The 144179-nt window shown below is 47.9% G+C and overlaps 1 protein-coding gene and 1 long non-coding RNA gene across 3 annotated transcripts; both read right to left on the reverse strand.

Annotated features, from left to right (window-relative positions):
* Window positions 1-12797: 12797 nt before the first annotated feature.
* Window positions 12798-24094, reverse strand: LOC308179185. Its single transcript, XR_013940209.1, has 3 exons — window positions 23805-24094; window positions 19634-19853; window positions 12798-13817 (listed from the first exon to the last, which is right to left on the reverse strand). It is a non-coding gene; the product is annotated as an uncharacterized lncRNA (long non-coding RNA).
* Window positions 24095-32163: 8069 nt separating this feature from the next.
* On the reverse strand, window positions 32164-113623 carry RTN4R (reticulon 4 receptor). Of its 2 annotated transcripts, none has more exons than XM_080558983.1 (2): window positions 113051-113623; window positions 32164-34214 (listed from the first exon to the last, which is right to left on the reverse strand). In XM_080558983.1, the coding sequence occupies exons 1-2, from the start codon at window positions 113070-113072 to the stop codon at window positions 32785-32787; spliced, it is 1452 nt and encodes a 483-aa protein (XP_080415109.1). In that variant the 5' UTR covers window positions 113073-113623; the 3' UTR covers window positions 32164-32784. The 2 variants fall into 2 exon arrangements, with proteins under 2 accessions (XP_080415109.1, XP_080415110.1); XM_080558984.1 differs by lacking the exon at window positions 113051-113623 and adding an exon at window positions 77207-77300.
* Window positions 113624-144179: the final 30556 nt, after the last annotated feature.

A 144179-nucleotide genomic window follows, 5' to 3' on the forward strand; every position in this document is an offset into this window, starting at 1 on the left:
TTGTGCCAATCCTGCCCCAAGAACTCCCCTACTCCACAAACTGCCATCATTGTGAAGCTGCAGAAACCTCCTCCCTCAGTGAGAGCTGATCTGTATCTCTGTTCATTCTAGCTGTGCTTTCCTAAACTTTTTTTTTTTTTAATTTTACTATAGTCTTCCTGAAATGAGACAACCAGAAAAGCACACAGCATTCAGCATCCAGAGTACAAATGCCCCTGGGTGTTTATCCTCTTCTGGTGCTTATTCCTTGTGCTCACCATGTGCTCTTCTCCTTGTGCTGATCAGTGTGCTAATGCCTTCAGAGTGATGTCAAGCTCTTTTCCTTGACCAGCAAGAGTTTATTTAGAGCCCACCATTGTACTAATGCAGAAAGGACTGATTTTCCCATGTTCTTTCTTTTGCCTTTTTCAACACTGGTATATGCTATGTAGCTCACAGCCCTTCTGTACGGCCAAATACTGCTTCGTTTCTTCACAGTCAGTTTCAGACTTGACTGTTCTGAGTAATAGTACATTTTATGCAAATACTGTCTCCTCTTGATTTACTTCCTTTTCAGGTAGTTTAGGAACATCATACAACCCAAATCTCAGGGCAGACCTTTGGGGAACTCTACCGGCAAACCAGTTTCATTTATTCCTGCTCTTTATTCCTCTCCTTTAACCTATCATACGCTCCCACTTATGCCAAGGCAACCAGTTCTTGAGGAACTTCTAATGAGAGAGCAGGTAAAATGCATTTGGGAAATACATGTGCAGTACATCAAGCTGGATCACCCTTCTCTACATGCTTGTCGGTTCCTTCAAAGAGCTCTGATGAATGTCTGAAGCATTTCTTCCCACTGTACATCTATGACTACTAATTTATTCTTCACTACAGCTTTTGCCAATTTTCCCAGTGCAGAAGTCAGACTTACTACTCTGTGCTTCCTCACATTCCCCTGGAGTTTGTTTTAAAATTTGGCATCTCATTTGCCATCTCCTATTCCTTTGGCACTGAGGCTAATTTAAGTGATAGCTTACAAGCCACGGTGAGCAATTCAGCAATTTCATATCTGAGCTCCTTTACAGTGCTTGTGTGAATACACTGGTGGTTTGTCATTATTCACTTAATCAATTCATTCTAAAATCCCCTTCACTGACACTTCAATGTGAGGTTGTTCTTCTGACTTGTCTCTCCCACTACCCAAATGCCCCAGTGGATGAATGTCTCCATATTCTAGTGCAAAAAACTAGGAGAGATTTTTACTACCTCTTTAGCTTCCGGAGCACTTCTTCACACTTTGGTCACCCGTTGGTTTCTCCACGTCTTCACCAGGTTTCCTCATGGCACCTCCTCATCAGGAATATTAACTACTGAAGGGTTGAACAGAACTGAGGAGAATCCGAGAAGGCTTTGCCTTTTTCTACTCCTTTTTTTTTTTTTTTCCACATGAGGCCAAACAATAGGATGTCCCAATGAGGAGCCATATGATAATAATTCCTTCAAGCTGGCCTTTGCAGTCAGATGGGACAGCCTCAATCAGCCATGCATGGAAGAAGCAGGCTATATCATCTGCCTAGACTTCCCAACAGTCCCTGGTGACCAGGCTTGGAAATGAAGCATATGGCAGACAGGAGCTTTTAAAAAAGTTTAAGGAGCCCTCTGTAGTTGTTTTTCAGTTTTATTGTTGGTTTGGTTTGGTTTAGTTTGGTTCATTGTTTTTTGTTTGTTTGTTTGTTTCGTAAATTCATAAAAACCTGGGAGGGAAAATGTAATTCTTCCTCTTGTGTGACCTGTTCCCTATGGCATCCCTCCTGTGACTAGTCCCTTCCAGCGGAGGGAAGGAAAATGTCTACCCAAAACAGACATTTTTCTGGCCTCAAAATAATATGTATGTCACGTTCAGATCCAGCTCAGCTGAGGGACAATGAGGGAGGGAGTGAAAAGAGAGTGCAGTTTCTAAGCACTGTTTATGCAACCTAATCTCCCTGATGCCACAACACACTTGGCCCTTTTCTCCTTCATCGTTATTTCCAAAAAGGACCAAAATCCTTCTTCAAGGGCTTGGAGAACTTCTCCCTCTATCAGACTACATTTAAAACACAACTCTGGGCTCCTTTTCTGTTTAGGGCCATGTCTTTCTAGTGTATGAAAGCCTGTAACCCATCAATAAACAGTATTAGAGGAGCTTTCTGCACCTGTTTATGAGCACTAAGGGGAAACGAGCACTGATCATTGCTTGCTGATGGCGATGTCATGCTCTATTCCACATGAGCCCCTAAGACCTGGGTGCTGAGCACAATGCACAAACACATGGCTTGCACTGGCAGGGGCAGGGAACTGCAAGAGCCACACCGCACTGGCATCACACAGATAGCTGTTACTCAAGCTCCTCATTAACATTTGATGAAAAGAAGTGCTTACTGAATTGTAACTGAAAAGAAACCACTTGGACTGTTAAAGCTGCTGTCCTGAGCCTTCAGCCTTCTGGATTTCCAAGGATGCCAGGCTGAAAAGGTTGCAGCAGCAGAGATACGGGAGGGGAGAATGTCCCCCTTGCAATCACAAGGAAGTGCAAGCACACACACATACATACACACTAACACACTTCTGGATATGCCTGTTCTAAAAACCTAGGAGCTTGTGGAAATCCCTGCAGGACGATGGCAGCACCATGCAGAAACCTGTCTTCACACTGATGCACAGCTACCAGGATGCCGTTGGTGGAAATTGCAGTCTGAAGCCTGACCATAAAAGCTGTATCTAAACCTTCCCGCGGCAGAGCTGCAAAACAGGGACATGTTTTACAGTGCTCACTAAAGGATGCTGCTTTCACCCAAAATATCAATTGGTCATGCACACAGGTCATAGAGCTGAAACACAGAGTCCTAACACTGGGGGGTCAAGGTGTGATACAGCCCCAGCTGGAGGTATTAGAGCATTTGCTACTCTGTGGGTAAGCACAGCTTTTTGGCTTTGCTGGTTTTGGCTCGGAAGGGTAAGAAGTGCCTTTTTGCAGGGGACAAGGGACACCACAGAACAGTGCATAGGAACACGTGCACTGGTGGTCAGTGTCCTCCACTCCTGGGCTTTCAAAGTGGTGACTTTTGCTATCATGTCAAGTTATTTATGGGGATAAGCCCCCCTTTCTGAGTTAAACCCCCACCCAGCCTTTGTCCAAATTTGACATCCTCAGCTTAATAAAAGAAATAGTCAGAGCTTTAAATGATGCCCCAGCAGAGTGAGAACCTCCACACAAATTCCAAAATGTCACTTTGGAAGTTAGCACTTCATCTTTTTTAGCTGTGAAGGGTAAAGAGCCTCCTCAATGCAAATTAGCACTGCAGCAAAGATGCCAAACCTTCCTTTCCTCCCCCAGTCATGGTAAGATTCAAGATTGCTGCATGATTAAGCCCTGGCAGGTTTCCCTTCCCTCCTTTTTCTAAAACAAACATTAAATTATGAAAATAAATGTAAAAAAATCCCTTATGCTACTGAAATCTGGATGTTATGGATCAAATGGACTGAAATCAGAATACAGAAAATCAAAAGGTTACAGAGAAATATCAGCTCTTCATCCTTCATTTCACAGACTATAAATCAGTAGTAAATGGTTGCATTAAGAAGGCAGAATATTAGAGAGGAAATTGGCTGAAATTTTATAGGAATACTTTTATTCAGTGAAAATGTAAATGCATCAACAACAAAATGCTTTTCAAATCCACATTTGTTTTACAGCTTGTGCATTTATTAAAGACACTTGGGCAATGTTATATTCTTTGGTTTCCAATAAATGTGGTTTTTATAGTTTTGGGTTAATTAAAAAAAAAAAAAGAAAAAGGATGTTTCATTTTAAAATCAAAATGTTTGGATGTTTTGGGGTTGTCAAACGAATTTTGACTTTACCCAAAACAAATTTATATCTGAGTTTCTGTTTTTCCAAAATTTCCAGTTTCAGTTCTCTGTAGCCTTGAAGAAAATTCTCTGATTCTGTGAAAAAAATGGGTTTATACATAAGCTAGGAGAGAGTTAAAGTTTCTAATAGAACCACTCTCATTGCATTTTCTAGCTCTTAAATTTATATCCTAAATCTGGGGAGCTTTTAACTTTTATTGCTACATTCTATTTTGGTAAATATTTAGTCAGCAAATTAATCAGAATTCCTTTTTCTTCCTTCCCTTCTTCCTTTCAAGTGTAAAGTCCTTTCATGATGAAGTCTGGAGAAGTTGGTGCTGGTAACTGAAGGACACAAGTAGGGACATTCTCCATACCTACTTAGTCCTGCTAAAAGCCGTTGCCACACTGGGGAATTGTCCATCATTTAATATTTTGGGCCATGTGGTGGTTGTATCTCTACATTGCTCTAGCTACATTCCTGGTATGTTAGTTTTGCTTGTTTGTTTGTTTTGTTTTTTTCCCAAATATACTTAATATCTTCATGTGCTTGGGATGACTGTGATGGACCAGCCCTCTGCTGGGATGTCTTTGAGGAAGCCCTTCTCCTGAGATCCTCAAGTGTGAAGGAAATTTCCAGTAGAAAATGGGAGAAATCACGTGTCTATAAGAATGAAGCCAAATTCCTTTAGTGCTGAAGGACATGGAAGGGGATGGACACACTGCTAGCCAAAAGTACGTGTAAACACCATGCTGTGCATGGTGATGAAGAACTCTGCAGCCGTTGAGTCCTGCAGGGAGATGTGAGTCCATTGTGAGGAGCAATGGGCATCATCACTGGCACTACTCGCAGCAACTCCTGCCTCTCTCCTGTGTCACTCTCTTCTTGGGTAGGTAGAAAAGGTCCCTGCCTAGGGAAGACAGTCCCCAGTATGTCTCTTTGAAGTACAATATGAATCCCATCTCTTCTTGCGAGTCTTCTCTCAAATATTCATGTCAAGGATTCAGCTCATCAGCCACCCAGTGGCAGAGGATGAAGAGGAGCTTCCAGACCATGCATAAAAGTGGGCTCTATTTTAGGGCTATGGCTGTCCAGTGACATTGCAAACCAGGGCACACAGATCTAAGTTCCTGTGTTACAGGTGGTACGTGCTGGTGTGACCTGGAGCATCCCGCTGCTTCATGGGCCTCAGCTTCCCCTGTGCACAATAGGGATTGAAGTACAGCCCATGGAAAGGTGAGTTTGTGACCTGTGTAGTTGGCACTATGAACATCTGCCTTCCTGAATCAGTTTTCCTCCCTCAGAGTCTCCAGCTGCTCTGATTCCTTCCTTCTTGTCTATTTTTCCAAGCTCAGTACTTAAAGGGGACTCTGGGAAAGCAGCATTACCCAGCGGACTGGGAGACAGCTCTCCTGTACAGCAGTTTCCAAAATGCCAGAGCATTTGGTGAGGTGGGCATAATCCCAGTGCATTGACTGACCTTAATGGACATGTCTCAAGGCTGGGGAAGCATCGTAAAGCAAGGCTGAAATAGGTGAATATTACTACCTGAGAAAAAAATCTGCAGCCTTTTCCAAACAAGGATGCTGGAGTCGTGAGGAGATGCAGGTATAAAGCTATTGTGAGTGTAACATTGACACTGGAGCTGCAGAAGATGCTGTCTGTGGTCAGGAGTGAAGCACCCAGGCACATGTGTGTGTAAATCATATCCCCTCGCACCTGCACCCAGGGGCAGGGCACCCACCAGTGCTGTTCCAGTCCTCTGCCCAGAGTCTCAGTGGTGTTTCAGGAGTAAAGCTGGAAACTAGGGAAGGAGCAAGGGAAGGAGGGATTTATCAGCCCAAATTTATACTTCTGCAGTCTAGACTCATGCAGTCAAGCTAGAGAAAAAATACAGGTTTCAGCATGCAACTCACTGCTTTTGCCTACATAGATATCTCCCTGAAAGCAAGACTGATGGCTTTCTGGCAGACATGATTTCTTACTGTTGACCGTAATGGGGCTCTAGGTGATTACTCAGATAGAGACATCTCTGCTCTGTGTCACTGCTCAGGCAGATGAAGCTTGCTAGGATCCCCATCACATTGACACCTGCTGTACACCAGAAGGGAGCTCTGCCTCACATGACTGATGGCTCAGCATACTAGTTGAGTTCAGCAGGATGAGGTCCTGTCCATTCTGCCCCATAGCACGGTATAGGTTGTGTCTGTCCAGCCCATAGCTCTCTCTTAAGCCACAGGTATACTGGGTTTACATCCCAGCTCCAATACAAGGAAGGTGAGCAGCTAAGGAGTAAAATTCTCCCCACATCCCACCCTCAAGATAGATTAAAAACTACTCCCCTGAGATAAAACAATTCACCTCTTGTCAGAGGAAATGTTTCATTTGGTACTTTAACCCAATATGTTCTGTTTCACTTTACCAAAAGTTCTGTAATGTTGTGGTTTTGGGTCAACCTCAAACAATTATTTTTTTTCTTGATCACTGGCCAAATCAAGACAACAATTACTTGCATATCTCTGCTCATGACAATCAGACAAGGCAATCTTGCCCTCCATTTACAAAAACAGCAGAAGGAGGCAAAAGATCTGAGCCATCACTAACACATATGCAACATTGCCAGCTCCTGCCTTCCAGGGCCCAGAAAAACAAGTGATTTTACAGGAAGTGGTAAAGTTAATTATTTCTTGAGCTCCTTTCCCTGGAGCAGTGCGGGAGGGATGGAGCTGTGATTCAGAGAACGTACGTGGCTTGGAGATTCACAGAAGCATGTGCTCTGGTGCAGAAGTTAACAAAGAAAAACAAAATGCATCCGTAGCACAAGGCACTGTCGTCACTGATGTTTCCAGGAAAATGAGTGCAAGTGTAACCCTTGGAGTAGGCATGAGCTGAATGAGTGTCCTGCACCTCTCTCAAGGGCTGTTCCCAATTAGTTTTGTTACAGCGGTGATCTAATCAGGTCTGATTCTGGCCAGAAGCTGTTGATGATTGAATAGTTATCACTTCTTAGAGATGTCCTGCTGTTTTTTTTCTTAGTGCATGCACTGGAGGACAGCTGTGCTCTTGTTGCTGACATTTCTTTTAGTAAAAGAGTGCATGTAAATCAGAGAAATTCAGAAAACAGGAAGGAAATACGTTGCAGGTTCAGCATGGTAAATAATAAAATATTTCCAAAGCTGTTAGCTGCAGGTTCAAATCTTCTTTCCTTCCAGCCCTTTGTTTAAAGGGAAACACAGCTGCAGACTGCACAGATGATGCACTGCATCTGTTCGACCCACCTATCACCTGCAAAGCAATGACCAAGGACATATAGGCCAGGCAAGATGCTAGGGAACTGTATTTTCTTGTTGTCTGGTCGTTCTTGGGGTGATTTCTATTGTGGTTTCCATTATGTCCTTTTGGTGCAATTTCATTCTCCAGGGACAGAGACAACCTGTGGAAGCAAATTACCTCTCAGAGGAGGGGAATTGCACAGCTGTCTGCAGTAGAGCTGCAAGGCTGAGACGGCATTTCTGCCTTCCTTTTGTCCTTGACTTTTATATCTGGGATCGGGAGCTAATCCCTCATGACCTGTGGAGTGATGGTACTTCACAGCAGGCTGCACCCTGGGAGCAGGGAATATTGGGATTTGGAGCAAGAGAAGAATATCCATACAGGCCAGCCTGACCTCCCACACCACAAGGTCTCCCAATCTTCCTATTTCTGCTTGAAATGTGAACTTTGGGCTTAGCATTTCCTCCTTCTTAAAACCAACCAAAGAATTAGGGTCCCCTGAGGTAACAACCAAGGAAACATGGGACATGCCTCTGGGTGTAATGCAGGTGCACACATACTAAATTTCAGTCCTAGAATGCCATCCCAGGATGCTAGCTAACAATGCTGCTGTTTTGGACACTGCGGAACAACCCAAGCCTTGGTCCACAGGGCTCTGGATTTCTATGCAATATCCAGTGCTTCTGATGTTTAAACCACAAGGCCCAGCTGCAATGTACCTGATTCTTTTGTGGTTCTAACTACAAGTCCAGCACTTCTAAAATCTCTAATGTAATCATCAATTACAGTTCGTACAGCATTTTCAGGGTCAGTCTTCCATGCTTCAAGGCAGTGGGCAGAGGGTGGTAGGGAGCTCACTCTGATGGGTGGGTAGCCTTGGTGGAGCTTTGATACCTGTTATGGACAAAACCTCATCATCCATGAGCCATCTGGGATGTCACCACACCATGGGGGAAGCAAGTGACTGCTTTACCAGCTTCCTCATCAAGATGAGAGGAAGACTTTGATTCCTGTGTGCTTTGAGAAAGGAGCTTCTGGTTACTATATAATAGTGTTTTCCTCTGCTGCCCTTACGTTTTCTGTTCTCAGTGAAGTGTGGGTTTTGTCTGAGCTCTTGAGTCTTCCCTTGTCAAGTCACAAAGAACCTGGCCAGTTTACTTGCTGCTTCCCAGGCTTCTGGAAGATGACAGCGCCACACTACTATTGACAGCTAAGAATTTACACCCAGCCCTCGGTGCTGCAATCTGGTGCCTGAGATGCTCATAGGACACTCCTTTCTTTCTGTAATAAAGCCATCAGAGCCTCCATGTAGGCTTCCTCTGTTCTTCACCCAAACCAGGGTGGACAGGTCTGTTGTGTTTACCACCCTGCTGTGCAGGTGTGAGATTTGGATACTGTACAGAAAACATCCACCAGCTGGAGAAAAATGCACCAAAGGAATTTCTAGTTTTGCTCTGAATGCAATAGCAAGACTGGCTGCCCAGCAACAACATTTTGTAGTTTGCTGAGTGCATCGCCATTGAGGAATGATTAATGAAGGCTCAGCCACAATGGGACAGACACATGGCTTAGGTGGACAGAAAAATACCCCAGCAATTCCAAGAACTCTCTAAAAAAGTGCATGTCAGCCAGGTCTTTTGAATTACCACCTGCAAAAAGGGAACAATACAGGCACTACCTGGCTTGTGCAGAAACACCAGTCCTGGGAAAAATACAAGCACCTACCTCAAAAGGTGCAGCAGCAGGGCAGCACTGCTCTTTTCAGCTGCACGGGATCCACCTCAGCAACATCACTGCTAAATCAATCTCTTGGCATTAGTACTGCACTTGAATAGTATTTTAAACAAAACTCAATCCCATCAAGAAAGAAATAGGCTTTTTAGAAAAATACTTCCTGCAGAGGGAAGCAGAGGCTAATTGGTTTGCAGAAAGCCCCATAGCCAAGGCCAAGCACGACTTGCCCCTGATAGGTGAACCATGGATCAAGCAGCAGCTATATGAAAAATCACAGAGGTTTATTACCCACCTTACGGGCTCCTCCTGCCTGGGGTTTGCCAGTGGAGACCATTGAATGAAGCAGTTGTACTTCCCAGTTACAAACTCATAACCAGGGGGGACTGTTATGTTGATCTGCTCCCATTCCCTGCTGATCGCAGAGCATTAGCCTTCCGGCCCTTGTTTTATGGCTACAGAAGAACAGATACTCCAGCAAGATGTTAAATCTTCACCTAAATACTGTATTTGCACAACATTCTCCAAGTTCAAAGGCCGTGAGATGAACTTTGTACTTTGTCAGGGGAGAGGGGAAACATCCTCTTTACCCTGGGAAGCAGGCCTTACTGCCCAGAAAAGAGACAGCACGCTCTGCACGCGAAACATTTACACTCTGGCCAGACCTCAGTTTCTAAATCTTCCCATTAAATGTGAACATAAAAGAAAGGCAGAAGGAAGGAAGAAAAATTAGAAGGTTCAGGGCATGAAACAAGACATTTTTGCTGGGAAAAAAAAAAAAAGAGCAACTAAGTATTAATTCCCACAGAAGTTAAGAGAGGACTAAGGAAAGATTCTGCTGCTCATCAAGGTGAGAAGCTCTCACAGTGCTGAGGATTTTGTTAGGTGTGAGTTTCCACTGGAAAGGACTGCCACGGTGGGGAGGTTGGTTCCCCTAGGAAATGCTTGGATTCCTGGTCGGATCATGGAAATAATAGGTTGGCAAATAATCAGATAAGCTGGCTAATGTTCAGTTCCATTGATAGTGATACATTTTAGCCTTCAAGATCCAGGTGAAACCATCTCACAATCAGCAATAGTTTTCTGAGATTCTGACAGAGAGGGCAATATTGAAGATAGTGTTTTAAATATGAAATAAATATTAGATCCAGGCTACCAGAGCCGTTCATCTTAATTTCAATCCCTGGGGAAAAAAGAAAAAAAAAAGGAGGGGGGGAGGGAATAAGCCAAGAAAACACCTGTAATCACATAGAAGATAATAAGATGAAGAGTAGTTAATAGTTCTTTTGAGAATGAATCAGGTGAAACCAAGGTATATACCACCCATTGTAAGTTAAAAGCAGTTCTGGCTGGGGAAGTGGCATGCGTTGTATTTTTGACATGGACAAGACATTTGCCATTGCCATACATGACAATACCATGACTCAGTCAGGTAAACTACTCTGAGAGAGTGAAAAAAATACTGGAAAGCCATTCTTCCCTACATGGTTGTGGATGTGACACTTTGAGGGCCCTTGCTGTGCCACCACAGAGAACCATGGAGGTCCATCAGGTCCAAGCCCATGGAGGCTCTACACCCCCGTTGTTTAAATGGCCAGGAGCATTTTGTGGTGTGCAGGGTGCACAGGGTGATGATATTCGTGCTGGGATTTTCTCATGCCTCATGATTTCCAGTCACTTTCTCAGAAAAAAAAAAAAAAAGGTATTTTGGTGGCTTCCTTCTACCCATCTCTCCAAACACAAATAATGTGAGTATCACAAGCACGTTTAATTCACATGAATAATTTATGCAAAATAATAAGTTCCTGATACCAATAAACAGAATAAATACAACTCCCAGAGACCACATTACAAACATGAATTCATTTTTACACAGATATAAAACTGTTATGATCAAGTAAAAGGAGAAATAATCTCTATCAATAACATTTCCTTATTTCTTCATTGTTTTATTTGCACACTGCTAGATCTCTGTGTCGTGTACAATCCATCCAACTGTCCTGGGGATGCCTACAAAGCTATTCCAGCAGGTATTACATTAATCATTTCTCATCACCAGACAGACATTGTTGGAGGCTTTTCTTGTTTCACTTACAACATTAGATCACTTTTAGCAACAAGCAGAACCATCTAAACATATTTTTCCCTAAAGATGCTGAGACACAGTCATATTTGTAAAATAAGTATTCTCACCCTTAATTTCATACTGGCATTCACTGCACAAAGCATAAAATGCCATTATAGGACACCAGTGGCGTTTATGAATTCAGGAGTTAAAAATCGGGGAAAATACATTGTGTCATTGGGAGTTTGTTTCGATTTTTGCAGATATTTTTTTCCATCCAGGTCCAGATAATCTTTTCCCATTATTTCCCAGCTTCTACCATTTCATCATTCACTAAAAGATTTGGGAGTTCAACAGAAGCATTTTAATGTACTATCTACTTGGTACTGTTACATCTATGGCTGTATTCTGTGGACAACCCTAATATCCTTACCTTTCAGCTAACAATCCTTACCTTAAAAAATCCTTTACTAGGTAACTACTGTCCTTCCTCATTGTTTACTTGATTTTCTGAACCACTTAGGAGCTCTGAAAAGTAGAGACTGTGCTCCAATCACCTAAAATTCACATCCCTTCATATCTGACAGGAATCTGGGATGTCAGTAAATAGGTAAACATGCTGACTTTTTAATGCTGTGCAACTTTTTAGACTTCTACCCAAATATAGCTGGCTAGATTACAACAAGGACAATATTCAGCTACATTGATTTAGCAGCACAAATTAGCTCCCTCAGTGGGAATCTCTCTCATGTTCAGCATGGAAAACATCAGCTCCCTTTGGAGGGGAAACACCTACCTCTGCAACTCTTAATTGCAGCCGTTAATTGTCAGGCTGGAAGTGCTGGCTGGCTACAAATGAGAACTGTAAATGATGAAGAGAAGATGAAAGGAGAACAAAGCCAGTAGCCAAATGCGAAGCCAAGCGCTTTGAGGGACAAGACCTTGGGGATGGGCAGCCTGGGGACATAGCAGGTCCTGGCAGAAAGGCCAGTTGGAGGAGAATTGAGAAATGCATCAGATTGCATGTGGAAGAGCTGAGTATGGAGAGAAGAGAGAGTGTCAGCCTGGAGTGAGTGCAGAGCATCCCTGAAGCTGTGCTCCTTGGGCTTCCTGCACTTACACGCTTCCTTCTCTTCTCACACCTTCAAACTACAATATGCATCCAGTATTGGATTTGGTACAGATTGGGCATTCTGGGAAGATGAGGAAGCAGAAGTTGGTGGTTCAGCCCAGCTGGCTCAGATGCTGGAGGACCCAAGTGGTGAATGTATGGAGCTGCACATGGCTGGCTCTGCTTCACAGGGGGAGTGAAATGTATTTTCATGATGAAAGCTACTGTGCTACAGCAGGCTTGTACTAAAAAGAAAGACTGCCATAGCAATTAGGGAACGTACAGATCTTTGCCATGTTGTACAGGTACTGGGAATAAATTTAAAGCAATTAGGGAACGTACAGATCTTTGCCATGTTGTACAGGTACTGGGAATAAATTTAACTTGGTTCGTCTCCATTACCCGTCTGAGAAAATCTTCCAAAATGGCTCAGCAAAATAATTACATTAAAACTGCTAAGAAAACTAAGTGTCTGATTGTTTTCTCAATTACTGTATCTTCAGGAAAAAGAAAAAAGAAAAAGAAATCTCTTTAGAATTACTATCATGGGAAGATTCTGGTTCTCCACACAGTTTGTGATTTTTCCTCTCATTACATCTTTGTCCAGCTCAGAAAGAGCAAGAAAACCTTGGGCAGGTAGAAGAGATCTTATTTTAAAAAGGCAAAGATTTTGGTTTTGATTTTGTATTTGTTTCTTGTTCTTCTTGTTCTTCTAGTTCTTCTTGTTCTCCTTCTTCTTCTTCTTTTCTTCTTCTAATTCTTCTTTGGGGTTTTGGAGAGAAAGCCACTCTTGGAAAAAACACTATTTTTTCAACTACCATGAACTGGAAGCCAATATCCACTGGGCAGAAGCTGAGTTTTCTCCATTCTCACTGGCTTTTCAGTGACTGAAGAGAGGAAAAATCCACACTCTCAACACAGTGCACGTCCAAAATCTTGTAAAGAATTTCTGCTTCTCAAATATTTTGCTTTATAAAAGTGGAAAATGAATAAATAATTGAAAATTAGTGCCAGTCCTTGAAGAGCAATTTCCTTCATAGCAAAACTCTTTCCTGAAACATATATATATATAAATCAAAAGAAAAATAACAACAAAAATTTACATATTTTTGGAATTTTTCATGCTATTCCAATTATTACCATCTAAACAAACACTCTTGCTTCTGAGTATATGCCAAACCTAGTCAAATCCCCACATATTGTTTTTACCACATTGCTATGGCTCTGGATATAGATCTTTCCTGTCCTCTAACAAATCGAATATAATTATTTAAATATTACAATGGCAATTTTCTTGGGAGAAGCATATTTAATGACCCACTTCAATGCAGAAAATACTTTCATCTTAGACATTTGCTGATCTCACTGCTTTTCTTGACATGGTCAGTAGATATAGGTTTAACAGCTCCTGCCATGGATCTGTCCCATGCCAAAATGAGGACTTTATCTGGACAATGGTTTTGCTGTAAAGCCCTAGAAGCAAAACTGGAGGAAGCGTTGGTTCTTACAACACCTGACGGTATTTGCAGTTTGACCTTGAGTTCCTCTATGCTCACTTTGACACACTGCCTGAAAGCAGTACTTTTTATCTTAAAATAGGTACTAAGGAGGTCCATACACCTTGTCCTCTGGAAGTTCCTGATTCTCTGGGTTCCTCTGCAGAGGCCAGTTCAGGTTTGGGTAGCTGCCTTTAACTCCTCAGATTGTCAGCAGGATAACTGTGAGGCCAGCAGTGCTCCATTGTTCATGCACAGATATTTCAGCTGTGGAATGTGAGAGGGTATAGTTACCGTCTCTGGACAGGTAAATAATCTCCATTTTCTGAACAGGGGCCTCTACACCAGTGTGAACACTGCACATAAAGTCCCCCCTGGGACTTGGTTTCTGCCAGAATTCAAAGCTGCTTTTCTTGCTCCACAAAAGCAGGATCAAAGCTTCCTTTCCTCCCTCCTTGAGCTGACTCCAGCAATATTCCTCATCAAAAAGCAAGAGAAAAAAAAAAAAAAAAAGCATATTTGCCTGTGGTCGTCTTCTAAATAAATCCCCCTATCTCAGGAGGCTTGGGGCTGCTGTCTCACCTCCAATCAGCTTCAATTCTGTTGTTAAGATTTGTTTCTCTTCATCACCTTCAGAAAAAAAATCCTGCTATTGTAGGCATTTGAGATGTTTACATCTGTTTATCTTTCTTCAGATCTCAGGAGCAATAAAACGTTTCCTCTCCCTCTTTAGCTGTATCATTAGTTCTGCACAGATCACTGAGAAAAGCCTTCTTGCAAAGCTTTGCCTCTGAAACCATCCCAGTGCCAATACCTCAGTGAGAACGTTTCCACCTTCTCCTCTGCCCTCAGAATCGTATTTGTTTTTTTTTTTTTTAATCTCAGTAGCTTGCAAAAGATGTCATGCACTCATTTTACTAAGCTACCTCCATTGCAGTGGTTGCAGCCAAGACCCCTTTCCTCCTGCACCTCCATACACGAGGGAGGTTATGTCCTCTGAGCCCTGCATGCACAGATCCTGTAAAACACAAGATTTCTACTGAAGGTTCTCTTTCAGAGGAACCTGCACTATTTCCTTTCCATTTAGTCATCTGCCCCTGCCTGTGCTGAAGACCTAGGTCTGCGGCACTAAATACAGGTTCTTTCCATTCATGTGCTAATCAGAGAGTGTGAAAATCCAGCTCTAGCCTCAAAGCTAAGCAAGTTGTGCCTGGTGGCACAATAAGTCCCTCATGGGACATTTATAACTCCCATGGAGTAGAAGCAGGTTTAAAACACCCCCACAATATTGCAGGGAGGCCAGGTGCCCTGTTGCACACCTTTGGCCAGGAAGTTCTTGCTCAGGTGCAAAAATCAAAAGACCTAAATGCAAGAGAGCTGAGGCAAAACAGACTGCACAAAAGCCTCCAAGGCTAATAATGTATCAGCCATGATAGGTGTCAGTGAGATGATGCTGAAGCATGTTGCAGTCCTTGAGCCCATCCCAAACAAAGTAACAGCAAGCTTGGGTGTGTTGGGTATTGACCTGCTCCCATGGAGTTGGGTCATTGTCCTGTTATTCCCTGCCATGGGAAAACAAACAAACAAATAAACAAGAAAAAAAAAACCCTTTATGTTAGGGGTCTGGATACAAAGCCATACTTTTATTGGCAAAGCTACCCATGACATAGTTGTTGCCTTATGTACTTAAAAGACCACAATGCCTGACCTGATTTTTATGTTCACTCAGCTTAGTTGTGTTGAGCAGGTGAAGTGGGAGAGCATTTCAGGGTCAAAAACTGGTATTTCAATTCACCATGAAGGTTCACAAAAAACCAAAGGACATTTCTAGAGTCAGATACACCTACGCTGTCACACTGGAGTGTTCCCAGCTTCTGGTTGTCCACTCTGCCTCCATACTGGTGTCCACTTTGGTCCTGCCCAGACAAATACATGTCTGGGAAGAAATAATAATAATAATAAATTAATTAATTAAAAAAAAACCAACAACACCTCTATCTGAAAAATTTCCACCTCTTTGACCCATGAGGACCTGCCAAAACACAACCAGCTCCTACAGCAGGGACTGTGCATCAAAGCCAGAACCAGAGCCAGTGGCAGTATAAGGTTGAGTGCAATGTCTGCAAGAGCCCATCCTGATGCATCCAAGACTGGTAGAAGCCCTCTCCAGTGGTCCCCTGTGGGAGTATCGCCCTGGGGGTTGACAAGCTCCATGGTTGGTGATAACATCGGACTTCTGACAATGAAGCCATGAGGAAAGTAAACAAGTTAGAAGGAACAAAGAAGGGTGATTCACGAGGCACCTTACTGTCTCAAACTACTCCGTTCTCCGTTAAAACATGGAAGTGGATAAATGCTCTTGCCAGGCAAAGTTGTTAACCAATGAATAACTAGTGGGAAAGTACCGCTTGTAGAGCTAATGGTATAAGAAGGGAGCCTGTCCTCAATGAAGTTGTTGAAGTTATTGATCCTTAAACTTACCCTGGGTCCGTGTGGTCATTACACCACAGTTCCCCACCAGGTATGTGGCAGGGGATACCCTGCACACTGTCCTCTGGCTTGTCCCAGAGCATGCACAGGTGTGCAGCCCATCACCAAGCACCCTCTCCATGGACATCTTGCAGGGTCTGGGATATTTAAGTCACCCTATAATACCTACATAAGGAGGTCTGCATAACCCAAACTGCAAGGGGAATACAGGGCTGTCCAAAGCAGAGGTATGGCCAAGAGGCTGCAATGCCTGATCTAGAAGAGATACTTACATACTCACAGCACATGGCCATTGCTTGCCCACCAGTAACACCAGTAATGCCTTCCCCTATCCGCTCTCTTCCACCTCCTCCCCCTGAGTGGTGAGTGGCACAGGGGAATGGGGGAAAGGGGCTTGTGGTCAGTCTATAGTACTTTGTCTCCGCCACATCTTCATGGTCACTCTCTTCCCCTGTTCCACATGGGGTCCCTCCCATGGGATGCCGTCCTTCCCAAACTGATCTGCGTGGGCTGCCCACAGGCAGCAGCTCTTCAAGAACTGCTCCAACATGGGTCCATACCATGGGGTCCGTCCATCAGGAGCAAACTGCTCCAGCACGGGTCCCCCACAGGCAGCAGCTCCCCCCAGACCTCCTGCTCCTGCGTGGGCTCCTCTCCATGGGCTGCAGCTCCAGCCTGGGGCCTGCTCTGGCAGGGGTCCTCCATGGGCCGCAGACTCCATCAGTGCAGGTCCACCTTCTCCACTGTGGTCCTCCACGGGCTGCAGCGTGGAACCCTGCTCCACTGTGGGACTCCATGGGCTGCAGGGGGACAGCCTGCTTCACCATGGTCCTCACCCCAGGCCACAGGGGAACTTCTGCTCTGGTGCATGGAGCACCTCTCCCCCTCCTTCACTGACCTTGGTGCCTGCAAGGCTGTTTCTCACTCCTCTCTCTCCCAGCTGTTGTTTCCCAGCAGGTTTTTTTTCCCTGTCTTAAATCTGCTCTCACAGAGGCACAAACAATACCGCTCATTGGCCTGGCTCTGGCTGGTGGCGAGGCCCTTATCTGACATGGAGCAGCTTCTGGATTCTCCTCATAGAAACCACCCCTATGGCCCCCTGCTACCAAAGCCACTACAAGCTTACCCAAATTTGCCGCCCTGGGAATGACAGCCAGCCCTCTTGTTTCCAACATGTCCCTGTCAGAGCTGGTGCCTTTGACAGCTCATGTCTGCCCTGCACCAAACCAGCAAACACTCATCTGCCTGTGTGAAAACACATTTTAATTGAGTGGTCCTGCTCACCCAGGAATTTAGCTAAGTCTGTAAAGCTGCTTGCTCTTATCTCTATATGCAACTCTGCCAGTTGATGCCATCTGCAAATTTTAGATTTATTTTTAGATAATTGATAGAAATGTTGAAAAGCACCAAGGCTTCACTGCTTCCTTGAGATCCCAACAGAATGTTCCCATTCAGTGACAGTTTTGTGTTGATTTGTGTTTTGTAGCTTGTGGTCATTTCCCAACCCCTTTAACATGGATTAGGTAATGCCTAATACTAACATTTAAAACCAGAATATGATGTCAGATCACTTGCAAAACCCTTTTATGGGCTATATCTGTCAGCTGCATGCTGAGAGGGACTTCACTGCCATAAAGCCTGGGTATTTCGTCAGTGTGTCCTGTTTTAATCAGGCTATATACAATGATCCTTGAACCTGGTGCCATTTCAGCACAGAATGAAAATTCAGACTTCAAGGTTCCAGGAACATCAGTCCAAAGAGGAATTAGCTCTGCCCTGAGGACTGGCCCTGCAAAAGCAAAGTTCCCATATTCCCTGTCACTGCTCCTCTGAAGGAAGTCTCAGCAAACTCCAGCAATAACCCAACCTGTCTGCAAGATGCAGACCTAATTCGGCTGCTTTCCTCAGCACACCCCAGTGATGCTATGGGCATCCACCAGGAGATAGGAAAAGAGCTTTTCAGATAAGCAGGCTCACTGTTGTTCTGCATCTGTGTCATCCTGGCTCTGACCTGAGAGCAATGCAACATCAAGTGAGGCCTGAGGTGATGCCTCCAGCCCTATAGTGATGCCTCCAGCCCTATAGTGCCCTGCCTGGTCCCCTCCCGCTGCACAGCTCCACTTGAGAGGGAGTCCACCAGTTCTTGCCATCCTTGCCCACCCACCAGGATGGAGGGGAGCAGCAGCTCTGCAGGTTGGTCTCATAATTAATTCTCCCTCCTGTCCACTGACTCTTTAAAGGTGTAAACACTGGGCTGTGTGAGTGCCTGGCAGCAGCCCAGGAACAGCTCTGTTTGTCAGAATGCAATAGGCACTTGCAGTGGGGATTTTTTGTTTACTTTTTTATTTTATCGTCAAGCTCAGCTACAAACAAACCTTTAATTAATTCCTCTACAAAGTTCTGCTGAGCTTGTGGCCTCTAATTCTTTTGGGAGGCTAATTAACCTGATCCTCTCACTCCATGCTCCTTTCTCAAGAATGTCAGTTTTCACTTGTTGAATCTTAATGTGTTCTACTGGTGTAACAATCTGCTCTTCTTTACCAGATGCCTCTCGCCCCCGGTGCACAGGCTACATTTCTATTTTGCCTATATGAGCTCATGCTACAGCTGCTTGCAAAATAGCACAGCTCACACTTCTTTGCTGGAAAAAATCAACTCTTCACAAAACTTCCCCTTAGCACTGGAAAAGGAAACCACCCAGTAATTTCACTTTTCCACTGAAATTTACAGTTTTTAAAAACTGTTGGCTTGTGTGTGTCTGTGTGTCTGTGTGTCTGTGTGTGTGAAAGCTAGCATGCTGTGGAACATGTTCCTGTTTCAATGTTTTCAGTGAACACTTAAGGAAAAGGAAAGCAAACTGATATCTGCACAGATACAGACATACACAGGCATTTTGGGCAAAAAGCCATTTTTCGGGGGAGACTATTTGACTCAGCTCCATCTTGATCAAAAAGCCATTGATTTCAAGCATGAGGCACCCAGGCTGTTTTTGATACACATCTCCAGCCTTGAAAAATCCATACTCTTAAGCTGAAAAAATAGAAGCTTGTAAAAGTCATTGAGATGTTTTGGTAATCATTGAGTTTAGCCTTCTTGTGACTCAAATCCTCAAGACTGATGTTGGAGTGCCAAGCTTTCCAATCTGCTCCGAGGAGTGACATTGCAGGGAAAAGAGTTTGCTCAGCTTCAAGGAACAGGCATGCATCAGAAAATGGTGGCTCTGAAAATGCTGAAGGTAGAGGTGTGGTGTCCAAGTGCAGAAGAATAAAACAGCACCTCAGAACCAGGGAGTCAATGTGGGATATGGCATCACTATGGGATAAGGGTGCCAGATCCATGCTTGCACCCTGTGGACAGACTGCAGCCACTCACTTATAAAAGGAATAGTGGGGCAAGGTCCTGCAGCACTTCCCAGTCTGAGTGATCTCCCAGAGACCATCACCTGCAGCAAAGTGTATCAGCACATTTTCATGGGGAAAAATGTTTTGGTGCTGTAGCCTAGGGACAGCAAGATCCATCTGGGAGGGCTTTCAGCACAACAAACACAACAAAACAACACAGAATGAGAAGGAAAATTGGGCACTTAATGGTACCTTTCTTCCTCTTCCCTGGTTGGCCACGGGTGAGATTGCTCTACTGAGGGGCAATTGCACAAACCTCCATCAAGGAGGGAGTCAAACCTGCATTCCTCATCCTTGGCAGAGCTCCCAGGGATGGCCTGATGGGAGGAGATAGCCACTGCCTGACTTGCTCAGGGACCAGTGCCTAAGTTCAGGTTGCTATTTTCCAAGCTTTTCCTTCCACTGTAGAAACCTGAAATAGAAAAATAGAATCAGTTTAACAGACTTTTTGTTGAACACACCACACAGTTTTCTTCTTTTCAGTCTGACTGAAGTTGTTTGTTTTTTTGTTTGTTTAAGGAAAAACACTGACATTTGTCTTGGGTCCAAACTTTTCCTTCTTTAGACCTCTTAATCCCTCAAGGATATATTTTATACCTCTCTCAGTAAAGGTGTATGGGCAATGCTGGGCAATGAAAGCTAAACAGAAAGGAAAAGTAACATTTAAAAATATATATTTTTAACCTGTGTGGCATCCTCAAAGCAACCAAAACAAATAAGTTCTGTTTGTTAAAGGGGAGCAACTTTCTGGCAGCTTTCTTTTTTGGTAAGCCAAATCCCATGTGTGTTTTGACCTGATGAGAAGGAAGCAGCACCACATTCTGCTCTCCAAATGCCCTGCTCTGCAAGCACCTGGAGAGCACTGCCTACAACAGTGTTAAAACAATTTCCCTATTTTACAAAGGTCCTGGAAATGTTTAGAACCAGCTGGGAAGCACTCAGGTACCATAGCAATAAGCACCAGGCCATTTATAGTGTTATATTCAGAGCAAGGTAAAACAGGCCACACATTAAACAATGCCTGTAGAAAGAAGACAGCAGTCATTGTACCCCAGGCTGAGCAAGGTGAAACCTTGTGAGAAAACCATGAGATCATTTAGTTCATCATCCAAAGGACTTCAGGGATCATGCTCACAAGGATTTCATGGCAAGACTGCATGGGGATGCAGCCCTGGTGTTCCCAACTCTATAGCATCGCTTTACTCCAAGGTCACTCTGCAAAGCCAGGCCAGTGAGCTACAGCTGCCCATAATGTGTATGGAGACAGGGGCAAGGCCAAAATTGACTCCGACCTGCCAAAGTCCACTGTTGCTGAAACATGAGACTAAATGCAAAAGAGCAAACAATATATAAGTGAAAAACAGCTTTCAGCCTTACTTAGGGATGATGCTGATTGTTGCTCAGGTAAGAATTTAAATTCTCTTCATATTTCTTCATTGGGCCCTGACAGTCCAAAACCCATTCCTACCATCACCTGTTAAGGCCACCTGGGACATTTTCCCCACTCAGAGCCTCCATTTCTCCCATCAGTAATAATATGCTGAGCCCTTCCTAGAGAAGGTGAGGCCTGTGGAAGATAAGTACTTCAGAGGAGCTCTACCATTCTCCATAATTCTTGTGACACAGGGGACTAGTGACTCTGTTGACCTCTATGCTTTGCTTATCTTTCCCATTGCAGGTGAGGGCAAAGGATGGGAAAGCTCCCTGAAGTCCTAAAGTAACAGCCTGCCTGCACAGCAGCATGGTCCTGGGTCTCAGGATGCAAGCGCTCTTCCTGGGACTGGCCCCTTCCCTGCTGAACCTTCTATAGCCTATAAAGCAGTAGGGCTCTGCTTCTGCAGGTACTTGGTCCCAGGGCAGGAGCAGCCCGGTCTGCATGTCCCTGCAGCCCCCCAGGCAGGAGCCATCACCTCCAAGTGCGGATCCCAAGTGGGCTAACACAAGGCAAAACAGACCTGGAGGAGGGAAGAGGGGGAGGACAAACTTAAAATAAGATTGTTGGGGAAAGCAAAAAAAGAAAGACACACACGCCCTCTCAAACTCACATGCTTTTGAAATGTGTGAGTTTCCCTGAGGCTGCAGAGATGACAAACAAGGAGTTCCAGGGAAAAAGGAGCTCTAGGAAGAGTGCTCAGTTGAAAGGAGAAAGCCCCACAGAGCAGCACTGCTTTGCAAAGGCCCTGCAGGGTGGGGAGGGATGCCAGTTATCCCATCACAGCATATTAGTGCATTTTGTTTCTATATTATTATTATTATTATCCTCCTGTTGCTACAGCCATTAAAAACTGTCTCTAAATAGCTCAGCATGGTGATTTACTGATTGAGTTAACTTGGCTGCAGTGGCTCTGGTGCTGAAGGATGTGGTTTGTGATTAGATAAGACCATTGCCCCTTTCAAAATGAACAACACATTAAGAGGTTTTTCTAGGTCATCTAGACTGCTCAGCACAGCACTCTGCCAAGCAGTGCAAAGCCCAGAGCCTGTGGCCCTGACTCAAAACAGACAGTCATTACAGCTGACGAAGGGCTATGCTCTCCGTCCTCTGGAGGAGGCACAGAGCTTGAGAAAACCCCAGGAGAATCTTCAGACTGGAATCAGTATCTTCTGCCTTAAAGTCCAGGGAAGACTTTAGAGACCAGCTCAAGACACTTAGAATTTCCAGTTCCTGGTGCACACGGGGTGAGTGGAGGGTCCCCATGCTCCCAAGTGACACTTGTGCTCAGAACTTCCCATGACCTGAGACCATACTTGTAGACCAGAGCACACAACACTGTGTCATGATGGTCTTTCAGGGCAAAAATATACCTGGTTCCTCCCATGCCTTCATGCTATGTCTCCCCTGAATCTGCCAGCATCATGCTGACCCTTGCCAAACCCCTAGCTCCAGAAGCAGCAAGTGCTGGGTCACACTCTGCCCATTCCTCATCAGGACACGTCTCAGATGGAGCTCCCAGGATACTGAGAGCTGGCACACACCAACTCCAAGGCGGACCCAGGAGCTCCAGTCTGTCTCACTTGTGCAGAAGTACACACGCAGCTCCCAGGCTGCCCAAAGAAGACTCAGGCAGTTGATGGATCCTATTGCTCTGCCATGCACATGCCTGTAGCACTGGGTGAGCTTGTTCTTCAGTTCACATGGGGGCCAGTCTCCCTGGTTGTCCACGCTAGCTACCACTGTTGAGCATTTAGTTCAGCTTTATTGAGTCTTCCCTTGGCAGGAAGACAAAGGGCTGCATGGGGCTCAGTCACAGCAATCAGCTGCACAGCCTGGAAGCCAGCAGTGTGATGCTGAGAACTTACCAAATCTCAAGAGCCTCGTGTCCTGGAACTGGGGCTCACAAAGAGGCAAACTCCACATTTCTGCTTTGCAGAACTCAATAAAAATATATTCTTATTCCCTCCATAGTACTGAGGCTTACACTTGTGCTTGTGACACTGCCCCAGGGGAGTGACCAGGAGATAGGCATGGAGAAAAGCTAAAGCTGGGAAAGGGCTGTGGACAGACCACGAGGACAGGCTACTGCAGTAGGGGTCCTGGAGCTACCCTGCCTGTTCTGCACATTTTCTTGCCACTAAAGTGTCCTCAGCAGAACAGATGCAGTCAAGAAAACCTCCCACTGGTGAGCAGCTCCTGTGTCACACCTGCCTACACCTGCATTGCTTCACAGTGGTGGCACAGCTGCTGAAGCTGCCCAACTCAAAGAACAAGGGGAACTGCATGGCATCAGAAGAGACAAAGCTGGCCTCCTCACAGCTCAAGCACTGGCCAGGCAGGGGGACTGGAACGCGAAATAAAACCCCATTTAACAAGAAGACAGAAACTTTTTTAAAAGTGAAATCATCTCGCATTGAGCCTAGTTCCCCTCTGTCAGCTGAGAGCTTCAATTGGCAGCCAGACGAGTACCTGTCAGGGCTGGGTTGAAGTCATTAGCAAGATCAGAGTCCTGGCAGAACAGCAGGGGGGTGGACTAGATGACCTAATTTGCGTCCCTTCTAGCTCAGAAAGTCTGTGATGTATTTTTAATGAAGCACACACAATAAACTGCTAACATAATATTAGAGGCTCACTTCAAAGCTCAAATAGGCAGGGAAATCAAGGTGAAAGTTTCTGAATTCATCATTATTATGTGTCACTCAGCTTTGCTATGACAACGCCTGCGTACAGCAGATGCTTTCTTTCCAGTTTTTGATACATGGTTTGGGACCCACCCTTCTTCTCATTTTTTTATCAAGCAAACCAGAAAGGGCCTGGAAAGTATAAAGCTTGAATGGACACCCCCTATACATATACGCATTGTTCCAGCCCCACAAAGGTTTTGCAAGCAGCAAAATGGAGTGACTCTGGAGGAGGCTGGGGTCATACCTTAAAAAAGCTTCAGGCCACCTGGGTTCCCTTTTGTCCTGCTGGTCCTTGTCATACAGCTGGTGTCTGTAAAGTTTACGATTTGTTGAGATGTGTCAGAGAGCAGCAAGAGCAGGGCTGCTCCCTCAGTGAAGGCAAGACAGGGGCTGAGGGAGATCCACTGGTTTTCAGGGAACCCACCAGCCACAGCCTGTACTAAGCGAGGAAGAAAAGACCATGTGATGGTGTCAGGTGTCCAGCCAAGAGTCCACATCATAAGGCAATACCATAGCAATGAGACAACACTAAGCGCAAGCCAGGAATTAAATCCACTGGTCAGGACCAGGACGAGTGATCACCAGGCAGGTCCATAACGATGAGGTAGGTCCAAGGTCAAGCCAGGAAATCTGCCTGCTGTTGAGCTCCAGAGGAGCAGGGCTACACAGCCAGGCTGAGACATGATTATGGCTGAGCTGGAGACCAGCCCTCCTCCAGCATATCTCAGGTAGGGTCTGAAAGCACCAGGCTGAGCTGAAACAGAGTTTCTGGGCCCATGGTTTGGGTGAAGACCCCGAGTAAGGTTGGTCAGGGCCATTCAGCCTATTAGCTGACTCAGGGCTCTAGCAAAACATATGAGCTGCACCTGTAATATAAAAGTACACAATGAAAAATGGGATTTCCATGTGTTACAGTATTCTCCTTTCCAGAACTGTTAGACCATTCTGGTAGGGGAAAGCAATTGCTTTTTCCCACAAACCTCCTTTCCTTCTGGGACGCCCTCTGGTTCATGTTGTGCTTTGGAAATGATCTATTCAGGTTTTCTAAAACCCACAGATGTCATAGGAATAAGTAATAGACTCCAAGGGCTGAAGCAAATCAGAAGTCAAATGCTCCTCTGACTGCATATAAATATTCCTGACCCCTCCAGTTTGCAAAAGTTGTTTACCAAAGAGCTTCCGAGGTCCAACCAAATTAATCCTGCCACAAGAACTTACCCACTGAGTCCAGAGGACCTTAGTACTTCAACCCCTACAGTGAGCTGCAGCTGTTGGAAACACTCCTAAAAACAACCTCAAAACATACAAAGTAAAATTAAACACCCCAGTCTACTTTCCATCCCTATCTCCTAGAAATTATGCAGTCATTCTCAGATCTCCTTGATGGGGTGATCTCAAGCAAACCAGAAAGGACCTGGAAAGTATAAAACTTGAATAGACACCCCTTATACATATATGCATTGTTCCAGCCTCTGGGGTGACTTCCCTTTGCTTTCCCTTCAACAGCCCTCATCCCCAGCAGACCCATCACAGTGAAGCCAACTGGACAGCAAGGGAGAGACAGTGAAGAGCAAAACAGCATTTAGCAAAATGCAGTATTTAATAGTCTCACTTGGAAACCTTGTTAAAATCTCAACTTCTTCTGCCCAGAGTGAATTGAAACATTTAGTCCCAGCATCCTGAAGTCAACTAGACTGACACAGCCAGGTGATGAGCATGCCTGTTATCCATTGCTGTTGCATCTTATTTGAGCTTGGTCTCTAATTGTCATGCAGAAAGGGATTGAGCCTTGCAGGTAACCTGGTGTTAATTGCACTGCGGGGTGGAGGGGAGGATAGTGACAACTAATGAACTAGCAAAAGTGATTGATTCCTGTCTCAGTGTCAGGACACTGCACGGCTGTTTGTCAAGAAACAAGAAAATGTCACTGGGATTTGTAAGCACTTGTAACTATTACATAAAGCACTTTGACTAAGAATCACATAAGATAACTTTCCAAGACTGCTGCTCTGAGAGTGTGTTAATACAACCACTGGCTCTTCTTGACATTTCTGCAAACAACTTATAAATATTCCATGGGAGCGGCTGCTCCTGCTGCCGCTGTTGTTGTGGTCTGAATGGAAATACCAGGGGAAGAAAAGAGCAGCTCTGCCCTTATTTAGGAAGCATGCAGCTAAATAAGAGTCCTCAGTCAGCCCACTCTAGGGTTTGCTCCAAGCAAAAACAAAACACGGTTGAGCATCCTGTCCTTCTCTTGCTGGTGGAGAAGCTTGGATGCAAGGGAACACCCAGCACAGTCCCCTACCACCAGCCCCTCTGCACCCAGACAGGCACTGGGCAGGGCGTTGAGTGGCTCGCCCGAGGCCACATACTCACCGAATGACACTCACCCACATGGCACATGTGCCAGTGACACTTCGAAGGAGCTGTCTCCACTGCTTTACCCCAAGGCTCAGATGCTAAACGCAGGGCTCCTCAAGCCGTGTAAGACAGTGGTGGGGATGCTGATGTCTGAGAAGCTGGGGGAAAGCTCCGTTGTATCTGGGGACTGTCCATGGTGGGTGCTTTAAAAGAAAGATGTCCTGTCACTCGTCCCAGACATGGACACACCGGTGACTAGGGCACCTTGCGGCAGGCAGCAGGGAGGATCCCTGGCCTATTGGGGTGTTGGGAAGGATCACACAGAAAACTTGGTGACAGATGTCATAGTGCTGCTGGCAGCTGACCCTGGGGACAGGCAGGTCCACATCAGTTGTGCATGCTGTGGAGCTCGTTATCTTTATCTAGAGGTATTACACCAGACAAGTTTGCGCAGAGAGCAGAGCAGATCTTACTGCTCGTGTTGCAAGAGACACACGCAGTGAGCTGCAGGAATGTCAGATTAAATCCCACTGGCCATAACCAGCCAATAGGTGCAGCTTCGCTGTTTTAAAATATTATGTGTCCTCTTACATGGCACGCCCTTCCCATAATAGACTTTGCAGTCTTTCCTTTTCTGTTTTAAACCCAAGCTATAATGCTCAAAACCAGCCACTGACCAACAAATGCGAGTGGGAGCCAGCCACAACCACACCACCACGAAGGAGCTGAGCCATGAACAAACCACCGCCAACAGACCTGGCCCACAAATAAACCACTGCAGATGGACCCTGACACAAGTAAACCACTGCAGATGGAGCCACCCACAACTGAAATACTGCAAAGAAACCCAGCCCTGTGACTCATCTGAGCTAGCACGCCTGTGTCGGTGCCATGTGGAGAGCAGCAGCCTATCAAATCTATGATTTCATCCCCAAAGATGCACTGTTTTTATCCTTGATGACAGCTGGGCCTTTTTGGTACCTGCTGACCTAGAACAAGTCTCCCAGGCTGTACTGAAGGTGGGTCATTTGCAGTGCCTCATTGTTTAGTGAGTGGGCAGTGCATACTTTATATTCTGTCATGCCTCTCCTTTGCCAAGTCCCAGTTTTCCCTATTTATAGATGCCCTGGGAAGCAAATCTGTTAAGTCTCACCTGCATCAGCATCTCACTGTGAGGTGCTCTAGTTATGGATCAAATCAGAGATTCTCTAATTAGTGTTTCTGTCCCTACCCAGACTCAAATTTTGGCCCTGACTTTATAAGGGCCTGACTTAATTATCTCTGCATAATTTCATATTCCTTGTCCTTCCCACGGCTATACCCGGAGTCTGTGCTGTCTCCCATCTGCAATCATGACACAGTGATCTGCTATCAGCCCTAAGAAACTTCCTCCTCTCTTACCTGTCCTCCCTCTTCTCATGCCCACCCCTATCTTGCAATGACTCAAAAGTTTGCATTTAGAAAAATTAATCAGTTCAGAGCAGAGAGATGAGGAAACCCCAGCTGCTAGAGAGGTTTAGCAGATCCTGTGTAACAGTGGTGCCATCAGCCCTTCAGTCACAGGCAATGGGGCATCTGGCCCCAAGATCTTCTATGATCTACTGGAGAAGAATGGGGCAGAAATGCTCAGCATTTGCTGTATCTGTCTGCAGCTCAGGGCCAGGGTTACAAGCAGGTGCTTGCAGACTCTCAGTCCTTGCAGCCTGTTAGTAACCAGGGACTACTGCCAGGAGCAGGCTCCAGTCCCTGGCCCAACATTGCCAGCCCTCACAGCACTGTCGTGAGTATTGTGAGATTTGGTGTTTCCCTGATGATCGCCAGAGACAGAGGAGTTGCATGGGGACTTCAGTATCAGCTGAGAAAAGCTTTGAAACATGATCTTTAAAACCAGTATGTGGTAAAGCAGAACCCAGAGGCACTTCATTAAGAAGACCTATGAATTTATGCTGACTTCAGTCTGGGGACCTATGCAGTGTGCTGCTGTCTGGAGGTCCAGCTTGAAACTGGGAGTCCTCTGGTTCAGTGGAAGGGCAGGAAAGGTAATTTTTATGTCCTTGCACATCCAGTGATGTCCTGGGCAAGAGAAGAGGAAAGCAGCTGCCATGAACCCACCAGCTGTAGACTCATTAAGTCTGAAGCCAGGAGTGACCACGAGCTCAGCCTGAGCCTGCCTACCTCAGGGCATTGCTCGTACAGATCCCTGCATGCAGCAGAATGCCCATTCCTGAAACGCTGCTGGGAAAAGCAATCTGCTGTTTGCAGCAGGCAGAGAACAAACTATCCAAGATCCAGTGCCTTGCCATGGTCCCAGCCTCTCCTGGTTATCTGATGATGTGTTTCCAGCAAGCTCACTGCAGCAGCTATAGCAATGAGGATCAGACCCAGACCTAGGAGGTACTTTCAATGCACAGACCCAGCAAGATCATCTTTTGAGGCCTTGGAGGTACACTGGACAGGGAAAGTGAGGAATCTTCAGGATACCCCAGCTTACAATAGAACTGCTTGAGTTGCATGGATCAGAGCATCTAAGTCCTTTCTAATCAACATCTAGGATTTCTTATGAACCAGACCATTGGTGGGTTTCTTTGACACCACATTACACCTCTCTTCTCTATAGCTTTGATCAAAAAAGTCTTGCTGATGGAAATGATGTCAAAGCCACAGAAGCCCTGTATAAATTTTTGATCTTGGTGAATCACAGTTATCCAGAAATAAAAATGAAAGCTTTCAAAAACAGTTTGATGAAATCACTTTCACATGAAATGTCTTCATGTCAGATGTTGCAACTTGGCAACATGGGAAAGAGAGATGGGGACCTCTGGAGCGTGGCTCACCACAGCTGCACTAGGACGGGACAAATTACCAACTAAGGATGTGTTTTTGGACTCCACTTCCCTTTCCATAGGCAAAGGTACACTCTCATCTTCCTGCCCTCCGCATAAGGATGGGAGGGCAGGGGCAGAAGATAAAAGCACTTCTCTTGTTACCGTGAGAAGGGGAAGAAGAATCACGTCTCTGTCTGGCTTGGAGCCCAGTGGCGCTTGCAGATGGACCTGAAAATCTTGAAAAGGGAGTTCTCTTTTACTACTGCTTGTTGCAAGGAGAAATGTGGAGCAGACAGCAAAGGATGAGTGTGGAGCTGTGTCGTCAAATGCTGTCAGAGAAGCAAGCATGAACACAATGTCTTTCCACCACTGTGTTTTTACAGTGGGCTCTGCGTTATCAAGGGTCTGTGCAATGGTAAGGCATAGAGGACACTACGTGCAGAGCTGTGCGACTCTGTGATGCGGAGCCCACTCTTCCCAGCACAGCCTAGACTTCATCCGTTAACTTTGTCGATTTGATTTCACCCCTGGCAATCAAGGACTTGAGCAGAAAATTGACTGTGACTCAACAGCAAGAAAGGAAGAAAGAGAAGGCATCATGATATGAGGAACAGTCAACAAGTTCCTGAGCCCTGATGGGTAAATCCCACTTAACTCAGTGACATCCAAGTATAAAATAGATCTAGGCACATCTGGAAGTCTTGTGCCAGCCCCAGCAAAGCACCAAAAAAAAAAAAAAGGAGACTGCCCTCTTCACATACACCCCATCCTCACCTATGTCAGAGCTCACCCTCTCACTCTTCAAACCTCCTACAGGTATTCCTGCTCTCCACTGCATCCCCTTCTTCAATAATATGTCTTTCAAATGGCCTTCTGATGTCTGTAAACAGAGAAATTGGCATCTGGACAGTGGGAAATCTAGGAAATGAGCACAAGGGATTCTTCTGGGCTTATGGCCAATGTATAGTCCTATGAGCCACTGAAAGCATGGCAGAGTCAAGCTCTAGAAAGCAGGAAGAGTGTCACTGGGTTGGCATAAAGCAACTCCCAGTCCATGCAGGGTAAGCAATAGTAATGTGCTTGTCTGCTTTGTGTTAACCACAGGGAGCATTAAAACTGAAGTACCCGTGATACTAATTTGGGCACAGACCAACCCAAATCTCAATTCTGTTCAGGGCCCATTTATTTGTCATGGGGAAATTCCACAACATGCAGCCATTGTCCTTTCTAGCTCAGGTTCATTCTGACTTTTGCCACTTCATCTGGTTTCCCCATGTCCATAGATCTGTAGGTATCCATCCAAGCATTTTGACCACAAGACTTAGCGACTATTTCAAAAAGAACTGTGGTGGAACCTGAGGCTGTGACCAAAATGGAAGTTTCTACAACAACCTGGCACAGCATCTGGCAGTTCTTCTCCTGGCTTTTCTATGGGCTTTGAAGTGCTGCTGATCCTGTGGCCAAGCCAGGCTGAGCTGTTCTCTGCTACTGTGCTTCCACTTCAGCTATAAATTTGAACCCCTCAATACTCTGAAAGATGTTTTGGATGTGTAGGAGAGGACAGAACCCGCTTTGGGCATGCAGGACCCCCAGAAAACATCCAGTACTGGCATGAAGGGGAGAAATCCAACCTAGTATGGCAGAGTGAAGTTGGTAATGTAATGATCACTCACCTGTGTGTATGAACACTGGACAAGCATGCAGGTGCAGGGATTGTCAAGGCCATATCTAGATTATCAAGGCACTTGGGGATCCCAGCACACGGCACTGACTTCTTGCTTCATCCTTTGGGCTGAACAATGCATTTGAACAGAAAACCACTTGGCTTATATGCAGAAATAAGACCATGGAGCTGGGATGGCAGCAGATCTGCTGTGATCCCAGGGCCATGCTCCACAGCATCTCTTGCCCAGTGACACACCTGGTACTGGCAGATCAGTCCCCGTCTCAGTGCCAAGAGTGAGCTGCTGACCAGCATGGGTCTATGCCACATCTTTTTGGCAGGCCCAGTGATGGATTTGGAAGAGACAGATCACAACTGCAACTGTTTGGGCATTGACCTTCCTGTCACTCACAGGGGTGGAAACTGGCTGTGGCAGACAACGAAGGTACCCAGCAACACCCTGTGAAGTTGTTGCAGGTGGGTCTCAGACGCTGCCACACCAGCTTAACAGCATGCACCATCACAGCCACCCAACCACCCTCCCTTGCACCTTCCCATGGCTGCCCTCCCCTCCTCATGACTATTCATGACTAGAGCAGGGCTTGGACTAAGTGCTGGCTGTACTGTTGTCCTTCTCTCTTGGCTTGTGGTGGTCCCTCCCTCTTCCATGTGCAGTTGTTCTAGGAAGCTGAGCACTGGTCCCCATGCTGCGAACCTCAGTGGTGCCCAGGCAGCTTGGAGACCCTCATCCTCATCCTCATAGAGGACACATAGTCCTCTAGCACATGTTTCTAGGACCTTGACACAGCTCTCGCTCTTATCTGGTCAACATGTGAGCATGAAGTCTTCCTGTTTAGCATAGCATGTGCATGACAGATTGGTCTTGTATGTATAGACCACAATACCACAACACTCTTCCTGGAGAGAGGAGCACAGAAGAAAATCTACAGTTTAATAAGGAAAGCAAACTCCTGGCAAACTCTCTGCACAACCCTGCCATAACCTTGCGTACCTACGGAGTGCACAGCGGGCTGTCTGCTGTGCAAGGAATACACAGCTAGACCTAAACAGGTACTTAATGGCCCAGGATGTGGTATGGGGACACCCAGACATCAGCTGATTTATTTTCATAACATCCTGAGGTCAAAGATGGGGGTCAGATAGAAGATGAAGTCACTTGCACAGCGATCATGTGAAGCACCACTGTGGGCACAGCCACGACTGGATGCCAGCTCTCCCGCACAGCCAGCATGGCCTGAGCTGCCAGGCCAGGAGCTGCATGTCTGGAGTCACACCTCATTTCATAAATCCACGCCCGAGCACTGCTGTGCTCTGCAACCACCTTCTCATTCATTACTCACAGAGCTTAGTCTAGTCATCTGTGCAGGCAGAAGAAAAATGTCCCTGTCTGACTTCTTGGGACAGTTTACCTCTACCTGCAACCTGGAGTCCTCAGCTTCAAGGGGCTCAGCTAACATTTCCTGCTATTCTGAGCATCTTGAAATATGAATGGTGTTGTGGGAGCATGTGGGACAGTTCAAAGGGAAGCAGGAGCATCAGCAGAACATGTTTTCTGCAAAGAAACCCTTTGTTGGCACCAATTAAAGCTTGCATAACTGTGCTGGGTATATCTTATTTATTACTGTCATGTTAAATGCTCAGCCTGCCTTCAGATCGGGGGTTACTCAACACCCTTTTAATTTTGCAGCTTTTTAGTCAGTTAGCATATTTCATCCCTTGCAGAAGACAACCACTTAGGAAAAAGAAATCTTTATTTTATATTTTTTGTATACTTGTACACAAGTAAAATAAAATGCATATCTATATATACTGCAATCTTGTGAAGGAAAAGGTAGCATTCTTTAACAAATGCTGCCCGTAAACATGGTGTGATGGAATGAATACGGAAAAACTGCAATATTCATAAACATAGGATTAAAACAGCATCAAATTCATTACCTCTGCAAATGGGAACCTGCAATATTGTTCAGTGTGATGTCAAGTTACAAACAAATTTTAGACATTCTTTTCAGAGCATTTCTTACACATTTTTTTTTCCTGTAAATAAACCATATTTCTTTATCATCTGCTGTAGCAAAAGCTGCTTTGTGGGCAAGTGCAGTTCCGAAGATCAAAGGTATAATTCACAGGTTTTAGGACAAATAAATTATGTACATCTCGGTGTCTGTCTTTTTTTTTATGTCTTGTTTTTTGTTTGTTTGTTTGTTTGTTTGTTTTTTATAAAGGCATCCAGTTAACTTTTGTGTAACAAAGCTTTCTCAGGGTGAATGGTAGTTTGCTTTCGTTTGTAACATTTATGGAGGTCAGCAAAAGTCTTGTATTAAAGTGTCATCAACCCAGGAAAAGAGTTAATTTTAGCAGAATAACAGTAAGCTCCACACCAAGGGAGGGATCAAAAGGCTTAGGCTGAGCTGTAATGTGGAGCTGTTTCCTTGCTGGGTGAGGCGGCACTGGGCCTTTGATTTGTTCTTTTTAGAGCAGCCCTGCCTCTTTTTGGTTGGGACTGTGGAAGGTTCAATAGGCTCTAGAAACTCTGGTTTCAACTTGGTCATTGGAGGGTCTACAATGCTGGGGAAGGTCCCAAAAGGGGAATCATTTATTTGCTTGTTGCTGCTATTTTTGGAACGGTCTGTCTCAATGTACTTGGTTTTGGACATATTCTCCTTATCCTTGAGAGGGTTGTTGGAGGATGGCCGGCTGCTGTGGGAAGAAGGACCTGCCTTGCCTTTAGCTTCATATATAAAAGATTTATCCATTTCTGGCTGGCAGCACTTCACAGAGCCATCATGGGAGCTGAGAGGGGGGTTCCCGGTGGGCAGTTTACCAGACCTGGTCTTAGTGCTAAAAACACTTGTTCGAATCTGGTTGAAAGAGTCGACGCATCCTTCCAAATCAGAGCTCTGCAGCCTTTTGAGGTCTCTCCCTGCCAGATGGGGGGGAAGGTGGCACTCTAGCTCCGAAGACGATCCTTTAAACTGCCTGAACCAATTCCAGAGGGATCGAGCCTGGCAGTCGCAGATCCACTGGTTGCCATTTAAGCGCAGGTACTGGAGGGACACCAGAGGAGCCATGGTTTCCCCTGTGAGCACGGTCAGGTTGTTGTTAAATAGATATAAGGTCATCACTTTCCCAAGGTCATGAAAAGACCGGCGGTGAACCAGGCTGACTCTGTTCTGGTGCAGAAGCAGACGGTCAAGGTTGATTAGCCCACGAAAGACATTCTCTGACAAGCTCTTGATTTTGTTACCATGCAAAAACAGGTAGGTGAGGTTTGCGAGATCTATGAAAGTGTCATCCAGCAGGTTCTGTAGATTATTATCCTGAAGGTAGAGATATTGCAAGGAAAACAATCCCCGAAAAAGCCCTGTGGAGAGTTCCAGGAGCCCACATCGATCCAGATGTAAGGTGTGGAGGTGAACAAGACCACGGAATGTGACAGGATTGATAGACTTCAGGTTTGTGTTGTCACTGAGATCTAACTCCTCCAGTTTGTTGAGTCCATAGAAGGCTCCAGGCTCAATGAGGCTGATGTTGTTGGAGTGGATCCAAAGAATTGTCATGTTGCGACAGGAGGTGAAGCTGGTGGACCTCACAAGGGTTATTTTGTTGTTGTGCAAGAAGATGCGCTGGCTCTGGATGGGTATCTCTGTGGGGATTGCTGTCAGTCCTTGCTGCTGACAGCTTATTGTAATCTTCGGTTCGCTGTAGCATACACACGCCCCAGGGCAAGACTCCACTTCTGACTGGATGTTCAAGCAAAGCACCAAAATCAGCAGTTTGCTTCCTAAAGGACAACAAAAATAGTATGCAAATTAGCCAGTGTCATGGGAGAGCATTTTTCTCTGCAACTAATAGATGAGCCTGAAAATCACCCTTCTAAGTGCATTGACATTAACCACAAACAACATATGCCAGGGAAGCCAAACAGTTAAAATGAAGAATTAAAAATGTTCTACCACTTAGCACAATAGTTAAAAGCAGTACACACTCATAGAGAGAAATCCTGAGCACTTCCTTGGCCTTTTGTACTTGGGAGACCTCTGACTTTGGTCGCAAAAGTAAGTTATAGTCATTATGTATTTGCATCATAGGTCTTGAATGCATGTCTAAAATAAGCCTGGTTCTAAGGAGCTTACCTCTGAGCAAAGGGGCTGCCTCCTCAGGGGCCATTTGTCTCTGTCACAGGCACCTTTAGCACAGTTCAGGCTGTGATAATGCACCTGCAGTGGCAGAGCTGTGCTGGGCAACTCTGTGTCCCATCCAGTGCTATCAGCTCCTTGCCTGCCTGTGCTCAAAATGTAAGATAAGGCTTCTGTGACTTTCCGTGAACAATTTCTGATTGATCCAGTCTTTCTGCAAGAAATAACTGCAAGGGATTCTTAGAATAACTTACAGGTCAGACCTGCCTGCAAAGGCCTTGGAGCCAAGAGCATCCTTCAATAGTCAGACCTTTACACCACACATTTGGGCTTCCCTTCCTCTCTCCTCTTCTGCCCTCTGAATCTGTGCCACTGAGGAAGAGGAGAAAAGAGAGTTTTCCAGAGGGCAGTGCTGTTCTTGGAGGAAATCATGTACAAGCCTTGATTAAGAGATTCCTCAAAGCTTACAAGGCAGAAGCAGGTTTTGTGCATCCCAAGAGTGCAGGCAATCCAGTGGGGTTAAAGAGCCCCCGAGAGGAACATTTTTTCATGGTGATAACCACCTGCTTTCCCAGGAGCTGGACTGCAAGGGACCATGGGGCCTCGAATCACAGGGAAGTATGTGGATTCATCACATCTGACGCATGTTTGGGAGGGGCCTGGAAGATGGGCAGAGATAGGGCAGAGGTGTGCAGCCAACACCAGCTTCTGAAAGGGGACCTGGGAAAGAGTCGGTGTGAATGAGGTCAGTTTCAACAATGCTTTACCAGCAATTAGCAGCAAGTAATTAAATCACTTCCTCTAAACCACATACTGAAGCTAAAGCAAATGGGCAGCAGCCATAGCAGCGGGATGCTCCGTTTGTGTAACACCATGTGTGACCAGGGACATGTGTGTCTCCTTCCCAGCTCATTACAGCACCTCTGGCAAAGGGATGCACTCCTCCCAGTCACTGGGGAGCCCCAGCCCAAGCACAAACAGCAGCTGTGGGAGGTTTTCTCTTCCTTAAAAGAACTGAAAATGTTGTTCAGGCATTTTGATGCCTCATTACACTTTAAGGTAGAATAGCAGAGTTCAGAAATCCAGGAAAAAAAAGAAGAGAAGCCAAGATAGTAGTCACTTTTCTGTCATAAGAGGCTGGGATCTTGGCCTGAGATTCCTTCTAGTAAAAATAATTCATCAAGCGCAGCTAATAAATCTGTGGAGGTCCAACAGCCCAATATAGACAGGAGACTCCTATACATCATCGTTCACATGGGAGAAAAAATAACAGCTCAGCATGCTGAGATAATTTGAGCCTGATATTATTAGCTGCTGAGCATCCCTGGAAGGCAGTGTGTTGAGAGCAGTATTATGACACATTCTGGCTGTCATGTTTTGACATATCACGTCCCATTGTATGGAGTAAAGTAACACGAGACAACTGAAATCCCCTGCTGGAGACATGTCACACCAAGAGGAGCTTCCTGGGAAATTAAAACAATGTCAGCATCCCTCTGACCAGCACAATTCTTCTCCAGCTGATAATAAAAAACTGCAGCCAGAGAAACACACCTTTCTGGAGCCTCTTCCATGATTCGGATGATGGGGACCCAGTGGTACTGCAGCTACGTGACTCACTCCAGCAGAACCACTTCTGGGCTGTGGGCATCACTGCAGACTCCATGGCTCTTTCCAGCTGCTCCTGGTAATACCGCAGGAGCTGCAGCCTACTCAGGGAATATCCAACCACGACCCAGATGCATCCACACACCTTAAACATGTGACATGTTCACAGCAGAATGGATGCAAAGCACCATTCCTACGGGAGAGGAATCACACTGACAGTACTCCTGGTCTAGCTCCAGACAAGGGAGGCAAGTGCATAATAAATATATGTATACATGGGGAGAGAAAGAGAGAACATGAAGCAGCCAGCAGAGAACAAGGGATGCATGTGAATACCACCCTGCCCTGTGCTAGCCCTTCCAGACAACCACGCTCCCCTCTTCCTCCACCCTCTGCATCACTTGATGATTGTATGCAGAGTGTGCCCCTTTCTTACAGGCAGAGCTGCCTGGGCTAAGTAGCCAAGTCCTGTCTCAGCTTTTGGGTGTGTGCAGAGCTCAAGACATGCCACAGCTTCTCCCCAGCACAAAGGAACAGAAGGAAAGGAGTAAATCCTTCTCCCTTTTTTTCTCCCATTGCTGCTGCTGCCTCTGCAGCTGCTGGGAGCTGTGAGTCAGTGGCACTGATAGCTGGCTGCCAGTGGAGCAGCACAGGGAAATTAATTACAGTCAGGGCTAGCCTGTGCGCTTTAATTAGGGACCTGGTGTTCATGAGCTGCTCAGATGAGCTCTTTCCACCAGAGACAGTTCCTGTCAATCACCCCCTAAAGCTTTTTTCCAGCTTCTCTCCTGCTGTGCAGCTCAGCCGTGTCCTGGCTGAGCCATGCTGAAGCTCAGCGCCCAGCAGGCACCAGAGTGTCCAGCCAGTGCAGGGCTTGAAGCAAGCACAGGTGTGGGTGCAGACCACAGGCAGCCTTGGGAAGTGAAGCTGATGCTGCAGCCCCCTTATTCCCAGTCCTGTAGCAGAGACTGGAGAGACTGTGCCTTGGCCTGCCACTGCTACTCCGAGGAGCTTCTCTATCACTGGCATTCAAGGTCCAAACGGGTAACTTCCTCATGCTCAGCCTGCCCCATCTGCAGAACCCACCAAGTGCTGTGAGGCACGCAGACTTTGCACCAGGATAGTTTCACCTGTCCAACTCCAAGCAAATATTACCTGGGTCTGACTGCCCAGTTGCTAAGTGAGTGACCACTTCAGGACTGGGATGAGCACAAGGCAGGGTCCTGGGACAGGAAGATTGCTAAGACTTGACATCAGGACATGTTAATTAAGCCACACAGATTTAGGATGGCTTGTAGCACAGCAGAGCTTTTTAGTGTCTGCCTGGACTACACCCCTGTATTTTCATGTAATCTCTTGCTTTAGATCAAGTCCTGCAAGACTGAATTATGCCAACTAGCGTTGCTGGGGCTGGAGCCTATCAGCCTGAAACATGCCCCTGTTTTGGGGCCCAATGTCAGAACTCAGATCACAGACCCAAGCCCCTTCCTGCTGAGAAAGACTCTCCAAAGACCCTCCGGATGGGACACATCCTGACAGTGCCCAGAGCCTGAACACTGTCCTGCATACCACACTACACCTTGTTTCCCTTGGCAAAAAATGGAGGGGAAGGAAGAGGCCCTTCAGAGGGTGGTCAAGCAAAAACCGCATAGACGCAGCTTAAAACTTGCCAGGAGTAGAGTGAGTGACATGGGCTCCTGCTCTTCCTGAGACAGACCAAGGATTTGTGATGCTGAGGGGTTCCAGTGGGTGCTACTCTGAGTATGAAGGTCACCAGACAGGCAGAGCCCTGGCTGAGGACATAAAAAACAGGAATCCAGGGGACTGCGGCAGGAAGAACCACGCTATGCCTCAGCCTGGCTGGCATGGGCAAACAGCATCATTCATTTTCCTGGAGTGTTGGGTTCAGCTCTGCTTGTCCCTGAGGAAAACAATCTTGGAGTAATATGCCTCTTAGATGAGAAGCCATTCCTACCCCTTCCAGATTATGATTAAAACTTAACTGGATAGTTCCAGTCAAAAGCAGAAGATGAAAGAAAATCCAGTACCTGGAACCTTCAGTCCCTCCAAGAGTTTGGCTTTGAGTTTAGCATTTGTTCCTCCAGAGCTTTCTTAAAAGCCAGAAACCTCCTTCAGTCAAACTGCTGTACTTCCCCTTTGCCATCTCAGAAGTGTTATGACTCATGGAACTGGGAAGCAATTAAAGTGGGTCCATTATCTGTCTTTCCGCTAGTCCCCTGTGCGATCGCATTGTCAAACATGGCAATTAGAAAGAAAAGGCTCCGGGGGCCTCTAATAGATGCTTTGCAAACTTTTTAAGAGGCCAAAGCAAAATGCAATTTTCTGCAGTTTGCAGAGCCGTGGCCTTTCTCTGCCGCTCTGCACTTGTCTCTATTGATTTGGAGATATTATAATGCGGCTTTCCTACAGTGGAGGGTCAATAATCATTTGAATTCTCTCCTGGTTGGGCATAAAGGGAGTGCTTTACAATACAAAGCCTTTTGCTGATGCACACAGCATTTTGCCTTTGTTTATAGTACAGAAACACCTTGGCTGCTTAATTCCCTGTTATGAACTGGTATTGTTTGAAATTCAGCGCGTGGCTTTGAAAGACACTCTCTAAAGCAGCTTCAGTGTCTTCCGCTTTGCCCTGTAGCCAAAGGTGGGTCTGCATGTGCGTGAGTGAGTGTGAGTGCATGTGCGCCAAAAGGAAGAGGGCAGCACTTTTATTCATTTCATTTCAAGTTGAAGTTGAGTTAAGAAGTGAAAGAGGCAGGAGAATTGATTTGGATGAGTCTCACCCCAGGCTGGATTTTCCCTCCCATTTGCTGCCTCCTCACTCTGCTGCAGAGAAGATCACAAACTTTGTGACGGTGCAGCTGGAGTGGCTGTAGGGTGAGGAGGAGGGGAGAGGAGAAGGGCTGTGCCACCACTCCCACCTGGGAGAAGTAAGCAGCGTTACAGCTCTGGGGAACCAAGGTCTTGAAGCAGGTACTGACAGAACAGGTCTCTGCTGGCAAGCACCTGCAGGCAGCCACCTGGCAGCTAGCTGCAGCAGGACATTGTGGGGTTGCTGCAGGTCCTGTAGCATATCTGCAGCTTTGTGGGGATGTTGGGGTGTCAGGCACCCCTGTGGAGGTGAACAGTCCATGGGTCACCGAAGCTCCACGTCTAATCCAGCATGCTCAATTGCTCTCCAGGCTGAGGTGACTGGGTCAGTTTGATCTCCTTGGGCTGTTGCTGGAGCTCAGTGTCCCAGCTCACACCACTACTGGCACAGGCTGCCCTGAAAAACTGCGGATGCCTCATCCCTGTAATCGCTCAAAGCCAGGTTAGATGGGGCTTTCAGCAACCCGATCTGCTGGAAGGTCTCCCTGCCCATGGCAGGGTGTTAGAACTAGGTGGTCTTTAAGGTCCCTTCCAACCCAAACCATTCTATGATTCTTTGAAAACGCATACATCTTGTTCCAGTACTGAATCACAGTTGTCTAAAAATAGGTGGCTAATTCCCTCTTAGGCACACCTGAGGGTATGATATGCCAACAGGAGTGCTGTAAGATTGGGCACAGCTCCTCTGGGAGACCCGTGCTCAGCAGCTGTAGCCAGCTGTGACATAAATGGCACCAGGCAGCAATGTTTAGGCACCAGAATCTTCTATAGGTACAGTCTCTGATCCCACACACTCTGGGACTGCATCTTGATCCATGAACCTTTGGGACTGTGGTGCTCTTTATTCTCTTTGTCAGTGCAACCTCAGTTCTGCTCATTGGTATATCCAGTCTCTACCCTGAATAAGACAGAATTTCAGTGGAAAAAATACAATATGCGGTCAGAAATGAAAGGTCATTTCCGTAATGCATCCAGGCAATAGATGTGCCATTTCCTAACTTCTAGGTGTTCATCTTTTCCACCTAAATCATACTGCCTTAATGTGATTTTCAGACTTAATATTGCAGGGACATTTTTAAGGGAAAACGGTAAAAGCGAGTTATATCATGTGCAATTCTTAGACTCCCTCCTCACCAATCTCCAGAGGGGTTTGAATACTGATTCTTCAGCACTGCTTAGGGCTGAACTACGAGACTTGTTACGTGAGCTGTGTGCAGCACAAATTCCATCCAGGGCAGCTCCATCCATTCACAGGCAGGTGCCAAAGCAGCTCCTGGCTGCTGGTGCTCCCCATCCCTGCCAGGGGCTCTCCAGTGCTCCCAGCATTTTGGCAGCAGCATTGGCTCAGGCTGACATTTGGGCAGGGTTATTCTTTTGGTGGTTTGCCAGTGTTTCTCTCAGCAACATCAGGGAAGGAAGGAAAAGGTGATACTTAACAGTTTATATTTCAGCCAATCTGAATATGAATTTCATGAGGAGGAAAAAAAAGAAAAAAAGAAAAAAACTTCTCCTATAGCCAGAGGGTTTTCCTCCTGCTGAATTTCAAAGACTTGCTGCAAGCGATGGAGGTGTGAAAGATTCACAAAGAAAAGGTCATGAGAATCCTTTATAGGGGAAAATATCAAGGGATTAAAATACAGGAGTCATTAGGTCCCCATATAACAATAACACTTGTACCAATTATTACAGGCTAGTAATTCCCTGTGAGGCCAGGAAACGAGAAGGAGAAAAGCCCTGTTCATTATAATACAGTAACAAGAGAAAAGCTGCACTGACTCAGACAAAGAGGCATTTGGGTTGGTCTGAGACAGTGGTCAGGAGTAGATGGAGATGGAAAGGCAATACAAGATGGTGTGAGCATTGCCTTGGCATCTTTTCATTGGAAAACAGTGGCCCAGGACCTGCTTGAGCCAGTTTCGTTTCTCTTTAGCAGACCTTGAAACCTTTCTACTCTTTCAGGTTCTCACTAAACCATAGGTCATTGCATCACTGCTGCTCCAGACATTTTTGCTTCACTTCTCTGCATCTTTTCCAGGTTTTCTTCACTGTTGGCGTAGGAGGACAGGACTCAGGATGCAGCTGCAACATGGACTTGTACAGAGGTTTAGATGTCCTTTTCCGTCCCTCGCAGTTCCTGCACTCTGTTGGCTATTTAACTATCATTCAGCGTCAGGCCGAAGTTTTCAGAGAGCCCTCCACAAAGTCCCCAAGATCACTTTGCTGAGTGGCAATAGCTCATTTAGAACCCATATTTGTGTTTGTTTAGGTAAGGATCTGGGCTGTTTGCCAGTGTACATTACTTTGTATTTATAAATGCTGAATTGCATTTGCCATCTAGTCTGTGGTTATGTATTTTACCATGTAACTCCTTGCTGCAACAAATGGTGTGCCCAAAATATCCACTGTCCTTTGAGCAGAAATATTATCATTGTTCACAGTTGTGCCCAAATCTTAAAATGGAAGTTGGTCGTAAGCAGTGACATCTTCCATCATCTTCCATGATCCCGAAGCCAATCTGCAGCACTGGTCCACAAAAATAAGGAGCCAGTAACCCCTACCTATCAACGCAGGCTAAAGATGCTTCTCAAAAATGGTTTACTTAAAAAGAATAAACTTTCCTCATACCTTTAATATGGGGTTTCTCTCTTAGGCATTAAAAAGCTGATCTAGTTACCACTTTTTTTTCTATGGATAGGCATAGGAACATCCCATAGATATTCTAGGCCATGATTCAGTGAGGACTCCTTACACCCCTATGCTCTGCCACCTCACCTGGTGGGACTAAATCTGCAGAAGCAGAATTTTCATCTGTTCTCACATGGGATGTAATAAACATGTGTTTTTTCCACCTGTCCTGTTTCCAGCTCTGCTTTCCCCTTCTATCCCATATCTAGAGGCCAAACCCTACAACCTTTAAAATACTATCCTTGGAAACGACCTAGAGGTGTAAAACAGAAGGATTTTTAAAAACCAAACAAAATACAAACCAAACTCCATACCAAAAAGATGCACCTGGCAATGGAGACACTAGGTAATTTGCTCTACAGACTAGATCTCAACAGGACCTGTGCTGGTGATCATACAGTGCTCCTTGCAACCCACTGCCGCTCCACCTGGGAGAGCAGAGAGGTGGGCAGCAGGATGTCAGCCAGCTACTTCTGTTCCCTTGTAGACCATCCCCGTGCTGACTGATGTAAAACTCATATCAGCTCAGTACAGAAAAGATGATTCGTCACAAGAATGGTTAGGGACCACAAGCTCACGAACCAGAACAGAGCCAGAGAGGACTCAGGTTCAAGGGCAGCACACCTCACTTCGGCAGTCTCCAAACCCTGTCAGTGCACGCAGGGATCAGTTTGGCCCAGAATTATATATTTAAAAAAAAAAAAAAAAAGATACATGGCCATATTCCACTCTCCTGAAGACTTATCACAAAGCCTTGGCCTTGCCTTGCTCTTGGCCCTCTCTAGTGCCTCCACCAGTGTGAGACCGTAAAGGTCCCTACATCACAGCTTGCCCTGTGGCTAATCACAACACCAGCATCAGTATTCAGCAGAACACATATGATCTGTAGAGATCTGGCTCTGAGCAGGTGACTTTGACTACCTGCTGGATACCATGCTGGTTATTAAATTCTATGTTAATAGCTGGAGGAAAGGCAAAAATCTCCAGATATCCAGCATAGGGGACAGTCTGTGACAAAGGAGTAGTCCAAGGCAAATACTTGGTGTTGAAGACAGATGAGAGGCAAGAGGTTGGGGCTAGAAAAGCCCAGCTACAAGTGTCCAAAGGCAAGGTGAAAGCACATGGACTGCAAAGGACATTTGGAGCAGACAGGATGCCTACAGCACCTCTGGGAAAAACAAGCATGCAGGAGGAAAGAGGAAGAGAATTAGAAGGAAGGCTCACTGAACAACTGTAGACAGATGCTAGCATCCATGAAGATCTGTGGGTACAACCTGAAATCTCCAAATCCACCTGATCATATGTCATGAATGCATCTTGGATGCTGAGTAACTGCTGTGGTCCTGAACCACCACACAAAACCACAATGGTGCATTTATTGCAAAGCTTGGCCAGACTGAGCACACCGAGTAGGAGAGGAAGTGGGCTCCTTCCTCACAGCCTGGGAGAAATGTCATGTATTTTCTCCAAGTCACAGCCCCCAGGGGCACATATTAGGGACATGTCCCTGCCACATTGTCTTTTACAGTTTTTTGCAAAGTATCTTATGACCAAATCCATACCCAGCCCAGTAAATCCTAGCAAATCCCAGGTTGGCTGAGGGCTTTAAAAGTGGTCAAGACCCTCATTTCAATCCTATATGGAAGGAATGCACTGAGCATACTTCATGACCAGGACCATCTATGACATCCCCACCATGCAATCCTCATACTGTGAGGAATGAAGTGAGAAAACAAGCACTGTGAATCACAACAGGGCCTACAGAGGTCGGTGTCTGTGGAAGTCTGTGTCATATTTGTCAGAAATGAGGGACAAACAGGTGTCCAAAAGATGTATACTCCTGTTCTTGAGATGACTTAGATCTCTCACGGAACTCAAAGTATATCAGAAATGCTTCAAAATATTGTTACTAAAGAAGCAGAATTTCCTGCACATCCAAACCCAGCACTAGTGGAAGCACTGTGTGTGAGTGACTCAGAACTGGAGAGGTAAAGCTGCAGATGGCATTTACACCTGCTCCCCCCAGCCATCTGGGACTGCTCCCCACCTGGCAGCTGCAACTCCCACCCCCACATCTTCAGCACTGGAAGTGCCCCATTGCACTAGGCAGTATTTTTCTCAGTTTTCTCCTAAAATAACAGTTATGTCAACTTTTGCTACAGACCCAGCATCTGCAGATAATGTGGAATGAAAGAAGGAAGTTTTGGAAAGACTGGAAGGAAATGTAGCTCCAGATAATCTGAAAATTGCCCATAACTTCAGTTTTGCTGTCTGCAGGGACACAGACAACCTTTGCAGCTGAAGACACTGCTCAGGAGCAAATGTGGGATGGAGTGAACACTTTAATTTCAACTTTCAACACAAACACTTTTTTGAACAACAGCTAGAAATGAAAACATGAGAGCGGTAGTTGTGGGTGGCTGAGGATCGTATTTCTATATCCTTTTCCTTTCTGAGCCTGGAAGACCAAACTTTTCCATCCCAACCCATGAGTCATCACCTCGAATGGTAGAGTATCAGAGCCATGCAATCAAATACAAGGTCTCTACTATAAAGATGTCTTAAAGAAGACTTCGTGATGCAAACACAGGACATTTCTCAGCATCCCCTGGTCACCTGGACCCTTCACTGGTGGACAGGGAAACCAGCCCAGGCTAGCCATGGACCGCCTCCTTTACCTTGTCTCTCTTGGCATCCCTTCCTGCTGCTCTCCCCAGCTCCCTGGCACACATTGCCACACAGTAATATAGCTCATTCTTTCATTCGCAAATAAAAGCCAGGACTGATTTTTAATAAGTGTGCAAATTCCACTGCCGCTGTCTTTATCAGGAGTTGGCTTTGTTTCCTTTGCAGTTTCGGTATTAGACATGCTTGCCTGCCCTTATGCAGCTCTCTCATTCACTCTCGCCAGATAAGAAACACGACACCCACAACTCTGTAAACATATTTCCCTGAGATGTGCAGACTCTGTGAAGCCAAGCTAAACAAGAGTACAATAGGATGCTAATGATACACCTTCCTGTATGCATGGAAATCAGGAAGCAAACAATGGGGAAACGATCCCAACCTGCAGCCTTCAGTCTCACACAAGGCAGCGGTTCCTGCCACCAGCCCTTGGAGCTTGGCTGAGTTGCCCACTTCTCCTACAACAGATATCCACACTGAGTTCAAAGACCTCATATATAACATTAGGAATTTGCACTAGATTTCCTTGCCAAAAGCCCTCAATTCAGCCATTAGGTTTCATTACAGCTACAGTAGATGACAACATCCCCCAGTTTTTTAATCAAGGTGGATAAAAACTCCCTGTTCTGTCTTCAGCTTCCCCTCTTCATCCAGAGATCATGTTCATCCATTTTGCCACTACAGGGCATTAAATGTTCATAATCACCTGTTATCCAATATAGCCCTTAAATCAATTTTAGAGTCACTGCTCTGGAGCAGGCAGTCTCCCAGCCTGACGGAGTGCCCTACATTCTGCTCTCAGAGATGGATGACCAAGCATTTAGCTGTATTAAAATTCATGTTGTTTCACTGTTGCCAGTCTACCAAGCAATTGCAATTGCTCTGCGTTAGATATTTCCCTTCATCATTATTTATCATGGCAAAATTTGAGTCAGCTACAAACTTTACGGGCAACTAATTTATATATATTTTCTAGATCATTCATAAAATTAGTGAAATACACTGGGGGGAAAGCAGAAGCCTGCAAAGATACCGTGCAAGCTGCTTGTTTGTCAATGATCCTCCTACAACAATTGCATTTTGAGAGCTTTTAGCTGCCTGTTTCTTAATCCATTTAATAACTGTCCATTGATTCAATAGAGAGTGTATTTTTGACCAAGTAAATCAAGTGCCTGACGTAAGTCTAAATATATAATGAAAATACAGATACATGAGCAGAGAATGTTTTTCTTGTCCACTTCTAAAACACCAGGACACTAGTCCATGCAATAGCAATATCTCTAGAAACAATCCCAGGAAATGAGAAAAAAAAACAAAACAAAAAAAAACAAAACAAAAAAAAACCACTCAGGTTTAAGAATATTTTCTGGGAAATCTGCTGGTTAAAACTGATGGCATTTCTATGTCTTTGATCTCTACTATGTTAGCATTTCTTTTTCTCGCACAGCACTGAGACTGACCTGCCCAGCCTTTCCTTACCTCCTGGGTTTTCCATCTTGCTGGCTTTTACCAGCGGTGTGGGACTGGCCTTTCCTGCCTTTGGGGCTTCCCTGGTTTTCTGATATTCATAAGAAATTAGAAATGGGGCCTTGTCAGCTAATTTTGACAGTGCTCTTACACTGTCCTTAGGAGGAGGCTTGCACATCAATCCATGGCTGGATTACTGTCACTCTCCACAAACCACTCCTAATGGATGATGGATGTCTCACCTCAGCTGGGCATCCCTCTCCAGAGGTGCTACTTCACAGCAAGTTGCTTAATCATTTAGCATAATTTCAGAGAAAATAGAAGATTTCCTTAGTGCTGACACTGTAAGAGTCATTTTTTCTCCAGGAACGGGTATTCCTGCCACTCTACCACCACTCTACCAACCCTCTGTCAAAGCAATAATCTTTGCCTTCCACAGTGGGCAGGGAAGGCATTTCTTTGCCATGCCAGGCTAGGAAGGCATTGCTTTCCCACTGCCAGGCTTGTCTGAGAAAGGGAGGTTGTAGAAACACATTTTGCTTCAGGCCCTGAAGCATATTACTTAATTAAAAGAACCAAACCATGAAGCTTATTGAAGACAACCTTCATCCTATAGCGGGGACCTGGAAACCTCCATGGGGACACAAACTTTACACCCTGCAGTTCAGTCACTCCATGCAGAGCAGTTTTAGTGCAGCAGGACTAATTTCCCCTAATATTAAGTGGCTATTAATATTTCATGATACTAAGTGAACTTTTTTTCTATTTCATTTGCCATCTTTATTTGTTTAATTCATTTCCTCAGCACTAGGATGGAGACCAAGGACCAGCTGCTATTTTAGGGGAAAAAGGAATCATGACATCAAAGGAATTAACTGAAGTGGAAACAAACAAACAAAAAAAGAGATGAAGTTGGACAAATTAGGAATAGGCATAATAGACATTACATCAGAATGAAAAAAAAAATGCACCTGGAAAAATAAAACCTACAGGATACATCTGATGTTAAGAGCAATAACATCAGGCACCAAAATGGCACCTGATAAGAAATATATACATTTACAAGCAAAATATCTCAAATCTTACAACCTGGAGGGAAAAAAAAATAAGAGAGAGTGAGAGAAAGAGGAAAAAAAAGACTCAGAAAAGGCTCTGACACTGTTGCCTTCTTTGGGATTTCTCAAACCTGATGCAATTCAAGGCAGAAGAGTAAATCAGACAAGTGCCTGCTCTCTGGTACACCAGCAACAGCCATGATCCCGTCTTGGAAGCTGATGTAACTACATTTACATCCCCAGATCAAGTTCATTTGGAGCTGTCTTGGCTATTGTTTGAAGGGATTCACTGATCAAAGAGACATCTAGTAGGAGTTCTGACACTTTCAGAACCTTTCTTGGACTTGTAATTAAACAAAACAGACTAATGAGGTTTCAACCACCACTTCCCTGCACTAAAACGCATATGCGTATGAACAGTCAGAGTAGCAGAGGTTGAGATTCGTATTTGGGGGATTTGAAGACAGAAAAACATATCTTCTAATCTTTCCCTGCTCTCTTGTCCCTGCCAAACTGGAAGCAAGCTCTTCTTTCTTTGGAGAAATAGCTTGTGCAGCTTCTGACAGCAGTAAGGACAAGGAGAGCAAACCCTGATGGTTCCAGAGGGCACTATCCAGCCAACGTGCTTCAAAAAGTGCTCTTTGCACCAGCCTCAGCATATAAACCTTTCAAAGTACCACCATCTCCCAGTAGCAGTACTCCAAAAAAGCTGCTCAGCTCAGCAAATCCCTTGCAGCCTTTTGTGGGGAATCTGGGCACGGATCCCACACAAGGAAAACATGAATTCTTCTGAGAAAATGTAGGAATTATAGAATTTCTGGCACCTCTGTCTTTGCCTTCCTTCCCCGAGGGGCTTTGTCAGAAAGGTAGAGTTAAACTGATTCACACACTGCTGGATTAGAGTCAGAAAGGCTCCTGCATCTCCATGAAAGCCTCCTTCCACTCACAATTCGGATGCTGCCATTTCTCCTCACCACACTTGGCATCTGACTTGCTGTTTTCCTTTTAAGTTATTATCTGGGGTGACGCCCTCTCACCCCCACCTTTCACTGGAAAAACAGTCCAAGATGGTTTCCTCTGCTGGATAGATTGGTCAAAAGAGGACCATGCAATAGCATTGCATAAAAAGCAGCAGCAACCTGACAAACAAAGCACCTGGGGAAAGCATACAGAGCAGACTGAGAAGCCATGGCTCACTCGGGTTCAGAATAGAGTAAATTGTGGACAAATTCTTAACTTATATCACCTCAAGCAAGGGTGTCTTCCCAGCTCTTCAAGAACCTTTCCAAAGGAGGGCAATCTCCTCTTGACTCTGTAACAGCCTTGTCCTCACCTCTGCTGCTGTCTATATACAGCGTCTCCTGCCTGCATCCCTCTCCTAGTCACCATCCTTTCTTCTTCACACTGCCACAAATGTAAGTCTTCCTCTGCCTTGAGAAAAGCCTTGCACTTCTCTTTGCTCACAGTTTGTTCTTCTGCGGGGTCCATCTGTGAGGAAGGTCTGTGTCCTGCCCCAGAAAAGTCCATGGTCCCTGTGTCAGCCACCGAGTGCACTGCTAGGGTCTGCTGGTGGCAGAAATGTAGATGGCTTCTACATTAATAAAAAACCTTATGGATCCCTATTCTTCCCAGGATGGAGGGTGCCTGGGGTCCTGCTAGCTTCCTTTATTGAAGCCATCATGTGTTCTCCATCCTCAAGATAATGCTTTCCAAATCCCTAAATCCACTTCATTATCAAAATACTCCAGCTCCTTTCCCAACAGTCTAGAGGTCAACTTAAGTTTTTTTTCCATTCCCAAATGTATGGCTTGACATTTGCTAATGTTAAAATCCAGTAGCTATTTCTTCCTTCCCTCCTCTTACGTGTTTAAATCCTGCTGAAGGTGACACATGGCTCTTTACCCTCATGTTAGCTGCCGGTGCCCAGAGACTATTATCAGGGAACAGGCTAATCCTAGATTTGGAAGGTCCTTCTGGGCTTTCCTGTGATGGGATTGGGCGTGGGGGAGCCTGATGATTTGGTTTGTTCAAAATCACGGCCTGAAGTGAAATCAAACAAGTTCAGTGTCCTCCTCTTCACCTTCCCTGGGACTCCGGCCTGTTTCCACAGCGCAGCATCCCCTCCTCTCCAGCTGGACAGAGAGCAGCAATGTGTGCGAAACAGCAGCAGTGGATGGTCTCTGAAACAAGGGTAGCTGGCGTAGTGACAAACCTCCCCAAGAGCTGTCAGCACCTAAAATGTAACGGCCACAGCAGGTCTCAAATCTCCTCTCACCTGCCTGCAAGGCTGATGGCACATACATTTTCTTACCTCCTACCAGTGTGAGAGCGCATGCATCTATCTGCAGGTTTTAATGGACTTCAGCAACCAGGGGATCTCCTGGCCAAATGAACATGGAGAGGCTTGGAAGGGAGCCCACTGGTGTACACCTATTTCACCCACAAAGCCAGTGTGGTGAGGGAGCTGGTTGTCATAGCTCCACGATGACTGACCTGAGGCAGAGACCTGTACCTTCATCCTCAGTTAGCTGGGCACAGCAGGCAGAGGGACAACACATTACAGGATCAACTGACTCACTCTTTATATGTCACATGAAATAGGTATTAATACTAGATTAAAGGAATGACTACTACGGCCTGAATGATCCTAACTGAAGCTTAATGTTAACTGGTTGATGTATCAAGGAGAGGATGTGTGCTGTGCTAGGCAGTTGGGGCCACCATTAGACCCAGACTCACTCATGAATGATCTAGATGGGGGAGGGAGAAAATAGAGGGTTAATTAAATTTGCCTCTGCTAAGCTGGAGAGACTTTCAGCTTTAGTGGGGATAGAAAAATGATAGGACATTTGTGGAAGAAGTGGAATATTGGTATAGGCTAGAAAAATGCAGCTACTTCTGGGGAAATGATCAGACTTCCAACTAATCAGAGTGAAGGGGAAAAGGCTGTAGATAAAAAAAGAGCCATATCTGAAGAACTGACAGAGAGTAGCAAGATGATGGCTGATAATGACTGAAGGGAAGGTGGTTTACTTGGGACCGAATTTGTGCTCTGTGCTTGCATTGCCTAATGTTAGTTCTTGCCTGGGGCTCCTAGAGACTATCAGAAAGAATATGTTTGTTATTATTGATTGCAGTTACAACAGGTCTTAGGGTCTGATGTTTTTGCTTAACCAAAACACCAAGAAAGTTATGGAAGTGGTAAAAGAAGGAGAATCTGTATCCACAGGTGAACTTAGAGGACCAGTTATGTACATAGGCTGAAATGTCTTAATTGTGTGTCTTTAGGGCTGCAGAATCCTGGAAAAATACAGGAAGAAGCAGTGTAGCATGGTAAATTAACTGAGCAGAAGGAAGAAGGGCTGTCCCACCAGTCACTACAGCAAGGCTAATCAACAAGGAGACATGGGAAGACCACAGAGACAAACATATTGTTCCTCCTCTCTAGTTCAAATCTGAACCCCAAAAATGAGCTGTGCAATGGCAGGCTACCCAGTGCTGTCAGTCTGGTACCCACATCAAGACAGAGCTGAAATGAGGCAGTAAACCAAAACCCTAGGTCAACCCTAGGCAGGTTGTTTGCAAAGAGCTGGACAAAATAAAACCAGAAACTTTTGGACAGAATACTCCCAGCTCAATTTCTGCCCCAAATTGGAACAGAGCATCTGGATTTAAAGCCATCACTCAGACCAGCACAGCACCAGAGGTGAATTTTCTTGTGCCTCCTTTTTGTCGTCCTTATTCAAGGGAAGGGAAGGATGTGGTGTTCCACAAAAAGAGATTTTCCAGAGATCAAAGAAATGTTTGGAAAAAAGGGACATCAAAACATTACCTTTTAGAGGTAAAAATAATCTCATGCCATGACAGATTGTAATAAAGGTCCCCCCCAGCTCTGCTCCACATGAGTTAGAACTTCATTGAAATTTGCCAATGCAAACCAGCTGCAGTCCAAGAAGTCTGTGAAATAACAACAATGAAAGTCAGGTCCCATGACGCACAGAAGATTTCTCTCCAGAGGAGAAGTAAATGTGAGACAAAACTCTGAGAAAGAGAGAGACTAAGTGCACTTAAAATCATTTCTAAAGGGAGCACCTTCAAAAAACAGGAAGATAATTCAAGGCAAATGTGGAAGCCTGACTACTTAAAACAGCAACTGAAAACAGACAAGACAACATTGCAACCTCTGGAAAAAAAAAAAAAGTCAATGTTTGATTGCAGAATTATTGCACAAAAACAAAGCAATTTTTCTAATGCTGGCAAAACAATTTCTGCAATATCTGGAGGAACAGACCTACAGCTTTCAGAACCACAGGAATCCCTCATGCCTAGAAGGAAGTTCAGCCATTCCCAACAGTCACAAGGGAAGTCCATGGCTGAAAGACACTGGGGGAGGGGGGAGGAATCTAAATGAGAAAGAAATCAAAAAACACTTGGAACTAAGCCTTCTGCTAAGATGTTTGTAATCTTTGGTGCATCTGAGATTTTCACAGCCTTGCAAGTTGTCCATAGAAATTAATAAATTAATATACGGCACTGATTTAAGAATTAAACACATATATAAATAAATAGATATCAGCTACCATGAGACATGAGACCACTCATTTCAATTTATATTCTACAGCCGTTGATCAGATCACATCTAGGAACAAACAATCTAGCAAAGGAAACAAATGACATACAATAGGTGCAAAATCAGAATTTTAACGTCTGAGTTACTATAAACTACCTAATCCAAGAGAAGAATCTCCCAGAGGATAAAACAAAAGGCTTTGATGGTTACAGAAGATTCTGAAAATGTGTGGTACTTCAAAGCGCATACTGAATTGGCTTTGATGGAATGGAAGATCCCACGCCATCTTCCACACCTGTGACACATCCTCTAAAGGAGTACATCATCACCTCTGGCTCTGCTGCATCTGCTTCGCCCACCCTTCTCTTGATCGGTCAGGCTGGGCCCTGGTGTAAAACTACCATCCACCACCCTTTCTCTGTGGACTGTCTGAAATAATATGCAAAGTAAAGCAAAGGTATCACAGATTTGTCTAAGATCAGTATGAACATTTCAAATCATATTTGCATGAAATTTGAAATAATGAATGCACCATCATGGCACTGAGAAGGACCAACCTTTAAGAGAAATGGTCTGAGTTGAATACCTGATGAAGTCACTGACCCGTTATCCCCAAAAGAAAGTACAAAAATACTCTGACATTTTAGAACATGGCCTCTCCAGTGACTCTGACATTAGAAATAGAAAAAACTTTAGACTACAAGAAGAGTTTACACCAGCTCCAGAAATCCAGACTGACCAGAAACAACAAGTCAGTGCTACCAGTGCCATGCTAGTCACGATCACAGCATTGGTTTACCAGGAGGACTGGAAGAAATGAGTTAGAGAGGGTGGTGAAACATGTCATTTTCCAAACAAAAGTAGATGCTGATGGATTGACTGCCATTGCAGAAATGAAGAAGTGAATTGAAGTATTCTTGTATTTAAGTAGTACAAAATATTTTTAGACACATTTAATACAAACAGTGGACAGAGCGTGAGGGAGAGCCTAGGAAAAGAGAAAGACTATTTAAAACGTAGAAAGCAAAGCCCTTGCATAAAAAATGTGATCTCTCAACAGCCAAGAAGATCACTCTTTAGATTATCAGCTAAAGCTCTCATCATAGGATCACACAAAAATGCTTTTCACACAACCTGCCTACACTCAGCATGCTCTGAAAACTAGTGAGATCCCAGAGCAAAATGGTGGTCTCACACATCTGCCACGAGAGAGGAGCCATTCCTCAGGACTGGTCCAAGGCACACATATCTTGGGTAGAGCCATCAAATCCCATGTACAGGTTTAAAATCATCAACTTCTGGCAAAAGACACCACTGCTGTCCATTGATGATGATAATGATGATGTAGGAGCATCACAGTATGTCTCCTCATAGACCTGGTGCCCTATATAACTCGAACATGTCTAATTGCACTTCACTGTCAAATTCACAAGCTTAAAGCTATACTTGTATGTTGCTAAATGGTGTCTTCATGGTTTGGGGAAGACTCCAAAGAAACTGGGGCAGTTTCAGGCATCTGAACCCTCAAGATGAGAACTACATCCAAGCGGACTCAAGAAGAACTTGTGAGTATCCTGAAGGGCTGGATCAGTAACATTAGTAGGACGGACTGAAAAATGAAACATGTTGAGCATGGGTCTGCTATGACATATACAGAAAAAGCTTGCAAAGAGTGGGGCGGGAGATGAACCTGAGGGAAGGACAGAGAACAAGAAGGAGAAGGCCTATTTCAGCCCTTTCTCTGAGGTTGCACTGGACTCAGAAACAGAAACTTCAGCGTGCCCACCCCTTCGTATATAATCATTTGGATGTCACCACTGAAAGCCAGGAATCCAGGCAGTGTGGAACAAGGAACTTTCTGACTTTGTCTTGGCTCCTAAATCTCTCTTCGACTCTGATGGCAACAGTGTAGGCAGGCTTTACCTTTGAAGCCACTATGGCCTATTTGGAGCTCATTCCTTTCTGGCCTGATGTTCAGATATATCCCAACTCCACAGCTGCAGGAGGATGCCTGTGGGGCTACCAGGAGTTATGAAGCTAGTTCATGTATGTGCTTGCAGTCAGAGTCATAGGGGAGAGGAGCATCATGCATGAGGCGGCCTTCTTACCCAACACCAGCCTGGGTGCTGCAGCCCTACAGTTCACTGTTTCATGGCAATAAGCCCTTTCACACAAAACTGAGGGAAGTTATGAGATTTACTAGCTTTGGGACTCTTCATGCCCACCAAGATTGCAGCACTTGGACACCCCATGCCCTGACCAGCAGGGATAGCTTGTCTACCCTATTTACCACGTCATATGGCTCTAAGCATTGCAGGTGGGAGGACTTGGTGTTGCTAGAGTGACTGAGGCTGGAGAAATACCTTCAAAGTCCGTCACCAAATATGGCTGACTTCATGTTGCAGAATAATTAATAAATGCTTTGTTGAAAAGATGTCAGAGAGAGAGGTAGTTGAGGGCTGCGGAGGAAACTCCTGACATCCTTTTCTCCCAAGACATTGTTTTCCAAGCAGCTGTCATAACGCTGTGTGTTACCACTGCTACTGCAGCTTCTCTCCCATACTAAACTCCAGCCTTTGCTCCACTTTTATTCACCCTAAAACTGCCCCAGTCTTGCTCAGAAACTAAGCTGCTCTCTCACTTGCAGGAAAAATATTTTGGGGAGGAATGACATTTTATCACGACTCTCTTGACATTAACATTGCATACAAAATAAGGGAGAACTCTGACATGCTTTTAAACTAGGGAAATTCAAATAAGGAAGTCAAAACATTACCTGTGGTTTCCTTGACAGAATATGACCCATAACAACGACTTTCTAAAGTGAGATTACAGAGCTGTCACTGCCACCGCACAACACGGAAATGAGCAGATCAGGCTGATGATGAATGTGTTGCCTTCGTGTTACACTTAGGCTGCTCTGATCCTATTGCCCCCCTCACTTGTACAGCTCAGGGAAGGCAAATGGAGGGAGGGGAAGGGGAAGGTGCTCCCCCCCAAGCATCTGCCTGGACATCAAAGGAGATCTCTGTGAACTCTTGCTGATTTTCAGGTTTTATCACTGATCCTAAGATCACAGAATCACAGAAACACAGAGTGGGCAGGGTTGGAAGGGACCTCTGAAGATCATCTAGTCCAACCCCCACCCCCCCAAAGCAGGATCACCAAGAGCACCTTGGGCAGGATGGCATCCAGGCAGAGTTTGAATATCTCTGGAAAAGGAAACTGCACATCCTCTCTGGGCTATCTGTTCCAGTGCTCTGTCACCCTTACAGTAAAGAAGTGCCCCCTCACATTGAGCTGGAACCTCCTGTGCTTCAGTTTGTGCCCCTTGCCTCTTGTCCTGTTGCTGGGCACAACTGGAAAGAGACCGGCTCCATCCTCTTAACACCCTCCCCTCAGATATTTATATACATTAATGAGGTCTCCCCTCAGTCTCCTCTTTTCCAGGCTAAACAGGCCCAGTTCCTTCAGCCTGTCATTGTACGACAGGTGCTCCAGTCCTTTAATAATCTTCGCAGCCCTCCTCTAAACTTGCTCCAGTGGTTCTATGTCCCTGTTGTACTGGGGAGCCCAGAACTGGACACAATACTCCAGATATTTAGCTTTTTTTTTTTTTTTTTTTTTTTACCTCACAGCTTCTGTGTTCAGGAGAGTTCAGTAGAGTTTTCTTTCCGAAGGCTATTTTTCCTTTCCTTTCCTTTCCTTTCCTTTCCTTTCCTTTCCTTTCCTTTCCTTTCCTTTCCTTTCCTTTCCTTTCCTTTCCTTTCCTTTCCTTTCCTTTCCTTTCCTTTCCTTTCCTTTCCTTTCCTTTCCTTTCCTTTCCTTTCCTTTCCTTTCCTTTCCTTTCCTTTCCTTTCCTTTCCTTTCCTTTCCTTCCCTTCCCTTCCCTTCCCTTTCCCTTCCCTTCCCTTCCCTTCCCTTCCCTTCCCTTCCCTTCCCTTCCCTTCCCTTCCCTTCCCTTCCCTTCCCTTCCCTTCCCTTCCCTTCCCTTCCCTTCCCTTCCCTTCCCTTCCCTTCCCTTCCCTTCCCTTCCCTTCCCTTCCCTTCCCTTCCCTTCCCTTCCCTTCCCTTCCCTTCCCTTCCCTTCCCTTCCCTTCCCTTCCCTTCCCTTCCCTTCCCTTCCCTTCCCTTCCCTTCCCTTCCCTTCCCTTCCCTTCCCTTCCCTTCCCTTTCCTTTCCTTTCCTTTCCTTTCCTTTCCTTTCCTTTCCTTTCCTTTTTTTTCTGGCAAAGAAGATGAAAACATTAACTCATTTATCTATCTCCCGTAACCTCATATAGAAGGGGGCAAATGAAAAGGTCCCAAACAGTCTGTTTTCTGAGAATTTTGCTCCATCTCCAAGCTGAGATTCGTAGCTGTTGTTTGCAAGTGCAGTGGATGAGGAAAGGCTCAATGCCAGGCTACCAAACTGCAGCACCCCTGAAGCAAGCAGCACCCCTTTGTCCAGCAACAGGGCACTATTTTCCAGACTTTCCTAGCTGTAGCTGACCTCACTGTGGCTCCAAACGGGGCAATGTGTAAAGCCCTTCAGAAGGTCTCTGTAAATGAGCAAAAGCTGGAGTAGCTACAGTCTTCAGACTAAAAATCAGCTAATAAAAGCACATTTGATAAATGGAAGAGGAACACACAGGAATCATGTTGAAGAGGATGGTTTGAAAGGACAGAGGGGAAGAAGGAAAATGCTGACAACCCACTGAGGCAAACTCTGCTTAAGGAAGCACAGAAAGAGGCATTGCTTCATCTGACCTGCAGGTTTTGATTTAAAGGACTGTGCCTTCTGCAGTCCAGATGACCAATAAGTGCTCATTGCTTTTAAGAAAGCCCTTGTGCCTCACAATAATTCATTGCTGATTGCCTACATTTTCTTAAAAGAGCTCATTTAGAGTTGATTTAAGTACTCTTGGGGAGGCCAGGCAGGCAGGAGGGGGTGCTGTGATTTACAGACCTGGTGCCAGCTGCAGAAGCAGCAGAGGTTCTCCTATCTGCAGCAGCAATGCTGGAGGTTGGCTGGGGGTTACTATGGAGAGTGTGAGGGCCTGGGATCCCCAAAACGGTCCTGGAGACAATCGGTAGCAGTCATAAATCTTACAAGGTTCAGTTTCTCTTTCTTTATAGCCCAGCTGTGATCTGGACATGGCTTTGCTGTGCACCACAGATCCCAGAGATTAGATGAGGTTTGCAGCTGCATTTCATTATTTCTAATACGGGGGAGGGGAGCTGATCAGTTTGTGTAACAGACTCTGGGACACAATTTAGTTGAGCAGGTGCAAGCATTTAGAAGGAGAAACATCACTCCGGGGAGTAAAGATGACTTGATTAGACATAGATACCCATGTTTGGTCAAATAAATGTCACTGGAGCACCAGCTTAGATGTACACATCCATACTCACCTGATCCATCTTTTTTGAAGAGACACCTCCTTCAGTAAGAACTTGTATGGTCCCTAAACTCTGTAGGTCTTGCCCCACAAGACATCGTGCTGCTTTGCAGCCCCTCCTCTCTGATGTCTCCTGACCCTGCAGACAGCTGCTTGGCTACGGGCAGCCTCAAAAGCAGAGGCAGGGTTGAGTCATGTGTGCAGACAGGTAGCTGATGGCATCCTCTGCTCCTGCTTATTGCACAGCATCTGTGCTGAGCATCATGCCTGTGAAAGAGATGTCTGAGAACAAGAGGCAAGTGCCCTCCAGGACTGTCCTGCTCTTCGTTTGCACCCATATCCAGCTGCTGAGCACAGTCACCCTCAGGAATCTGCTGGCAGATCCCGGCAAAATGCTATCGCCTAACAGAATGAAGTAGAAAAGCAGTAATAAACCAGGAGAGCTCCTCCTCCAGAGCAGGTGGCAGCAGAGAAGAGACCACAGCTATGGGTTTCACTACGGCATCAGTTCCTGCAGCACAGCTGCTCAAGCAGGCTAAGCCAGACCTGGAAGCCTCAGAAGATGCTTGGGATGTGGCCTTGGCTTGTAGGTACTTGTACCCAGTGAAGACTTGTCTGACTAAGGGCATCCTGCTGTCTACAAATTGAGTGTAAACTTCAGAATAAAGCAGTGAGGGAGCATCTTGATGGCTGGGTTAGAGGCACAGAATCCAAGCATACGAGTCTGTGCGTCAGCACAGAAATTGCCTTTGAGAGGTTTTGCAAGGGGCGTAGTGCAAGCAGAAGAAGCTGGAGGTTGAGGTCATGGTCCTTCTTTTCCAGATGCAGCTGGTAAAAACTTAAGAAATCAGCCAGCATCTATGGGCTCTGTTTTCCAGCATCACAGTGTGGATGGAGCCCTTCCTGGACCACAGGGTTCCTGTTCCATGGCACGGCCAACTGTGAGGTCCTTGGACACAGAGCACCAAGGGAGATGGTTCTTACCCATCTGGGCACACCAGAAAGCTCTGCTGCTCCCAGTTTCCCCTCCCAACACCTGTCACGTGCTTGCCCACGTGGCTCGTGCAAGACTGAGTGCCTAAGCGTGTACCTAGCTAATTTCTGTCTGGAAGTCTTTTCAACCAAAATACTTGCATTTCTCAATTCTACTAATTTCAGCTCTGAACTCAGCACCTGCAGCTTCTGGCTGCTTATCTCCACCAAACCTTGGCACCCCCAGTAGCTGGGAGAAGGAGAGAATTAAACCCACACATGCTGACTCCAAACTGGTTAGCAGTCCAATCAGCTGAATGCAACAAATCCATGTCATCATCTCCTCACCACATTGCACAAGAGGTGTCCTGCCCACCAGATATGCTTTGGTTGGTTTCTGTTTTGTCCTTTTGGTGGTTTAACACCAACGAGCTGGTCAGCACTACCACACAGCTCTGTCACTCTCTCTCCTCAAAAGAACAGGTGGAGAAAGTACAATGAAAAAGAAGAAAAAGCTTGTGGGCTGAGAAAAGGACAGGGAGATCACTCACCAATTACCATCATGGACAAAACAGACGTAGAGTAAGGGAGATTAATGTAATTCATTGCTTATTGATAACAGACTGGAGCAGTGAGAAATAAAAGCAAACTAAAAACTCCTTCCCGACCATCCGTCTTCTTTTACCTACTCCACAACAAGCAGCCAAGGGGCTTAGGGAATAGGTGCTGAGGTCAGTCCCTAATGTTTCATCTCTGCTATTCCTTTTCGGTCACTCTCTGCCCCTGCTCCACGTGGGGTCCCTCCCACGGGATGCCGTCCTTCCTGAACTGATCCCTCATGGGCTGCCCACAGGCAGCAGCTCTTCAAGAACTGCTCCCACATGGCTCCGTACCACGGGGTCCATCCCCCAGGAGCAAACTGCTCCAGCACGGGTCCCCCACGGGTGGGCGGCAGCTCCCCCCAGACCCCTGCTCCTGCGTGGGCTCCTCTCCACAGGCTGCAGCTCCGGCCCGGGGCCTGCTCCTGCGGGGGCTCTCCGTGGGCCGCAGCCTCCTCCAGGCCACATCCACCTGCTCCACCGGGGGCTCCTCCACGGGCTGCAGCGTGGAGATCTGCTCCGTGTGGGACCCGTGGGCTGCAGGGGGACAGCCTGCTCCACCAGGGGCCTCTCTGCAGGCCTCAGGGGAACTGCTGCTGTGAGCCTGGAGCACCTCCTGCCCTCCTGCTGCACTCACCTTGGTGTCTGGCTGTCTGCAGGATTCTTTCTCTCTCAGTTCTCACTCCTCTCTCCCAGCTGCTGCTGTGCAGCATATTTTCCCCTTCTCCAATGTGCCCTCCCAGGGAACAACCAATGTCACTCTCTGACTCAGTCTTGGCCAGTGACGGGTCCCTTTTGGAGCCGGCTGGCACTGGCTCTGATCTGACATGGGGCAGCTGCTGGGCTCTGCTCACAGAGGCCACTCCTGCAGTCCCCCCAGTTACAAAACCTTGCCATATAAACCCAATACAGTCTTTTTTTTTCCTTCACAGAACATGTTGCAAATAGCATCTATTCCCCAGGTTGTTGCACTGACTGACTGACTACAGTGCTTGTGATGCAGGGCATAGGCAGTGGCAGGTGGACAGGAGCTCACCAACAGCACAGGAGCCCTCCTGCACACAGTCCTTGTCAACGTGTTCTCCAGTCCTGCAGAATATCCTCTGTCAAACCTTGCTTGCCAGGAGCTCTTTAGCTCTGAGGCCATTGAGGTTGATTGTAGGCAACCACCTACTCCTGCCATTAGTAGGAGAAGCTTCAAAAACACAGATCACACAGTGCCCAGCTCTGGTGACAAATAGAGAGCCATTAGGCTCATCCACCTGTACCAAACCGCATGGGGACAGATGCTGAACTTGGCATCGCAGTGTCCAGACAGCACCAGTGCATCCTGCAAAAAAGAAGAGGAAACCTTTAACCACCTATATCTTTATTTTGTAAGTGTGCTGCCTCTTTAAAACACAGTGGCGATATCTCCATATGCTCCTATCTGGAAAGACTGAAATGGTAGACAGATAGGAATTGTAAGGAAGAAAAGGACCAGTTTACAAAAGAGCAGAATAGAGATTTTCCTGTTGTGCTTCCTTCCCTGCATTGAGACCCCCTCTCAATTACTGCCTCCCAAATTGACAACACAGCCAGCAAAGCAGGGAGCTACCCCACACTTGCCCCAGAAAGGTGCAGAAGAGGATCGATGCCTCTCTCATGGTGTTAGTTTGCCCCCCAGAAGCCTGTCTCCAATTCCTCCCAGGATGAGGACTGGAGAGCTGTTGGAACAGGGACAGGTTTCCATAGCAAACCCCGCATTTTCATATGGAGAGTTTCAACCCTACATTCAATAGAGCTGAAAAGAAAAGCATTTATTCCCCCATAAACATGAAGGACGGGGAAAAGTCTAATGTCACTTGGGGTTTATTTTTCATGAGCTTCTTCAAAGCAGAAATAGCCTTCCAGTGAGTGTTTGCTGGCAGTCTTTCTTTCTCTAACTTGATACATGAGTTGAAGGCTTTGTGATTCAGAACTGAGTCCTGCTCTCTATTTATCAGTTTGTTGGCTTCCTGCAGTATCTGAGGGTAAGTGGTGGGCCATACCGTGCTAAGAGGGAGGATATGCTGCTTTTGGCATGCATGCATGACCGAGAAACAGAGCTAGAAACCAACAAGGGCAAAACTGAACTGAAAGCACCATAACCTCAGCAATAGTCACGGAAGGATGAGATTGAGGGGCAGTCAGAGGATATGGGATGGAGATGACAACAATGCTGCACCTTGCAGCTGGCAGCAGAACAGAAAACATGGTCCAGAGACATGTGGGATTAAGAGACACATTCTGGAAGGCATCAGGGTGGGAGGGTTGGGCATTGTCAATGCCAAAAAAGATGAGAGATCATGGACTAAGAAGGGTGGGGCACCCTTATCATAATTGACAGTTCTGTTCAGCACCACTCTGCCTGACAGTGGCACAAGCTGAGGTTGGACCATGAGTGCTTGGCCAACCTACATCCATGAAAACAGCACAGGGGCCACATTCGTCCTCCAGCATCTCTGCTTCACATATGAAGCTACTTGCACAGGCACATGCAAAAGCTGCACATGCTGCATGGAAAATGGTGGAAAGGATACTTTCCACATCCAGCTCCCCATGCACAAGTCCCTGTGATAAACAAGCACTAATAGCAATGCCTAAAATTGTATCCAGCATTTCTTCCAGCTAATTGGTCTTGCTGATCTATTGGAGGGGATTTCTGCTGTGTGAATGCCAATGGGTGAGATATTTCAGCTTTTTCCACAGCCATCATGATTACAAACCACCTTTAAAATGACACCCATGTTCCCAGAAACTAGGTTTTTCAATAAAGAGATGGTATTACAGAAGGCATCCACGAGGATGATGAAGGGAGTGGAGCATCTCCCTTACGAGGAAAGGCTGAGGGAGCTGGGTCTCTTTAGCTTGGAGAAGAGGAGACTGAGGGGTGACCTTATTAATGTGTATAAATATGTAAAGGATGAGTGTCAGGAGGATGGAATCAGGCTCTTCTCGGTGACATCCAATGATAAGAAAAGGAGCAATGGGTGCAAGCTGGAACGTAGGAGGTTCCACTTAAATACAAAGACAAAACAAGACAGAACTTTTTTACGGTGAGGGTGACAGAACACTGGAACAGGCTTCCCAGTGGGGTTGTGGAGCCTCCTTCTCTGGAGACATTCAAAACCCACCTGGACGCCTTCCTGTGTGAACTGATCTAGGTGTTTCTGCTCCAGCAGGGGGATTGGACTAGATGATCCTTAAAGGTCCCTTCCAATCCCTAATGTTCTGTGATTCTGTGAAGGCTGGGAGGGAAAATTGTATAGCCTACGTAGGAGAGTGAGAAAGACGCATCAACATGGCCATAAAGGATTACAGAAGGTAAGAGAAGCTATTTCTCCCTCCTTGGGGCCATGCCAGGAAATAATGGGCTTAAAATGCTGGAATAAAGATTGAGACCATTCATGAGGAAGGACTTCTCAGTAGTAAGAACAGTGAGGTATATCTTCCCTGGAGAGTGTTGTGGGATCTCCATCACTTGCAGTTTCAAGGGCAAGCTGGGAGAACCCTGTGTGTTGATTCTGAGGCCTTCTCCAGCAATTGCTGGGACAACCTAGCACAATTCACCCAGCAAGACCACACACAGTTCGCTGCACTTTTCCCTGTCTACCAAGACTTTGCTGAGCCAAGACTTCCCATCCCATTCTCCTTTACTTCAGTCTTCACACGGCAGCAAGCCATGAATATGGGGCTATATCTGCAGTAGCTGATGGAAATCATCTTGATTGGAGATCCACAGCTCATTTCACACAGGCTGTGGAGCAACTGTCAGAGAAGCGAGCAACTGGTCACTGTGGTGTCATCTGCAAGGCTTTGGGGACAGGGAAGAACTGGGAGGTGGTGGTGAGCATCACCGTCTGCACAGGGACCTGTGCTCCCAAGGGCACACAGTTGTCGATCTTGTACTGGATGGATCCTTGGCATGCACTACTGAAGAGCTTTTCTAAGCATTGCTATTTCGGACTCAGATTTGCTGACAAAACTATCTACTGCAAGTATTGTGGCCAAGCAGATGCATTGAAGTCTGTCTGCTAGCAGGGCTTGAACAATCTATACAAGCCTCTTCCCCAGTGTGCATCCAGCTGGGGCCTTACATGCCAATGCCACCTGCCGACCAGCACCCCAGGGACAGAGCTATCACCCGTCCAGCTCTGACCCAGAGCAGGGAGGGTGGTCACCCTCAGTGGCAGTCCTGTCCTCAGGGTCCTTTGGCAGGACTTGTTCAAGTGCTGCACAGAGTGATGCAGCCCTGTCCTCTAGAATGAGTTATCATGTCTATGCAGAGCAGACAGTGCAGGCGTTTATTCCTCCTCCAGATGGAGAGATCTGCATTTGCAGTGGACATTAAATTCAGAGCAAGGAAAAAAAGAGTGAAAAAAAAAAGAAAGAAAGAAAAACTGCACTGCAGCCATCAACCTCCTTCCCTCAGCAGAGTGCTTCTGGGGTGGCTGAAGGGACACTGTCTAGCCTATAAGAAGGGACAAAGGGCTTGTCTTCTGAGAGGTCTCACCTTTTTCATAATAACACCAAGGGGAGCACAAACATTCAGCATCTTTCTGTGCCTTACACCTTGTGTAGAAAAAGCACCAAAGAATATGTAAATGTGTTGGCAAACATTGCCTCAGCCCCTGTTGCTTTTTCCTGGCTAAAAATTGAATTTCTTCAGCAACAGACCAGTGCTGAGCATTTTGCAGGTATAAGGGAACATTCTGCCTCCCAGCTTGGTGCCAGCAGCTCATGGTGAAGCCCCATGCCCAGCTGTGTTTTAGGATGGTCTATTTGCTTCTTTTCTCTGTTCTGGGACACAACATGTGCTGTGGAAGATGAGAACAGCCGGTCCTGCAGCCCTCTGCCCAAGCCCTCTTCCATGGCCAGGATCACCCCCCCCCCGACACACACACACAAGTCCTGGTGCTGGAATAGACTTCCAAACCCACTTAAAAGTGCAAGTTGGTTAAGAGAAGGCTGTAAAGGAGGGAAGATGCTCTTTTATGTATTAATTACATGTCAACTCATTTGCTCTAGAATAACACTGGGAGCACAGGAAGAATTACAGAATTAATTAGAGAGTAAACGACCCCTAACTCATAACAGTGGTCTTCCAGCATTGGCAGCCATTTGTTAATGGTAATGAAAAGCACCAGATTTCATTTCAGAGTGCAACAAAGAGAGACCACACGTTCAGGGCTTCAGTATTCCCCCTCCAGAGCATGAGAAAGTTATTAGTCCCATTGAAATCTGCAAGAGCTTCTTTATATAAAGCTCCTAGGGAGGGAACTCACACGTTTGATTTTGGGACAGAGATCTTTTTTCCTCCAGCTGAAATGTATGAAGCATGCCGGCGATGCAGCACATCAGAGCAATGACCAGGGGCAGCTTTCACTCCTTTGTGGCTCTTCCCAAGCCAGAGACCCAGCAGCCTGTGCATTCTTAATTGACAGAATTAGGAAGCTTATTTGAAGAATACTTGAGTCCTCAGAGTCTAATTTCCTGCTGTATAAATAATACATCAGCAACAGCAGTCTCCAGGAAAAAAGAAATAAATAAATAAAAATAAAAACTGAGAAGCCCAGATGAATACTTTTAGCTTCCATCACACTGTGAAAATCCTTTGCAGAGTTTTTTTCACAATAGCCCCCAACTGCATTGTACCATTTCTCGCCTCGTCTAATTTAACGAAGGGGATAGGAGCTGAAAATTACACATGTGGGCCTCAGCACTGCAGGTGTGATTGCACCTTCTGATGAGTGCGGTGAGAGCTGGGGCTGTGGGAACTAAATGCTCCAGGTTCCCAGTGCAAAGCCCTCTGCTGTACATCTAGCCAAGCCCACCATCGACACTGCCAGGAGCCCCCATGGTCCTGCTCCGTAGGCTGTGAAAGGCCACGTCGTTGTCCATGCATATTCATGGATAGGGAGAGAAGGAATGCTGCACAGTCATCTGCAATTTTGGCAACTTGCAACCTTTTGGAGCTGAATTCGCAACTGCAAACTCCCTCACCAGGTCCTGGTCCAGGACGAAATGTCAGCCTGGTAAATTGGACAGAGATGAGCATCCCTGGTTTTGCTGAACCACTCCTTGCCCCAAACCTTCCCATGCTCACGTGCTCTATTTTCAGCTTTTTTCAGCACTGTTAGCAAAGCTGCATACAGCCTCTGGCACCCGGCCCCATTCTGATTAACTGAGCACTGGGACCGCTACATTTTTACTTCATGCTTGCCTCCTAACCTGGCTGCCACAGCCCCACTCTGCTCTGCAGACACATGGAAGATGCAGGGAAAGCAGTGGGGACTTTGCTGAGCTCCTGGTGCTGCAGCTGTCATGGCCGTGGGACTCAAAACCAAACAGACCTCTGAAAGGCTACGGTGAATTGAGAAGGCAAGCTCCAGGACTTCATTGGAAGGGTTTCTGCAGCACAAATATTTGTATTCTTCTGATGTGGGATTTACAAGCACACACTCAACTCTAGCAGGGAATGCCTGCAAATATGAGCGAGGTCTCTGTGTACCTACCGCTTGCTGCTGCCCTCCTCTGTCTCTCTGTCTCTCTCTTATGTTATCTATTATATTCTGTGTGCCCAAACATGGGACGGGTGGCTGGCAAGTGAGCCTGTTCACTAGAGGCAAAGCAATTCTGCTTTGAGAGGAACAGGGTTCCCTTTGTGGTACCCCACCACCACCCTGCAGGGAGAGCATCCTGCACAAGGAGCTGGGGTGCCCTGAGCTCCTGGGTCCCAGCTCTGCGCTGCGGGAAGCACAGGCTGTGCTGGCCGGATCGTTCCAAGGGAGTTCCCTCGCTTTCACCTGATGGACAGAGTAAAAGCAAGGGCTGTGGCAAATGGGGTTGTTCCTTTCCCCACCCTCTGCCTCGGAGGACCGCAGCACCGTCTCTGCTTTGGAGAAATGAAATCTGGAGCAAACATAGCAGACAAAGGGGCCCATTTGAAACAGCACTGCCAATAAATAATTCATGGGAGTGAAGTGGTGAGTCTCAGGGGAGCCGGCGCAGGGATCTGTGAATCTGGATGAGTTTGCAGTGCTTTAATTATGCAAATTGACAAATGTCTCTACACTGAGAAATTCTGCTAGTCGTGCAAAAGAGCAAGAGCTGGAAAATGGCATGAATTTCTCAAGGCCGTGTGCCTAGCCAGCTGCCAGCCACAGCTGGCAGGGGGAATCTCACCAGGGTCTCTCCAGAGCCAGCTCTGCTCTTTTCAAGGGCAGCCAGAAGGATCCCCCATAACACGCCTTGAGAGTTTCAACCAAGCTACAAACCCCTGGCCTCAGCCCCAGCCCTGCTGTTGCACCAGCGCCCTTTGTTCCCAGTGTCAACTGACTCAGGGAAGGGGGTACTGGGACTGCTGTAGATGCAAGTGGACTGACTGTGGTAGTGGTGGTGACAAACATCAGACAACTTCAGCAAGGACAGCTGGGGAGCCCCAGGTGACACATCGCTCTGACTCGCTCAACAAAGGCAGAGTTGTGTGGGGAGAAGCGGTCCCCGAACGCCCAAAACACATGGGATGCTTTCTTCTGCATCTCTCCGCTTGCTCCTGTGTTGCATTTTTGTGGCCACAGCCCAGGCACTGGTGGCCACAAGCCCAGAGGACAGAGGACCTGCAGTCACCTGTTGAAAGATGCTCACTTGTGCCAGGGGAAACGTGGCTTGATGAAACAAAGCCTTTGCCTTTGAGAGAGACCTTTCCCACTTGGACCTTTTGAAAAGCCAAGATTTTCTTGGCCTGTCAGGGGACCGGGCAGAAATAGGGCAGAAAGAAGCTGAATTTGGGGCATTAGGGGCTGTCATCTCCCCATCAGAAGCCAGCCCATCTGGGGTAGCTGGAAATCAGCTCCACTGCAGAGCAGGCTTCCTCTGGGACCCCAGGCACTGCTTCCTCCTTCCTGTGCCCAACATGCTGTTCGTCACTGGAGTGGATTAATTTTGTGTCCTGTCTGCCCTCGTTTGGACCCAAAGCAGGACTCCTTAGAGAATGAGGACCGTCGCAGTGAATCCCACTGCAGAGAAGGGCATAAGTAAGGCCTTAAGTAAGAAGAGGGAGCCAAGGCCGCTAGCACTGTTGTCCTCACCCCACCCACGGCTCTTCAGGGTCAGGACCGTGGAGCTGAGGGACCAGCTGGGGACACAGTGTTCTCCTCTACAGACATCTGAGCTCTGCCCACAGCACTGGCTCCTCTCCTCATGGTCCTCAGAGCGAGCAGTTTGTGGGGTGGGAAAGAAAAGCAACAGGACTGGGGAAACTGGAAGAGGTGGGCGCAAAGGAAGTGGGGTGGAGGGGGTAGGAAGGATGAGTCAAAGAACTCAGTGGGGAAAAGGTCTGAGGCTGCTGGCTGGCTGGCTTGATGAGTTTTGATGAGCTGTGCTGCAGGCTAGCCATGTACAGACCACATGTACTCTCCTACAAAGTATTTACCAGATAGCTGTCATTTCTACATTAAGAGTTGTTGGTTTTATTTCTGAAAACTGACTTTTCTTTACTTTTGATATTTGATTTCCTCTAAAAATATGCAGCCCTCTGTTACCCAAACCCAGACACTTTCACTGAAAAATTAACACTGCTTCTGAATTATTTTTGTGCTTGTATCTTTGGAAGAGGGTGGGAGAAGAAAGGAAGGGAACTGTATCATGGAAAAAAATGGGAAAATGTCAGCCCAAACAATATTTTATGCAGAAATGCCTGGTTTGATCAAAAATCCATTTTCTCACAAAATAAATTTTTCATGAAAACTGTGTCAGAGCCAAATCCAACAACCTGGAGCAGAGAAAAGCCACCTTGTTCCACTGATGCTGATTTATGCCAGGCTGCCTGGGAGCAGGAGCTGGTGGCAGCTGTCTTGACCTGTCAGGCACTGGAAAAAGTTGTTGAACCTCCCAGTCCCACCACAAAGCAGGGAGCAACATGGCTCCAGGTTTGGTGAAGGCTCTTCCCAGACTGCCAGGACATGTTATATCGGGCTGCTCTGCTGCCTCCCTAAGCAAACCACTCCCTCCCTTCACTTATAGGCCACCTGATGGTGGGGAAGGATGAAGGCAGTAGGTTGAGGAGAAGAAAGATCTCTTCAGGGTGATGTGGTCTGCTACAACCCAAGCTGACACAGGTAAGAGCAGTGACAGTGGGGCACAGCCCAGCACCATGAGGTCCCAGGGAGCCCATGGTTCCTCAGGTTCTCCACGCCCAGAAGAGATGGGGAAGGTGGCACCCCAGAACTGTTTTCTTCTGCTCTAAGGCTGCAGAACAACTTGTATGAGGTTTGTTCCTGTCCCAGAGCACCCATCCACTCAGTGGATGGAAAAATCTGCTGGTGACTGTCAGCCCTCGGGGCAGAAGCAGCATGTGACACAAGGTAGTCTGCCAAAGCTTGCAGAGATGTTCAATCTGAGCAGGACGGGCAAATGGCCCTTCAGGGGACTCGGGATATTCTAGCACCAGCTTTGTGCTGGAGGCAGGATCCTGGCAGCTGGATGAAGTGGCCAGAGCTCTCCCTTTCTCACACAGCATTACATTAAGGGGTTGCTAATTGCTGCTGGGTGTTCATGGCAGTCCCTGGGTCAGAAGCTGCTGTCTTGAAAGTACAGGGTCCCAAAGCCATAACATGGGAGACTCTGTGCCAGGAATAGAACCGTGCAGGAGCATGCATCTCTCCCAGAATCCCAGGCACATGGGGCTTCTGGTCACACGGAGAAAAAGGAAAGAAGGCCAAGACATGCATATGAGAAATGTGTTTGGACCACAAAGCCCTTCCTAGAAAATAGCTCCCCTATACTGTGAGTTATCACCCGAACCTCCGAGCTGGGAAAAACCTCTGGGGCAATCCCAAGCACAAATACAGGCTAGAAAGAGAATGGATTGAGAGCAGCTCAGAGGAGAAGGACCTTGAGGTGTTGGTGGATGAGAAGCTCCACATGAGCCAGCAATGTGCGCTTGCAGACCAGAAAGCCAACCGAATCCTGGGCTGCACCAAAAGCAGCGTGGCAGCAGGGTGAGGGAGGGGACTGTCCTCCTCTGCCCTGCTCTTGTGAGACCCCACCTGGAGCCCTGTGTTCAGCTCTGGGGCCCCCAGCACAAGAAGGGCAGGGACCTGGGAGGATGCTATGAGTGTAATCAAAGGAGCAGCTTTAGATTAGATGTTTGGAAGAAATTCTTCATGACGAGGATTGTAAGGCACTGGCACAGGCTGCCCAGAGAAGCTGTGGATGCCCCATCCCTGGAAGTGTTCAAGGCCAGGCTGGATGGGGCTTTGGGCAGTCGGATCTAGTGGGAGGTGTCCCTGCCCATGACAGGGGTGTTGGAACTGGATGGGCTTTAAGGTCCCTTCCACCCCAAACCACTCTAAGATTCTATGAATCTATGATCTGAAGGAGAATAGAGAGCCAGAAAGCCACTGGTCCTGTCCTGAGCCCAGCTAGCACATGCAGAGCCAGCTTTGTTCCCACAAGCAGAGAAGTAGGGCTGATGCTTGCAACAGGGATGTCACTCTGAAAGGAGATGCACAGCTCCTGGATGACTTGACCCATGTTTTTAATACATGCAGCACCGAGGTCCATGCTGGTGGGACCACTGAACCCTTTGCAGGGTAGCACTGCAACATCTGACTCATAGCTGATGAGTCCATTCCTATCTTCTTGGAGGAGAGACTTCAAAGATCTATGCCATAGTCTTATTTTGCAGCTCTCTTTTCAGGCATCTTGGCCAAGCGGCAAGAGAAAGCTCTGACCTTGAATGAGGATCAGAGGTTGGTGTAAGCTCGAGGTATTCGGCACAGCCCAAAAAGGCGACAGCCCCATTATTTTTTCCCTCAGCACTGGAGACAGACAGCAGCGTCTTAAAACAGGATTCTCTCATCAATCATTTATTGGATTTATGCAGCTTCACTTAGGAACCTGATTTATATTTCCTCTCAATTTACTGCATTTGAATTGTTTGCAAATAGGCACGTGAATCATCGGTTGGAGCAGAATAAAAGCTATTTTCAAGCTTCATTTAGGCCATTCGAAGCATTAATTTTTAGTTGCAAAGGCTATTTTTTGCTAAATTAGTTTTTAGATCTTGTCTTCCTTGTGCTGAGTTATAAATTTAGTGCTGCTTGAGCAGAAATGATCAGCACTAGATTTTTCAGCCTTCTGAGGCAGGTGCAAGGGCCCCATTCTATGCTGGGTTACACTGCAGCACAAGAGAAGATAATTTGGCTTCTGGTGCTGCGATAGAAATACTGCCCTCCCTACTCCCTCCCCCAGCACAATTCAGTGCAAGCTCTGGAGGACTGAAGCCATGTGCACACACTCTCCAATCTCTCTTTGGCATCAGTTTTGCACTTTTCCTTCAAGCACATTCTGAGTCCTTAAGCTACCTTCCAAGGCCATCTTGAAAAATCACCTTTGAATCCGGCACAGAAGAAGCTTTCAACTCAGCTGTTTTAAAGGTGAACTCGTTTCAGGGCCACCGCATCCCAGCAGCATGTGTGGGTGGTTGGTGGATGATGTTTTATTTAAACACAAAGGCATGAGATTCCAGCTCATTTCAAACAAATCCTTCAGTGGGAAAATATGCACATATTTTTAACACAAATCTGTCCATAGCTCCACTAATTCTCTGCCAAAGTGCTTTACCTGTTGGAGCAGATGATAATTCAGCAATGTAAACAGAGCCTTTTAATTTCATTTTGGGATCACAAATGGAAACAAACTGATTAACAAAAGCAGGGTAAACAATGGTTCTGCCTTCCGTTGGTATTAATATTCTTCTAGTATTGATGCTGTTCTCCCAGGAGCCTGTGTCAACACGGTAAGCTGGGTGCGGCGATGCCAGCATGTTGAGCTGAGCCATTCACACCCAAGGACAAGGTTCAGTGCCAGGAGTGGCTACTCCATAAGGAAAATACACCAGCAGAGAGGGAATGCCTTCCCTTGGCTTCCACTGCCTTCCAGGGAGCTCCTGTTGCCCCACTATGCCCAGGGTCCACACCCCTGCAACCCCAGTGCTAACTGCAAGGGAAGGTTTCTGAGGTGGGACTCGGAGCTGCCTGGCAGGTGAGCCTTCAGGCACCCCAAGAGGGTTTTGCTCAAGGGATAAAATGGTGACATCACAGATTCCCTGAAAGCAGACCGGGGTGGCAACCCCGGCCTACTTGCTGATGTGTGTGCTTCGTTACGCTCCAGCAAGGCAGAAAGCAAGCTGTGTTTGGGAGGTGACATAGCACGTATAAATGTGTCGGTAATCTATAAATGATTTAAGCGCAAGCATGGGGGAGTGCAAAAATGTCATCCCAGCTTGACTGAGACCAGAGGGAGACGTTCAGAGCTCTTGGCTGGGACACCTCCACCCACGTTGCAACCCCAGGAGAGCACCTTTCATCCAGAGAAGCACGGTGTGACTGGGGACAGGGTGGCGTTGCAGGTGCTCCCTCTCCACACTGCCTGATGGAACAAATGCATGTTCAGCCATTACAAACATAACCAGGACATGGCTGCTGCCTGGGCAGCCATTCCACCACATACAGCTACCTGGAATTTAGCCCATACTGAGATGCACACAGGGGTGACAAATGGCTTGGGGTAAATGTGTCACTGGCTTCTGGGGCTTGCCTGGAGAAGGGGAAGAGCTGCAGGACAAGTTACAGAGACCACGCCTAATCCATGGGCTGAATTAAATCTTGATGTTCTGCTTTGTTGTGTATCATTCCAGATGGAAGAGAATAGAAACCTGGAAGAAGTAGCAAAGCTTTGGTGCTATAAACATATTTTTTGCTTTTGTGCTAAGCCCAACAGCTCACATTTCGCCTTTTGTTTTTGGAGAATGTTGGGCTAGACTTATTCCAGGAACTAGCACATGCAGACCACTCTTCCTGCCGGGAGACTGGAAGTGAGTATACTGCTAACACACCTCTCAAACTGAGCATGAGGCTTGAGCATCATGATGAAAGAGCTGGTTTGGGGAATGCAAACACTGACATCATGGGATGCCACCTCCATTTGCTAAGTGGCCCTTCAGGAAGACCTAAAGGAAATGCTCATGTCCAACCTGGTGTGTTTGGGGACAGGAAGGAAAAAAGAAAGAGAAACCCATAGACATTGCTGCAAGATGACAGCTGCTAACAAGTTGGCAGGGAAGGATAGATGAGAGGAGGGCATGACATCCACGTCAGACTTCGCTGGGCCTGGGGTTTAAGAAGGTGGTATCTAGAGCAAGAACTCATTGAGATTGCTAATACACATACCCATACACCCATCCTAAGAAAGGCCCATGGTACTTTGAATTCAAATATCAGATTTCACTGGCTGTTGTAGACCAGTTACTTAATCCTGAGGAACTCTAAGATGATAGAGATGTCAAGCTACTTGCTGACCTGGGTCAGAAACCTGGGAGAGATCAGCATGTCATCCTTCTGCTCAAAGTATCAAGTCCAGGTCAGGAGGACAATTTGTACTGCTGCTGGAGGGACTAGGGAAAGGGGTGGAAGTAAAGCCAGGGTGAGTGCTGAAGCACAGAGCTGTTAGGCAACATCAGAGCTTTGCAACAAGGGGACCACAGAGCTATGAAAATAAGGGTTCCAGAAAGGTAATTTAGAAATTGTGTAATAGCACAGTAACCACCCTTGTGCTAGTTTGACACAAGTTAATTTGAATTCCAGGGTTGTCATAAACATTGAATAAACAATGATTTCTGAAATACTCTTATTGCAGGTTCCTTGTGGAGCCGTGAAAAGGTTCCTATTGCAAGGCGTGCTGGTAAGGAAAGGGAAAAACCAGTTCAAACTACAAGAGGACACCAAGGACCTCCTATAGCATGTAATTTGCAAATTGTTACAATATGTTCTTATGACTACGGTTCAATTACCTCTTGCACAAAGAGGTAAATGGGTAGAAAATCAGCACTTGAGGGTTCCTTTTTGTTCATCAAAGAGATTTCTTCTCAAATCAGTTTAAGAGCATTCCGTTAACAGACTAGCAGATGCTCAAAGGCTAGCCACAAGACCATGATATAAGCATGTTCCAACAGCAGCAGAATAAAAAGATCCTCGAGATGAAGGACCTCCAGAAGTCCCCTCCAAGATCAGCTATTCTGTGATTCTGTGATTTTAAAGAGGACTCCAGAGCCCTCAGGACATCTTTTGCAACCTGCTTCTGAACTCTGTTCCCCCCCCACCAAGGACACATCCAAGCAGTTAGCCAGGCCCCAAACAGGTACCTGCTGTCTCTAGTCTCCCCTTGTCCAGCAGAGAAAGGCTAGGAGGGATGGTGGGGGCTGAGCAGAAGCCAGAGGGAGCAATCCAGATCGAGAGCTAGGTGTGGAGCTGGGCTTGCTGGTTGGCTTTGCCCATGTGTTAATTTTTTGTAACTTCTTTATATAGGCTGTCACTAGGAGGATGACTTTGACTTTAGTGAAATCAGCAGAACTTACTTTTACCTCAATCAAGAGGTAGATGTGGTCTACAGGCCAAGTTGAAACACATGCAGGACAGCAGTCCCATGGTGGCCACATCTTGCTAAAGGTGTCCAGTGGTCCAGCCAGGGTGACTACCCCATCAGCAGGCACCATGAGAGCCTGAGAAGCTGGGGCAGCCACTTGTCACCAAAGGCTGTGAATTGGTAACATCAAATGTCCTGACTACAAACAGAAACATCCACTCCAGCTTGGAGACATCTTGGGAAGGTGAGTTACCATTCCCATTGCTCTCACTGCAAAGCTTCAATCTAATTAGATCACACACCAACAAGATAGGAAAGCCAATACAATTATTATTTGGGAGCTTTTTTTAAAAATAATTCATACTGTTTCAGAACATCTCCAATGTTTTACGCTACTTATGTTCACTGTGTGATTTAGATAGCTTTTACCAAGCATTTGCATGGTCTGTCTGTCTTTGAAAACTAAGCAGTTAGCAGAAATGTACTGTGGATTTTCACACAGACACACACACACACATGCACACACACACAGAATGAATCAACCAAAAAAAAGAAGCATCTGTGGGATGCTTTCCCGTAATTTTAGAAAACTGATAAAAAGGGACAGATGTAGAGAAAGAAATCTCAAGCTTCTAGAAGTTAAATCCTTGTTTCTGCAACACTTAAGCAGCTCTGAATCAGAGTCTTAGCTGTTCCTGCAAACCCTTTTTATTTTTTTTATTTTTATTTTTTTTATTTTAAATACAAGAACCGGCATATTGAACCAGAACAATGATCATCAGAGCATTTCATCTTTCATCTTTGGAGGCCTTTGCCATCAGCTGTGATGTTGCTTCTTCCCCAAACATGAAAACCTCTATGTGGGTCCTTCCCTGTCCAAGAGCTATTTCATATCTCTGATCATCCTGACTGCCCATCTCACAAGTTTTTCTGTTACTACAGCATCCTTTCTGAGGAAGGGCAATAAGAAAGATATGGATTATTTGAAATGTGGACACCCCATGGACTTATTATATACATATAAAAAAATCTTCTCTCCTAGTGGCATAAAATCTTTGCACATTCAAAACACATTGATTCCTTGTTAACATTAAAAAGGGATTTCAGTTTTCAATGCACGAACAAAGTTGCTATAAAATTCTTGTACACACAAGTTGACATTTCCAAACAAGCTAGTCTAAAATTAGACTCATACTCCCAACTGCAGGGAATTAGGATGGTTTTGCTAAAGCATTTGACTTCTTGAGATGCAAAAGTCCCCTTAAATTCAACTGGCAAACTCTGATGGTGGGATGTGGTCAAACCAAAACCCCTTGGCTTCCTGAATGGAAAACTCAGCGCATCAGAAAGTGGAATTTGTTGCTCAGCAAATGTCTGTACCTCTCCTACAGTAAAGGTTTTCCTTGGGCCTTGGCACCATTTTTTCAGTACAGATGAGCATTTTAAGAACTAACCTTAAGAAACAGCCTTCTTTAGAAGCAAAAGTCTCTATGGAAAAACTGGGAAACTGCTAAGAAACTAATTAAAGAAACAAGCACAAAACAGCCATTTTAGCAACACAAGCCTGTAAGTCGAAAAGAAAATGCAGACCCACAACATGAAAAGAAAAAAAGCTGATTTGAATTTTAAAAACATTTTTCTCTTATTGCTTTGTGCCTACCCTGATTTCCCTGCACATAACAGCCCATGGCCACAGCTCAGCTATCACCATTTCACACATACATTGCCAGTCCTCCGCAAAGCTGGGTTTGAAGCAGACCCGTGCTCGTCCAGGTCTCCAGATTCTTCTCCAGTCAGGTCAGGAGCAGTACTCACATATGTGCCTTCACCAAGGACCTCCCTCCTCTTAACCCACGCAGCCCACTTCAGTCCTCTGCAGGGCAGGGAATGGGCCCCCCTGGCCCCATCACCGACCTCCAGCTGCTGTGTGTGCCATGGGGCAAGCTGTGGGCCTGGCCCCAGAGGAGACAGGTCAGGGACCTGCAGGGAGAAGAAACCTGTCCCTAAGGCAGTGTTCCTGCCTGGCCCACAGTCACTCGCTGGTAAGCCCTAGGAGACAACCATGCTTTCTGTCGTCCTGCATTGCAGAGGCAATAAGGCTGCCTGGATTCCACTCTGCTTCAAACTCAGAGCTGATCTAGGGGGAAATGTAAAATCTGTCACCTGAACCTGCCAGTGACACCAAACCTGCTACCTGCCTGGGCACAGATCCTGTTCCTGGTAAAGCACATGTGCTTTATCTCCAGCTCCTGACACCAACCCTCATTTATCCTTTGCCCTCTACTCTGGAGAGCCCTTTTCACTCAGCTCTCTCCTGAACAGGGCCTTAGCGGCTGGGCACCACTCCAGCAGGCAGCCAGCGCAAGCAGATGTATCTGAGCTGGGGTCAGTGCAGCCATGGTAGGCATGGGACCCACAGCTCTGTGCAAGAGCCTGCTGACTGCTCTTCTTGCTTCCTGTGAAGGAAGCCTGCCCCATACAGGTCCTACCTCTGGCTGGGTGCTGGTGTCACCTTCTCGTCCAGCATGGAGGCTCATAGTTCTCCAAGGTGTGCTGTTGTGCAGAGCTTGGGTGCCTTCGGCCTCCCCTAGCTCATGCTGCCTGCCCTTTGGGTGCCACTTAGCTCAACTGACTCCAGACAGAGGAGCTTATAGACCCAACACTTAAAACAGCAGCATGCTGCAGTTGGCAGCGCCACACTGTGTCTGAGAGCAGGAGCGGTGCAGGCACAGCACACGTGGCAGGAACTACGTGCTGAGGCTGTGACCTGACAGCACTCCCAGGGGCACAGCACTTTTCGCTAACACCATCCATGCAAAGGCTGGCCCTGGTCTTCACGAGCTTCAGTCTCTGCCAAGATCAGACTGTGTGGGGCTGGTGCCACTTCACAGTCTGAGCCACACACTCAGAAATTACAACAAGATGGGAAAGGTCAAGAACTGAGAGTCCTTGATGCGATTCTTTGCAAAGCCACTCTGCAACCTAAAAACATTCATCTTGCTATTTAAAGAGGGTATTTTCCCAGGAGACAAGCTTGACACAGACAGTAGGAAAGGAAGAAGTTATTAGCCTTGCTATACATTGTCTAGGAAAGCTTTGCTGCTAGCATAGCCCTGGCCTGACTTCACCTGAAACCCATGGAAATTCGTGGAATGGGTATTGCAGAACACACGAAGCAGGGAACTCATGCAGGAAGCACGGCTGAGCATGGAAAAGGAGGAGAATAGGCATGGGCTACAGAGCCAGCTTAGAAGCATAGTGCAGAGCCAAGTGCAACTCCCTGGCTGTCAGCTGGAGCAGGAGCAAGCCCCGGGCTAATGGAGTTACGGACCTGAGCTTCCCCAGCTGAGCTGGGGCTCACGCTGCTTCCTGCCACAGCTGTGATGTTGCTGGTGCCTCTGGCCATGGCTGCTTATGGGGACAACAGGGAGACCTCAGTATGAGACCAGCCTTGCAGGGACAGGGACAATGTGACAAGTGAAGCTGAGAGTCATCATATACCTTAGGAAGGAGTCAGACACCAAGAAGATCAGTGTCGGAGGCCAGCAGGACCCGTGGCTGGACCATGGCTGTATGGGTGTCATCCAACCCAGGAGGGAGGCTGTGTAGGATCTGAGCCTGTTCTGCTTAAAATGAAAGACATCTGCCCAGCTCCCCGAGTTTTGTCTCTGCTCAGACACCTGCAAAGTTATCATTTCCACACCCTTGTGCCTCTGCTCACCCTCTGCAGCCTCCCTAGGGACCAGCGAGGAGGATAGCAGCAGGCAAAGGGACAGGCAGGGCCTGGCTGTCCTAGGAGCCCAAGGCAAAGCCATCCAACTGCTGAAGACATTCACTATGATATGGGAAGCACCTGCAATCTCAGGAAAAGGTCCTGATATGAAGAAGAGGTGCCAACCTCTGTTAGCAAGAATCCTGGGCCACCCTAAGCCCTATTCATGTTTCTCCCCTTCTGAGTGCTGAGAAAACGATAATTTTTCACTCTGCACTTTTTTTTTTTATTTTTTTCTTTCTTTGCAGTGAAAAGGAATACTTCTGCAAAACTCACAGAGCTCAACGTGAACAAAGGAGGAGGAAGTGGGGGAGTTTCCACCAGACAGAGTTGCAGGGGAGGGAAAGAAGAGGGGAGAAACTTCTGTGCTCCTGTACACCTGCCTTTTCTGCATGCCAGAAGTGCCTGTTGTGCACACGCACCTGCAGCTCCTACTATGTCCCTCCAACTTAGACACCATCTATTTTTTCTTCAAACCTCAAATTGTCAATTTAAACTGTCACTGACCTGAGGGCAGGACCACTGAAGGACTCCACAGGTTCTAGCTCAGCATCCCAGGTGAACCATATCCAGCAGGCTGCTGGCATCTTCTCCTGGACCCACCACAGCTCCCAGTGCTGGAACAAAACAGGGGGATCTGCTAGCCCATGGGTCTGATCTTGGCTGTGGTCCAAATTATAGAATCACAGAATCATTAAGGTTGGAAAAGACCTCTAAGATCATCTGGTCCAACCATCACCCTACCACCAATATCACCCACTAAACCCTGTCCCTAAGCACCGGGTCCAACCTTTCCTTAAACACCCCCAGGGACAGTGATACCACCACCTCCCATTCCAATGCCTGACTGCTCTTTCTGAGAAGAAACCTCTCCTCATTTCCAAACTAAACCTCCCTTGGTTGAGGGTCCTTGAGGCCATTCCCTCTAGTCCTATCACCTTTGAGAATACGCTGACCCCCAGCTCCCCACACCTTCCTTTCAGGTAGTTATAGAGAGCAATAAGGTCTCCCCTGAGCCTCCTCAACAACAACAAAACAACCGCAGTTCCCTCAGCCACTCTTCACAGAACTTGTGTCCCAGGCCCTTCACCAGCTTCACAGCCCTTCTCTGGACACATTTCAGGGCCTCCATGTCCTTCTTGTAGTGAGGGGCCCAAAGCTGACCACAGTACACGAGGTGTGGCCTCACCAGAGCAGGATTCAAGGGGACGATCACCTCCCTGGTCCTGCTGCCTTCACTATTCCTGACACAAGGCAGGATGCTGTTGGCCTTCTTGGCCACCTGGGCACACTGACGGCTCATTTTCAGGTGAGCATTGACCAACACCCCCAGCCACTCTGCCTCAAGAAATGCATGGGACTGTTGTGACCAAAGTGCAGGATCTAGCACTTAGCCAGAGAATGGCAGAGAAAAAGATGAGAAGAGAAAAGATGAGATGATATCAGATGAGCTGAGAGCAAACCTGTGGAGTGATGACCTCTTGGGAGGGAGTACAGGTGGCTGAGCGTGCTCCAGGACAATCTCTGCAAGTTGACAGGTCCCACTTGGGCATTAAGCAGGTTGTCCTCATTATCCCAGCTTCAGCTGCCTTCGCTCTGCCAGCAGGAGGTATGAGCCAGCATGCCAGGCCGGTATGCAGCCCAGCAGGCTGTGGGGATGCACAGTGGGGATGCACAGTGCCAGCCCATGGCACCATTGCCCCACCTGGCTTGGGCTTCACAAGGTGCACCCTGGTCTGGCCATTGCCTTCAGTTCTCTTCAGAGGTCTAGAGCCCTGACATTTCTTCTGTCTTCAGCGGAGCCTGGATCTCTGCCCCTCCTGAAGAGTGAACTTTCCCTGCCTTTGCCTCAAGAAGCCTCTGAATGCAGATTCTCAACAACAACCTGGGAGCCAACATAACACAGTTGTGGCCTTTGCATCTCAGAGGGGCTGGTAGTCAGGGATGGAGCCCGAGTCTTGCCTCTGGCACCCTGCACAAGGCGTCCTGGGGTGAGCCTCGAGCCAAGACCATGCACCTGTTCAGTATGTGTGCTTGGAGGGAGAGGACATTGAGAGTAAAGCCACCTTGCCTCCATTTTAAACTGGGCCGAGGCATTCACAACATCTTGAAACCTGCAGTGAGAGAGTGGATGCTAGCCCTGCACAGCAGGTAAATGCAGAGAAATGAGGGAGAGAGGCGGCTGCTTTCCGAGGAGAGGAAAAGGTTGGCATGAGGCCAGCCAGCTTCACACAGAGAGGAATAAAATAAAATGAAACATCATTGCCCATGTCCAAATGCACCACATCCAACCCTGCCTCTTCCCCAGATCTGTGAATCTGCCAGGGCATGTCTGAAAGCAATAACTGCTCATCACAAATGCAGCACCCAGCCGGTGTCATAGCTAAAGTCACAGTGCTTGGACTGAACACCCACCGTAAATGTAGCACACAGCGGTGGCCTTCTGCAAGTCCAAAAGGGAACTGGCCCATGCTGCAGCACAGGGAAAGCAGGGTGAGAGTATTGCCCCAGTCCAAGACCATCCCAAGTGAGCGGGGAGAAAGGTACAAGACTGCTCACAGCCAGGGGGAGCCCTGGTGTCCCCCTCCCCACTTAAGACCAGGAGCAGTTGCAAAGAAGAACCTAAAATGATAGCAGCGGCTAGGAAAAAAGGTATGAGATGGAAGGCACATGATCTGCCTCTCCCCTAAAGAGAAGCTAAAATAGGTGACCTGATAAACGCATCTAAGCATTTTCAGGGAAGAAAACTAGAGGGTAGCCAGAGCCTCTTTAATCCGGGAGAGGATGGCAAAGCAAGATCCAGCGGTTTAAGGTCACAGACAGAGAAATAAAATCAGAAATGAGTCACAGCAATTAGCCACAATGACGAACAATAGAGGGAAATATCAGCTCCTCTGTCTTCTGATGCCTTCAAAGCCAGACTGTCCAAAATGCAAGCTGCATTCCCACACCTAATCTTGCAGGTCCAGCAGGGCCAAAGAGCTGTACCAGCCCACAGCGCAACTCTCGCATCCATGCTCTAAAATGTTACCGATGGGAAATAAAAGATCTTGCCCTCTTAGAGAGCCCTTGCTACGGCACACTGCCTGCACAGAAGCAGGCAAGGCCCTGGACCTTTGCAAGTGTAATGCTTTGCAAGTATTTCCCGTTCTCCCACAGCATGACAAGGGCAGTCCGCTGCTGGTCCCTTGCACCATCCCTCCTCCAATGAAACTCTACAGCAAAAAGCCTGGATGGAGTGATCTGAGAGATGCAGCAGCCAGTCCCTGCAGTGTGGCAGCCTCAGGCTGTACTTAGCACTCGGACATCTTTGTCCTGGGCCATTTGCTTGTGAGCTGAGCATCACCTTCTTGTGCCAGATTTTCAAGCCTCTCCCCACTGCTTGGCATCACACACAGAGCTGCTGCTTGCAGCACCTCCTGGTTTAACACCATCTGCAACTTCCATTCCCATGCTGCCTCTGCCTGCCTCCAGCTCACTAATGAAGCTGTTAAATAAGAAACGCCAATTGCCGTGCATGTTCCTTGTACCCCACGCACAGCCACAGCACCCCATTCCTGCCTTCTGCCATTACCCACCCCTACTCTGTTAACAGCCCCCCATGCAATCTTTCCTCTTTATGACGGTGCTTACAATCCAGGCTGTTAAAACTCAGCCTGAGACAAAGACTTCATGCGAATCAGTACCAAGTATGTTAGTAAATCTCAGTTTTGCACAGTCTCTGCATTTTGTAATTCCAGTCTAAAGGGTAGAGCCAGCTGAGATGTTTTTTTGGAGCATTCATAAAATGCAGTGCTTTTAAGGGACCACCCTGAGGTATCACAACTATTTTGACAGAGCTCCACAAACAAACACCCCAACACAATTTGCTTTAATTTCCTTGTTTTCTGAACCCTCAAACCTCTATTCTAAAATGGATCCTGTAGTTTCATTTTTATTGGTGGAAAAAAATAATACTTGTAATGCCTGAGAATTACAGAAAGCAAGATGCTTCCATGTTTGCAAAGCAGCTGGGATTGCATTTCCTATCCCTAAGAAAATGGGGGGGCTAGTGGTGTTTTCCACAGGAAATATGAAAGGGAGATGAGGGGGGCTAATGTTGAAATTTTCCACAGAATACAAATGCAGTTTTCTCAGCATTTCTCCTGAATGGTCATCCTGTCTTTTTAGCAGGACTAATTCCTTATAACCCCAGGTGCAGCTTGCCCTTGTGTCAGCTCTTTTTTCAGCCACAGATCCTGAGCTTTGCAGTGTCAGAGTAGTGCTGCCAGGAGTTGTGCCAGAGCAGAACTGGGTCCCAGTCAGCCATGAGGCCTTTTTCTCCAGTTGCCCCTTGTCTACTTGCATTGGCTTTAGATAGTGGAAAGACCCCACCTGACTGTCAGGAGGTGCATGCTAAGCACCTGCACATATTTGCTGAGGTCCAGGTGCTGTGCGCCAATCCCACTAACCTGTGGACACCATGTTTCCCTCTTTCATGTGCAGGGAGGCTTGAGTCATGGAGCTGAACCTACCGACCACTTCCAAAGGAGTGCACATCCAGCGGGGCTCAGGGGTGAAGCAGCCCTGCTTGTGTCACCAGGCCAGGTTCCCCGCCTTTGCTGCAGGCTCTCACTCTGGGTCTCAGATGCTGCATGGAAAGCAAAGGGGCAATCCTACAGCCTTCCTCATGGCAAGGCCAGTCCTGGCCCTGCGGCATTGCAGATACAAAGGTTGTTCCAGACTGGCCACGGCCAGCTTGGACTCCCGGTGTGGAAGAGCTGCAAGGCACAACCAGAGAGGATCCTTTGGTCTGGAGAGGGAAGGTGAATTCACGGCTCAGCAGAACACAACAAGCATCCAACTGGCTGGAGCACATCTTCTGTTAGTGAAAATAAAATGTAGACCCTTAATTATTAATCAGTTCATATGCAAAATAGGTATCATAGCAGGATGGGGGAGGGGGAACACATTGTTCCTTAAGAATAAATATTTAACATGATACAGAACAGCATGAATTTTTAAAGAGAAGTTTTTGTAACTGCTGAGGGTCTTGAACTGCTAAAGAAGCAGAACCTCTTTTAGCAGCAATGCCAGCTTCTGGAGCGGGGAACAGCCATTTCCACACAGCAGATTGCAGAGGAGAAGGAAGGATGCAAGAACCTGGGCCCCAAGAACAGCAGCTTTTCAACTACTATCCTCCCATGCCCACAGCAAAAGAGCTGTGGCCCAACCCCACATGTACAGCTCCAGGTGGTGGAGTCAGATGAACTGCAAAGGGGACAGGGAGAGCAAAGGCCCAAGGAGCTGAGGTGCTCTGGATGTTTATGCTTTTTGGGAGGTGTGAGAAGGCTTGTGCTTGCTATCCTGTGTGCCACTGATGATGATGATGGATGCAGCAACTGAACCCAGAGGAGCATTTCTCGCCCCTGTGCTGCTCAGGGCTTGCCCGGTGGCTCCTGTTGTGATCTCCAGACCCCAAACTAACTTCCAGCTGTGAACATCTGGTGTGGGCCCCAGGACCCTGCAACCCCTCTGGGTAAAGCAGACAGAGCTGGAGCAATTCCACACACCAAAATTTAAACCTGAAACTAAGCAGATCAGCTTCCCAATCAGTGAGAATCAGTGAGACCTCTCTCTCTTCATGCTAGGTTGGATGAGCTTCAGGAAACCTTCTCGAGGTCCCTGTTCACTGCCAGAAGCTGAGGGGCTTTGGATACCTCCTCCAGTTCTTTCCTGTCATGGATTCAAGGTCTGCTGCAAGCAGCGCGTGGAGCAGGCTGCAACACCAGTGCAAGGCAGTGGCAGGATTGCCTTCTCCCTGCTCCTGAAGTGAAAGAGTTAAGGCAGCTACCTTTGTGAATGAGCCAGCAGCTGTCCCTGCTCCCAGTCTTCAGGACGGTCCCCCCCTCTGCCAATGGGCTACATGAAAGCTATTACACTCTTCCTTGATATACACCTCCCATAAATCCAGGGACTATAAATTAGGGTAACCTTCTGCTTTAAGGGCTGTCTGAGCTCTGCAAAGACATCCCAAAGTCAGGCAGATCCTCGCTGAAGACACCAGTACTTTGTCCTCATTTCCCTTGGGGACGGTGGCCCTGGGGCAAGAAGCAAACGCATCCAGCCCAGGGGCACAGCAAAGCCATGCCAACTGCTGTATTTCTGCAGGGACTGGGGGGTTATCCCACTCCTCCTGCTACTAGGATATGTCACCTCTCCTTGCTCTCCCCTCCCAGGAGACACAGCTGCTCTCTGCCACTGTCCCCTGACTCTGGTTTGGGTGAGTGACTGTCTCGCTCTCCTACACCGAATGCATGGGAATGAGTCTTCAGCATCGCCTCTCAGAGGTCAATGAAAAGGGCTGTAAAACAGATGCAACGCTTCCCTGCTCATCTCTGAAAGCACGCTACCCTGTGATGAGTCTGCACTGCAACTTGGCAGGAGCTGAGACAGCTCCGGACCAGCACAGAGCCTGTTCCTTCTCACCTCCCCTACACATAAGTGGGTCACTGTAGCCCTACACTGTGTGTCTGTGCTCAGGATCTGGCCCCACCGCTGCCTCTCCAAGACTGCCCAAGCTCACTCTGCCTTGTCTTGACCTGCCCCGCTGCCCACACATGCTCCAGGACGTCCCGGGAGCCCCAGGAGTGAAACTGGAATCTACCTCTCTGGGTCCAGCCCCGGGCTGCTTGCAGCACAAATCAGGACCAATGCAGCCCCACTCGAACAGGACCCACCAATACCCCTGGGGCAGCAGAATTCCCTCAAGGAGTTACATTCCTTCTACACGAGGTGTTCACCTACCTCCTGTTCACTTTGCTCCTTGCTTCTCCTTGTATCTCTCCTGTCTGCAAGATGCTGAATGAAGCCATGGAGGACCAGGAGATGGAAGGTGACAACCAAGAGCACAAAGATATTGCCAAGGGTCTGTTTCACATGGGACAGCACTTGCCAGACATCACCCAGCTTTGTGCCCTGATAAGATCTTGTTTTCACAACACCAGCATGTACATACAGGATTTAAAAATACACAGGACTACATGCAGGGCACTACAGAGAGGATTTCCATTGCCACATTGCCATGGGCTGTCACAAACTGAGAGGGTTCAACACAAACTTGCCCAGATCCACTTGGGATTGACACCTGGTGAGAGTCTCATTCCCAAGCTATGGGCAGGTGGCACCAGGGGCTGAAGAGGTCAGGACACAGATTTAGAGCAGCCTTGTATAAGATCAGTGTGAACCCAATGAGTAGTCTTATCCCTTGCTCTGGTGCTGCCACCTAACATGTTTTACAGCCTAATCCAGGCAAAGCATTACACACACCAAAATCTAAACCTGAAACTAAGCAGATCAGCTTCCCAACAGAAAACACCCCCAAGAACCCAGCCTGCTCATCTGCTTCTGGATGAGAAATCTAATAAAGTCATTGAGGTGAGTTAGGGCTGGGCACCATTATTCTCCCCCAATTTGTGCTGTCAGCCCCTTGTAAAACATGACATATGACTCTGAAAATTCATCTTGGGCCCCAAACAGAATTTATTCTGCTGTAAAAAAGAAATGTGCTGAAAGAGACAGTGAACAGCAGCCCAGGGACCTCCATGCCACTGAAAACACACACGCACTGATCTCAGCAAACAATTGATTTTATTCCCCACTGTCGCCATCCGTCTCTGCTCTATCCATTGCCAGATCTGGCTGGCAGGAGAATATGAGTTTTAAAGGTCACCACTTAATGATGTTAAGGAGCTGTCCTCCTTCCCAGATAAAATACTGATCAATCGGTAATATTTCTGACTGGACTCTGCTCATGGAGAAGATACAGGGGGATTCTGTTCCCCTTTATGTTCCAAATATACTTAAAGCCCTTTCTGAAATCGAGCTGATAACTCAGACTGGGGACTGATGCTGGCTGGACCTGACACCTCATGCAACCAGCTTGCAGGCAGGATGCCAGCAGAAGGGGTGATGAAGCGCAGTTTGGATTGCTCTATAACATAAAGTGCTATTATATTCTTACATAACTTAATGTATAAATGTTCAGCTATTGCCTCTCCCATCACCTGTGGAGAATTAAAGCAGTTAGAGCAGCCCTGGACCCACTTTCCTCCCTGCATTTCATGCTCCTGGGCTCAGCAGAGGGCTCACGTGGTGGCTCAGAGGCAGAGGTGCTGGAGCTCTGCTGGCACGCAGCAAACTCTCAGAGCTGGAGGATCACCTTCCCATACAGCTTTGGGAGGTCTGGGACCCTGAGCAAGCAGAGGGACAGCATCACCCTACCATCCTCAGTATACACCTCCATTCCTGAGAGTATCTCATCCTGGGGACTTTGTGTCACTTTTGGAGACAGTGTCAGGCTGAGAAACATTTTCTGGTGATGCTGCTTGTGAACCACTCTGCCAAGACCTGCACAATTCTTTGCTGAGCCACTTCCAGCCTCTTCTCAAAGCACAGTGGCCAAGAAGAGTTTGTTTAATGGGTCTCATAAAACCAGAGGAGAAATCCTGACTCCTTATAGCTAAATCCCTGCCCACAAGGCCCAGCACCATCCCTGCTTGCAAGGCAAATCCTGGGGAGCCCTCCCACAGCCCACACATGGGACAACCTGGCCTGGGCTTTGCTTGCTGGGAAAGGCAGCATGATTTAAACATTTGCCTCCTGAGCCCTCTGCAAGCATACCCAGCAGGAACAGGAGCAGCAGGGACCATCTCCCACCCCACCACCCTCCAGCCCACTGCACACTCAGGCTCTCAACCAGAGGCAGCTCCCTCTGATGTAGCTGGAGAAAAAAAGAAATAATTTGAATATCCAATCTTCAAAATGAACCAAACAGCTCCACCCAAATTTACACCAAAGCACTTAATTTATTATTGGATGTGCAGCCTGAAACAAACGCTCTACCAGAGGAAACCTATTTATAATTTATTCAGCAGCCAGCATATTTTGCAGTCTTTCAGAAGTCCTCACAAAGAATGCCAGAGACAAGGGGGCAAGAGTATTTTATTTACTTATTTATTTATTTAAAACTAAGTGAGTGGGGTCAACTCTGAATTTCTAAAGCACCTCAGAGGTACTCAGACTTTTAAAGCTCTCCAGAGATGGCATTCACATCTTTTCTTCCATTCTTGCTCACTTTGCTCTGCAAAGTAGATTCCTCCAACTTTGTCTCACAAACAAAACCACACAAACCTTCCTTGCCATGCCCACAAAGTAACCAGGTTCCAAAACTCTTTACTTCTTTCAGCAATGACAAAGACCAAATTAGAAACATCCTAGATCTGTACTTCTGAACAATTCCATGTGAAAATAATCTATATTTTACTAATCTAGGCCACGAGTTTAAAGCAGCCATGAAGCCTGGTTTGTACACACAGACAAATAAAAACAGGTCAATATATTTCTTTTTCCCTCCAGATGGATTTCATATGAGCTCCCAGAGGTGGCTGCAGTTTCAGCTGAGGCTGAATGAAGCTGCATCGCAGCTGGCAAGACCTTCAGCTCACAGAGGCTTCTGGGTGCATCATTAAAGGTGGCACTTGTGGCATGGCCTCCTGGACGTGTGCTCCCCATATGTCCTTAATTCCCCAGAGGCCCCCAGATCTGTAGCTGAACTTCCAGGCTCCACCATCCTCCATCCCCAGCAGAGAAGCAAAACGATGGAAATATTTCTGAAGATCACTTAGTCCAGAGCTAACCCAGGCTTTTCCCAGAAACACCTAGAAGGGTTACTGAATGATCATTTGAACCCATCCCCTATTTTTGATGGAGCTGAGCAGGGTCTGAACAACCTTAGTCATCAACAGGAGCTCCATGTTTAAGTATCACCAGTATTTTCCAAGCAGACAGAGTCCCAGACCAGTCAGGCCCCCATCATGTTCAGTGCTCCTTCTGACACAATCCCTGTCAAAAAGAGCTGGATTTATCACAGGAAGAGGGGGTGGAGGCAGCCCCAAGGCTCACAGGAGCTGCACTGCAGTGCTGCAATGGCAAAAACTCTGAGGGCAGCTGCTGTGCTGGGTGGCAAAGGGGTGGGATGGCCAGCTTGTCCAGCTCTCAAAGGCATGGGAGGAGCAAGGGATGAGATTTAGCAATAAATATGACCTTTCATGTTTATTTTACCCTCTTCTGACAAAGTCTCCAGTGTTATAACCAAGACCTCAGCCCTTTGCTCGGCTAGAACAGCCTGCTGCTTTCATCTGTAGTGCATAAAGTGAAGTCAAAGGTGATTTACTGAATGGAGCGCCCGATGATTTCCTGCAAGCAATGCACAAAACTTCACCATCTGCTGTTTCAGACAGATCCGGGCATCTGCAACCCCAAGCAAGACTGAAAGTGTCCATCTGGAGAGCTGGGATGCTCTTGTGATGGGTAAAGGGAAAAATCCCCCCTCTTACTCACTGATCCAGCAAGCAGTGGGGAGAAAACCTGCAGCAGCCCAAATAAATCCAGGCTGTCCCAAGGGCATCAGCCTGCCAGAGCAGTCTCCTCACCTGACACACAGCCTGCTGAGCCTGCAGAGCTGCAGGATTCATATATCTGGGCCTTTTACAGCTGCTTGTTGACAAGGAGGTTGTAACTCAGGGCAGGAAAGGTCCCTGTGAAGGTGAGCCACAGCCACAGCCACTACGTGCACCGCGGGAAACAGAAATCATCCAGATGTTCCCCCAGCTTCCCCCTAGGCTCAGAGGCCCCATCCCACTGGCTGCATCTCAGGCTTTAAATAACCAAGAATAACCAACAGCTCAGGTTTCTGAAATCAGCTCACGCTCACAGACATAGAGTATCCTCCCGCTAAGGAAGAGAAATATCACTGCCATCCATCTGACCTGGAAAAGCAGCTTAGGGGTAAGCATGCAGATGAGAGTAGCAGGGAAGGAGACAGCATGCCAGAATTAGCTGCCCGATGGAAAGGGGATTACATGCTTTGGCATGTCCTGGGGACAGGCCAGCAGCCAGGGCTGGCAGGAAAGAGCTACTGGGGATGGGACGAATAAAGAAGTTGGGGAAGTGGAGGCTGGGGATGATGGTGCCCTGTGGCATCATCCCAGCTCAGATGCTGCTGGCAGGTGGCAGCTGCTACACAGGGATCAGTGCAAAGGCTCAGAGCACAGCCCAGGTAGAAGTCTGCAATCACGAGGGGAGGCAAACACCATTGCTTACAAAACCCAGAGGTTAGCAGCGTGTTGAGGGAGCTCAGAAAGTCACAGGAGGGGTATACGACCTGGAGATGCACATTGATGACATTCAGCTGTCAAGCAGTGGGGCAGCAGAGGTGGCAGGATGTGACCAAACAGATTTTCCCAGAGGTTTCTGTGATATGGGCTCTCCAGCAACTTACCCATCCTCACCTCATCGCCCACCCAGCCTGTGCTCCCCACCAGCGCCCCACCAGCATGCGTGGTACTGCCATGAGGCTGCATCCCCTTTCCCAGGGAGGTCTGTGCTATCTCTGTGCTCCCATCCCAAAGCACCTGGCCCAGATGCACAGCAGAACTGCAATCCAGCAAGGTAGAGGCAGAGTTAGGAGGTGTTTTCAGAGGTGATGCTAGGCTCTCCTCCAGAAAATCACCATGCTGAGCACAGGGTCTGAAGACAAGAAGATGCTCATGTCCACAGCTTATGGGAGGAGAGCACAACAGAACAGGAGGGGCTAAAGGCTAACACAGGACAGGTGCTTTACCTGTGATATCCCAACTATGAAGCAGTGTGGATAGGAAAAAAAATAGAAGCAAGAAACATGACATTAATGGGCTAGGGCTGAAATATGAGATTAGATATTTTAGAACATGCCTGCGTATTCCAGGTGCTCTTTAAATTTGTACAGTCTAGTTACTCTATTATGTAAAATTTAATTGCCTAAGAAATCCATACAGCTTCATGCTCTCAGCAGCCAGAGTAGGGTTTCTTTTTTTCCTATTCTTTTTTTTTTTTTTTTTTCAATCTTTATTCAGGTTGGCTCTAAAGATTGAAATATGAGCTCTCCTGGGTAAGGGAGTTTACTAAATCAAGCTCCACCACTGGGCTGGGAGCTCAGGAGGACACACAGCAGTGGGTGCCAGCAGGGTCTGCATGGCCAGGTGCCTCTCTTTGCTCCCAGAGCATCTATCACCCTGTGTGGCTCTGGGAGGGATGTGGAGGGTGCAGGGTGCCAAAAGGGCTGCTTCTGCTCTGCTGTGCCCTGTGCTGAGCAGGCGCTTCGGGAGCAAAGCCACCAACCTGCAGACCACCAAGGATGGCCAGCAGCCCCCTCCTCCCTTCCTTACCCTCCCGAGCAGCCTGCACAGAGGGATGGAGAGGGAAGGGCTCAGAGGCAGTATGATTAGAAGAAACCCACTGATACTCACTTTGAGCTCTGGCAGCAGTTTCTGAGAGAAGGCCATCTCTTTTGCCTGATCTGCAAGGACGAGAGGATCAGGCCTGATCCCATACTGGGCAAAGAGCCCATCTGGCTGGGAGGAAGCTCCTCATCAGGGGCCAAATGCAGAAGGCTGTGAGCCACGTCGGCGGACAGCACTTATCCGCTCTGCATCTCACTCAGAATGTCCCTTCTGCCCCGAACTTACCCCATCCTGGTGGTAGTCCTCTTGGACAAGATGGGAATGCAGCCCCGAACCTGCCAGATCCAAGGGCAAGCAACAACCTTCTGCGACATCCCAGTGGCCAAAGTGAGAGTAATGAGGCACTGGCTGTGGTTTGGGAACCATGGGGTCCCAGCACCACCTCCCCAGGCAGAGGTGCAGAGCAGATGCTTGGCCACCTTGCCCCACTCCCACTGAGCATTCATGTGGCTGAAGAGTTATCAGTCGCTGAAAGCCAAAGCACCAACCTGACTGTGCTGCTCAGGAAACGCAGCCTGCAAAACCATTCATGGCCCTCTTAGAGCTATTGGGCAGAACCGGGCATGCTGTAGTGATAGAAGCAAGTAATCCCTGCAACAGACACTCAGCCTCGAAGAAGGAAAGCAACCAACAAAGGGATATTTAAGGTTGCTACTGAGCACTTAATATAGTTTATATTTACAGCTTAATGGCTTTTCAGCATCACTAACTTCCATTCCAACAAAAAGACTTCTAGTGTATTGCCTCAGCTTAAGTGCTAACTACATCTTCACATTAATAAATATTTTAAAACAGTGGAACTCTAAACTCCTCTGGCACAAAGCCGGCATCTGCTCAGCTGGAGCAAGCTTTTGCACATGAGAGAGAACAGATGGAAAAACACCTTCCGGATCCCCAGGACCACATCAGCAAGGAAACTCTCCAGCCCCACACTGGAGCTTCTCTGCCAGGGGGAAGAAATTCTCCCTCCTCCACCTCACAAAGCAGTGGCCTTGGAAGCCACCCTGCTGCACCCATTCATCCCACACCCTTTCACACCTGAGCCCCGGGTGCTAGATGCCCAATCACCCGTGTAGGACCCCTGTACCCCGAACCCTCACATATACAACCCAAAGCCTCAGACCACAGAGCAGCTGCACGGGTACAGCAAGGAAATCACAGGCTTAGAGAATCAGACAGACAGAATTAGCTCCAGAAAATAGGTTTAGCTCTGTCTTTGCTCAAGCCTGAGGGGGGTCACAAAATGAGCAGGAGACAAAGACATCATGAGAGTCTGTGGAACAGACCTTCATTGAGTGAAGGACCATCTCAGGCCTTCCAGCTTGTGACCAGTTTTTAGTGCAAGCCTTAAAAACACTTCCACGAGCACAAACTCACAGTGAGCAAGAAGAAATCCACAGCACAGAGAGCCATGCTCACATGACTATGGCCCATCCAGAGAGGGGCAGACAAATCAGATGAACAGGCTCTAGAAAGACCTGCATGTCATCTAGCACAGACCAAGCTGAACAGTGCACCTGAACCACAGTCTTCTTTAGAGTGTGCATCTCATGAGCTGCTGCCCAGGACCATGGCCCAGCAGTAACACAGAGACACTACTCCACAAAGGCTGGATTTTCTCATGGAAACGTCTCCAGAGTGCAGTTAGCACTAGCTCAGCAGGTGGGCTGCACTGGCTGCATTGGCCCAGCGTGGCACAGCACAGGCTGCACGGGCACAGGGAAATGGCTTGGGACAGGGGAACAGCAGGGCATTAGCAACGATTTGCCACTGTTTAAAGGGAATGACAAGCAAGACCTGCTAAACAATACCAGGCATCAGCCATAGGACTTCAGAGATGCCCACCAAGGAAGCTAGGTGCAGGTGACTTCCTTCTCTCTGTTTGCTTTTTGTCTACACACAGTCCTGTCTAGGCAGAAAATATGCTGCCAGCCTGGGACCTTCTCTTTGTCTGGCCCAGCTTCACTGTGATCGTGCACAGGAGCTCAGCAGCTTCCAGCACAGCCCTTGAACCACTCCAGGCGGTGGTTCTCCCACAGTGACAAAGCTGGCAACGAACAGCACCAGCGGGGACAAGCAGGGACTAGGATGGGCTCCTGACACACTTTAACAGTTTCTGCTGCTCCACAGGCATCCTCTCACTCATGGGTTTGAGAAGCTCTGTTCCTCCAGAGATCCTGCATCACGCAAGCAAAGACATTTCTAGCAGATCAAGATCCTGCGGACCACGGAGCTAGGTTGCTGAGTTGTCCACCCTCTCCCTGCTGTTAAACACGAATTCCTGCACAGCCTCCTCAGCTAGGAGCAATGCTGCCCGTGCTAACTACGTCAGCCTTTTCAGATGTAAAGCTCTTGCTGCAAACTTGTCCTTTGGCTCGCGGTAGGAGATCCCTGCTGGCAACAGGAACAGCTAGGAAAGCAGGCAGAGGCACCGCTTTGGTGTGCAGCAATAGGATGTGGTTTTGTGTCCCCTCTGAGGGACCTAATTGCACGGTTGTCACACATGCACACACAAATGCTCCTTTGTGTATCCAGCAAGCAAAGCCATAGCTGAGAACAGCAAGTACACATCAAACAAGGAGTGGGTCATTGCTGCTTTTAATTGTCTGGATGGTTTGCTACAGAAGGGAAGGGTAAAAAAAAAAAAAATGAAAAAAAAAAACTTTTCTCTCAAGGATTCAGCTCTGTAAATGGCATTATGCCTCTACTTGTATAGGAAATTTTACAAAGCTCTGTTGAAGGAAAACCTTGACTTGTATGGTGCAAGATAAAAATCCTTAGCGTTCACAAATGAATGTACCCATCTGCTGTGCAACGTATTCTCTCTCTCTCAAAAAATAGAAAGGATAAAAAAAGAAAAAAGTGAATTGAACTTTGGATGCTTTTCATTTCCCTACAATGTGCAGCAAACTGTGATTCCTATTCATTAAGAGAGAAGATTGACATTCATTATAGTGTGCATTAAATTCCTCATTCTTCTGCTACCCTCAAAATTAGTCTACAGAGGGTAGTAACCAGTAATTTCTATATTGAATTTCTAGTAACTACAGTGGGCTTTTTCTTCCAAATAAGCAATGCAATTATAATAAGACACTCTTCTTCCTGAAATGGTAAAACAGGCAGTGCCATTTGAAATCTCTGCTGCTTTCCTTTACAGCTGCAGTTAGACATGTGTACAAGCAGCTCACATGTTAGCTCCTGAAGGCATTTGGGAATAAACCCCCTTAACCCAGAACACAGGCAGCTCTGCTGTAGTTGCCACTCTCTCCCAAAATGTCTTCCAGCTCTGGCTGTGTGCAGCCTTGATGCACTGATATTGTCAAATATGGGAGATGCATCAGTCCTGCCATGCACACATGGGCCATGGCAAGGAAGCCACAAATGTGTCTGTATCCATGCCATAGGATGCAATGTGTGCTAGAACTTCACAGCTGACGTCTCCACAGAAGCTTCCCTATGCAGATGAGCCAGGAGTTGGCTCCCCCATCACTTCTTCCTCCTCTTCAGGTGAGTGGCAGAAGGATTAGTCCATCCATTCCAGCTGGCCAAGCTCACCAGCTCACAAGCACGGCAGCAGACACAGCACACTGCTCTCCTCCAGGTGTGACCCAGCTCCGGGGCTGGACGTATGGACTCTCAGTCCCACCCAGCCCCAGCCCACATCTCCTCGGCTGCACATGGGTTAACTCACTCTCCCCTGGGACCAGATTGTCTCACGTGTAGGTTAGTCCCCACTGAGATCCCTCATCTCTGGAGATGTTGGTGGGGATTTAGATGAATGTGATCTCAGCAGTGCAATAAGGATAAGTAATTAGCTTTTGTGGTTTTAACCAAGCAGCCCCATCTCTCCTCAGACAGCAGGGGACCCGCAGACATTGCACACAGATAAGATATCACAGGGCAGACTGTCTCCAGAGCCAAGCAAAGCAGTATGAGGAAAACAGTAAAGGGGACAGACCCCTTTGTCCCTGCAACCCACAGCTTTTGAGGCAAGACGCATTTAAGGGAAACCATCTTAGTTTGTACAGGCTGTAGCCGGTGGCAGGACCAACCTTTGGGGGCACACAGAGGTCCATCCACCTCCTAGGGAGACTTTGTGGCCGCTCTGGAGAGCAGAGTATATGGTCTCTTTAGTCAACCAAGAACACTGGTACGGAGGGCCTCTGGCCCTGCACAGGACCTGCACCACCTCCCCATGCTCTGGAGGACAATCAGCCCCCACCAGCCTGAGGCACATCCAGGAGGCAAAGCTCTCCAGCAGGGCCCCACAGTCTCTGCTCCAGCCCATGCATCCTCCTCTGCCTCAGGGGTGATCGTGCAGTTCTGTTGCCCCAGCGCTGGTCGAAGAGCTCCTGCGTTGAGCTGGAGCAGGAGCTGTTCCTACATGCCAGGCTGGCCACAGCCTGCTCAAATAACTTCTTAGACAGCAGAGAAGACAGTGTAGAAGTGTTACAGAGTGCCAGGACACACGTACTGGGGTGCTTTAACCTGGTCAACCATGAAAGACCCATCAGGAAGTGCATCCTCTATGCAAAGCCTGTTGCCACACCTCTCTAGACCTTCAGTGCTGCCACAGGTACACCAAAGCCACAGCACAGCTGTCCAGCAGAGCAGGGACTCCCTGGGCACCAAGCAATATGAGGATTGGGACTCCAGGGGTGTCCCAGGGCCGAGATATGCAGGAGGAACACAGAGCCTGAAACACAGAATGGTGCCCTGCCCCACCAGCTCCAACAGGCCCTATTGGGCACCTTCAGAGTCCTCTAGATGTAGGGCAGTTCCTAAAGGTTTGAACTGCTTGCACCACTGTCTAGGCTCCCAAGAGGCAGGCCCCCAGGAGACAAGCAAAGCAGCCATCAAGCAACAGGTGTGAGACAAGCTCTGCTGCCTAACCAGGAACAGATGACCACTGATGGTGCCAGAGGTACGTCCTGGTCACAGTCCTGAACCACAGTAACCAGACTTGTCACCCTCTATGGAAAGGGAGTTACAATTCAGTAGTGCCTGGAAACCCTTATCCTGAGTTCTCAAGGAGGTGGGCTGGGGTGACCCCCAAGGGTCCCCTTGCTGGGGACAGAGGACACGGCCACTTCACATGTTGCAGAGCTGCCTCAGACACAGCCGGAGAGGTCCTTGTGGGTGCCATCACCACACGAAGCCCCTCTGCTCCTTCCCAAACCCCAAACCACCTGCTCTCTGCCCAGACAGCGCAGCCTGAAAACAGGGAGACTTTCTCACAGAGAGACAGCAGTTGTACTGCTGTTCTCAGGCCAGGCTCCAAGGTCCCAACCTGTGTCCCAGAGGGGCAATCTCGTGGCTGTCTGGAGCTGCCCTGCAAGGCGCTGCAGGGCCAGGAGACCAGGGAGGTCCTCCTCACCCAGAGGGTGAATGGCCAGGAGAGGATGCAGGTACCAGGAATGGGCATCGTGGGTTCAGGAGGGGCTGAACAGTCTGCCAGTGGATGACAGATCAGCATTTCAGCCCCAGGGCAGGTGAGGAATAGAGTCTATTATAGACAGCAGCTGTCTGGAGCCTGACAGGGCTTGGAGATGCTATATGAGGAATATGTAGATGCTGCATCATTGCATGGTGAGCTCTCCTTTAGCCATGCTGATTTGTGAATTCAGCACCCAGACAGTTGTCACACACATCACCTCGTCAACCCTCAGCTGACACAGACGGGGAGTACTGCTGGGAGTAAAAGGCACTTTGGGCAAGGCACACTTCACAGTGTGCTCAAACATGTTATCAAGGTGGGCCGAGCAATAAACCTTGTGAGGGACATTCAGACTTCTGAACCAACAAAGCAGGGGACACAACTGCTTTCTTGCTCCTGAAGAAACTGCACCATCATTGCCAAAGTGCAAATTGAGATAGCTTTAGTAAAAGAAGGTGACCTCCTGTCACTGGCTTGTTTCCCACATCAGCTATTGCCCTTGGTCAGAGAGACCAGGAAAGCCCAGCCTGTCTGGTAAAAGAGCAAAATGGAGAAGACAGGCAGAGATGCAGGTCTCTCAATTTGATGCTTCTCCCCAAAGTACCGACGTGGTAATGTGAATTGAAATATCACATTCCCCGGGGCATGCTGGTGGGCGACACCAGCACAACCATCCAGATCCGGCAGAGGAAATACTTGGTGAAATGGAAATATTCTTCAGTGAGCTATTGCAAAAGGAGTCAGGGACAGAGGAAACAAAACTGCCCCCTGTCACTCAGAAAGCCTTTGGACCTTCCTGCTATCTCCTGGAAGACAAGCGGATGATAAAGCCCCTATTTTCTGAGCCTAAGCTCCTTTACAGGACAACTTATGGAATTTCCCTGGACTGTTCCATTTGGAAGTAGGGAAATTCTGTTCATAGCTTTTCAGGGACATAAACTCACTACAACCCTGGACGTGAGCTCCCCATCCAGGAATCCACCTCCTTCTTGCATCTGTGTATTAACCATACCTGCAGCTCAAACTCCAGCATTCTTTCTCTTCAGGCAAGTGAATATTCCCTTTCTGAGAGGCATTTTTCATCAGAAAACATGGATATGGTGGAAGCTCCATCTATTAGGACTGGTTTCAAGAAAACTTGGTCAGGAATAGGCTGTCTCTAGGCCAGGAAGCTACTTCTGATCAAGGATGACGCAAAGTCCAGAGATGCCCTAGTGGTAACAGCAGTTCCCCAAGCTTTGGAGCAATAGATCCCAGTTTGCCACTGGGTTCAAAGCATGCTCTAAGCAAACCATTGCCGTGAGGGGATAACAACCTAATCTCCATCTCTTTGGATCTATTCTTCTTTGTGTACATAATTTGGCATCTTTCAGTCCAGAATCCTTGCAAAGCTTTGAGGCAGGCTGGTACAGGGCCCTCTTCTACCACAGGGGTTTAAATCAGCGTCCCTTGAGTGACACAGCCATTGGACACACACTCACACGTTGCACAGGACAGGGAAACCCATCCCTGCACTGCCCTGATCTTTCCAACCATACTGGGGAGACAAAGACCATGATGCCTTTTTGGTCCCTGAGCAGCCACAGTGAAACGTCCGGCCAAACCAAGTTATTTCATAGTAGCTCAAGTGCTTAATTACCAGACGTGAGACCAGCAGCTTTCCTGTGCAGAAAAGCTTTGCTGTGCTGCCTTGGTACTGGGGAATGAAGACTGCATGGGCAGCATCCTCCCCACCTCATCTCATTGCTCTGCAACTTGGTGTCCATCCCTGCCCTGTGGTCCCCTTCAGTGCTCACAGTCGTTCTCCAGAAGACTGTTATGTTTATAGTTTATTAATTAAGGAGATTTTAATACACTTGTGATGGATTTGTAATGGCTTTTATCAGAATATATAGGGAGTTATAGAATACATATCAGAGTTTCGACATTCTCTTAATTAGCACCCAAGCAAATAAGAGCATGCTAGATCTGGAGATCTTCAGGGCCTCAAGCTCCCTGTCTCAGAGCCACTGGAGATGTGAGTGTAATTTCAAACAGTTAAGGCTGCTTGGAAGGGCACCTCCAAGGTATTTGTCATCACTTTCAAAACCCTTATTTACTCTCTGCTGTTTCCAAAAAACCCTCTGGGAGCTGGGAAATTAATCTATTTTCCTACCAAAACCCATCACATGGACATCCTGTCTTGCTATTTTTAGGGATGCTTGTGAAGATAGGCTGCACCCTGCTCTGTTATTTCAGGGTCTTGCTAGCCTGGAACTGCCCATGCTGACTGTTATTGGGGCGTCCTGGAGGAGAGCCCAGATGCATGCCTTGTCTCGTTCTTTGAGAGCTCCTGCACTGCTGACCCCAAAGCATTTGTCTTACACAGAGGCAGATGCACACTGAGAACTGTAATAACTGCAAAAAGCTGCGGGGGACACCCTGCACCGGGGCCACACAACTAGAGCCATTGACAGTGCTCCCCAGGTGTGTTCTGCCTCCCCAAAGCCACCCGTGAAGCTGCTGAGCTCTGCAGCTGGCACAGCCGACACAGGTGTGGTGGGAACGCTGCAGAGAGAGGCACAGCCACACGGGCTGCAGCTCATGACAGTAGCAGAGCTGACGTGATGGGGAAGGCTGCAGCACGGAGGGGCCAGCAACCACAGCAGAGCCCTCCTGTGATGTGGATATGGTCCTTGGTTATTCAGCCATGCTGAAATCCATCTTCTTTGCACTGTCACTCCTGCCCACACTGTAATCACACCTTTATTTTGCTCTGTAGACACCTCCCAGGGGCAGCCTGTAAACTCAGCCCTTCATCTTAGTCTCTAGCCTGAGCTAGGATGGTCCCATCAGTCACTGACAGCCTCAGCACCCGGGATTCCCTTCAGCTCTTCATCTGCTGCACATTCAGCTGGGCAGGGAGCTCCCTCCTGCAGCACCATCCGGATCAGGCCCTGCCGAGCTGCCCTCCCCGAGGCAGAGGAGCTGTCCCTGTCCCCAGCACTGCGAGCAGCTCTTGCCACCGAGATGCGTTGCTGCTGACAGCTCCCCTGCCCAGTACCTGGCGAGGGGGACATAGTCCTCCTGACATCATTCAGGAGCCAGATCGAGCCGTCCAAACACGTCCCAACCAACACATGGCTGGGGCACGGGGCAGCTTGTGCTGACAGCGAGGCTGAGCACAGGAGCTGCTGCCTGCAGGGAGCATCTCAAGACTCCCTGGAGGATCCAGCTCCCCAGCTGTGTTCCCAGAGATGGAGCATACACCACTGATGCCCACTCCCCTCCCAGAGGTCCCAGCTTGATGCCCAGAGTGACATTTCCTAGGAAGAGAACAGCACAGTAAATTCAAAGGTTAAATTTGCATATTTCCCGGTGCTGCTCAAAAGAGCCAGGCAGCTGTTGGAGATGGACTGCTGCCAGACTGCTGCACAGGGAGCACCAGCACCCTGTGCCCACCAGGGCTGAGGGATCCTTTCAAGTGGCACTGTGCAGCCTCTGCAGGGGCCTCTGGTTCTGAGAGGCACAAAAACAAAGGACCACGAGCAGTGGAGAGGCTGAAGTTTTGTCCATGCATCTGTAGAGCATCCCAGGCCATGGAGGAGGAAGACAGAGATACCTCCTGGGAACAACCAGGACTGGATGTGTCCTAGGAAGAAGCAATGACGGCAATTCTGTATTAACAAGCACAACATCTGCTTTCAACAGTGTGCCTGGGACAGCATCTCTCCAATAATGCACCCAGGGATGCCACAAAGAGTCTGCAAAAAGCTCCAAAGGCTACAGGCTCAGCAAAACGCTGCACATTAAATACCCTTTATAGTGCATGCAGAAGGACCATTGAAAATTCAAATGAACAAGCCGGGAGTGAATCACACGACAGGGGAGGGTTGGCTTCAGCTGAGCAGGAGCAAAGCAGCAGCCAGGGAGGGCTCTCAGTGGGATAGGGCTCAGGCTCAGCCACAGGCTTTTGAAACACAGCGAGAAATTCCTGTAGCACACATGGTGGGAGAAGCAGAGGGCCTCCCCCAGAGTGTGGGCACAGGACCACCCGGCAGCACCAGTTTCCCAGCTCAGCAACGCTGAGTGGCTCAGCATCAGTGTTTTGGTAATGCTGAGCAATGCGTATCCACCACTGATAAACGTGCATTCAATATCCAGCTTTACCTTCTACCTTTTCTTCCCAAACCCTGTTTATGCTCTTAGAAGAATAACAACTCACTCTCTCATCGGCTTAGCAAGTTCCTCTGAAGCAAGAAACCAAAGTGGAGATGCTTAAGAGGGAGAAGGTCTCAAGGATACACCTGTACCCACAGCTCTGGGGTGAGAAGAAAGACGGACAGTGCTGTGGCTGGTGGCACCCACTGCTTGTTTCCTGAAGGAGCCACCGGGCTGGCACCGGTGATGTCCCCTCCTGCAGGAAGCAGGCAGCAGGGCTGTCTCACAGCCTCAGCTCTCCACCACCTTGGCCAGCAGCAGGAGAGCCTGCAGGCTGGCAGTGCTGGATGTTTTCTTGAAAATATGAATACTTGGCCCTTGCTGGGACCTTCAGCGGCCTTTCAGCATAACCTTGAGGGAGGCAGCTCCGTAGGACTCTCCTGCTAGTGAAACACTCTCCTCCTACGCTTCTCAGCATATTGTCATCTGGCTGTTGTATCGGAGGGAACAGCCGAGCTACTGTCCCCATGCCATTTGTCACTGTGCTTTTGCCTGTATACTGGAGTCTCATTCCCCATCCGCTCCAAACCACCAGGTCACACAGGGCTTTGCCAGCTTGCCCCCACACACACCCTGCCCCTGAAGCAGGCAGCAGTGCAGACCACTGCCCAGGCGCCCAACAGAGCTTGTCATTAGCCTGTATTCAGCATAGCCATTTGTTTAACTATTTTTGTTCTGTGTCTCTGCTTTTTCTGTCTCTTTGGGGTGCCAAGCAAGCTGCAGACCCTTCCCCTGCACGTGATGAACTGTGGGCTCATCCCAGGAACATTTTCACCCCTGTCCCACGACAGAAATGAAGGCAGCCTTTCCTGCATCACTTGCCAGGACCTGCTCACTTCTCCAAACACGCACGCTCTGCTCACACAGCTCAGTATGTGTGTGCGTACGTGTCCAGGCACACACACACTCTCTAATGGACATCTTGGTCTTACAACTATGCATCCAGCCACACGATCCAGAAGGGCCTGGAGGGCCACTGCAAGGCAGCACAAGGGTGCACTTGGCACAAACAACCGATCTTGTCCATCACCTCTCCCTTCCCAAGCATGAGAGGTCCGGGGGAATGCAGCAGAGGGAGCTGTGGATCACGCGAACTGCTCAGGTAGGCTGAGCCAAAGCTTGGCCAAGGCCCTCTCACAGGAGCTGTCGGGGTGCACTTGCGAACACTGCTCATCTCCTTTGCCTCTGTGTCAGTTTTGACACTCACAACAAGGCGCAATTTTCCTTACCGTGTCATTTAGCTTCCATCATGTTGAGAGATTCCTGTGCCTTCATCGTCTCCAATTATCACTTCCCACCTCTGCCGGTGCCAAGTGTCAGGCTCCTTCCTTTAATTCACAGGATTCTCAGTTTTACAGAGAGCAGTAAATGCCTGTGCTGCTCTAGCCTGGCATGCAGGGAGAGCTCATATGTCTTTTTTAGCAGTCCAGCACTGCGTTCCCCAAGTTCAGGGCAACAGGACTGTCAGAATGTCCTATCTCCTCCCCTGGGGACATTCACCATGCACTTGGTCTCTTCTGAACCCTGGGGATGCAGGGACAAGCAGAGGTGACTGCTGTCCCCCTCCTCTCCAGATAGCAGGACAGCAACATGCTGACGTGGGTGTATCAGCAGGGGCTCGTGCTGCAGCCACACACCGAGGCAGCGGGGGCCACTGGCCCGTGGCCTTTGTGTGTCACAGGCTAAATAATTCGTCTGACTGCAGGTCACCAGCAGAGCTGGACCTTGTGCCCTGGCCCCGCGGCCCCGCGCTCTGCTCACTGGCCTGTGCCCTGCCTGCATTGCAGCAGACAGCAGCAGGTGCCCAAGCGCATCTATGCCCGTCTCCCACCGGCACACAAAGCAGAGCAAACCCCACCCTCACCACTGCATTTTGTTTTAGGAGTTTTGGCATCAGTGCTTTCTCCTCATTGAGCCTGGGGCTTTAGAAGCAGGAAACGGGGCACAAAGGTCTGTGGCGAGGGGGTCATACTCAGATGAAGAGCAGCAAAGCCTTCATTTTAGGAATACAGGAACAAGCTAAAAAGGCTCAGAAACCAAAGCTGACATAGCCCAGACATGTCCATCTCAGCTGCAGCAAGAGGAGGGAAGAAGGTCTGCACAGGGAAATGAGCCCACAGCATGTGGAGAGCTGCCTTGGTGGGCACCCGCCACGTGTCTGCCGTAGAACACGTGCAGAAGGCAGGCACCAAATACGTCAGGAGGTTGGGATGCCCCTACAGCACCAAAGGCAGAGAGCAGCAGCACAGGGAGCGCTGGGGAGCCCCAGCTCCTCCCAGTGCCTGCCAGCCCTGCAGCCCACCACACGACCCCACAGCCAACATTTCACATAGGTGGCCAGGCTGGAGCTGGCAACATATGCTCTGTGGGATGCTCATGACAATAAAAATATGCCAGGTGCACCTGGGTGAGAGAGGGGAGCCCAGCTCTAACACCCGTGCAAACACACCAACTTGCCACCAACTCACACGTGCTGTGACAGCAGCACACCCTGCCTTCCTGCAGCCCAGCCCAGCTGTCACCTCCTCCCAGAAAGAGCAAATCCCCCATACATGTGATATGAGAGTGCCAAGCAACGTGTTCACCCCCTTCCCACAAACGCTGGAGGTACAGGTTCCTCTTCTCCATCAGTCCAAGGTGGGCATGGGTCAAGAACTCCTGGACTCCCCGTATTTATGGGAGGTCCTCAGGAAAATTTATCCAAGGTCCTCAGGAAATGACCAAGCGAACTGCTTTGAGGAAGACTGTGTTCCCCGCAGCCCAGCTGGCCACCCAGAAGCTTAGGATTAATTGTAAGCCTAGCAAAACATTAGGAAAGCCAAAAATAAATACAGAGAAAGAAAAGCATTTCCCACTGGAAAGCCATGGCCAAGTAAAGTCAGTCTCTTCTGGGCATATTCCCAGGAGGCAGCTCAGATTCATTTATTCTGCCACTCATATAAATGTCTCTCTTTGGCTGAGCTGCTCCCTTGGTGCTTTCTTCCAACCTAGGAGAACAAGGGCTCGTTATTCAGACCCAGTGCCGCTTGTCGAGCAGGAAAGCAGAGCCCCGGCAGCAGCCCCAGCCCCAGCCTCTTCCTGTTTGCACACCGGAGAGGATGCAGCCTCAGTAAAACCAGAATAGTGACTGCTGACCTGGGGCTGCCATTTAAATAGCCACTGTCCACTTTCCAGGCACTGCATTTCAGTCAGAGCACAGCGAGCTCTTGGCAACAAACAGCATGTCACACGAGGAAAGGTTTGTATTATAATGACCAGAAGAGACGGTTCATCCTGTGGGTAACACTGAACCCAAAGATATTACCCCTTCCAGTGTTAGGTGCAAGCCACAGGGCTTTGGCCAGGCTCTGAAGGCTCACTTCATTGCACGATGTCAGAAACTGAGGCTTGAAAATGACACCTCAAAGCCTGCGAGAGCTGACACCCCCACACCACCCCAACAGGCTTGACTGACAGAATCCCTTTGCTCTCTACTAACGCTGTTTCACCCAGTGGCCCTAAAATTCATTTAAATTGAACTAGCCAAGCAAGGGATTCAGCAGCTGCCGGTCTCAATGGGTGGGGAATAGTGGTGTGGCCCCAGTGCCTTGCCAGAGCTCTGGGTGTTTGGGCAGGGAACGTCCCACATCACGGGCAGGCTGCCTTCCCCACAGCGAAACAGGCTACTTTGGCTACTTTGCACACCTTTATGTGCCCCAGGGCCAGGTCTGCAGGGGGGTGTTAGCCAAAGAAGCAAAGCCAAAGCCAAATCCAAGAAGCAAGGCAGATGTGCAACATCAGAAGTCAGGCGATGCCCTCCTGCCTGCTGGCAGCTCCCGTCTCCTGCAGCGGGCGACCAGGCCAGGAGCAGAGACAGCAAAGCAATGCCTGCCTGCAGCAGGTGACACACAGGCAGCCAACGGGTGTCAAAATCCTGCATGCTCAGCCCAGGAGCAGCCCTGTCCCAGGCTGAGGTGATGGCAGAGCTCAGCCTGCTCCCCCTTCCGGCACCCCCCCCCCGGTGGGATGGTGGAGAGCAGGTCCCAGCAGGCAGCACCCAGCTCCCCCATGGCACAGCGCTCTGCCAACATCCATCACCGCGCGTGCGGTCAGCGCCAGCACGCAGGACCGTGAGCTGCTGTAATTACCATTATTAATTCTCCCCTCCCTTCAGGATGTATTAGCTGCAAATTGAGAAACGGATGAGGGAGGAAGGGATGGAGTGACAGAAGTCCCTGGACTTGATAAATCTGCTGGCGGAGAAGTGATGCCTGCACCTCGGTGTGCGCAAGGCGCAGCCCCAGCCCGCAGCCCAGCGCCTCCCCCCAGCTGGCTCCCAGCCCACCCACCGAGGCCCCAGCTCCAGCCCTGCTCCCTGAAGCAGGCCCTCGTTAGCCAGGGCTGAGGGACGTGGCCGCTCTCAATTAACACCACGTTTGCCCCAAGCGAGCCAAACGTTGCCTGCGCAGGCATGCAGGAACAGAAACAAAGGTGTCGAAGGCAGTTGGTACAACACGCTCGGAAGGCACTGAGGGGCTTGTGTTTGCATCACACCACTCTGTGGAAAGTTCTGAATTCAAACCAGATCTGTTAAGCTATTCCAAACCTCATGTGGTTTCACCTTCGCCCAAATTAAAGCCAGGTTGGATGAAGGTGACTGGGAACAGAATTAAACAAATTCATGATACGAGTGCCTGCACGGACCTGAAGCAATTGCCCTTGGTGGTGGCCAAGGTCTAGTGGTTCCACAAAGGTCCCAGCCACACTGCCAGCAGTCAGAGGAAGCTGTCCCGCCTGAGATTATGGAAAGAAGGCTGCCAAACCTCTTTCAGACTGAGGGGCACTGAAGACCCTTCCCAGCCCCCAGGACAGCCATTTCCAAAGCATCTCAAGCCTGGTGCACCCCACAACTTGCAGAGTGCATCTGCTGACATCCAGGGCTTCAGCACCTCACAAGCACAAGGCAGCAGTAGGATATGACTGGAAGAGCAGAATGAGCCCCTGCGCTAACATTTGGAGACCTCACTGCTGAGAGCAGAAGTGGCCTGAATGAACAAAGGGGAAAGTTCCCACCTGCTTGAAGCCTGCAGGTTCTGCAGCGAGGCTGCTGACCTGTGGCTGCACTCGCTCGGTGGAGGAGGCAAGAGTGCCTTGCAATATAACCAGAGAGGTTTCATGTCACTCCAGACAAACAGCTCCAAAGCAAGCTCCAGACCAGGATTTGGATGTTCTTATGCAGCACAAAGGGAGGCGGGGAGCAGTAAGTAAAAGCCCGCTTCACATTACACTCCTGACAAAACAGGCCGCTGTCAAATTGTTTGGAGACTGTGAACGACAAGAGCATTCACAGCGTACAGACTAATGCCTTTCCTCTGAAGGGAAAGGGACAGACAGCCCTCTAGTGTAAAGCCAATGCTAACCATGTTTGCACAAGCTTGGGAAACGTCAAGCATCAATCATGGCCAGCCCCGTGCCGGACACGCATGCTTGGGAAGGAACCTGCGCCTGGGAGGGGGCTTTGCTCCCCATCACTGCTTCTTCCATCACCCCTAAAAGCAGGATGCCGCCATGGAGATGTGCTGCTGGCTTTCAAGCGAGCATTTTGCTCTGCAGACAATGTTAACAAACTATGCATTTGTTATTATGATTTCAAAAGACACCTTCTGACAGAGGAGCCTTCATAGCCTGACACTAGCACTTGCAAAAGGCTTCTGAAATCCTGGCTTACGTGGCAGCTGATGGCATGTCTCTGACAAAGCCCCCTGTGGTGCCTGGAAGCAAGGAGAACTGGATCTTGGGCCTCCAAAGATTTTTCTTTTCTTTCCCCTCCTCCCATCTATTTAAGAGTCAGGCTGGGTTCGCATCTTTACTGCGCACGTTGCTGTGTTATGCGCGTGGTGTATTGTACGTGGCTCTGATCATCACTCACGGCCTTAAGAAAGACGCACAATTAAAATCAATATTTAAAGTCATCAAACAAGCACACACAAATTTTAACAGCCACACAATTCACTCTGACATAACGACGCAGGGTGCAGAGTCGAGAGCTGCGCCAGAGTGCCGAGAGCACAGTTCTGCCCACAGTCTTCAAAATTTAATGAAAACACACCATTTTTAAGCACTTTCCCAAATCCAGCTCACAAAATCTGTCACTTTGATGTGAATGGTCCCAGTCTTTAGACTAATCAGTCACTTTTACTTTCTCTTTAGTAGCTAAAGACGCAAATGAACTCCCTGCAAACTGCACAGCTTCAGGAGAAGAATTTAGCAGCCAGATGGTTCCTGCAAAAGATTTGTTCTTAACAACAACAAAAAAAAAGTTAACTAGTTTCCCCAATGAGCAGCACACGGGAGAGGATCTGACACATCAGTAAGCAATTCTGAACTGCTATCTCAGAGCATCACTTCTACTGTATTCGTGCCCCATCTTCCTAGACCATCATGTAAATTATAATTATTACTAATAACTGATCAGTTAGTACACGTCCATGCTAGGCACTATAATTATCCTGTGCACTCAGGGAAGGAAAGAAAGCATCAAATTTGAATGCAAACATTCCTTAGCTTCCAAAGGAAGGTGTAACACAAAGAGATGAAAGAAACCACAATTGTTAAAAAGGCATCAAGATTCAAAGAGCCATCCCAGGGAAGGTGTCGAATTCCCCCGAGATGGAGCAAAGCTGTGACTGGCTGGAAACTCCCATGCAGGCAGTGAACCTCACTACACTGGTGTGATGTTTGCTTTCTCTTTTTTTTATCTCCATGTGGAATGATAGCTGTAGATGTATATCAAAACATGGCTAACAATAAAGACACTCCAGACCTTCGTGGAGACCTCCATAGATGAAGTACAGAAACATGCAGTGCAAGGAAGTTTTTTCTGCAGGGAAGCAAACAGCAAAACACGGATCATTTAGCAAACGGACTTTGACCATCTAAGGATGGTGGTGGTGGAAGGAAGAAGGGATCCCACGTCAAGGGCTGGTTTCTCCTTAGCTGTCTATACTGCAATTTGGGCAGAAGCAAGGGGAACCAACCAGCAGAGGAGAGCACTGTGTTTTGCAGAAGCCAAGTGCAGGAGGGGAATCCTGGACTTCTTCAAGGATTTCTGACCCACAGCTAAATAACACTTCAGTACAGCAAGGAAAAGAATGCATATGCAGGTAGGCATGTGCTCACCTAGACGTCTGGGCTTTTTGGTAAGTGACACAGTATTAAGAAGCACTTACTCGGTACAAGAAGTGCAAAAAGTTCTGCACCTGAGGCAGAATAACCCCAAGCACCAGTACCAGGTTGCAAATCAACTGGGTGAGCAGCGGCCTCCTGTAAAAGGCCTGGGAGCTGTGGTGGTTCCCAAGATGAATATGAGCAAATGGTGGCTCTAACTGTGAATACGGCAACTACATCCCGGGCTGTGTCAAGGGCTGTGTGGACAGCAGAGTGAGGGTAGTTATTGTCCCACTCTGTTCAGGACTGGCGAGCTGCACCTTGAACGCTGTGTCCAGCTGTGGGCTGCTGAGCCCAAAACAGACATGGAGAAACCAAAGTGATCCAGCAGAGGGTTACCTAGGTGGTCAGGAGCCTACAGCACACATCCTGCAAGGTCAGGTAGAGGGAGTTAAGGTGGCTGAGTCAGGCAAAGAGGATGTGAAGGGATAATCATATAGTGGCCTACAACTACCGAGGAAGCATTAATAAGGATGATGGAGGTGTACATTCCTTTGTGAGGCCAGATGACACAGCAAGGAGCCGTGGCCAAGAACTGCAGTTTGGGAGATTCAGTTTGGACATCAGGAAAAGCTTCTTAATCCACTCCTGCACTGGGAAAGGCCAGAAAGCCTCTGTCGCTGGAGGTTTCAAAGACTCGGGTAGGGAAAGACCCCGCTGACTGAAGCTGCCACTGGCAACAGCCGTGCTCAGAGGGGGAGGCTGTGCTACAAGCACCAGAGAGCCCTTCCCACCAGCACCTCCAGGGCTGTGGGGTTTGTCCTCAGAGAGGTTACTGTGACTGCATGGTGTCCAGGAAGGGTTTCCAGCAAACATTGGGTTTGAGGTCTATAGGGAGAACTGGCAGCAGACATGGGGCTATCTAGTCCCCATTGCTAGACAAGATCAACAAAGTGTGCCTACACGAGGTGAGAAAATACCGTTTTTGCTTTATACCAGAAAACAGTGCAGCAGTGTGGAGTACTTGAGTGCTGCCCAGTCTGAGAGGGAGGCACTGCCAGCTCCAGAAAATAGGAAACTGCACTGTTTTTTTCTTTTGTACTCTACTACATAAAACCGGATGGAGTAACAGAGGTATTTGTTGCATTTTTGAGGCTTTTAGCAAATTAAATCTGACAAATTGCTTTAACTAACATTGGTGTGGGAGACCATGCTCGGAGAGCTGGAACTAGTTCATAAAAAATACCTCCAAGTGCTCCACCCCCAAAATGCAGACAGAAAAGTGGACACATCTGAGACTAAAATGTCTGGAAATGCCTTCTGTCTTGCCCAGACTGTGACCCCACTCTCAGCTCCTTCTTGGTATCAACTTAGAGGACTTATAAAAAAGATGGAGAGCAACTCTTTGCTCAATCAGATAACGACAGGACAAGGGGGAATGGTTTTAAACTCAAAGTGGGGAGATTTAGATTAGAGATTAGGAGGAAGTTCTTCCCTCAGAGGGTGGTGAGGCGCTGGAACAGGTTGCCCAGAGAGGTTGTGGATGCCCCATCCCCGGAGGTGTTCAAGACCAGGTTAGATAAGGCCCTGGGCAACCTGATCTAGTGGGTGGCGTCCCTGCCTATGGCAGGGTGTTGGAACTGGGTGATCTTTGCAGTCCCTTCTAACCTGAGCCATTCTGTTATTCTGTGATCAACCTCCATGCCTTCTCCTGAAACCACAAGGACAACCACCCACTCCCATCAAGCATGGTCCCAAGCACTACATACACCATCACTCCACCACTGCTGTACCCAGTGACAGTCAAAGAAGTACCTTGACCATGTCAAAGGGACATGGGAAATGGTCCTGATGCAGGCCAGGTGGTGAAGGGTTTGAGCAGCCTTAGCCCAAAAGACGAACAAGTCTGAGCTATGGATGAGGAGAGGACAGCTCCATCCTTGGTGGTACTCTAAAGCTGACAGAACAAGCCCTTGAGCAACCTGATCAAGCTTTGAAATTAGCTGTTGTAGGAGCAGGCTAATTAGAGACCTTCAGACATCTCTTCCAAAGTGTTCTACGAATTTTTTGAAAGCAAATCTCCTGTAAGCCCTGCTCTGCCTGACCTATGTAAAAAGACCCTATCGCTGCTGGGGGGAAAGGCTGCAGCCTGCTGCTTGCCAGTTTTCAGGCTGATGTCAGCCTCATACTGTTGAGCTACCAAGAAACTATACTAAAAATCACAATATGCAAGTGTTTCCTTGCTTTCAAAATTCTCAATGTTTTGCACATGCTTGTGTAATGATTTGGCTTTTCTTGGCAAGCAGGAAGGCTACAAAATAAAACTGAAGTACTTTTTTAATCCCTTGATTCCAGGAGCAGAGACCTAAGAGAGAGAGTCAATACCATAAAATCTGCTGGTGCTATTGTTCAGCTCCAAGCTGCAATGCAAAGGTTGTGAGGAAGGCAGGCCAGACCAGAGAGACAAACCTGCTGTTGATGCAGCAACACCCCTAAGGAGAACATCATCAGTCTTGTTGCCTGCCACTGTGTCACTGCTGAAGAAGCGACTGGCAAAAGCACAGACCTGCACGCTTTAGCTCTGGGCTGACCTTTACGCACATTCTGGGTCCATTGGGAGATAACTCAGCATCACTCTCCCAGTGTTAGAGCTGGAAAAACTGAAACTAAATCACAGAAAAGCTGACTGACCTGCTCAAGGATACAGGGAAGTCAAAAGCAGACTCCAGAAGCCCGGATTTCCAGGAGCTTTCTAAAGGCAAAGTGAATAGGGACAAAACACATGCACACCACATGACGATGCTTTATGTCTTAAACCCAGGTGGGACATTTCTATGCATGCTGCACACACACCAAAGGAAATATCTGTCACTTTGATGTCACCCTGCTCTGAGTCTATGTATCATCACTGTACACCACCATCACGGATAATCAGCCACACAAAACTCATGCTGCTGCATGTCCCTGTCACCATAAGAAGACACCAGTGCAAGCTGAGGTGAGTTTGCACATTTTAGCAAAGTCAGAATGAATTGCCTTGGCATCTCTATGCAAACATAGGAGGATCCACCCTTTGCTTCTTTTTGCTGACTGTGACTTTTCAGCACAATTGTCTCCCTTTTCCTTCAGTCTCTAGAAACCTCCAGGAGTTGCAACCATAAGCATGAAAGGGAAGGAGAGGATGGGCTCTGCAGATCACAACCTCCCTCCTCCCTCCCACACTTGTGTGTGTCTGTAACATGTTTGCCCTGAAACCCAGTTACTCACAAACCCCAGACAGATCCAAGTGGCTCCAGGACACAGCACGGAGCTTTCATGTGGACAGCCCTAGTGCAATTCCCAGCCCTTGCAGGCACCATACTGTGATGCTGCCTCTTATGGCCCCTCTTTGCAGTGGTACAGGATACTCCTGCTCCACTGTACACGTCTCTTGGATAAATAAACCCCTTTACGAACATCAAAAGAAGCACTTGGCACTCACAGATATGTCTTAATGAAGGTGACAGCAGCAGAAAGCATTGCAAATCCAAGGGGAAGAGAACGCACACCTAATTAGAGCAACTCCTTTCTTCTCCCTTCAGTTCCGCCTCCGGCTGGTTGTGCAGGGTGAATCCTGCATTCGGGCTGCAGCTTCAGCCTCTCCTCCAGGATGCACCATACGGCACAGCAGAGCCGTGGTACACAACCAATGGGCACAGCAGCCACAGGAAGGCTCAGCACAGAGATTAGAGCTCAGCTCTTTGCAATCTTCCTTGTCCTTCTTTGTGCTCAGGCTCTGGCTCAACTGATTTTCCCTTTCCCTCCTCCTCTCCTTCAAGGCTCAGGGTGGAAAGGGGAGGAGGACGCTGTGCTGTTCAGGGCTCCCACAGCAGTATTGCTGTGCCTGCAGGGCGTGTGGCCGCGAGCCTGAAAGCTGGGCTCTGGAACATCCTTCCCCTTCCCTGCCCTTATTTCATTCTTTCTTGCTGCTTCTGAGCCAGAAAAGGTGGAAAATTCACAGAGGTGCTGCTGGATTTGCAGATTTTGCTTATTGTTTTCAAAGGCTAAATGACTGAAATTATCATTGGTGTCAGTAGATGCTTACAGAGGAATGAGGCCCTCGTCGTTAGTGCACTGAAGTGTTATGGAAGACATCTGTGCAGATGTGAATTGTGGACCCATCCAGACCTCCAGCCAGCTTCCAGCTCAATGGTGAGCCACCAGGCTGAGCATCTGGACACACAACCATTCCCCCGCTGACCCTTCTGAGCAGGTAGTAGGGTAGGTAGCAGATCAAAACAGAGGGAGGCATCTCGGTGTTGCAGCAAATTGCTCCCTTCTTCCCCGTGTTCCTTCCCACTGCTGTCACCTTTGCACTTTATAAACAGTCTCCTGCACAGGTTCCCAGCAGGTTTTAGCTCTGGTTATGCTCACAGAATCTGAGCACAGGATGCAGGTCACTAATGAAGGACGTGGCTTGTAAGGACAGAACTGCCCTATTCCCTAGGTTGGTGGTCAGCAGCTTGGGCACCTGCTGCCCACAAGTCACAGCAGTGGAGAGGGCAGCCTAATTTACTTATTTTCTGGATCAGCTTTCTCTGGTGCTCTTAGAGGGCACCAAAACATCTTAGACATCACAAAAACAGCAGGGACACAACCACATCTGCACTGATACAACCCTGCGGCATGGAGCAACACAATGGCACCTCTGCCTTCTTGCCCTGATACTTCTCTTTAAAAAGCCTCTCCAAACATATCCTTGGATGGTCCCACACAATATAGGACTAAGGTATTGTTCTGTCCGGTGGGGAATGGGGGACAAAGCTCACAAAATAATGAGTATCCTTGATATGAATGAATATTGTACAGAAAGGAAACATGAAATAATACCCTGAAGAATGGTGTCTTTTCTCAATAAAAAGAAAGCTGTTCTCACATCAGTGAACAGGTATTCTCTGAGTTTGGTGTAGGTTCTCATATTATAGGCTTTTATTTTTATAAGAAATTCTATAAAGAATAAGCATGGAAAAACCTCTTTCAATATAAATAAATTGTGTTAATAAAGCAGTAAGTGCTGAGAACACCAGGTGAAAGCTCTGCCTCTCTAACTGCCCCTGGTGGCTATTTCTGGCTTACAATGCACTTGAAGCATCCTGGCAGCCCACGGTGGGAAATGTAGTCCAGATGCCATAGGATGGTCATTCACCTAAACATAATCTCCCAAGGTTCATAAGGACCTTACAGTCACAACTCTCAGCAATCCAGGCAACCCGAGCAACTCAAAAACAATGGGGGAAAAAAATTCAAACTCAAACCCAAGCCCTCGAAGCCTTGTTCTATAAATAAAACCACTGTAACACAGTTTCTGTATTTCATTATCTTCAGTGTTTTTTCACATTATGCTGGTAGCAGCCGGAAGCGCGGGGAAAGTCACAGCGCAGAGGAAGCGCTGTGCTGCAGTAGGATCACAAACGGTGCGAGAGAGGAGGCTGTCCTGGGCACCCGAACCACACCCATCACCTGGGTACCGCTCTGCACGGCTAACAGCCTTCCTACAGCATCACGGCAGGCAATCAGCCCACATCCCCAGCTCGGTACTTCGTGCACACTCACAAAACCACTGTGTGCAAATCAACGGGTAACCCATACACCTATGGCACAGCGCATAGCAAATGGATGCTGAAATACCAGTATCCGCTAAGGGCCCACAGGAGAAGCCATCGCTGCAGCCTGCCCCCAGGGTGTTTTCCAAACAGAAATAAATTGGCAGTTTCAGAACTAAAAATGATTCCAATTATCCAAAAGAGACAGGGTGCCATTTGGATCAGCGCTTGGGGATATCCCTTGATCATCACAAATGTATTAGCCAGGAAGCCCACAAAAAAAAAAAAAAAAAAAAGGATTCTATTTGTGTCAGTGATGGAAAAAGGAAGCAAGCTGAAGATGGCACATACGGGAAAAGACTCCACACAGCAAGAGGCTCTGCATGTCAAACACTCCCTTGTCCAGCAGCCTGGACAGCAGTGGAGCTCCTGTGCGGGGCTGATCACTCGAGTTAAAAATTTGCAACCCGTGGAGGACTGGCTTTCCAGAAGCACACCTGGATGGCACACGCTTCTCCAAGCGGCCTGAACCTGCAGAGTGAGCGCATGTGTTCCTCCAAACATAGGTCTTTATTTCGGGTTCCACCCGGAGTGACTGCGAATGGGCAAAGCCACGAGTGCACAGCGGGGCACCCCCAAGAGCAGCCGCAGCCCCCGGCTGCTGCTGCCGGCGCAGCCCCAGCCCCATCCGTCCACACCAGGAGCTGGAAAGGAAAAGCTGTCTCCAGGGCTGCCCGAGCAGACAAAAAAGGGCGATTTTCAGCGGGAGGAGGAGGTTCTGCCAGGCCTCCCCCCCCCCCCCCCCCCGACGTGGGGTCCCCCGCTGCACCCCGAGCTCCTCTCGCTAGTGGGCACCGAGCTGAGACGGAGCGGGGCGGGGGGGCCCTGAGGGAGGTGCCCAGCGCGCATCCCCGCCGAGCCCCGGTAATCGCCGTCCTCCGCCGCGCTGCCGGTGCCGGGGCTCCCGGAGCCTCCGCGAACTTCCCCGGCCGGAGGCACCCGCAGGAGGCCGGGGCCGGCGCGCAGCCTCCGCCGGAGGCTCGGGAGCGGAGCCCCGCTCCTCGCCGGCCGGGAGGGGAGCGGAGGGAAAGCCGGACTGCCCCCGCCCTCCTCGCAGGCGCCGCGGTTCCGGCCACCTCCCCCAGCACGGGCTGTGCCCCTCTGGGAGGCAGCCTTGAGAGCGCAGGTCGCCGCTTCCCCCGGCCCGGCCTCCTTAACACTTTGCCTGCCCCAACCTCGGGGGGAGCCTGGCCACCCCAGGGCCGGGCCGAGGCGGGGGGAGGGGGGGGAGTCCGGGACAGGAGGGGCCTCAGCCCGCAGCCCCGCTCCGGGGATGGAGCCGGCCGTGCCCCCCATCCAGCCCCGGCCTCTCCTCCGCTCCCGCAGACGTGCCTCCGCTCCCCCCGCCGCCTCTCCCGGGCCGGGCTCGGGCAGCGCTGCGAGGGGCAGAAGCGTCGCCCGGCCCCCGGGGTCCGGCCCCTCTCCCCCGCGGCGGGACCTGAGCGCTCCGCCGAAGAAAGTTGCAAGGAGGGAAGTTCCCGGTGCGGTGCGAAGTTGGGGACGCGCCCGCCTCGCCCTGCACTGCCCTGCCACCCCCCGGGGAGCGGGGGAGCCCCGGCGGCGGGAGGGGAGGGGGGGAGGGAGGGGGATGAGGGGACGCACCTACCTTCAGCTATCGCCCTCTTCATCTTAGGGGTCGGGGAAGGCACGTCTGGAGGCGCAAAGTCGAACGGCAGCCGGTACAATCCTTGCGAGAGCGGGGCAGATCCTCGTGCAAAACTTCAGCCCGAGCGCGGAGCGGCGGCGCGCGGGGAGGGGGCTCTCCCTGTGCCGCTGCCCTCGCTCATCGGGGGAATGAGCAGCCCCCGAGCTGGAGTCAGCATCCAGGCGAGGCTCCCCCTCCCTCCCTGCCTGCCTGCCTGCCTCCTCCCTCCGTCCTCCCTCCCGCCCGCCGCACGCACGGGGCCGGGGCTGCGGCGGATCCCGCGGAGGCAGAGCCGGCGGCGGCGGGGAGCGCGGAGCCTGCTGCACTGTATCCCGGGAGCGAGCGAGCGGGGCGCAGGGATGGAGAGGCGATGAATGTTTTATGGGATCATGTGGTTTGACGTGAGAGGAATCAGCCTAGATCGGATTTACTGGCTGGAGGAGTGAGAGGGAGGACGGGGGAGACGGGCACGGGATGGAGGGAGGGGCCGCGCCGGGGGCAGCCGGAGCGCGCAGGGCCCGCTCCGACGGCGGCGGCTCCGCCACGGGTGCCCGCGGTGCGCGGCCGCGGGCCGGGCAGGGCGGCCGGCGGCTCATTCCTGGAGGAGAGGTGCCCCCTAAAGGAGGCCGCGGATAGGGCCGGCCGGGCGGCTGCCGGCATCGGGCCGGCCCGCTGCCCCCCCGCGCTGCCCCCCCGCCGCCCGCAGGCAGCCGCGGGAGCGGCGCTGGGAGCCGCCCGGCCGGCTCGGCTCGGCTCGGCTGGGCTCGGCTCGCACTGAGGGCTCACGGCTCGTGGCAGGCGGAGCCCCGGCTGCTGGAAGCGCCGGCGGGGGCTTTTTCTGGAGCCGGGCTCCGCTCTGGGGAGGCTCCAAGAGACGGCGGAAACCGCAGCGCCCGCACCCGCTGCGCTGCAGGGCCCCGTGGCCGGGCGTTGCTGCTGCTGGCGCGGGGCCGCTGCGTTCCCCGGAGAGGCCCAGTAGAGACAGAGCCCGTGGGGCACAGATCCCATCCGAAAGAGAGAGCTCTTCCCCTCTCATCCCGTCCCACCCCCGTGTTTTTGGGACCGTTCTCCCATGTGCAGCAAGGACAGCAGCTTACCTCAGTTTACCTACAAAGCATGATGCTTACACTAGCTGTAGACAAGGCAGAGTGAAGCTGGCTTTTCCATCTTCCTCACCCCTCCCGCTAGCTTCCCTGTCCTGGAACAGACAAGTGCTTACAGCATGGGCAGCTCCCATCTGCAGTTGTCCTGGGTAGCAGAAAGCCAGGTCTCATGAAGTTGAACTCATTTGCTCAGTGGGCAAAGGAAGAGAGAAGGATGGTGCCAGAAAAAGCAGAACGTTTTGAACATGATGATACAGTGGCTCTGGCCCTGCTAGTGAGAGGTTTCAAACTGCTACCAGATATGTATATATATGTGTGCATGTACATATAGGTATACGTATGCTATTGAATATTCACTCCTCTCTTATGATTTCTCACCCTTATCTTGACCACCTCCAGAGCTGTTTGCATACAGCGTTTGAACTGTGACTGTAGCTCTCATAGCCCTACAGTATCTGTGTAGGGATGGCCCCAAAATGAGCCACGGAGCTGGTTCTCCTTTGTACAGTGCCTCATCTCATCTCAACCAAAGACCTGTGGGTACTTCAATGTGCACAGTCATCTTAAAAAAAAAAAGGAGAAAAAAAGTGCAACCAAAGGAAGGCCCAGCTGTGCACTTGAGCCAGCTGGAGGTAGTTTATCAAGTGTGGGCTTTAATTATGCAAACAACCTCATCTGCCCAGATTCCTGGGAAGTATGTCTTCCGGATGGCCTCCAGATCGCCTTTGCTGATGTCTTACCTATCATCCACAATCAAAGGGTAAACATAGAGCTGGGGAAAGGTTTTATTTGGGATATATGGGCAGATCATCTGAAGTGGGACCAGACCAGGAGGGCTGCAGCTGGCAGAGCTCTGGAAGGGGCCCTCAGGTGGGATCAGGGACTGCAGGCCAGAGCAGTAGTGTCTTGGCTGACCTGGCTGAATATAGCTTTTGTCCCACAGTGTTTGGGGCTTTTTTGCACTGTGTCATCACAGGACTTTCAGTGGCACCAGAAGAATAGAGATGAACTTGGCTTTTCTCAGGATGGAGCAAAGCCTGCCACATGTAAATGCAGCCACATTCTCATGCAGTAACACTCATTGTTGGAGGCCTACGTTTTGGGGACTTGCTGGGATCGCCTGGAAGCAGGATGTGCTTTGAGGGATGTGGTGCCTTCATGAAATCTTTGCACAAGCACTTGTGTCAGGACTGGGTGTGGGGGGAGTCTGGGGACACCTACCTCCAGAGCCTGGCTCAGAGGCAAGGCACCGTGGTACCAGGAGCCAGGCTGGGGAAGAAGCACGAAGGGTGAGACAGGAGGACTGTGAGGTGTTGTCTTCTACTCAGTTAAGATACGTGGGTTCAGATAACTAAGAAAGGTGCAAATAACCCTGTCCAATATGTCTCACATAGCTACCTTGCCTTACAAACCTTATTAACATTTTCTTATCTGTCAGTCAGAGAACCTTGCCCTGCATCAGTGTCCTGAGCCACCAGCTCCCCCTTTCCCAGCTACAGTTTTCACTTCCAGTTCACCTTTGAAAACCCACCAAAAGATGATCCAGGAGAACTGTAACCACCCAGACACCCGCTAACACGGTCCAAATGTGAAGGTATAACCCAATGCCTTCAGACCCCATTCTGTCTTCCCTGGAGATGGGAGACGACAGCTGGGGAAGGTAAGGGATGCCTGTTGCTCTGAGCATTGTCTTTTCTGCCCCTCTAGAGAGCAAGGGTCATTCCCTAGTTCTCTTCCTTCCCACACCTCAAGATCTTCATAGTCTAATTGCACCCTGGCTTACCTTCTGCTTATTTAGTGTTGGTGCAGCCTCACCTTCAATACTGTGTGCAGTTCTGGTCGCCACAGTACAAAAAGGGTGTTAGGATCCTTGAAAGCATCCAGAGGAGGGCAACGAAGCTGGCAGTAGGGCTGAAGGCATGTCCTGTGAGGGGAAGCTGAGGACACCTGGGTTGTCCAGGCTGGAGAAGAGGAGGCCCAGAGGCGGCCTCACCGCTCCCTGCAGCTCTTTGGGGAGGGGAAGCACGGAGTGAGGCGCCGGCCTCTGCTCCCTGGGGACCGAAGGCAGGGCACACGGGGAGGGCACAGAGCTGCGCCAGGGGAGGATCAGCCTGGACATTAGGAAAAATGTCCTTACTGTGAAGGTGGTCAGACACTGGGACAGGCTGCCCGGCGAGGTGGGTGGTGCCCCGGTGCCTGTCAGTGTTCAAGAAGCATTTAGACAATGCCCTCATTAATCTGATTTGGCTTTTGGATAGCCCTGAAGGGGTCAGGCAGTTGGCCTAGGTGATCTTTGTAGGGCCTTACAACTGAACCATTCCATTACGTTCGATTCCGTTCCGTTCTTCTCTATTCACTTTGCTTCGTGTTCTCAGTTCCCTCTGCTCATTCTGCGCAAGGGCAACCTCCAGCTGTACCTCCGCCCATCCTGTATTTCAACCTGCACCCCATCCAGTGGGTGCTGTCCTACCCTACCCTTCACATACTGCATGTGGCTTGGCACCATACAGCCCCTCTCTTCTCTGCTGGTCCTGCAGACACTGCCCAAAACACTAAATGAACACGCTGCCAAGGGAGAACTATGCCCTCACAAGGTCAAGCCCTCCTGGCTGGATGGGACCATGGTTTCAATGCTGTTTGCTGTCTCCTTTGGGTGCTCAGGCCAGTCTGTGAGAGGTAACAGATCTGCTCTGAAGAAGCAGAAGGAGAGATGTCTGGGAGTTTCAGGTGTGAAGGAAAGGTGAGGTCTGGGGATAGACAAGGAGTGTTCCTGTGCAATCTGCTGGTAGCACGCTTTGTTGATTTGTGGACATCTTCTGGGGAAGGGAGGGAGGATGATCCTATCCTGCCCTGCTCTGTCTGCAGTGACAGCCTAGCTACTGCACATTACGAATGTGCTGCTCCTCACTTTTGAACACACCTTCAAGCACTGATGTTTGAGTAGTGCACTCTGACATTGCTATCCCAAGTGGTGCATTAGGAAAGAGAGGTCACCTACATGCAGAGCATGAAGATCACTGTAGATAAAAGGACCTTGGAGCTGGAATCATCTGGGAGAGGACAAGAAGGTGAACAAGAGCACTGAAGGAGTTAACTGAAGCTGTAGTCACAAGGCCAAAAATTACAGGTTCTACCACAGAGGCAGCAGTCTGTGTGTGGCTGTTTGGCTGACATTTCTGAAAGGTTAATCTCGAAATGGAGAGAGCACATCCGCAGAGGGCTGGGCCTGACTTTTCTTGCAGATTCCTGCACCACTTTGGGCAGGTTTGAGACCCAGCGTTTTGCAGTACAGAGGTCACTGTGAAGTAACAAGGTGCCTGTGACCCTGGCACACAGAATGGTGCACCACAGTATGGTGGTGTCTGTGCTGGTCCCAACCCTAGTGCCAGCTGGCTCTCCAAGCTCATGTTACAAGAGACTGGCTCTCCCCCGTGCCTGTATGTAGGACATTTGCATTGTCCATTTCCCAACATGGCTAACTAAGCATTGTCTAGCAAGGAGAAAGATTCTTCCAAGCAGGAGATCTCCTGGGAGACCTGAGGTGGCTTGCAATTACAGCATGAGTAGTTCTGTGCAGCTCATTTGCAGCTTGGAGAGGAGCCAACATTCATTGAGATCAAGAGACACCTTGCTTTGACTGGATAATTACATGATCGTCTCTACCTAAGTCTTAATCACACTTAGATCAATTCTCTTCCTTTAGGTTGTGGCTCGTGTTTGCAAGGCTTCAACTGCTCACTTGCTCTTTTTGCCCTTTTTGCCCTTTTTTTTGTGTGCAGAGTGGCTCTAACATGTTTGGGGCACATTCCTGGGTCTAAAAATGCTGAAGAGAAGGCAGGGGGGAGCCAGAAAGGGAGAATCACAGCTTCACACGTGCGCTAGGGGACTGTGGGACCTTCACAGTACACGCATGTTGCCGCCTGTGCAGTGAAGTTGTCTACACCTCAAGAGTTCCCTAGCACTGGGCCCTGCACTCATGTGCGACAGGGAACCATTCAGGCAGGAAGCTCTCCAGTTAGCTGTGTGTCCTCTGGGAGGGAACAATACAGGTGGCAGCAGGTGAGTTTTGCCTTTGCAGTGAGCACCGATTGCCACATCCGCTTGTGTGGGAGCAGGTCCAATGGCTCAGGTGGAGCAAGCATGCTCTGACCTCCCAACAGGAGGAGAACTATAAAGTTCCATGTCCTGCTCATCCCTTTTGGGATGGGTAGAAACTCATCCTATTTTTCTTTCTGCTGACCCCCTCTGCCATTCGTCAGGCACCCAGACGTGGCTTAAGACCAGCTTCCTGAGTCCTGGGCCCTGGTGGGAGCTTTACCTGGCTCGAACCAACCCCCTACAGCAGGCAGGACACTGTCTGTGTCAGCTGTCTCAGCCCAGCACTGTATCATGTTAGTTCAGAAAAAAGCACTGAATATCTGTATTGTTCTTATGTGCTGTCTTTTATTTTTTATTTTTTCCTATTGCCATGAGAAAATGCACCAGAGCCTTGGAGTGCCTGGATGGGCAAAGCAGAGTGAGAAAACCTTCCCTTCTCTCAGTGCATCCGACCATCATAGCCAGTGATTCCCCACGGATGCTGCCTCTCCCAGGAAGGTGAATTATTAGCCTCATAGCTTCTGCTTCGTGATTTCTCTCAGATTTCAGGCCTCTTCTACGTGACCAGTAGGGTCAGGTTGGACGAGTCACTCCTGTAAATCATCTCAGCACTCGCTTCAGCCTGACACTTCAATCCCTTCTTGTCATGCAGCAAACGGTTCCCACCTGGTCCTGCCAGCACTGCTAAGACTGGAACCCTTCAGAGCATCTTTAGGGCAATGAAAGGAGATTCATCCAGGCATCTCTCACAGAAAGCTGTTTGGTTTAAGGTCTTAGGGGGACTTTAGCTGAGAGTCTGCACATGGCTTGGAGCTGCCCTAAGCTTGCTATGTCCTGACTGTGAAACGACTGACAACAGTGGAAGACTTTGAAAAAGGGGAAACACAAAGCCCTAAGAGGTGTCATCCAGTGACTTTCTGGCCAGACTCTTGATTTTGAGCACGGCCTTGATTTTGAGCACGGCCTGGGTACTTGTGTGCTCTGCTGAGAAAGGCTCCACATCCCGTGCTGATGGCCTTATCAGCTACTTGAGAGGTAGATTGCTCCTCTGGATTTCTGGGCAGGGTGTAGTTTTTTTCCTTCCAAATACTGGACTGGCTACAATTCATGACTGCAGGGACCAAAAAAAGGGAGGAGATGCTCATCATCGTGTACAAAGCGAGCCAAGGGGAGCAGAGAGAAGAGCAAACAAACTCCAAACATGGATGAAGGATAAAACCTGCTCCTCCATGGAGCTGAGCCAAGGCAGTCCTGTGCACACCATGCATCTTGACTGCAGAGTGAATGAGGGCTGAGTTGCACTGGCATGGCTCTTTTTCCCACAGGCCCACACGGTGTCCTCATCCATGGGAGCCCAGCAGAGCAATGGCTTCCCCATTTCTGCACTGTTGCTCTGTGGAGATTCTTACCCACAGCCATATGAATGCCAAATCTCCAGAGGACAAAGCTTCCAAAACAAGCAAGTTGTGGGGCATGGAAACCTCTCTCAGTGCCCCTTCAATAAGGCCTGGTAACCAGATCCTGTACATACTCCTTGGCCATCTGTGAACCACCAGGACCTGTGCTGGACACAGTGCCAGGGCGTGGGAGCATTTCTGAGAGCAGTAATTGAGATGTAGCAGCTCTATCACAGCCACTCCAGTATGATTCAGCTGGGGTCAGCCCCCAGGTCCTGTAACTGCTCACAAGTCAGAATTTCAGGAGCTCTGCTGTTCCAAACTCCACCACGTTGACAGTGTGGGCTGTAGCTCATATGTTCAGTAAGTGGGTCAGCCTTTTGTTTTTCCTTCAAGCTTGCTGCATACTGTTTCTCTGCCTTGAGATAGTGAGATATGCTTTCTCCTAGTGTTTTTTGTTGTTGTTGTTGTTTGGTTGTTTGTTTTGTTTCCAGTTTAAGTTTACTTTTTTTTTTTTCATTTTTTTCTTTTTTTTTTTTTTTTTTGAGACTGACTCCTACTCCCTTGATATTGATGGATGTCCTGGCAGAGGCAGTTGTAGGGACATGCAGAAGAGCTACCAGAGAGCATTGGCAGAAAATGAACACCTAATTCGTGATTAGGAGCATCTGCCCTTAAAGCCTGATTCTAAACGTCACATATATTTCATGGAGGAATGGGAGCATAGCAGTACCACATGACCATTCAAAACAGCTCTGATTTCAGATCTGCAGTACTCCCAACAGAGTTAGCAAATGAGTTGCAGACCGGGAACTATCTGCAAATAGTTTCCAATAATGAATTGAGGTGCGAAAGCTGCAATCTGCTCCTAGACAATCTGTAAACAGAGGGAAGCAAAATTCACCAAAATAAATTATTCATTTCAGATTACTCTCTTAGCTCATGTCTTAACTTGAAACCCTCCAGGGCCTGCAGATATTTCCAGGGATGCTCCTATATCTTATGCAGTGCAGTTGTGGGGGGGGCGGGGGGGGGGGTGTTGCAGACACAATAGCTGTCTTGTCACTCCTTGGCCAAGACTTATCCCTCCCAAATGACATTGATTTGCTACCAAGCATGAGCCAACTCCAAGGACTGTCCAGAGGTGGTGAAGGTAAAGCTATTGCAAGCCAAAAATTGGGGACTCTTCCTCTCTCCCTGCTGCCATCATCAGAGGGAGATGGAAGAAAGGGAACCACCATGGAGCAGGAACTGAAACAGGTGAGATGGGGAAAGGGGAGGGAAGGAGAGGACACAGCTCAGGGGCAGAGGAGCAGGACAGATGGAGGCAAGTTGTAACTAGTTGGGCCAAACCAAGTGGGACCTACGGATCTGCCACACGATGGCATGGCAGTCCTGAATAAGGGCATGTGTGCTAGATGCTGTAGCCCACCAGTGTGGTGAACCAGGAACTGCACCCCGCCATCCTTTGGAAACTTTCTAAACAGCCTTAGGAGAAGAAATTGGCCCCTAAGAAAAGCGAGTTCCTTAAGAGTAACTTGAGGCTTCCTGAAGGCACATTTGACTTGACAAATACCACTGACCTCGGGCAGACTGTCCAGGAGATGAGGACTATGATCAGGCTGTGTTTGAATGATGTGAGTGATTCAGTCACACCAATGTAATCTTTCTGACGCGTTTAGGACTTGGCATGGCTTGATACATGAGAAACTGGCTAAAGAGCAGAGAAACTATACATGGTAAAAAGAAACATATGGAGCCGGAGGAAGGTGCAAAATAGGAAGCCGGTATTTTGCAGTGACTATTTGTTCAGTCATCTGAAAAGATTGCTCCCTCTCAAGTGTCTTGAGCTGTTTATGGGTCCCCCTGTGCAGTACCTCCAGTGGGACAGACCAGGTTTGAGTAGCTTGACCACTTTGACTGTCGATGTCCCACAGCTCTCAAATTCCACAGTATGGGTCTTTGTTTTTTTTAGAAACTGAACTGCATTCACAGCCTTAACAAGTCAACCTTTTGCAAAACAGCAGACTGGACTGGAGCATGTTAAGATTTTTCACAGAAAGCTGGGAACTATTGTCTTCTCTCCATTAGAACTAAACAAGATTCTTGTGCATGTTTTCCTGAAAGCGTAACATGGGGGACATTGAGCTGAACTATGGAAATGTCAAGTTCAGAGCAGTTTTCCATCCTTGATCATGCCAAACCAGGCATAAGATTTGAGGAACAAGGTATTGGTCACAATATAAGAAGGTTTTACCATGACTCCAGCCATCACCTGGAGAAAGTTTTTGGATAGTTGGACTTTTTCAAACCTTATTTTCTGTCCTAGAGCTTGCTCTTTATTCAGGGAAGTAAAGTAATGCTCAAACAGTGGACTCAGATCTTTTGGATTTGTTCTTATCTATTTTGACAATTATTGTCCCAAGCTTCTGTGATCTCCCCAAATGCCAATGTTTGGCCTTTTGGAGCTGCCTGTCTCACAGCCACCAACACTAATCACCAAGCTACATGTTGCATTATTGCCACTCTGGACCACAATGTTTTTTCAGGAAGATGTGTACTGAAAATACTGAGGCTCCCAAACAACATTTTACCTTTAAGAAGTAACACCAAGAAAATGCTGGCCAAGTTGTTCAATCAGCTCTTAACAAAGACTTTACAAGTATTGCATTCAAGACAATTTCTTTGCTTTGTTGACAAAAGGCAGGTGAACATTTGGACACCTGATTCACAGATGTAAACTGGGAAATGGCAAGTAGAACTCATAGAACTGAGCATTTGAGCAAAAAATGCTGCCACATTCAGTGAGAGAGAGATGGTAGTCTTAGCAATGGCCTGACCTTAGCAGACCTCATGTGGTTAGGCCACCTCATAAATCACACTGGTTCATAAGTGGCTACTCGGTCATCGGTCTTTTTATGTTACAGTTAAGAGGCTGAAGAGATGACTAAAAGCCTGTTCTTGCTTAGTGCATCCCCAGGAAAAAAATAAAGTGCCCACGTAGTTTCCTAAAGAAAGTGGTTTTCAGGAAAAGACAGAAGGCTGGAGGTAAACATAATGCTTCTCTGTGGGAAGACTCAGCATCCCATGGAAATTAGTTCTTCTCATTGAAAATTTGACTATCTGAAAACCAGCTGCTCAATTTAGAGACCTAGCAGCAGCAGTAAGAAGTGTAAGCCCATCTTAGCTCTTGTCCCCATATCCTTTAAAATCAGGACTCCTTGAGGTCACGCTGACCAGTTACAGAGCAGGTGAAGACACACCAGGATGCTCATGCCTTGCTAGCCACTCATCAAGGGCAAGTGCCACAGTGTGTCATCAGAGGTGCAGTCTGACCATAAACACTGGAGGAAACCATGAGAATGAAAAACACCAACCTCATCACCAGCAAAATACTGCAGCAATATTTCTGAACTAAAGGGTCTCCATGGTTGTCTCCATGATTTTCCCCTTATCCGTCCCTACTCCTGGGTGCTGATGTTTGTGCCCAGCATCTACCTAAACGTCTTGTAATGGGTTACTCAAGGATGTTGATTTGCTTTTCTTCTTTTTTTTCTTTTTTCTTTTCTTCTCTCTCTTTTTTTTTTTTTTTTTCCCAGAGATCTCAAAGCACTAGAGAGAGCCTCAGTTTCCCTTGCTGCAGTTTTCAGAGAAATTCTGGGGACCTAGATGTGCCTTAATGTGAGCTTGTGGCTCGTTACATCTCCCTGGGCTCAAGTCACCCTGCTCTGGCATTGCTAGTGCTCTCCTCGGAGTGGGAATGTCTGTGCCCTACTGCTGCCTTGTTGAGGAAAGCATTCCGTTAGATAGATAGCCCTTAAGCAAATGGAAGAGTGCTAGCGCAGGGACTATGTTCAGGTGGCCAGACCAGGCTGTGTTCAAACCAGAGTGCCATATGGTGCAGAGACAGTGCTGTCCATTACTTCGCAATGAAATAATATTTTGTTTTACAATTGTTTGCAATTAGCCTCCTGCAGCAGATGAATAATCTGTTCTTGTTGATTTGACAGAGAGATTGTTTGGAAGGGGGACAAATAGCATGTGCTGCCTCACCGAGCAATCACAGGCATTAAAGGAGATAAATATGGACGCACTGATAATTCCTAGCGACAACTCCCCAAAATGTAGCTTCTCTGGCATAAAGCAAGCAATAAATGAAAGAAACAGCAATTGGAGGATCCACAAAACCTGCTGCCACAAGGCATCTCAGCCACTTGCCACATAGGCAGGGCTGGAGAGAGGGGTCAGTGAGGGGGGCAGGGGGCAGAGCCCTGCCCCAGGCTGCTCCACTCTGAAGTGTGACAACCAACAGTACTTCAACCCCGTGGGAGAGAGGCTTTCTCACACACAGAAAATACAAGCCATTTTCAGAAGGCGAACAGATTTTGGTTGGGAGGTGAGGGAAGCGGAGGGCCAAGAATAGAAGGGAACAGTGGGCGTAATTCTGACTCCCTGCTGCATTCAAAGTAAAGTACAGGACAAGTTTCAAGGAAACAGCAGGGCAGACCTTGGGGAGCTGGCAGAGAAAATCTATCCTGGCAGGGTGTTGGTGATCCAACCATGCTGCCCCAGAGAAAGAAAGAGAGCATCAGTATGGGCACGGTTTTTGAGCAGCACAAAGGCGAGGTGCATCACTGCACTTATCTCAAGCAGGGTATGGAGGTACAAATGATAGTCCCTTTATCAGGGACTGTAAATGAAAGACATGAAGCAGCAGAACAAGATCCTGGGTGACAGTGGTGAAGTAGATCTTAAACACTGCACAGCCGATCAAGAGGTAGAGAGAAATCATTCAAGCCACCACCAGCCAATCCCTATTAAAGCTTAACATTTTCAAATATATGTATATATATTTATATCTGGCCTCACAAACCCATGCACGTATGGGTGTGCTGCGAAGTGCACAGATACACAGCAAACAGCAGAGTAAAGCTTAGGGCCATCTATGTGGTGAAAACGGGAATTGCATGAGGTCTTCCAGAGCTGCAGAGAAGGCAGGAGAACATTGCTTTCTTCACTGTTTGTCTCTGTTCCCTCAAAGTGCAGCACTGCACTGTGAAAAGCCTCAGCATTTCAGTGCAGGAGAAAGCTCCTGCCCTGGTCACTGTGGAGAGGACCTAACTCTGCTTCCACATATCACTGCTGGTGAGAGTAATTGTCCTGGGAGTATGAGTTCTTGTGCTGGATACACTGGGGACCACGGAGGTGGACTTCTGTCCTGTGCTACTGCCCAGTGCTCTGGACTCAGTGCTGACTCCTCGGTCTTCCTCCTCAGGGCTGTCCAAAGACTGCAGCCCATCTTGCCTCTTTGGCTAATGCACCCACTTTAACAGCTGTCCCAGCATTCCCAGTCCTGTCTCTTCTTCCTTTGGTGGCATTTGGATCCATTTTCCAACTCCACAACAGTCCCATAGCCGTGTGCAGCCAAGGATAGCAATTGCATCTGTGAAGAAGCCTATACGGGAATGCACCCCACTGAGTTTTAACTCCTCGTGTGAATTAATCACTTCAAAGCCAGAAGAGGAAAAGTCCATGGAACTAACCAGGTTCCCAAGCAGTTGGGCTACGTGTCTGTTGGTTGTCTTGCCTACCCTAATCCCAGCTGAGTTCCCACTAAAGCAGCATGGGAAGGCCTCAAGGGAACACCCCTCATTCTTCCACTGCTGCTTTCATGGCAAACTTCTTGATCTGGTCCAACAGATGCTTTCTAGAGAAAAGCTGCTAGGCACATGCACTGGGCAACTGCTGGCTGGCAAGCTCTTGCATCACTGCTTGGATGTGGAAGGACCTTCAGTGTCTGGAGAGACCTTGGTGCTGCTCTCTTCTTCAGGCCACAGAAGGTATGGGAATCACACAGACAACCTAATGTCATGTTAGAGCAACAGAGAAACAATCTCTGAAGAGCACCTACCTGGCCTTGTGTGATAATGTGCTCTGAAATATATGTAATAGCTTCAGACTGAGGAACATCACCAGTAGGTTTAACAAAATTTACTTGAAAACCTATTTCAGAGCATTACAAATCTAGCTTGCAAACATCTGTGAGTTTTTGCTTTTTTCTGAGAGGGATGAGTGGTCGGTGCCTTTCTCCAGTGCTCCTGGGGAGCTGCTATAGACATCAGAGCTTTGCAAACGACACTTCTGAAGTGTTCCTGAAATGACAGCCCTGCAGCCTGCATGCCACTAGAGAGGGAAGAAGAGCTCCAGGAGGAAGAAAAATTTTTTTAAGCCAGACTGTGTATCATCCCACCAGCCCTCCAACTCATAGTGACAACAGCATTTTTTCCTTGTTGGATTGCGTTGAGTATCTGCTGAGTTGCTGCAGAGCTCATGGCTGGGTTGTCTCTCAGTCCAGGGTCAGTGACTCCTTGGGAAAACAGCAAACCAAGAGAAGGGCCCTCTCAGCAGCCACCGTCAGGACCTCGTGTCAGCCTCCTGGGCTGGCTCCCGCTTTTCAGGGAGGTAGGAAGGACCAAGTGGCTTTCCCTGCTGCCTCGTGATGATCCCTTCTGACACCAAGCTCAGGCAGAGCTGAGATCACGTGTAAAGTTGGAGTCAGACAGGGGCAGGTCCCTGAAACTGCTGACAGCTCATGGTGAGCACCACCCAGGTGTGAAGTATCATCCAGTGGGTTCTCTCAGTGGATGTCTAGACAGCAGGCAGGTGACATGAAGGCAGGTGGGCTCCGATTGTCTGGACAATTGGAGATCCCTGAGGGACATCCGCAGCCATCTCCCAGCCAGTTATTGTCTGTTCTGTGCACGGCGTTGATGTTGAGCAGCTTTTCTGGCTCACAGCTGCCCTCACTCCTGTCAAACAGAGCTCCCCATTCAGTTTTTATAACAATGAGCAGAACAGGACTGAAGAATTTTTTTTTTCCTTTATCAGGAAACCTGGCAAGATGTCAAAACGCTGAACTGCCACTCTCTGTGGAGTGCGGTGCCCAGCTCTTTGCGTGCTCCCTTGCCAGGCCTGGAGCGATTGCAGCTCTTATTTTCAGCAGTGGAACTGGCAGGATAAGCAGGAGGAGAAGGCTTGGCTATCAGTCATCAAGAGATACTAATCACTCCCACAGAGGTGCTTACCGGAGGGGTGTACGTGTGTGCATGTGTGTGAAGGGAGATGAACTGCCATTAGAATTGCAGATCGTGCACTTGTTAGCAAAGTGCCTAGACCCTGCTTTGCAATTTGCTAATAATAAAGCATTTGTTCCCAGGAAACAAATGCCCAGATTTATGTCTTGTTCACAAAAGGCTCCAATAGATATATTGATACCCTGTGAATCTGCGGCAGAAAGAGATATTGAAAAGCGGCTATTTACCTGAGTCCATCAAGCTCCTCTATTGATATCTGGGAGGCATTTATTTCACTATGGATAGACCACTTAGAATTGCTAACTCTCTGTTGCCAATACATCCCATATTTAGGGTTATTATATCACCATAAAATAGCTTTATGGAGCTATGAATATAGGTACACATCAATATCCACAACTGCAGCCACTTCTGTTTCATTTGCCTGACAGTTCTGGGAGAACCCAGGCAACGCTGAGCCCCATAGGAAGACCAGAGGACAGGGAAGAGAGATTTCAGAGGATAAATACACAAAGAAAGAGATCCTGGTGCCTTTTACCTAGCCTGGTGTAGAACCCAGTCATGTCTCCTCACTGGAGTGCAGACATTCTTACTTGACACAGGTGACTCAGTTTACTAGCACATTGAGACACTGATGGCCACCTCAACATCGCACTTAGGCTAGCTGGGAAGCTGCCAAGTGTCATAAACACCATGCAGAGGGGCTCTAGTCTTCCTCTAGACCCTGACATGGCTACACAGTCCCTGCCAGCTGAAATGGGTGGAGACGGAGGCTGTTCGGTGGTGCTTCCAGATGAGCATGGCTAGGGCATGTCAGAGCACAGTTATCTGTTCTGTTTGGTAGGTAGTGCTTTGCTCTGGGATGATTTTCCAGGAGATCATGGGAGGTGACCTCCCAAAGGAAGTGCAGCATGCACAGAAGGACCTTAAACATCACCAGGAAGAGTTTTTTCTGCAGGCAGTGTGGAATGCAGGAAGGACAGACATAATGCTGCTGGGATTCCACTGTGGGTTTCATCACCATCCATAGTCAAGACTGCGTAGACTTGGGCTCTCTCTTCCCAGCCCATCCACATGTTCAAAACCTCTAATTGCATGCTCAGGCATGCTCTTATTTCTTGGTGATTCAGTAAATCTGGAGAAAGCTTTCCACGTGGCAGGTCTGCATACACAGTGCTCTGACTGCTGCCAGAGCAGGCCTCCCTCAGGCTGTTTAAGGCATTGCAGCTTACATCTTACAATTTAGCTGCTAAATAATGCACTAATGGAAAAGGAAACTTAATCCAGGGCATCTGCATTAAGATACAAAGATACCACAGCTTTTAGCTTTCATTTACTGGCTCCCAGCAATGTATTTCTTAGCTTTGTTTCTACAAGTAGATGCATTATTTTATTTTATTTTATTTTATTTTATTTTATTTTATTTTTGCACAGAATTTCCAAGAAGAGAGGAAACAGATTTTTAAGATCACACTTGAATTTTTGCTATTAACATTCTCCCTCACAACTAATTTTTGCTTCACAAGAAAGGTTTTGGATCTAAGAAACCAAATGCAGATGGCACCCAAAGAACAGAAGGATGGAGAGGTGCCATCAACCTTTGCAGAAAACTCTGTTAAGATATAGCACTTTGATGATATGTTAGCTCTGTCAACCTATCTTTCTGTTTACTGCTGTATTTGCCCATGAGGGGGAGTGGCCTTTATGACCCTGGGAGATTTTCATTCTATTAATAATTACATCTTCATTTACCTGGGATCTCCATTGCTCAGACAATATTGATTTGTCAAAGATGGTACAGTGGAAAGACAGAGCCTCTTTCATTGAAGTTTTGGGCAGAGTGTCAACATGGCTTTTCAGCTATTAAAAGATACATTTCCTGTGCGTCAGTCCACAAAAAGGAAAAAAATAAAAATAAGAAGCAGACTGGGATAACAGAATCAAGGAGGTGGTTTGGCCCTGTGCTGGCCTGCCAGAAGCCTTCCTGGTCTTTGGTGGTAGCACTCCCAGGCTCCCAATGGAATCCTGTTCCCAGCATGGAACCATCATCCATGTTTCTGCTTCTCTTTTTATCCCCAAAGACAGCCCATGTTAGAAGCTGTTAGGCAGAAAACACCTTTCCTGCAAGGCTGTGCTGCCTAAGAGGGACTCCAGGCTCAGGACACTTCACATGTTTGGGCAAGAAATAACCAAGATCACCTTGGCTATCACAAGATTTAGTTTAACAAGAGATCATCATTCCACTGGAGTGTTCTTAGTTGCTTCAGAAAAGGGAAACAAGTACAGGCATTAGGCTAGGGAAAGTAGTCTTATTTATTTTTTCTCTATCATAATTACTCTTGGCTTCTTTCATCTGATTTTTAAACCAGAACGCAACTCCCCACCACCACCCCCTCCAAAAGCTGGCAGGCGTAATCCCAAGCATTCAATAACTGTTATATTTGAAACAGCCCTTTATGAACTAATAGGGCATCAATAAGAAATCATGGCTAACTTAATTGAAGAGATGACAGTCACCAACATGAGACTAGAGTTTATCCAGCTCAATGTGAGCATCTGCACCCAGCACAGGATGTCTCCTTCCAGCTCCTCTCAGTCATGTTGCAGAATGCACCCCAGACAGAGCACACCCAGAACACACCTGGAGTTCATCGCATGGGATTGTACTAAGGGCATGGAAACAGAGAAGGCTCAGGGGGCAGCTCTGCTCATTTTGCTGGAGGTGAACTGCAGCAAAGAGGATGTTCTGAGCCACTGTGCCCAGAGCACGAAGGCTTGAACAGAGAAAATGAACAGCCACTGATAAACTGACTGGCAGAAACAGCACATCAGTAAAACAGCTGTGCAGAGGATAAGCAGACTTAGCAAAGCTTCTGCCCACAGCTGTCCAGCACAAGGGAAAACATATGGAGAAAAAAAAAAAAGTCTTTACAAATAATCTTAATCTAATCTGTAGCTATGAGCTCACTACATTTAACCACAACCACGCCACATGCAATGATGCACAGTGTGTACAGGGCCATGTGCTGTTTTTGTGCAGGCGTGTGCCATACCATGTGCACTCTGGATCTAAGCAACTGGGCCAGGTGCTGTGGTGGTGGGGCAGCAGTAAAGCAGTGAGCATGACTTGTGGGCAGCATCACCCCTGTTTGAGGGACACGTCCATATGTGCATCATGGTTTGCAGAGCAGTGTCTTACTACTCCACCTTCTCTCCTGCTGAAAATAGTTTCAGCGTATTCCTGGACACTGAGCATCTCCTGTGCAGCTGGAAATCTGATGCTTAGGCCCAAGTGATCCCATCCAGGTCACTCATCTCTTCCCCATGTTCAGCCTTCTGTCTGCCCCTCTTTGCATCCTAAACTGTTTATAAGATCAGCTCCCCCCTACCCAGTCATTCACCTACTAGGCCTCTAGTGGTTCAGGACTGCCATGGACACCCTTTGATATGAGGGAGGAAAAGGGAGGCATCTGAGGCAGTATTTCTTAGTCTGCAGGTAGTGCTAGAGCAGGCAACAGACTGATGGCACCAGAAAGCCCAGGCAGTAGAAGCACTGGAGACATCTCTGTTTCCAGGGACAAGAAGAAGGTCCCAGCCACCTGCCTTCTGGCACCATCCACATGTCCATGCAGCCGGTGTCTCTCCAGATATCTCCAACACAGAATGCTGTTGTGGTGAAGACTGCCTGGATTCTCTCAGGCACAGTGCATGGGCACACAGCAGCAGCATTGCCTCTGGCACCAGAAACAACCTGCCACACACCACTAATGGGGTCAGACAGTTCCACATAGGGTTGAAACATGCCCTGAGGAGCCAAGACATGACAGAGAGCAGTTGGTCTGCAGCAAACATCCTACTGTCACCAGTGGGTCACTGGCTGAACATGAAGAACTTTCTACTGAGTAGGTCTCAGGGAGAGGGAGATATGTTGTCCCCTTGCTTTATAAGCAAAGTTCCTGCCAAGCTCCCCTTATTCTTCTATCCTGCATGGCTCTCTCCTTTCACCTTGGCCACTGCTTTATTCTGGTCATATCTGTTCTTGCAAGTTGAGCCTTTTTGCCTCTCTGACCAAAAACGTTTTATGAATTTCCTGTGATCCTGCAAGAAAATTAACCCCAACTCCTTCAGGAATGAGCTGCATTTTGCAATCCTTGCACCTGAGGGCTGTGCCTTCTTCCCTGTAGATCTCCACATGGGTTTGCATGTCCAGGAACCACCTCTGATCACATGAAAGATCTCAGATATTGCCAAACAGAAGTTCAGTGAGGATCTGGCTATTAATTGCACACATTTACAAAATGCCATCTGAAGGTAAAGACTAGAACTATTTAAGTGATCAATGGAGTTAATTAATTTATCTACACAGCTGATCATCTTTCTATAGGAGAACAGTAAATCAACAGAATCACCTTCAGATTTAATAGAGCAGAACTGCTGCACACCCTAGTGCCCCGTAGAGACCTCTTCAAAGCCTCAGAGGACAGGAGGCTGAGGAGGTCCCAGGGAAACCTGGCCATAGCAGTTACAAAGGAGGCCAAGGAGGGACCTCTGGGAAGCATGTAGTAGGGTGTGAGGACTGGTGAGCACTGTCAGGATGGACCATGCCAGGGCCCACGCCAGTGGCATGTCTCCCAGTGTAGCATGGTGCCTTTGGTGAGTTGGAAAGAGGTCAGAAACAGCTCTGGGCTCTCCAGGTTTGTCTTTTTTGAACCTACAGCAACAACAGACTTGTCTTTTGCCATGGTGGCCTCACACTCCATTGACACTCTTTGTTCTGTTGTGGTGTCCATCAGCAGTGGATTTGATGACTTCATTTTCCCTTCTGCATCTCATGGAAGCCATGTGAGACTGGATTCCTAGGTGCGAGAGCATTCTCCTTTTCTCTTCTTTGCTCCCCCTCTTTGCCAGGCAGCAGCCCTGCACTGGCAATCAATTCTGCATTGCCAATCCAACCAGCTGCAACGTTCTGAGCAGTGGAAAAGGAAGGAGCAGGCTGGCACTGAGAGTAAACAACCCAGTCAACCTGAAACCTGCTGAGATCACCCAAAACCTCTAGCATCGTCAAGAGCACACAACAGGAATAGCAGCTGGGCAGCAGTTACAGCAGCTGGAGATAAAGGATGTCAGCTATCTCACCACTTTTTTTAAGCTTCTACAGTTTTGGTCTGTAGCACAGGGATTAAAACCCTGAAGACCCAACTGTCAGATGTCCTAATGGCAGGAGGCAAAGGCAGAGCCCCAAATGAGTGGAAGCAAGCATTGCCTCCACCTGAGCACATGATTTTGAGGACCTATGGACTGCTGGCATCTGATGGGCTGGTGCTAGGAGCAGAGACCTGCAGGAAGAGTCAAAGCCAAGAAAAGCTGGAGGTGCTGCTACCATCATTTGTCAGACATGGACAGTGTGTGTCCCTCTGGCTCGGAAGACCATGTGGCCAAAGGAGGGGAGCACCTGGCTGGGTTTAGATAGCAGCTGAGATCTAAGCAGTCAGCAGTGGACTGCCATGGGGTCATGTCCTCCTCACTGGGGTGTCCCACTCCTCTGGGTGAACCCCAGGCTCCTATGAAATAGCTCCGCTCAGTAGCTGGCACCCCTGCTGCCAACAGGTATCATCTGCCTGCTGTCACTTAAACAAATGCCCAAGCCTAACAGAGCAAACTTTGGTAGGATTTTCCCTTGTACCGGTGTCAACTATGACTACCATGGCCTTTTTACTGTGCAATTCAGGAGACAGAAGAACTGACTACATTGCCCCAGATATCTTCAGGTAGTTAGAGAGTTGTGAGCAAATTATACCATTGGAAGCATCTCTGAAAATTCAGAAAAGGACAGAAAACAAACAAACAAACAAACAAACAACAACAATAACATAACTTTGTGTTTAAAGCTAATTGAACCATTATTAATTGAAATTAATTTGTGAATATAAGCTCCAGCTCTTAGGAGACATCTTGATTTAAGAAGAAGCAACAAGTAGTCTGGCAAGAGAGGAGATGAGTAGCATCCAGGATGGTCTCCAAATAGGCAGCTTTTACTTTCTGGCCTCATTTTCCCAGATGGACTTAGGACCTCTACAGGCTTACACAGAAGCTAGTCCCCAGCTGGTGCGTGGTGCAGACACACTGCTCATTTTCTGTTTCAGGGCCCCGGATGCTGCCATCAGGAAGGTCAACACAAGGCCTACAAATAGTCCAAACAGCCTGGAGTTAAATTTACAAATGTTTGTGGCTACTGGGATGTTGCTTTATCTTCTGTCTAGTGGAGCTCTATCACAGGAAAAGAAGGATGAGAACTGGGCAGAAGAGATAAAATATATCTGTAAAGCTCAAGGAGAGTTGGCACAGTCTCTGAAAAATACCTAAGGATTTTTAAGTCATTTTCCTCGTTTCTGAAGGCCAATTTATAATTTTTGAACTCTCAGGTTGTTTCACAGAGGAAACAAAAATATTTTGTATGTAGCAAAGAAAAATGGGATTTATCTCTCAAAATCTATGCCTCTTCCATATCTTTGCAAGCACATAATGGTGGATTCCACAGCTAGCAGCAAAGTGATTCTACAAATACTAGTCTAAATAAGAACAAAGTATTTAGGATCATTTTCAGTTTGACAGAAAACAGTTCTGTAAGTACTAGAGGACCATTTTATTTTTACAAGCATACAGTAAGTTGTGAAATTCACATGCAGATTGGAGCCCTTGCACTCTGGCTGCTGTTCACCCATCTCTTCTCTGTGGAGGATCCTGCCTGTGTGACAGAGCCTGCTGGTGGCCAAAGTAAAACAAATAACGCTGATGTTTCAGGCTGATGTCTCTCTGCTGTGCTGTGGAAAAGCCACTGAACAGCCCTATTTCTTGTTACAGAGCAGCATGACCAACTCAAGCAGCCTCTCAGTTTGCCGGATGTCAGTGACTGTGTAGAGCAAACCAGTTCAATCCAGAAAAAACTGAGCTGCGGAGCAGCAGAGCAGGGCATTCATCCCCCAGAGGCATCACAACAAACTCTTGGGTGGTCAGCCCTGGCTTGGACGTTTGAGAGGTTCATGAGTGCAGGGAACAGAATTTGGGTTAGCATGAGAAGCCTTGTCACTGGAAAAGAGTAACGAGTGCCCTGCTGGAGATCGGAAGGGCCTGAACATCCACCTCCACACACAGGTGCACACATGTACAGAATACACTGACCACCTTGTACTATTTCTGCTGGTGATGAGGAGAGAAAGTGAAATCCATCATTTCTAAAACCAGACAGAGCCATTCTGCTGCCTCCGTGGAGACCCAAGACAGAAATTCTTTTAATTGCAGCATTTTCGTTGCTGCTGATCTTCATCATCTGACATATAGCAAAAATCTCCTAAGTTTCCAGTTATAATTCTTACCCCACATGGAATAGGAAGGGCAGAAGGAAGAAGATGGGTATCCCTTGTCTGTGATTTTTTCAGTGTTTGCTGTGGAAATTAGAAGTTTTGAGCATGGAAGCCATTCAAGCAGGTTCAAACAACAGGAACAAATGTACTTGAAAAGATGAATCCAGGCCTCCAGAAAACAAGTTTCAGAGGGTAAGTCGGAAAATCTCATGACTACCCAGTGCATTGAATCACTTCACAATTAATTAATTTTAATTTTTAGTTTCTTGTATCATTTTCTAAATTTCCATGGACATCTGTTTATCCTTTTAACAAATATTTCACAAATGTATTTGTTCACCTTTCAACTTTGTTCTTGGTATATTGCCCAAAAAATGGCCTTTAAAACCAATAAATTTTTCACAATTAAATGCCTTGTGTGTCTCTCATATTAACTTTTCTCTCCTATATAGGTTCCATATATTGGATGCCCACATAAATTTGATAATGCTGAGTTTGAGGAAATCCAAGCACCTGCCAGAGTCTGGGGCTGAGCTTTTCTTAGCCGAGCTCTGCCTTGGGCTGCATGCATTACCTACCAGTGTCTCTGCGGAGCAGCTCAGAGCCACCGCACGTTTCCAGCTGCCTACATGTAAAACACAAATCTGTGTCCCATTCAGGCTGATTCTTGGAGGGTTTCTCTGGGATGTCTGATCCTGGGAAGAAAAACTTTGGAAATACACCCATCTGGAGCAGCTGAGAGCTACTGTCAGCACAGGGAAATGAAGTAGTTAAGGACATTCAGAACAAATGTCAAGAAATTGCAAGGAGAGTCACCTGCTCATTATTTTTGTAGGTTTTTGCTGAAAGAATGCTTCTTTAGGTAGCAAAAGATAGTTCCATGAGAAGCATAAATGTCCTTTTTTTTTTTTTTTTTTTTTTTTTTTTTTAATTCACACTAGGTAGAGGCATCTGCCTGTTACAAGTTTTCGATAATGAAGGGCGTGTAATAGTGACCTCATATAGCAAAAGCGAGCCCTGTTTAACATTCTCATGCTTCCCTAGCTATTCATTAAAAAGCTGACTGGGTCTGATGCAAACTCATCCATCCCATTATTGCTCTGCTTTTTATTTGGGGATCACTTGAGCAAGTTGTGAGCTTCAGTCCTTGAGGGAATGTGCTTACACTTGAAGCACTTCTGCATTTATTTTAAGTGGTGTTCAGGGCAGGAGGGTTTGGCTTCAATCAATATGTTGCAGATGGACTTACGAAATGACATGCAGCCAGTTCTCTCACCTTCCTGAAAACAGGGCGTTTGTAAAGATGTGGCACTTGTTTGCTCCAAGTGTTACAGGAAGGGGAACAGTGTATGTTCATCACTGGGGTAACGAGGCCTCTCCCAGCTTTGAGGACAAGCCAAGCAGGCTGAGGGGCAGCTGGGCGTGGAGGGAAAGCAGGAGTTAGGCTCTGAATGTCAGCTCAGTGCAGGGCTTGACCAGGTTTCAGAGCTGCCTGGGGGTCTGGAAGCTGCAAAGCAAAGTCAGACCAGTGCTGTCTCTTCTTACATACCTGCTCCTCTGTGGGGGAGCACACCATGCTGACATGTCTGAGCTGCTTCCAGAGGTGGGCTAGCAATTCCTCTTCTGTCTGTCACCAAGTACTAGGTCTTTGGTAAACTCCTGGTATCCTCTGCCATTCCCCAAGCTGACTTCCACACTTGGAGACATCACATCAATGTTTGCACCTGGATTGCTAATGGTGAGGTTGACTCCTAGAGGAGCTGGAGCAGAAAATGTCCCTTGTCCCAGTGTGGGGAGCAGGTCTTGCATGACAGGTCTCTGGTACCTGTGTCTGTACAGTGCTGCTGGGTCTGCACAAGAGGAATGGAGGAGGCAAAGCAGAGCTGGTGGGGTAAGGCAGGGGGGAACAAAAGGTGGCTGCTGGGATGTTCAAGGGCAGGGCTGGGGAGCTGGAAGGACAGAGGAGAAGGGGGGTTACTTTACATCTGCTACCAACCTGCCTAGAATTCATGTCCCCGAATCAGGAGGCACTGATAGACATCACCATATGGATGTGCACCCTGGAGGGTTGATCTCCACCTGCTCCTAAGCACAAGGAGAGGGTTTTGATAGTTTTCACTCACTGCCTCGGAATCAGAGGCACCGGTAAGAGGAGGCAGCAGAAATATGAGTGCACTGCTTGACCATCCAGAGAGGAACATGCAACCAGGTGCGCCATGGGGCTGGGTCTCTGCCTTGAGGATTTTGTGCTGCTCTAAGCTCACAACTACCCAATGTGGCTGTGCCATATTTCTTCTATACCAGCACCAAGGGGCATTTGTCCTTATTTTTACATTTCCAGGATGTAAGACTGAGAGTTTAGCAGAGAGGAGACCTGGAGTGAAGCCAGCTGGTTTAAGCGTGAGCTGGCCATGAGAGAACCAGTGCTGTCTAGCAGAAGTTCAAGCAGCTCTGGAGATGACAGACAGACTCTCTGCCATCCTGACCCATCACTACACATTTTGTTGTGCTCCCAGGGCTCTGGAGGTCACTGACCTGCTACATGTCATACTATCAATATAGTATTTCACTTACAGTAGTGAGGTTTAGATGCTTTTGAAAATGGCCCCTCTGCACATTTCTTCTCTCTCCTGCCCTTTGAGTGAGCCATCTTTCTACGCAAAGGAGTGTTTTGAGGCAACAGCTGATCCTCATAGTGTGCATGTACAACGCTTAGCACAAAAAGGCATTGGTTTTGGTGAATAACCCTTGGGATGTCTTTTTGAAGCCTAAAGTGCCCCTGCACAATGTAGCTGCCACTGGCTGCTGCACGCTCCAAGTCACATTCCAAGGTCTTCCCTGACATGGGTAGAGGGACATGGGGAAGCATGTGGGAAGTGTTTCCAGTGTTTCCCTGCAGTGAGAGCTGGAACTGGCATCATGCAGCAGCCATCTGAGCTCCTTGTTGGTCACCACCAGAATACAGTTATCAGCAAAAGCCTGATCACAAGTGAGGGATGAGCCAGTTCACCCAGGCTAGCTGCACATATGTCCATTACCCCTGCATCTCCAAAAGCAAAGCACAGCCATGTGCATTGCCACAGGAAGCCATCCAAGCAGACAAGAAATGCTGAGAGCTCTGAGATGTCATTCATGTGGGCTGATGCGCTTTATCTTGCTGCCAACCCCCCCCCCCCCCCCCCTTAAAGGTTTTGATTTGTTTTCTTCGTATTTTACAGAAACTGGGATTCCCAGTCCTAGCTTATGATTAAATGACCTACAGAACCGGTGTATCCAAAAATGGATCTTAGGGAGTGCTTGATCTCTGTGTGTGTCTGTGTGTGAGAGAAGATGTAGCTGAGGTATCTGCAAACACCAGTGGAAACCTGCTGTCACTGCAGTTGGGCAGCTGGATTCCAGGCAGTATCTGTTTGCTTTGTTCCTCTCTTTGACAGTGACCCATGAAGAATGCCTTCTTCCTGGTCTTATGCTTACAGGCCCATGCTGAGGAAGGAGTGGAAGCCACTCTGCCTTTTCAAAACGAAAATTTGCTGGTTTGCTTTTCTCTGCTACACATGGAAGAGGCTGAAGTTGTGAAAGCTGTGAAATGGCACCACAGCCATTGTGTCTGTTCCAGTTTTTGTTGGCTCCTGGACAGGACCCTTCCCCTCCGTACCTATGTGTCTTCCAGTAGCACGTTAAGTGTGAAGCAAATGCATCAGGTTTGGTCTGGTCATCCTGTCCCAAAGTGGAAGTGTTGCAGTCTGGTGTTTGAAGAAGCAACTGTCTGTACTTCCAAGCTACATGTGCACTTTTCTCAAAGGGATCGAAGCACAGAAACATGCCTTGTGCTTGGAATAGAAGACAGGACAGTCCCTGCTGTTGTGGGTTGCAAGGCCACTGGCAGCTCTAAGAGAAGATCCGTCACCAAGCCAGTTCTCCCACACCAAACAGGCATGAATAAACAAGGTTTCATGTGAGGAAAAATAATATAAAAAAATATTTTCAGTATAACAAAAATCAGAACAATTTTAATGAAATGAAAAACGTTTGGAAGACATTATTTTCACTCAAACATTTCACATTTTTCTTCTCTTTCCACTGCTGTTTACAATCAGATCATTTTGCCCAACTTTTTGATTCAGCATTGTCATGTTCTCAATGCTTTTCCTTTTGGACCCATGATGGCCACTTCCTATCCCTGTTCTGCAGACAGGTGGATGGAGCCTTTTGCTCTTCTCACCAGGGAAAGGTCTCCTCACTTTCTCTACCAGAAGATTTTTAAAGAGATAGATTAATATTTCTATTGTTTTTTGTTTGTTTCTCATATGCTCCTCAAATCTGCCCCAGTATTAGCCCCTTTTGAGAGTGTTAGGGCAAGTACCACAATGTCTTGGCTCCTGACAAGAAAGAGACTGATTTTCCTTGGTGCTGGTAGTGGAGCCCCAGTTCCATCAGTTTTAGATGGGGTTCTGGTTTACAAGGAGTGACATTCATGAACAGGGAGAATAAAGCTGCCTCTGTCCTCCAGGAAGCTTGTACACAGACATGCTTCCGTGCCTGTTCTGGGGTGCTTTGGTCCCCAGGAGGTGGGGAAGGGAAAGGACAGGCAGCATTTGCCCATGGCAGACTTCTCCCAGGAAGAGACCCAATGCCTGGCTGCCACTTCTGATCAGAAAGTGTCTCTGCTGGCAGCAAGGTAGAAGCCAACAGGTGACTTCCTGCTAGTCCAGCTCTGCATGGGGCTGCTTTTCTTGGAGCAATGGAGACTCAAGGGAGCAATGTGTCATTGCCTACATTTCTGCAATATAGCCTGTAGGTGGGGAAACATGTTCTGTAGGTAGGAAAACTCCCACAATGTCTTTTATTCAGCAGAAAACATAAACAAATCCAGCTCCTGACATAGGCAGGAAGGTGCTTTCTTGTTTTTGGACCTTTTCCAGATTTGATAGCTGGGGAGATTCTCTGGCAGTTGCCAGCTGCGTCCACAAAGACATCTTTTAGGCCTTGACCCTGAGCAGGCAGAGCCATCACAGCTGAAAAAATATGAGGCACACAGTCAGTGCAAACATGCCCTGACAGATCAGCTCAGGAGAAATTCAGACTTACTCTTCAGCAACCCAGAGCCTTATGCCACCAGAACACTGCATTGCACACAATTATTGCAATCACAGCAATCAGCAGACATTTCTGGAATGTGCTCACAAGAGTTGAAGTTGGGCCAGCAGCCAGCAGGAATGGACAGCAGGGGCAAGACAACATGAACCAGCCCGAGCCCCATTTCTGCCCCACAGAGGATGGCAGGGTTGTGTCCTTCTCCATTTGCCAGGCTTGTAAGGTTACAGCATGAACAAGCAACACACATAACCTCCCCCACCATGTGCTCCCTTTTTAATCAGCCCCCTCAGGTATCACTGTGGTGCTCCATGCAGAGGGAGCACCACAAAGGACGGGAGTGCTGGGGGACCAACGCTGTCCATCATCACTGAGGCTCAGCAGAGGAACCCTTGTATGGCCAGGCTGCTGCTACAGTTCCTCTCACCAGCACTGATTTCATGAACTGATGAAATAAACTAAAACTCACCCCTGTGAACACACATTTCCTTTCCTGTCCCCCTAATTCCCTCTCTGTGGATGGTTTGGAGGAGGCTGCTCCCACATTGTCCCTGTCCCTGTGCTGTCAGGGACACCCCTGGCCCTGTGGGTCAGCATCATTCCTGGACCCACACGTCCACATGGGCAAAGGCACAACCCAACACACAGAGACACGCCAAGTTATCCACACAGGCACAACTGAAAATTTAATCAAATCATTGGCATCCTGTGCCTGGCCGGAGCCTTCCTGATAGCACTTGAGGAGATGGAAATGTAACATTTGAATGAATGGTCCTTTAATTACGCTTTATCTGCCCTGCTCTTTCACTTCCCGCTGCAGAAAGCCAAGTGAATGTTAATGGGAAGTCGCTCCGTAGGGCGGCTCACAACCTCACACCTGCTTGCTTTCATGCTGCTGGATGCCTGTGCAGAGTATTAATTAAGCAATTAAGGCAAAGGAGGTGTCCTCTGGTCTGCAGCCCTAGTGAAATGCTCCCTTCAAGGACTTTGGGCTCTCTAACTGCACCTGCTGTTAGTGGCAAACCACTGTAAGCTCCTGGGACCAGTGTAAAAAGCAGGCAGGAGAGGCTGTGTCTTAGTCAAGCAAATGCAGCATTTGAGCTGCACAATGAAACAGGCTCTTTCAGGGATTTCATCCGCGCAGAGGCTTGGCCTGACCTTTTGTTTCCTTTCCTTTCTTTTTTTTGGGGGGGGAGGGAGGGGGGTGGGGGGGGAGCTTGCTCTGCTTTATGAAAAGTACCAGTCGAGCAGCATACAAAAGCTTTAGAAAAATTCCTGTAGCAAAACCTTCCCAAGATTCCTTTGTAATCTCCAGTTCAGAAACAAGGGCCGGTGTTCTCTGGCCTAGCTGAGCTGTCTTTAAAAGCCTTAGTAAGGGACATGTTGCCCAAACTCCCCTTGGACCAGGCTTGGTGATGGAGCAGTGCTACATCTCTGCTACTGCTGGTGAATATGGCAGATACTGGGATTTAGCCCCCCACTATTACATGGGGAAAGGAAATGGAGATAAGCTATTAGCCAAGACTTGACTTGAAACTGTGAAGAACTCACTGCCATTTGTCCTTTTAGCCAAATGGAAGAGAGAAGGTGAAAAACAAACAAAAAAAATCACTAGGGGTTTGTTAATTGATGGGGCAGGAGGTCTTCAACGGTTACCTGAAGCCTGTCTGCAGGGTGGGAAGGAGGGATGGATTCCTGAAAGGATCAAGGATATTTGCCTTTTGAGAGCACATCAGAGGATTTACCCCATGTATCTGCCCTCTACATTGGAGGTCAATGACATCACTGACTTCAGCTCATAGATCCCATAGACTCAGGCATTGCTGTCCAAACCTGCCACTAAAAAACCTAATATCTAATGTGGATTACATTCGTGACAGCTGACCAGAAACTTATCTGCCTGTTCCCCTGGGCAAATACTGACAATCAGATAGTGGAAGGGAGAGCACTGGGAGGAGCAGGTCTGGCTGCCCATCCAGATCTGCTATGTCTGAGGCACTGAGCACAGGTCTCACCCATCACCTCCTACCAGTCAGGACATCTCCAGGGCTTCTCTCATGCTCCATAGCCCAAAGTCAAGTACAGATGGTTGAGTCTATGTTTATCTAACCTACCTGCTGAAGGCACATTGCAGAGAGCCCATCTCACAGGGTTCTGTGTGCAAAAGAGCTTTCCAGGAGGCTTCTGCCACCCTGGCTGTAGCCTGTGGGTCCTGCCCGTTGAGAAACCCTCTATCCTCCTACATGGTCCATGTGGACAATCCTAGATGCTGAGGGGGAAGAAAAGAAAGAAGAAAGAAAGAAAGAAAGAGAGAGAGAGAGAGAGAGAGAGAGAGAGAGAGAAAGAAAGAAAGAAAGAAAGAAAGAAAGAAAGAAAGAAAGAAAGAAAGAAAGAAAAAGAAAGAAAGAAAGAAAGAAGAGAGAGAGAGAGAGACTTGAACAATACCTTTCCATTACTGATAATGTCTTTGCTTATCCCCAGGGAGAAGCAGGACTGCGGAGATAATTTTTGCTATCCAGCCATGTACAGCCTGAGAATAGAAATCTAGGACTACAGCTGGGCATCTCCAAAAAGCTTTATGATATTTGTCGTGCAAACAGGGAAAAGAGCTTCAAAGACTCATAAGTGTGAAAATGAGGAAACAGTGCCCTAGAAAATGTCTCCTACTGGGTTAACAAATTCATTTCCAGTGACCCATTGCCTTTTAACTGAGGGGTGCCATCAGGCATGTTGTATAAGGTTGATTAAAGAGCAATGACCAGGATTGTTACGATTGGAGTGCAAAGTAAAACCTGCAGAAAGTCTGCTTGGACTGAAAGATTGCCCTTTCTAAGGTGCACTGGTGTTTCCTCTCTTAATTTCTCTGAAGTGTCTTTGGCTTTTCCAATTCCATCTTCTCTTTCTCCCCTGAGCTTCTCGTAACTTAAGTCATTACTTTGGCTCAGAATGGCTGATATTGGCAAATGACGAGCTAAACCATTATCACAGACATGGATAAGAACATAGAAAGACATAAATCACAATCACAGAAAGATTTAGAAAGACTCACAGACTCATTGAACGGGGCCTCTGGAGGTCTCTGCTTGCCCATTCTGCTCTAAGCAGGACTAACTCCAAACTTGGACCAGCTTTCTCAGTGCCTCACTCAGATGTGTTTTGAAAATCTTCAGGGATGGAGGACCTCACTGGTCCTAAAGTTGAAGAATATTTTCAATATGTTCAGTGGGAATTTTTGCGGTTGCAGGTCATGCTCATTGTCCCCATTATGCACCTCTGGGAATAGTTTGGCTTCATCCTCTCCCTTTAAAGTTAACCGAAGACCGGAAAAACAAAATAAAACAAACAAACTAACAAAACAAAAAAAAAAACCACCACAGAGATCTGGCAAAGATATGAGGAGCAATGGCATGCAGAGGAACCCCAGTAACCCAATCAGTGAAAATGGAGCTAGTCCCTAGGAGTGCCCAGGGAAAGTACTGAGAAACCCACTGAAACAACTCATAAAGGATGCTCCCAAAAACATCTTTCAAGCTAAAAGGAAAAATTGTTTAAAGATGTTGATCTGTTTGGCTTTGTGTGTGAGTGTGTGTGTAGGGTATGTGTGTGAGTGTGCTCAGTCTCTTTTCTGGCTGGACATGACAACTGCAGCTGCCACCTTCAACTGTTGGACTGGGATAGCAGGAACTAGAGTTCTTAGATACCAGCAAAGTTAGCCCTGGCAGGCCAGGGAGAAGGAGACCTCTGGGACCCTCAATCCACTAGATTCATGTACCTCTTCCCAGCACATTGCACTTGGTAAACTTCACCATCCTGTTTTCAGACCATTTCTGCATTTTATCAAGGCCAGTGCAGTTTTGATTCTGTAGTTTGTTCTAGCTGGGGATTATTTACAGAGGTGGAAGCATCCTCTCAATTCTGTCCTATAAATCAGGAATCAAAACTCAAATAAGGTCAGTCTTGTCAAAGACCTGTCTGAACAGCCCTCCTGTTTTGACACACAGGAGCTCTCTGAGAATAGTCCTTCACCTACTCACACCCCTGTCTTCTTAGGAAATCTAGAGCTTATTTCCCTAGTTTACTCAGAGAACATCCTGCTGCACTGTGTTAAAAGCCTTGAAGTCAATATATTTCTCATCTATTGCTTCTCTTTATCCACTAGGCCAGTTACTGTCAAAAAAATTGGTCTGATTTGAAATGATTTGTTTCTGACAAATCCCAGATGGTTCTTTTTCATCACCTACAGATATCATATGTACTTAAAACTGAAGGCTTTGTACTTTGTTCTTTCTTCTTTCTGACATCAAAGCTAGGCTGAGCCAATGATGCTATTCACCCCATCTCATTGCTGTCTCCACACTGCCCTTCTTCAGTTCTCCCCCACCTCTTTGAGTTCTGGAATATATGGCTTGACCCAGAGATGAAAGTTTGTGCAAAACCCACCATGCCCTACCACTGTCTATGCGTCCTGCTTCACTCTTCCCAGGGACTAAAGTGAGTCTGACCAGCCTACAGTTCCCAGGTCCTCCTTCTTGCTCTCTTCTGAAATTGTGAGTGACACTAGGCTTTCTGCAGTTATTGGGGACCTCATTTGACTTCTACGATCTTTTAAAGAAGGTAGAGAGTAGTCTGACATTGGCATTACCATCTCTCTGAGCACCCTAGATATATTCTGCTTTGACCCATAGACTCAGGTATGTTGAGATTTCTCAAGAGATCCCTGACTTGATCCTCGTCTGCTACTGGTAGTTGTTCTCCTCAAACATCTGCCCTAAACATAAGGGCCTTGGGAGACCTAGTCAATGGAGACAAAAGCAAAGAAGATATTGATTTCCATCATCTGCTTCCTCTGACACTAAATTATCCACCCCATTCAACAGCTTACCCACACTCTCCATGTTTATTCTTTTCCTTTTAATGGTAACAATTGACATCCCTTGTTCCTT

This window comes from Anser brachyrhynchus (genome assembly GCF_964034855.1).
Source record: "Anser brachyrhynchus genome assembly, chromosome: 17".
Lineage (NCBI taxonomy): Eukaryota > Metazoa > Chordata > Aves > Anseriformes > Anatidae > Anser > Anser brachyrhynchus.

What these genes read in the sequence shown, in the direction of transcription:
- RTN4R (XM_080558983.1), bottom strand. Translation starts at nt 113,072, where the DNA reads ATGAAGAGGGCGATAGCTGAAG. An exon ending in GAAGAGGGCGATAGCTGAAG is followed by an intron (nt 34,215 to 113,050) that starts GTAGGTGCGTCC and finishes GTTGTCCTTTAG; the next exon opens with GAAGCAAACTGCTGATTTTG.